At 39.1% G+C, this 144,179-nt stretch overlaps 1 protein-coding gene and 1 long non-coding RNA gene across 3 annotated transcripts; one reads left to right on the top strand and one right to left on the bottom strand.

Moving 5' to 3' along the window:
• Positions 1 to 22,863: 22,863 nt before the first annotated feature.
• LOC113893344 lies at positions 22,864 to 43,166 on the bottom strand. Its single transcript, XR_003511294.1, has 3 exons — positions 42,868 to 43,166; positions 42,235 to 42,330; positions 22,864 to 22,903 (listed from the first exon to the last, which is right to left on the bottom strand). It is a non-coding gene; the product is annotated as an uncharacterized LOC113893344 (long non-coding RNA).
• A 62-nt stretch (positions 43,167 to 43,228) lies between these two features.
• On the top strand, positions 43,229 to 143,476 carry ZDHHC17 (zinc finger DHHC-type containing 17). 2 transcript variants are annotated; one of them, XM_027543306.1, is made up of 17 exons: positions 43,229 to 43,485; positions 69,465 to 69,568; positions 72,679 to 72,801; positions 94,549 to 94,626; positions 95,248 to 95,392; positions 100,722 to 100,786; positions 101,425 to 101,587; positions 108,381 to 108,506; positions 123,815 to 123,957; positions 125,550 to 125,650; positions 130,429 to 130,553; positions 131,802 to 131,864; positions 134,390 to 134,483; positions 135,368 to 135,451; positions 136,633 to 136,790; positions 137,748 to 137,842; positions 140,634 to 143,476. In XM_027543306.1, exons 1-17 carry the CDS (start codon positions 43,393 to 43,395, stop codon positions 140,770 to 140,772), a joined length of 1,899 nt encoding a protein of 632 aa, XP_027399107.1. In that variant the 5' UTR covers positions 43,229 to 43,392; the 3' UTR covers positions 140,773 to 143,476. The 2 variants fall into 2 exon arrangements, with proteins under 2 accessions (XP_027399107.1, XP_027399108.1); XM_027543307.1 differs by lacking the exon at positions 135,368 to 135,451 and having other exon boundaries at positions 43,328 to 43,485; positions 140,634 to 141,076.
• The last annotated feature ends 703 nt before the right edge of the window (positions 143,477 to 144,179 follow it).

The raw sequence follows: 144,179 nt of genomic DNA, 5'->3' as shown, positions 1-144,179 counted from the left end.
TTAAAACTCTAATTCAAGCCATCATTATCTCTTGCCCAGGCACAGATTCACTACATAAAATGTCATGCCAGTCCTTCCTTTTACAAGAAATATGCATGTTTTTTCCCGTGTCAGGGCCCTTGTACTCGTCTCTCCTGTGTAGACCACTGTTCCTCCAGATCTTCCCACAGCTCCTTCTCATTGATGAGATCCTTATCATGAGAGCCTTTATTTCCTTAGAGATGACTTTTCTGAATCACCCTAACTACAGTTGTCCTCTCCCTGCCTGTTCACATTGCCATATTTTAATTATTTATTTTATTTGCCATATCTTTCTCCAGGGGAGCTTCCCGGGATTGAGCCCAGGTCTCCCACATTGTAGGCAGATGCTTTACCATCTGAGCCACCAGAGAAGTCTATTTTATAGTAGTTAGCAATTCCTGAAACTTTATTTTTCTACATTTTGTTTCCTATTTCTTGTCTGTCTCTATCCACTGAACATAAACTCCATCAGAGTAGAGATCCTACCTCCTAGATCCCAGGCCCTGTATGCCCACTACCTTGAATAGAACTTGGCATATAATAGAGTCTCAAGAAATAATTTTAAAAGATTCAATAAAACATTTCCAGCAAAAAAACAGATGAATAAATGGAAGTATGTATTAATATATTAATTATTTTAAAAGTAATAATCATTTAGTGATAATATAGTCAAAGATGCTAAGAATGTAATTGTTCTGCATTAATGGTGTAATATATTTTGTTTGTCTCATCACTTAAATTATGTTTATCTCCACCTTTCATTTAGTGAATCCCAATGTTAAGCAATGATATTTGTTTCGTGATAGAACTGAGTACTATCTGATTCATAATTGGTATTTTTACTGGACTACTTAAACAGGCAAGAAAAGGAGAATGGTTAGTGATGAGAGATTCAGAGAACATCTGAATGGCTAACTAAGTAGCTCAGAGCTAAAATCAAAATCACTAGGGAAGCTTGACTTAAAAATTAAAAACCTCCCTGACTTAATAGTACTCATGTGTTTCTTTATGTAGTAGCTAAATGTTAAAACAACTTTCTGGGGTTTTGCAAATATATTTAAAATGGTATTTCTTTATATAATAAATAGCAAAGTTCATTAAAAATAAAATATACTAATTTTTAAATACACTCTACTCATGAAACATAAGGAAAGTTGGTTTTCACTTGATGGAGAGGGGGTAGGTTTAAGGCAATACTCTGGGAAGTAACCCCGGCTATGGTCTAATGTTACTGAGTTACATGAGTCAAGAAACCATTGTATTGTAGTATGAGGAAGCAAATGTTAGTGAAAGCTTAGGAAACAATAATAAAGATGGGTCTGAAAGAGCTGATGGAGGATTCTGGAAACTTGTCTACTTCATAGAAGCTTCCATAGATTGTGAGCATATATTTTAAGCCACAGAATCAGGCCAGAAACTTCTTAACAAATATGAATTGAGCATCTACTCTCTACCTGGCACTGAGCTGGTGATGAAAACATAAAAATTAAGGGCGTGGTTCAGTTCAGTTGGGGGGAAAGCTATATTCCTTGCCTTTCAAGTTTGTGTGTGTGTGTGTTCAGTCACTAAGTTGTGTCAGACTCTGCGGCCCCATGGACTGCGGCCTGCCAGGCTCCTCTGTCCATGGGATTTCCCAGGAAAGACTACTGGAGCAGACTGCCAAAATTTCCTTCTCCAGGGGATCTTCCCGACCCAAGAATCCATCCCACATCTCCTGCATTGTCCAGTGGGTTCTTTACCACTGAGCCACCTGGGAAGTCCCCTTCAAATTCTTATTAAGTGACCTATAGAGATGAAGATATAAATGGGGTCCAAGTCATAAGGCTCTTGTCCCAACCTCAGAGGTTTGCACTCTATTCTGAAGACAACGAAAAGCTGTTGAAAGATTTAAGTGGCAGAGTGGTACAACTAGCTTTCCATTTTACAAAGAATAATAGATCTGTCAAAATTTTGGAGGATGTTTGTGGTTAGGAGGTTGGTAGTGGAGGTTAGGGAGAGGGCAATGGCAACCCACTCCAGTACACTTCCCTGGAAAATCCCATGGATGGAGGAGCCTGGTAGGCTGCAGTCTACAGGGTCGCTAAGAGTCGGACATGACTAAGCAACTTCACTTTCACTTTTCACTTTCATGCATTGGAGAAGGAAATGGCAACCCACTCCAGTATTCTTGCCTGGAGACTCCCAGGGGCGGGGGAGCCTGGTGGGCTGCTATCTATGGGGTCGCACAGAGTCAGACACGACTGAAGCGACTTAGCAGCAGCAGCAGCAGTGGAGGTTAGAGGCAAAGAAATGGAGAAACCCTTTAAAAGGCTGCAGCAGCAAACCAACCAAAGAGTTAAAGGTGGCTAGAACTAAGATAGCTGCACTAGAGATGGAGACACACAGACCAAAATACTACTAAGGATATGGAATTAATGGTGTTACCCGTCGCCAAAGGGTTGGTGACTTCTCAGTGGGTCCTTTGCCTGGAGTTGCAAACATCAAGTAAAAAAAGCAAAAACCAGTTTCAGAATGGCAGAGCAGAAACTTCATTCCTTCATCAGGGAATGAAGAAGGGAGAGTTCATACTAGAAAAACACTTCTTCCCCAAGATGAGAGGAATAAGGGACTTCTAAGAGATAGTGGGAGGCTGACAAGTTATCAGTGTTCTAGAAAAGGGGCGGAGAGTTCCAGGGGCAGAGGAAGTCCACTGGGGTGCGTGCAGCCTTCCATGCTTCTCTGCACGTGGCAGCAGCTGCGCCTAGCGGGGTATACGAACCCTCGCCTTCGGCAGAGATCTTAGCATAGTGATGAAGCAAAGGTAGATTTCAGCACCTTCGGGGCTGGTACACTGGGATGACCCAGAGGGATGGTACGGGGAGGGAGGTGGGAAGGGGGTTCAGGATGGGGAGCTCATTTGTACAAGGTGTTTCTGTGGTCAAGTCAGAAGCAGTTCAGGTCAGTTGACCACAGCATATCTCTTAAGGAACAGCTGTGAAACATCTTCGACAACTACCAGGAGCCTTGGAAACACATATAGAGATAAATCAAGCCAGATCCTTTAGCTCTCAAGGGCTGGTATGGGTGACAGAGTAACTCAGTGAATGGTTTCATAAAAGAAAGTGCAGAATTACAGAAAGGGAGGAGTCAGGGCTGAGACTGGTTTGACAAAGAGAAAATGAAAAGCTTGTCAAAAATATTTGTTTTATTTTTTGAAGTTTTATATCATGTATGTTTATATAATCTTTATTCCAAATAAGCATTTTAAAGAAATCTCAATTGTATCCCCCCCCCCCAAATTTACTACTGTAAATTGTTTTTGAGATTAGAAGTCAGCAAACAGTGAGAAGGGAACTTTTCTTAATTGCAAGCTTCCTTATCATTCTACTTAAGATTTTGGAGTAAATTAATTAACATTTTTACAAAAATACTGGTAAAGCTACCTGTATTTTACGTATATACATCAAGTAAACTCTGTGTGGTTGGCAAATACTTAATTCTCAAATTAAAAAAAAAATTATTTAATTGGAGGCTAATTACTTTACAATATTGTATTGGTTTTGCCACACATCAGCATGAATCCACCACGGGTGTACACGTGCTCCCCATCCTGAACCCCCTTCCCACCTCCCTCCCCGTACCATCCCTCTGGGTCATCCCAGTGCACCAGCCCCAAGCATCCTGTATCCTGCATCGAACCTGGAATGGTGATTCATTTCATAAATGATATTATACATGTTTCAATGCCATTCTCCCAAATCATTAACTCTCAAATTTTTAAAAAATGCTCTGAAAAAAAAAATGCTCTGAATGTGAGTCATAGGTAGTAGTGATGAGGGCATGCACACTGGTTTACACAGACAAACTCTAAATTATTCGTATTAGAAATGTTCTATTGATACTAGAAATCTTTTTAAATTATCATATTCTAAGACATGATATGTCTCAGATGACCATTATATCTACTACTGTGGGCAGGAATCCCTTAGGAGAAATGGAGTAGCCATCATGGTCAACAAAACAGTCCAAAATGCAGTACTTGGATGCAATCTCAAAAACGACAGAATGATCTCTGTTCATTTCCAGGGCAAACCATTCAATATCACCGTAATGCAAGCATATGCCCGAACCAGTAACGCTGAAGAAGCTGAAGTTGAACAGTTCTATGAAGACTGGAAGAAACACAAGCTGGAATCAAGATTGACAGGAGAAATATCAATAACCTCAGATAGGCAGATGACACCACCCTTATGGCAGAAAGTGAAGAGGAACTCAAAAGCCTCTTGATGAAAGTTAAAGTGGAGAGTGAAAAAGTTGGCTTAAAGCTCAACATTCAGAAAACGAAGGTCATGGCATCTGGTCCCAGCACTTCATGGGAAATAGATGGGGAAACGTGGAAACAGTGTCAGACTTTATGTTTCTGGGCTCCAAATCACTCCAGATGGTGACTGCAGCCATGAAATTAAAAGATGCTTACTCCTTGGAAGGAACGTTATGACCAACCTAGACAGCATATTGAAAAGCAGAGACAATACTTTGCCAACAAAGGTCCATCTAGTCAAGGCTATGGTTTTTCCTGTGGTCTTGTATGGATGTGAGAGTTGGACTGTGAAGAAGGCTGAGCGCCCAAGAATTGATGCTTTTGAACTGTGGTGTTGGAGAAGACTCTTGAGAGTCCCTTGGACTGCAAGGAGATCCAACCAGTCCATTCTGAAGGAGATCAGCCCTGGGATTTCTTTGGAAGGAATGATGCTAAAGCTGAAACTCCAGTACTTTGGCCACCTCATGCGAAGAGTTGACTTATTGGAAAAGACTCTGATGCTGGGAGGGATTGGGGGCAGGAGAAGAAGGGGACGACAGAGGATGAGATGGCTGGATGGCATCAGTGACTCAATGGACGTGAGTCTGAGTGAACTCCGGGAGTTGGTGATGGACAGGGAGGCCTGGCGTGCTGCGATTCATGGGGTCGCAGAGTCGGACATGACTGAGCGACTGATCTGACCTGATCTGATGAAGACCTACAAGACCTTTTAGAACTAACACACAAAAAAGATGTCTTTTCATTATAGGGGACTGGAATGCAAAAGAAGAAAGTCAAGAAACACCTGGAGTAACAGGCAAATTTGGCCTTGGAGTACGGAATGAAGCAGGGCAAAGACTAATAGAGTTTTGCCAAAAAAATGCACTGGATATAGCAAACACCCTCTGCCAACAACACAAGAGAAGACTCTACACATGGACATCATCAGATGGTCAACACTGAAATCAGATTGATTATATTCTTTGCAGCCAAAGATGGAGAAGCTCTATACAGTCAGCAAAAACAAGACCGGGAGCTGACTATGTCCTAATCACAAAATTCAGACTTAAATTGAAGAAAGTAGGGAAAACCACTAGATCATTCAGGTATGACCTAAATCAAATCCCTTATGATTATACAGTGGAAGTGAGAAATAGATTTAAGGTACTAGATCTGATAGATAGAGTGCCTGATGAACTATGGACGGAGGTTCGTGACATTGTACAGGAGACAGGGATCAAGAACGTCTCCAAGAAAAAGAAATGCAAAAAAGAAAAATGGCTGCCTGAGGAGGCCTTACAAATAGCTGTGGAAAGAAGAGAAGTGAAAAGCAAAGGAGAAAAGGAAAGATATAAGCATCTGAATGCAGAGTTCCAAAGAGTAGCAAGGAGAGATAAGAAAGCCTTCCTCAGCCATCAATGCAAAGAAATAGAGGAAAACAACAGAATGGGAAAGACTAGAGATCTCTTCAAGAAAATTAGAGATACCAAGGGAAAAACATTTCATGCAAAGATGGGCTCGATAAAGGACAGAAATGGTATGGAAATAACAGAAGCAGAAGATATTAAGAGGAGGTGGCAAGAATACACAGAAGAACTGTACAAAAAGATCTTCACAATCCAGATAATCACGATGGTGTGACCACTCACCTAGAGCCAGACATCCTGGAATGTGAAGTCAAGTGGGCCTTAGAAAGCATCACTACGAACAAAGCTAGTGGAGGTGATGGAATTCCAGTTGAGCTATATCAAATTCTAAAAGATGATGCTGTGAAAGTGCTGCACTCAATATGCCAGCAAATTGGGAAAACTCAGCAGTGGCCACAGGACTGGAAAAGGTCAGTTTTCATTCCAATCCCAAAGAAAGGCAATGCCAAAGAATGCTCAACTACAGCACAATTGCACTCATCTCACATGCTCGTAAAGTAATGCTCAAAATCCTCCAAGCCAGCCTTTAGTAATACGTGAACTGTGAACTTCCAGATGTTCAAGCTGGTTTTAGAAAAGGCAGAGGAACCAGAGATCAAATTGCCAACATCCGCTGGATCATGGATAAAGCAAGAGAGTTCCAGAAAGGCATCTATTTCTGCTTTATTGACTATGCCAAAGCCTTTGATTGTGTGGATCACAATAAACTGTGGAAAATTCTGAAAGAGATGGGAATACCAGACCACCTGATCTGGCTCTTGAGAAATCTGTATGCAGGTCAGGAAACAACAGTTAGAACTGGACATGGAACAACAGACTGGTTCCAAACAAGAAAAGGAGTACGTCAAGGCTGTATATTGTCACCCTGCTTGTTTAACTTATATGCAGAGTACATCATGAGAAACGCTGGGCTGGATGAAGCACAAGCTGGAATCAAGATTGCCGGGAGAAATATCAATAACCTCAGATATGCAGATGACACCACCCTTATGGCAGAAAGTGAAGAGGAACTAAAAAGCCTCTTGATGAAAGTGAAAGTGGAGAGTGAAAAAGTTGGCTTAAAGCTCAACATTTCCGAAAACTAAGATCATGGCATCCAATCCCACCACTTCATGGGAAATAGATGGGGAAACAGTGGAAACAGTGTCAGACTTTATTTTTTGGGGCTCCACAATCACTGCAGATGGTGACTGCAGCCATGAAATTAAAAGATGCTTACTCCTTGGAAGGAACGTTATGACCAACCTAGATAGCATACTGAAAAGCAGAGACATTACTTTGCCAACAAAGGTCCATCGAGTCAAGGCTATGGTTTTTCCAGTGGTCATGTATGGAGGTTAGTTGGACTGTGAAGAGAGCTGAGCACCGAAGAATTGATGCTTCTGAACTGTGGTGTTGGAGAAAACTCTTGAGAGTCCCTTGGACTGCAAGGAGATCCAACCAGTCCATCCTAAAGGAGATCAGTCCTGGGTGTTCATTGGAAGGACTGTTGCTGAAGCTGAAACTCCAATACTTTGGCCACCTCATGCGAAGAGCTGACTCATTGGAAAAGACCCTGATGCTGGGAGGGATTGGGGGCAGGAGGAGAAGGGGACGACAGAGGATAAGATGGCTGGATGGCATTACCGACTCGATGGACATGAGTTTGAGTAAACTCTGGGTGTTGGTGATGGACAGGGAGACCTGGCGTGCTGCGATTATGGGGTTGCATAGAGTCGGACATGACTGAGTGACTGAACTGAACTGAAGACATGATAACTCAAAATAAACTTGGGGTTGAATCTATTTACATTTTAAGAATATTTTTTAACGTGTGAATTTTGCCAACTGGTATTTTGTAATGCAAGTAATTTAGAAGTCTTTGCTCATTAAAAAGTTTTTTTAAATAAGTGTGCACTGATATAAATGTTCACTATGTTATTAGTGCATAGAAAATACACTGGGTCAGTGCGAGGTGAAGCTCATAAACCTGGAAATAGGGTTTCAGTTAATCATATACTTACAATATCTATAGGAAATGAATGCACTTATGGATATGCAAAATCATAGAAGACAGGTTTATTGACTGGGGAATCCTGTTTAGGGTCGAACTGATTGCATCAATATTTTCAAAAGATGGGAATTAATAAACAGACAAAAAGATGACAATAAAGGCAAGCCAGGTCCCAGGACTTAGGTTGCCTCATTCTGTGGCGAGTCAGAGCCTACACACAGCACTCAACTGTGAGCAGCTCCAAGTATTTCTCCCTGGAGAAACTTACAGAGGGCAATCCCTCCACTGTGACAAGGTTTCAAGACCAAACTCCATTTGCAAATAAGTACACTGTTGTCACTTCAATTTCACTGTTATTCAAGTTGCTTTGGGGGTTCTGAATCAGACTGAGGGAGGCTGAAAGGCTCTGAAGCCATCTTTAGTACCCCACTGTACAGTTGCATGTCTCAGGATATCTTGGAAGCCCTGAGGATTTAGAGGAAGATGCCTTTATTTCCAGGACATTTGTATCAGTTATTGGCATAGTGTGTGTGCGTGTGTCCAACTCTGTGCAACCCTATGGACTGTAGCCCGCCAGGCTCCTCTGTCCATGGGATTCTCCAGGCAAGAATACTGGAGAGGGTTGCCACGCTGTCCTCCAAGGGATCTTTCTGACCCAGGGGTCAATCCCAGGTCTCATATTTTGTGCATTGGCACTCAGGTTCTTTACCACTAGCGCCACCTGGGAAGCCCTAATGGCGTGGTACTTTTATAAAATTATTCAATCTTTCTTTACTTTGGTTTGCTTACCTGTAAATGAATATAATAATATCTTGATCTTAGTTTAGTTATTTGGATCAAGATTGAATATGTAAAAATGCCTAGGATACAGCAAGCAATAACTAAAAGCTAGTACAGCTAAATGCATTAAATACGTTAAATCATTTTGTCACCCTCCCTCCTAAATTTCTTTACTACTTTATTAGTTTTCTATGCTGTTGTAACAAATTACCACAAATTTACTGAGTTAAAACAACACAAATTTACTATATCACAGTTATGGAGGTCAGAAATCCAAGATAGACCTCACTGGGCTAAAATCAAGGTGTTGACAGAGCTGAATTCCTTCTAAAGCTCTAAGGGAAGATTGGTTTTTTTTTTGCCCCCCAGCTTCTAGATACTATTCTTGGTTTGTGGCCTCCACTAGCAATTATTTCACTTGTACCTTTGCTTCTATCATTATATCTTCTCTGCTGTGACACTTCTTTCTTCCTCTCTCTTTTAAAGACCCTTGTGATTACATTGTGCCTACTGGATAATCCCAGATAATCTTATAATCATCCCATCTTAAGATCCTTCATTTAATCACATGTGCAAACTCCCTTTTGGCATGTATAATAATATATTCACAGGCGTATTAGTAAGAGCCAACAGAAGATATATATCTACATATCTTGGCAACTCCTTATCATAAGGTATATAGCTCTATCTAACTTATATGCAGAGTACATCATGAGAAACACTGGGCTGGAAGAAGCACAAACTGGAATCAAGATTCCCGGGAGAAATATCAATAACCTCAGATATGCAGATGACACCACCCTTATGGCAGAAAGTGAAGAGGAACTCAAAAGCCTCTTGATGAAAGTTAAAGTGGAGAGTGAAAAAGTTGGCTTAAAGCTCAACATTCAGAAAACGAAGATCATGGCATCTGGTCCCAGCACTTCATGGGAAATAGATGGGGAAACAGTGTCAGACTTTATTTTTCTGGGCTCCAAAATCACTGCAGATGGTGACTGCAGCCATGAAATTAAAAGACGCTTCCTCCGTGGAAGGAAAGTTATGACCAACCTAGATAGCATATTCAAAAGCAGAGACATTACTTTGCCAACAAAGGTTCGTCTAGTCAAGGCTATAGTTTTTCCTGTGGTCTTGTATGGATGTGAGAGTTGGACTGTGAAAAAGGCTGAGTGCCGAAGAATTGATGCTTTTGAACTGTGGTGTTGGAGAAGACTCTTGAGAGTCCCTTGGACTGCAAGGAGATCCAACCAGTCCATTCTGAAGGAGATCAGCCCTGGGATTTCTTTGGAAGGAATGATGCTAAAGCTGAAACTCTAGTACTTTGGCCACCTCATGCGAAGAGTTGACTCATTGGAAAAAACTCTGATGCTGGGAGGGATTGGGGGCAAGAGGAGAAGGGGACGACAGAGGACGAGATGGCTGGATGGCATCACTGACTCAATGGACGTGAGTCTCGGTGAACTCCGGGAGTTGGTGTTGGACAGGGAGGCCTGGCGTGCTGTGATTCATGGGGTCGCAAAGAGTCGGACATGACTGAGCGACTGATCTGATCTGATCTGACCTATCTTTCTATCTATGCATCTAGATATGTAGGTAAATATCTTCTGTTGGCTCTTACTAATACGCCTGTGAATATATTATTATACATGCCAAAAGGGAGTTTGCACATGTGATTAAATGAAGGGTCTTAAGATGGGATGATTATAAGATTATCTGGGATTATCCAGTAGGCACAATGTAATCACAAGGGTCTTTAAAAGAGAGAGGAAGAAAGAAGCATCACAGCAGAGAGGATATAATGACAGAAGCAAAGGTACAAGTGATATAATTGCTAGCTGGAGGCCATGTGTCCAAAACATGGACATCACCAGATGGCCAACACTGAAATCAGATTGATCATATTCTTTGCAGCCAAAGATGGAGAAACTCTATACAGTCAGCAAAAACAAGACCAGGAGCTGACTGTGGCTCTGATCATTAACTCCTTATTGCCAAATTCAGACTTAAATTGAAGAAAGTAGGGAAAACCACTAGACCATTCAGGTATGACCTAAATCCAATCCCTTATGATTATACAGTGGAAGTAAGAAATAGATTTAAGGGATTAGATCTGATAGAGTGCCTGATGAACTATGGACAGAGGTTTGTGACATTGTACAGGAGACAGGGATCAAGATCATCTCCGAGAAAAAGAGAAGCAAAAAGGCAAAATGGCTGTCTGAGGAGGCCTTACAAATAGCTGTGAAAAGAAGAGAAGCAAAAAGAAAGGAGAAAGGAAAGATATACCCATTTGAATGGAGAGTTCCAAAGAATAGCAAGGAGAGATAAGAAAGCCTTCTTCAGTGATCAGTGCAAAGAAATAGAGGAAAACAACAGAATGGGAAAGACTAGACATCTCTTCAAGAAAATTAGAGATACTGAGGGAATATTTCATGCAAAGGTGGGATCAATAAAGGACAGAAATGGTATGGACCTGACAGAAGCAGAAGATATTCAGAAGAGATGGCAAGAATACACAGAAGAACTGTACAAAAAAGATCTTCACAACCCAGATAATCACGATGGTGTGATCACTGACCTAGAGCCAGACATCCTGGAATGTGAAGTCAAGTGGGCCTAAGGAAGCATCAGTACGAACAAAGCTAGTGGAGGTGATGGAATTCCAGTTGAGCTATTTCAAATCCTGAAAGATGATGCTGTGAAAGTGCTGCACTCAATATGCCAGCAAATTTGGAAAACTCAGCAATGGCCACAGGACTGGAAAAGGTCAGTTTTCATTCCAATCCCCAAAAAAGGCAATGCCAAAGAATGCTCAATTGCACTCATCTCACATGCTAGTAAATTAATGCTCAAAATTCTCCAAGCCAGTCTTCAACAATATGTGAACCATGAACTTTCAGATGTTCAAGCTGGTTTTAGAAAAGGCAGAGGAACCAGTGGTCAAATTGCCAACACCCGTTGGATCATCGAAAAAGGAAGAGAGTTCCAGAAAAACATCTACTTCTGCTTTATTGACTATGCCAAAGCATTTGACTGTGTGGATCACAACAAACTATGGAAAATTCTGAAAGAGATAGAAATACCAGACCACCTGACCTGCCTCTTGAGAAACCTGTATACAGGTCAAGAAGCAAAAGTTAGAACTGGACATGGAACAACAGACTGGTTCCAGATAAGAAAAGGAGTACGTCAAGGCTGTATATTGTCACCCTGCTTATTTAACGTATATGGAGAGTACATCGTAAGAAACACTGGGCTGGATGAAGCACAAGCTGGAATCAAGACTGCCGGGAGAAATATCAATAATCTCAGATATGCAGATGATACCACCCTTATGGCAGAAAGCAAAGAAGAACTAAAGAGCCTCTTGATGAAAGTGAAAGAGGAGAGTGCAAAAGTTGGCTTAAAGCTCAACATTCAGAAAACTAAGATCATGGCATCCAGTCCCATCACTTCATGGCAAATAGATGGGGAAACAGTGGAAACAGTGGCTGACTTTATTTTTTGGGCCTCCGAAATCACTGCAGATGGTGACTGCAGCCAGGAAATTACAAGACGCTTACTCCTTGGAAGGAAAGCTATGACCAACCTAGATAGCCTATTAAAAAGCAGAGACATTACTTTGCCAACAAAGGTCCATCTAGTCAAGGCTATGGTTTTTCCTGTGGTCATGTATGGATGTGAGAGTTGGACTGTGAAGAAAGCTGAGCACTGAAGAATTGATGCTTTTGAACTGTGGTATTGGAGAAGACTCTTGAGAGTCCCTTGGACTGCAAGGAGATCCAACTAGTCCATCCTAAAGGAGATCAGTCCTGAACATTCATTGGAAGGACTGATGTTAAAGCTGAAACTCCAATACGTTGACTACCTGATGCAAAGAACTGACTCATTTGAAAAGACAGTGATGCTGGGAAAGATTGAAGGTGGGAGGAGAAAGGGACGATAGAGGATGAGATGGTTGAATTGCATCACTGACTCAATGGACATGAGTTTGAGCAAACTCCGGGAGTTGGTAATGGATAGGGAGGCCTGGAGTGCTGCAGTCCATGGGGTTGCAAATAGTCGGACACGACTGAGAGACTGAACTGTACTGAAGAATGTAATCTTTATATTTGCATTGTGTGCATGCATGTCCAACTCTGTGATGCTATGGACTGTAGCCCGCCAGACTCCTCTCTCCATGAGATTCCCCAGGGAAGAATAGTGGAGTTGGTTGCCATGCCCTCCTGCAGGGATCTTCCTGATCCAGGGATCAAACCCATGTCTCTTAAGTCTCATCATTGGCAGGTGGGTTCTTTACCACTAGTGCCACCAGGGAAGGCCTGAGACTGAGTGACGGAGCTGAACTGAAGGAGTTGCCTTACTTATGTATGTTGGCATGTCCAAAATCTGCAGTATGGGCTGACAGGCTCAAGACCCAGGAGAGAGGATGGTGCTCATAAATCTAAAGGCAGTCTGTTGGAGAATTTTCTCTTGTTCAGGGAGGCTAGTCTTTTTGTTCTATTCAGGCCTTCAGCTGATTGGATGAGACCCACCCACATTTGGAAGGCAGTCTGTGTTCATACATGTAAACATTAATTGCATTCAAAAACACTCTCCAATTTGACACATAAAATCAACCATCACAACAGGTTTCAGGGATTAGGATTTGGACATTTTGGTGCATGGCAATTATTCTGCCTACCAGAAGCGTCTCTCTTGATATCCACATTGTGACCTCTGTGCTAACTACTTAATCTCTGAAAACAAGCTATCCCAGTTTCTGCTTATAAGGAACTCACATTTGCAGAAGAGGACACATAAATTGATAAGTACAATACAATAGAGTAGGTGTAATGATACAGCTCTGCACAGTATGTCATGGTAATACAGAAGAGAGGCATGCGGTTCAGCTTGGGGGTGGGAAGCGCAGGTGGAGAAGGTGGGGGTAACAAAGAAAGCTTTCTAAAAGGGACGATGTTTAAGCTGAATTGTTAAAAACATGTGGGAGTTTAAAAAGGGAAAAGGCATTGCAGGCAGAGGAGTCAACCTGAGCACAGAGAAATCACTATTCCACTGATTCTATAGTCAACTAGTAACTTTCTCATTTTAATTTATAATAACTTGAAATTTTTTTTTTCTGTAAGGGAAGAACATGTTGGCTGGAGAACTCAAGGCCCCAGTTCTCCTGGAAATAATATTTCTAAGTGTAAATGAATACAATGGCATTTAGTTGTATATACACATCTTTGTGGTATGGTGGGCACCATTGGATCTGGCCTTTGTTTCCTCCCAACAAATCGATTTTAGTTCAGAGATGTGGTGGCAGTATACTCAGGGAAGGTGAGGCCCTCCTTAGTCCCAGGGGACAATTCGTAAGTGTTCTAACTCAGTGGGAATATCCATTCCTTTTTGTTGTGAGGTGGCTCCGACGGTAAAGCGTCTGTCTACAATGCGGGAGACCGCAGTTCGATCCCTGGGTTGAGAAGATCTCCTGGAGAAGGAAATGGCAATCCACTCCAGTACTATTGCCTGGAAAATCCCATGGACAGCGGAGCCTGGTAGGCTACACTCCATGGGGTGGCAAAGAGTCAGACAGGACTGAGCGACTTCATTTTCACTTTCACTTCTGTTGTGATTCGTTTAAGGAAGTCATGTGACACAGTTGTGGCCACTGAGGGACAAAAGAGAAAAGAGAAGTTAGGTGGGGGCACTTCTGGAAAAGATTTTCCTTCCTCACAGAAGGAGATATATATGGGAGAAGCTCTTAGCTCTTCTATCTGGCTTGCTTTTTGACTTTGTTGTTTGAGACTGTGATGTTTGGAGCTGAGGCAGCTATTTTGTTACCATGGAGAACACATTATGACATACCAAACATCCCAACAGAAAGCTGAAGAGAGCCTGGAACCTAAGTGACATCACTGAGCAGCTGGACTAATGGTGCTGGATAGAGGCCAGATAAGACTGCATGCTGGGTGCCTTTTAGAGGTTATCTTGCAGGATAATCAAACTGCATTATCTACATTAATGCCTTCTACATTATTTATGAAGGAATATTTGTCTTTTTAGCTTTTCATAGTCTAATGGGCCAGACTCCAGGAGAATGTAAGGAAATGAAGGAGAAGTCCATCCTGAGAGAAGATTTATTTATTTCAAACATTTTCTAAGGCCTTTCTTTAAAAGACTAGGTTTGGTACTTATAAATCAAGAGAAATCACCTCACCTAACATTCTATCTGCCTTTCTCCTCCAATTTTTGGAACTCTCTTGTTCTGATCATTTCTTAGATATTAAGGAAACTTTTGCTTGTAGAATTTTTGTACGTGACCATTATATTAGAAAGATTTCAACTGTATATAAAATTGCTGTTTTTAAAGACATACAGAGATGTTTAAATTTAGAAACAATATGGCTCATTCTTCCTTTTGATCATAAATTTTGATTTATATTTCTTCACAACAAATTACATCTTCTGTGAGATTCTCTAAAAAGTATGCGGTTTATACACACATCTTTACACTCATGAATTTCACTGGTGTGAGTTAACAAATTGACAAATAGATAATGAATAAAAGAACTAGAGAATATATTTCGAACTAAAAGGAGTATTCCATTCAGCACCTCTTGTTATTTTTAAACCGTGTTTTACTACCGTTAAAGTACAGTAAGTGGGCTGGGCTGTTGTTGTGCATCCTTGCATTACATATTGGTTTACAGCACATGGAAGTAGCAATTATTCTCACTGCTGTGAAGTGCTTGTGCTCTGCTCACTCAACGTGTAAACATTTCAAATTACAGTACATTAAGATGTCAATGACAAAAGGGAACATTCTAAAAATAAACTGATTTTTAAGCATTTTATAAAATGACTAACTCTTTCTTTGCCAGGGAGCACATACTCTACAATTTCTTCAGATGCTTCTTAGAAACTCCCGTGAAACAAAGAGACACACCTCTAATTAGTCTTTAGTGGTGGGTTAGTTTCAAGAAATAACTCCCTGATTCTTTGGCATTCATTATTGTAGAATTAGACTTGCTTTTCAGACAAGGATAAAACTTGGATAACAAGGATAAATGAATGTATACGTTCTTGATTTTCCTGACAACCTTTTCATTTCCATTTCTGGTTAAAGCCAGACATTGATCTTATATCTTTAAGCAGAAACTTAGTGATTCTCAGTTCTCATTCACAGTATAAAGTAAATGTTCAAAAAACCCCACTTCTGTGTGTCCATAGTGCTACTTTCCCATGGCTTTGCCCCCATGATAGCAAATTTTCTCTGAAGTGCCTGTGTATGAGTAAAACATTTCACTACCATTTTTAGAATCTTCTGAAGCCTAATAGATTTGACAAAACACTCCCTTTTCTGGATGGCTTATGAAAATATCGTTTAAGGCAAACCTGATCCCTGGTGAGCTCAATGTTTTGGATTACCTTACTCAGAGAAGAGCTTTAGGAATTTGTTCTTTAAACAAATATTTATTGAGTGTCTGTGATGGGATGGATACTACAGCTACATCAATGACCAAGACTAAGCGGGTTTTCTGCTTTGCATTTCAGCCTGGAGGGGAGGGGATGGGGAAGAGGCATGTGTAAGGGAAAGCAAACGACTTGTGTTAACTAAGGCCTCTCTGTGCCAGCTCATGTACTGATTACTATCCATGTCTGCTCACGCACAGTTTCCTCACGGAAACTCTATGCAGAACGGATTTTTATAATCATCCACATTTCACCGATGACACCCTGGGACTTAGAGGAATTTCTAACTTGCTCAAGACTGGACAGCTTATTTATAAGCAGCAGAGCTAGGAATGCAACCCCAGCTTCCCCGAATTCAAACTCTTCCACTCAAACACTAGGCCAAAATGACTCTCTATAACCTCAAGGTGATATCTGCCAATAAAAGAAAACAGACTTGTTTTTTCTTACTTGAAAATAAGATGTTTCCTTCATATTTGAGTCGAAGTACTTTCTGTATGCATGTGGCAACCTGACTGGATATCTTTGGGCTTAAGTGTTATTCTGTCTCACTGTTAGCAAGTGGGTTGTCATCTTAAAATAAGCCAACCAGAGAGGCCTCTGGTACACAGATTAGATACATGCATATATATAAAATTATACACACACACAGATTTAGTGTGTGTGCCTAACTGGTGGCCTAGATGGTAAAGAATCTGCCTAAAATGTGGGAGACCCAGGTTCAATCCCTGGGTCGGGAAGATCCCCTGGAGAAGGAAATGGCAACCCACTCCAGTATTCTTACCTGGAGAATCCCGTGGACAGAGCAGCCTGGCGGGCTACTGTTCATAGGGTTGCCAAGAGTCAGACACAACTGAGTGCCTAACTGCTGCTGCTGCTGCTGCTGCTAAGTCGCTTCAGTCGTGTCCAACTCTGTGCAACCCCATAGACGGAAGCCCACCAGGCCCCACCGTCCCTGGGATTCTCCAGGCAAGAACACTGGAGTGGGTTGCCATTTCCTCCTCCAATGCATGAAAGTGAAAAGTGAAAGTGAAGTCGCCCAGTCGTGTCCGATTCTTAGCGACCCCATGGACTGCAGCCTATCAGGCTCCTCCATCCATGGGATTTTTCCAGGCAAGAGTACTGGAGTGGGTTGCCATTGCCTTCTCCTAAGTGAAAAAGTTGGCTTAAAGCTCAACATTCAGAAAACGAAGATCATAGCATCCGGTCCCACCACTTCATGGGAAATAGATGGGGAAACAGTGGAAACAGTGTCAGACTTTATTTTTCTGGGCTCCAAAATCACTGCAGATGGTGACTGCAGCCAGGAAATTACAAGACGCTTAGTCCTTGGAAGGAAAGTTATGACCAATCTAGATAGCATATTCAAAAGCAGAGACATTACTTTGCCAACAAAGGTTCGTCAAGTCAAGGCTATGGTTTTTCCTGTGGTCATGTATGGATGTGAGAGTTGGACTGTGAAGAAGGCTGAGCGCCAAAGAATTGATGCTTTTGAACTGTGGTGTTGGAGAAGACTCTTGAGAGTCCCTTGGACTGCAAGGAGATCCAACCAGTCCATTCTGAAGGAGATCAGCCCTGGGATTTCTTTGGAAGGAATGATGCTAAAGCTGAAACTCTAGTACTTTGGCCACCCCATGCGAAGAGTTGACTCATTGGAAAAGACTCTGATGCTGGGAGGGATTGGGGGCAGGAGGAGAAGGGGACGACAGAGGATGAGATGGCTGGATGGCATCACTGACTCGATGGATGTGAGTTTGAGTGAACTCCAGGAGTTGGTGATGGACAGGGAGGCCTGGCGTGCTGTGATTCATGGGGTCGCAAAGAGTCGGACATGACTGAGCGACGGATCTGATCTGATCTGAAGTGCCTAACACACACATACATAATTATATATATAATGGAAAATGTCAACAGTATGTGTAAACAAAAGGAGAAGTTTTGAAAAGATATGAAAACAAACAAAAAATCAAATGAAATGCTAGAAGTGAAAAATCTGATGTAAATTACAAAGAATTTATTTCACAGGCTAAAAGGCAACCTGGACACAGTGGAGAAAATAGTCACTGAACTTGAAGACATTTAGGTCACTAGACATCACTCAAATTAAAACACAAATAGAAAAGAGAGATTAAAATAAAAAAAGATTACAACAACTAAGTCCTTTGGAACAATACCAATTATCTAAAACATATAATTGGAGCCCAAGAAAGAGAGATGAGAGAGTAGAATAATTTCTAATAAATTTTCCAAAAAATTTTAAAGACATCAACTCACAGAACCAAGAAACTCAGTAAACTATAAGCAACATAAATACAAAGAAAACACATATATGAATATTATAGTCTAACTACAGTATCTTTAAAGTGCTTAAAGAGAAAAAGTCACCCAAATGATTTTTTAAAGAGAAATACAAAGTAAAGACATTTTTAGATAGAAGATGAGAGAATTTGCTGACAACTGATCTAAACTACAAGAAATAGTAAAATAAATCTTTGGTCTAATTGGAAATGATATCGGATAAAAGCCAGACCAGCAGGAAAGCTTATTATATTTTTAAAATTTTTTCTTACTTTATATATGTATATATAAAATGTATACTTCATAGATAGATAGACACAAATTATAGTAACTTGCAAAAACTGCCAAGAAAATCTTATGGAAAATAGGGTCCCATTTCCAAGGACAAGAAATAGCCACACAGTAAATTTATAGAATGGGCTTCCCTCGTGGTTCAGTGGTTAAAAAATCCGCCTACCAGTGCAGGAGATCTGTGTTCAATCCTGAGTCAAGAAGATCTTCTGGAGAAGGAAATGGCAGCCCACTCCAGTTTGCCTGGAACCTTGTCTGGAAAATTCCATGGATGGAAGAGCGTGGCAGGCTACAGTCCATGAAGTTACAAAAGAGTCAAATGCAACTTAGCGTCTAAACAACAATGACAATTACAGAATGCTTACAGAATGCTAGGAAGAGTGGTATGGAGTCATTACGAATGCAACTTGGGTGTTAGCGGGAGCGCCCTCACCCTAGAATCCTGAATTCCACAAAGGGTTGACTCAAACCCTCCATTTCCATGCCTTACATTCTTCTATTCTCTGCATGTTAGCGTCTGTCTCTTTAGCTCTGCTGTGACAATGACTCAAGCTGGGTCACTGCCCATGCTTCTGTTCCCCTCCCATTCCAAAATTACCTTGTACAAAAGGCCGTATCCAGTAACAGAAATTTTACTCGAGATAGGAGCCTGCATATCCCACTTCAAAAAACTGAAAACTTAGACCATTCCTGCTCTGAAATGCTCCTTGTGTATCGTGCTGCCAAGGTTTTCTCACTGGCTTGCTCACCCAGGTACCACTCAGCCTTCCACCATCACATAAGCTTCTCTCTTTGTCCTGACACCTCTCTCATCCTTTTCTATTTTCTTTTCTGTTCCCTCTCAAGAGCTGAATCAAAATTTTCTCATGTTCTCATGCAGAGAAGCTTAACCACTTTTCTCATTGCTTTGACTCCTGTCCAATCTCACATTCATCCCGGAACAGCTTTGTTGCATAACTGCAGGGGCCTCACTTACTTTGTCGTCCATGTAAATGGGTTTGTGCAGTGCACGGCGGAGCAGCAGTATGTGGCAGCCCGACCTTCACTTTATTAAGGTAGTTTCTTAACCAAAGGCTGTTCTGGTGTCAGCTGTTTCACTAATAATCTCCCACCTACATTACATAAAAGACCTACAAAATTTTTTTAGAAAATTGAACAAGTGGAAAGCTATGCTATACATTGGATGGAAAGTCTAATGTAAAAATGTCCAAGTGTCATGAGCTCTAATTAAGATATCAACAGGTTCTTCCTTTTTTGAAATATGACAATAATGTTTATACCTTGGAATAACTGAACAGGAGAGAATAGCAAAACAATTAATCTTTTGGAAACAATGAGAACAAACATTAGACCCTATAACGATTCACTAACATGTGTAACTGTCATCTGTATAGCCACCAAATTAGCCAGTTTCCCATCTAGATAACTGGTTACTTTTGTGGACATCATAGCTCACTTGGTAAAGAATCTGCCTGCAATGCAGGAGACCCCGGTTCAACGCCTGGGTCAGGAAGTTCCCCTGGAGAAGGGATAGGCTACCCAGTCCAGTATTCTTGGGCTTCCCTTGTGGCTCAGCCGGTAAAGAATCTCGCAATGCGGGGGACCTGGGTTCAATCCCTGGGTTGGGAAGATTCCTCAATCTAGAGAAGGGAAAGTCTACCCACTCCAGTATTCTGGTCTGGAGAATTCCATGGACTGTAGACTACATGGGGTCCCAAAGAGTTGGACACAACTGAGTGACTTTCACTCACTTAACTTTGTGGACATCCAAAGCGTCTCTTTTCCCGTCTTTCAATAATGTCTTCCCCTTCTTCAGCTACCGGTCATCACTGCCCAACTATGTATCCCATATGGTTTTGTGAAGCTGCCAATCATAGGACCCTACTCCCTGGCCTAACGGTGGACACGCAACACAGGCAGGACCAAGCAGAGTATAATATCTTCTTGACCATGATGGTTGGTCCGGGGATAGGTAAGTGAGTCAAGCCACTCGTAATTTTCCCTGGAAATATTCAAAATGAAGCTGAAAAAATATCTTCTCTTTTGGGAACGATAACTGGGATGATACAAGCCCCAAACTGCTGGCAGATGGGTTTTTCTGCCAGTGGAAAATAGCCCATCTGTTATAGCAGAGAATGAAGCCAAGTAGAAGTAAGTAAACATGAGACGGAGTGAACAAGAAAGAAAATCCTGATGGTACTGAGTCCCCGTTTGAATTTTCGAAGCTCCAGAACCTATCTGGTTCCTGAAGGTCTTCTGTCAAATCTCAACATTTTCCTAGTATATTTATAATAATATAGACATAGCTATAGAGATATAACTGTGGGGAATATTTGGCCTTTCTCTGCCCACCTCTCTCCTGGTTACCCCACCCAGTAGAGGAAAGGAAGAGATACCACCCCGATTAGTTAGGACCCCAGACACATTGAGGGTTATGACTTATTATTGGGTGATTTCACTCTTAGTGATGGTGATTATTGTGGGGATGGCATGGTGGTGACAAGAGGGCTCATCTTTGTAATAACAGCACTGCTCCTGGGTGTGCCAAAAGTGCCTGGATGTCCTGAAGTTATCCTAGTTATGATTTTCCTCTGCAGGTGAGGTGGGGCTCAGTGTCTAGGAAAGGAGATGGTAGAGAACTCATAGCTGGTATGGAATAATAGAATCTGAGCAGACAAACTGCACGAGTTATTTTACACAAACTCTAAGGGAGTTTTTACCAAGGGTGGAACTCTCCTTTCCTGGGAACACTGGGACTTCTTATTGGGGGAGAATCTGGGCATTCTATCTTAGCTTTAAGCTGAATTCAATTGCATACTTCTCTGGGTTATCATTGAACTCAGGTGACGTGTGTGTGCTCAGTTGTGCCCAAGTCTTTGTAACCCCAAGGACTGTAGCCCACCAGGCTCCTCTGTCCATGGAATTTTCCAGGCAAGACTATTGGAGTGGGTTGCCATTTCCTACTCTAGGGATCTTCCTGACCCAGAGATCTCTTGCATGCGTCTCCTGCATTGGCAAGCAGATTCTTTCCCACGGCACCATCTGGAAGGCCTGTCTCCTAGGTTATGCAAGGATAAGACCTCCCAAGTACGCCACTCTGTTGACAGCGTGCAAGGTTCCCATTCTAAGTCTTCCTGGCTTTCTGCCAGCCTCGCATGCATGTCACCTGATCTTCCTCCCCTCTCCCTAGGGAGCTTATGCCACTCTCTTGCGAGTCTTTCTTCTGTCTTGGATATTTATTCATTGATTTATCTACTTATTCAAACCTATATTTAATAAGTACCTACTATGTGTCAATTATTGTTCCAGTTCTTCCCAGGTGCTTTTAGGTTGGTAGGAAGACAGACATGGAAACACTTCAATACATAATTGTTAAACCCAGCCCCATTTAGCAAGGCCATGATCTGGCTGGCCTAGCAACCTTGTTTCAGTACCTTAGTGTTTCTTATCTTTTCTTTCCCGTGCTATTTACCAAGTTCCCTCCCAGGGGTGTCATCAGTTCAGTTTAGTCGCTCAGTTGTGTCCGACTCTTTGCGACCCCGTGAACTGCAGCACGCCAGGCCTCCCTGTCCATCACCAACTCCTGGAGTCCACCTAAACCCATGTCCATTGAGTCAGTGATGCCATCCAACCATCTCATCCTCTGTCGTCCCCTTCTCCTCCTGCCTTCAATCTTTCCCAGCATCAGGGTCTTTTCCAATGAGTCAGCTCTTTACATCAGGTGGCCAAAGTATTGGAGTCTCAGCTTCAACATCAGTCCTTCCAATGAACACCCAGGACTGATCTCCTTTAGGATGGACTAGCTGGATCTCCTTGCAGTCCAAGGGACTCTCAAGAGTCTTCTCCAACACCACAGTTCAAAACCATCAATTCTTCGGTGCTCAGCCTTCTTTATAGTCCAACTCTCACCTCCATACATGACTACTGGAAAAACCATAGCCTTGACTAGACAGACCTTTGTTGGCAAAGTAATGTCTCTGCTTTTTAATATGCTATCTAGGTTGGTCATAACTTTCCTTCCAAGGAGTAAGCGTCTTTTAATTTCATGGCTGCAATCACCATCTGCAGTGATTTTGGAGCCCCCCAAAATAAAGTCAGCCACTGTTTTCACTGTTTCCCCATCTATTTTCCATGAAGTGATGGGACCAGATGCCATGATCTTCATTTTCTGAATGTTGAGGTTGAAGCCAACTTTTTCACTCTCCACTTTCACTTTCATCAAGAGGCTCTTTAGTTCTTCTTCGCTTTCTGACACAAGGGTGGTGTCATCTGCATATCTGAGGTTATTGATATTTCTCCCTGCAATCTTGATTCCAGCTTGTGCTTCTTCCAGCCCAGCATTTCTCATGATGTACTCTGCATATAAGTTAAATAAGCAGGGTGACAATGTACATCCTTGACATACTCCTTTCCTGATTTGGGACCAGTCTGTTGTTCCATGTCCAGTTCTAACTGTTGCTTCCTGACCTGCATACAGGTTGCTCAAGAGGCAGGTCAGGTGGTCTGGTATTTCCATGTCTTTCAGAATTTTCCACAGTTTATTGTGATCCACACAGTCAAAGGCTTTGGCATAGTCAATAAAGGGGTGTCATGGGGATACTTAATTCAGTCTTCTAGTCAGAGGCAAATTCTAGTAACTCAAACACTTCTCGTATCTCTGCTTACAAAGCAAAGGAAGAACAACTGTCCCCAGCTATAACATAGTGCCTTCCTCTACAGACACACCAGAACACCAGAACCCCGGCCATAATTCCAGAGAACCTGGCTTTCTCTAGGGCAAGGATAGGAAGTTGGGAGAATTCGGCAATGCTGATCTTGTGTTCACTCTGGTTTTAGAAAAGGCAGAGAAACCAGAGATTAAATTGGCAACATCTGCTGGATCATCGAATAGCAAGAGAGTTCCAGAAAAACATCTATTTCTGCTTTATTGACTATGTCAAAGCCTTTGACTGTGTGGATCACAATAAACTGTGGAAAATTCTGAAAGACATGGGAATACCAGACCATCTGACCTCCCTCTTGAGAAATCTGTATGCAGGTCAAGAAGCAACAGTTAGACCTGGACATGGAACAACAGACTGGTTCCAAATAGGAAGAGGAGTACATCAAGGCTGTATATTGTCACCCTGCTATTTAACTTATATGCAGAGTACATCATGAGAAATGCTGGGCTGGAAGAAGCACAAGCTGGAATCAAGATTGCCAGGAGAAATATCAATAACCTCAGATATGCAGATGACACCACCCTTGTGTCAGAAAGCTAAGAAGAACTAAAGAGCCTCTTGATGAAAGTGAAAGGGGAGAGTGAAAAAGTTGGCTTAAAGCTCAACATTCAGAAAACTAAGATCATGGCATTCAGTACCATCACTTCATGGCAAATAGATGCGGAAACAGAGGAAACAGTGGCTGACTTTATCTTGGGGGGCTCCAAAAGCACGCAGATGGTGATTACAGCCATGAAATTAAAAGATGCTTACTCTTTGGAAGGAAAGTTATGACCAACCTAGATAGCACATTCAAAAGCAGAGACATTACTTTGCCTACAAAGGTCCATCTAGTCGGGGCTATGATTTTTCCAGCAGTCATGTACGGAGGTGAGAGTTGGACTATAAAGAAGGCTGAGCACCGAAGAATTGATGGTTTTGAACTGTGGTGTTGGAGAAGACTCTTGAGAGTCCCTTGGACTGCAAGGAGATCCAACCAGTCCATCCTAAAGGTTGGGTGTTCATTGGAAGGACTGACGTTGAAGCTGAAACTCCAATACTTTGGCCACCTGGTGCAAAGAGCTGACTCATTGGAAAAGACCCTGATGCTGGGAAAGATTGAAGGCAGGAGGAGAAGGGGACGACAGAGGATGAGATGGTTGGATGGCATCACTGACTCAATGGACCTGAGTTTGAGTAAACTCCAGGAGCTGGTGATGGACAGGGAGGCCTTAAATGTTGTGGTCCATGGGGTCGCAAAGAGTCGGACACGACTGAGTGACTGAACTGAATTGAACTGATCTTGCAAAATAATTTTTACTGCCCTATCAGAGATAGCAATGGCAGGGCAATAGGAAGACATGTGAACTTGAAGATAAACAACACCAGTGACTTCACTGCTGGTTGTTGAAAGTATAATTCCATGCGTAAAGTTGCTCTCATAAAATTGAATTCAGCAGTTCATTTATATTAGTACTATTAAATCTTTGGGTTTCCCTGGTGGCTTGGTGGTAGAGAATCCTCCTGCCAATGTAGGAGACATCAGATTAACCCCTGGGTCAGGAAGGTCCCCTGGAGAAGGAAATGGTAACCCATTCCAGTATTATTGCCTGGGAAATCCCATGGACAGAGTAGTTTGGCGGGCTACAGTCTACAGGGTGGCAAAAGAGTAAGACATGACTTAGCAACAAAACACATATAATCTATGTAGATTAAAAAATGCCTAATCTTTAAGTTTCATACACTTTTATTTATTTACTTTCCTCTCATACTTAAATTGATTATCATCCTAAAATATCACATGCTCTGACAGTGGCAAAGAGGCATGATTTAATTAGTGTTTAATTTTATAGCACAGTTTAATTGTATTTTCACAGTTTAATCCATTCTTTTATGGATTTTGCAGTAATGAAAAATTGTGACCGAATTTAAATATATATATTTTATTGTAAAAGTAATATATGCTTGTTGTACAAACAGAAAAAGTCGAGAAATAAAAAGAAATCATCCTATTCTTTGTTCTCCAGTCCCACTTCCCGGAAGTTACACTGTTTGATATGTGTTGTTCCAGGTGTTTAAGCATGTACAGTTGTTCCCCACAAATGAGCTTATGCCTGTACACACACACTCTTATACTTAGCTTTTTCCTAACAATCTGTCCATGTCACACACATATTTCATAGTATGGATGCACTGTAATGCATTTAACTAATAATGTTTATCTACTGAAATACAATTAAAATACAATTTCACTATTACAACCACTGCTACAAGTAACTCTGTAATATATATTCTTGCATACTTATGTATCTATAAGGCTGCTCCTGCTGCTAAGTCGCTTCAGTCGTGTCCAACTCTGTGTGACCCCATAGATGGCAGCCCACCAGGCTCCCCCGTCCCTGGGATTCTTCAGGCAAGAACACTGGAGTGGGTTGCCATCTCCTTCTCCAATGCATGAAAGTGAAAAGTGAAACTGAAGTCGCTCAGTCATGTCCGACCTGCAGCGACCCCATGGATTGCAGCCTACCAGGCTCCTCCATCCATGGGATTCTCTGGGTGAGAGTACTGGAGTGGGTTGCCATTGCCTTTTCTGATCAATAAGGCAAATTTCTAGAAATGGAATTGCTGGGTCAAAGAGTAGATGTACTTGATATTTAGATAGATAACCATGAAAATGCCATCCAAAAAGGCTATGCCAGCCTGAGCTCTGACAAAGAGCATGTGTCTGTAAGCATCTGTTTTAAATGTTTGTCAATCTGGTAGTGAAACATGGTAAAATGTTGTTATTTTACTATGCATTGCTGTAATCATGAATGAGATCTAGCACTTCTCATGTATTTATTAACAATTTTTCTTTTTCTCTGACTTCTATTCTTTTTGTGACTGAGTCTTTTGTATTGCAGATGATTTCCAAGAAAGAGTGCACGTTTTTGAGTTTCATATTTAAAAAGCCTGAAAATTTTAAAGCTTATTATTAAAATTAGAATTATACAGGTGCCAGGGTCATGTATAATAAAATGATGATTTTGGTTTGAGGAAAAGCTCCCCAGTCCATCTGGATCTTCACAGTTTTACTTGCATTCACCAGACCCAGGAATGAAAGCCTCAGACATTCACATCCTCTTTAAAAAGCTGCACAATGATATGGTTTACTGTAACCATTAGGCTCAAAAATATGAATCCTAGAGGATGGGCTGGCTCAGTGCCAAAAGCACAGAAAACAGTTTTTTGGACGTTATGTAAGATGGAGGTAAGAAACAGCGTGATTATGCCATGTGTGAAATTTAAAGGAGGGATTGGTCCAGATCTCAAGTGTAACTGGGAAAGACACAGGAGGCAGTAGACAAATGCAAAGGAGAAGGTCACCAGCACTGGTGTGAGTTCCAGTACCGTTTGTCACACAAAGATTAAGTGAAGGACCTATTTACTTTGGTTTCAATTCAAGGTAGGTATATCTCCAACATAGGGAATCCCCGAGTAGGACAAACCAGCTGCTTTCATTTTAGCTTGTTTGGTGGTGGTGAGTTTTGACTACAAGTGCAGGAGCCTGACTCAAACTGCTGCAGCTGCTGCTGCTGCTAAGTCGCTTCAGTCGTGTCCGACTCTGTGTGACCCCATAGACGGCAGCCCACCAGGCTCCTCTGTCCCTGGGATTCTCCAGGCAAGAACACTGGAGTGGGTTGCCATTTCCTTCTCCAATGCATGAAAGTGAAAAGTGAAAGTGAAGTCGCTCAGTAAGTGTCCGACTCTTCACGACCCCATGGACTGCATCCTACCAGGCTCCTCGGTACCTGGGATTTTCCAGAAGAGAATTCCTGGGTTTATGTAAAAGAAAGTTGAGGGATTAACCATTTTCAAGCATCACTGAGTTCAGGGCTTACTCTAGAAGGCTATTGGAGAAGGAAATGGCAACTCACTCCAGTATTCTTGCCTGGGAAATCCCATGGACAGAGGAACCTGGTGAGCGACAGTCCATGGGGTTGCAAAGAGTGAGACACGAATAAGCAGCTGTTGCTGCTGCTGCTGCTGCTAAGTTGCTTCAGTCGTGTCCGACTCTATGCGACCCCATAGACAGCAGCCCACCAGGCTCCCCTGTCCCTAGGGTTCTCCAGGCAAGAACACTGGAGTGGGTTGCCATTTCCTTCTCCAATGCAGGAAAGTGAAAAGTGAAATTGAAGTTGCTCAGTCGTGTCCGACTCCTAGCGACCCCGTGGACTGCAGCCTACCAGTCTCCTCTGTCCATGGGATTTTCCAGGCAAGAGTACTGGAGTGGGGTGCCATTGCCTTCTCCAGAATAAGCAGCTAAGCAACAACAACTAGAGGGCTATGCCTTAGCCTCCAACTCTCGGCTGCTGTTCTCTGCTTAGGTTCCTCCTCAGGTGGGCTCTCCCTGAGTATAAGGTAGAAGAGATGACGGCAGCAGTATTGGGCTTTACTAGAAAGCACCTAACAGAGGCCAGGTGACTTCCTAATACTGAGAATATAAAGATGTTTACGATATCATCCCTATTCTTTTATTTCATTCAATAAAAATTTATTATTAAGGTCATTTCCAGAGAATTCACCTTTATCCCCTTTACTTAAACTAATTCATTTTCTTGGAGGATTTTTGTTCTCTACTACATAGAACCATTACAGTACATTCCAGAATATATTTAACTTTTTATGTTTTCACAGAGGCATATTTCCCAGTTTATTTCATTTGCACTTGCCCAAGAATGCATGTTTTCAAGCTGGATTTAGAAAAGGCAGAGGAACCAGAGGTCAAACTGCCAACATCTGTTGGATCATCGAAAAAGAAGAGTTCCAGAAAAACATCTACTTCTGCTTTATGCCAAAGCCTTTGACTGTCTGGATCACAACAAACTGTGGAAAATTCTGAAAGATATGGGAATACCAGACCACCTGACCTGCCTCTTGAGAAATCTGTATGCAGGTCAAGAAGCAACAGTTAGACTTGGACATGGAACAACAGACTGGTTCCAAATAGGAAAAGGAGTACGTCAAGGCTGTATATTGTCACCCTGCTATTTAACTTATATGCAGAGTATACATCATGAGAAATGCTGGGCTGGAAGAAGCATAAGCTGGAATCAAGATTGCCAGGAGAAATATCAATAACCTCAGATATGCAGATGACACCACCCTTATGGCAGAAAGTGAAAAGGAACTAAAAAGCCTCTTGATGAAAGTGAAAGAGGAGAGTGAAAAAGTTGGCTTAAACCTCAACATTCAGAAAACTAAGATCATGGCATCTGGTCCCATCACTTCATTGAAAATAGATGGGGAAACAGTGGAAACAGTGTCAGACTTTATTTTTTGGGGCTCCAAATCACTGGGGTGATTGCAGCCAGGAAATTAAAAGCCACTTACTCCTTGGAAGGAAAGTTATGACCAATCTAGATAGCATATTCAAAAGCAGAGACATTACTTTGCCAACAAAGGTTCGTCTAGTCAAGGCTATGGTTTTTCCTGTGGTCATGTATGGATGTGAGAGTTGGACTGTGAAGAAGGCTGAGCGCTGAAGAATTGATGCTTTTGAACTGTGGTGCTGGAGAAGACTCTTGAGAGTCCCTTGGACTGCAAGGAGATCCAATCGGTCCATTCTAAAGGAGACCAGCCCTGGGATTTCTTTGGAAGGACTGATGCTAAAGCTGAAACTCCAATACTTTGGCCAACATATGTGAAGAGGTGACTCATTGGAAAAGACTCTGATGCTGGGAGGGATTGAGGGCAGGAGGAAAAGGGGATGACAGAGGATGAGATGGCTGGATGGCATCACCGACTCGATGGACATGAGTTTAAGTAAACTCCGGGAGTTGGTGATGGACAGGGAGGCCTGGCGTGCTGCGATTCATGGGGTCGCAAAGAGTCAGACACGACCAAGTGACTGAACTGAACTGAACTGAATCCTAATTGGCTGTTAATTCAATGTGCATTTTTTTCATATTTAAATACTTTTACTTTTTTAGAGCAATTTTAGGTTCACAGCAAAATGAAGGAGAAGGTACAGAGATTTCCCGTAAATCTCCTGTGCTCATACATTATAGCTTCCCTCAATACCACCATCCCTCTTTAGGGTGGTGTACTTCTTACAACTGATGAACCTACATTGACATACATCACCACCCAAAGTCCACAGTTTACATTGCAGTTCATTCTTGGTAGTGTAGTCTATGGGTTCGGACAAATGTTAATGACATGTATGCACTGTGATAGTATCAGAGAGTATTTTCAATGCCGTAAAAATTCTCAGTGCTTTGCCTGTATTTTTCTCACCTGTAGCCATCTCCCAACCCTGAACAACCACTGATCTTATTGTCTCCATAGTTTTGCCTTTTTTAGAATGTCATATAGTTAGAATCTTATAATATGTAGCCTTTTAAAATTAGCTTCTTTCACTTAGTAATATGCATGTAAGTTTCCTTAATGTCTTTTAATGGCTTGTTAGCTCATTTTAGCACTGAATAGTATTCCATTGTCTGTATGTATATAAGTTTTCCATTTCCTACTGCAGGACATTTTGGTTGCTTCTAAGTTTTGGCAATTATGAATAGTTTCTGTAAACATCCATTTGAAGGCTTTTATGCGTAGACATAAATTTTCAACTCCTTTGGATAACTACCAGCAAGCATGATTGCTGGATCTTATGGTAATGGCATGATTCATATTGGAAAAAACTGCCAAACTATTTTCCAAAGTGACTGTACCATTTTGTATTCCCACCAGCAAGGTATGAGAGTGCCTACTCCTCCACATCACCGCTGGCATTAGGTGATGTCAGTGTTCACTATTTTGACCATTCTAATAAGTATGTAGTGAAATCTCATTGTTGTTTTAATTTGCATTTCCCTAATGACATATGAGGCAATGGCACCCCACTCCAGTACTCTTGCTGGAAAATCCCATGGACAGAGGAGCCTGGTAGGCTGCAGTCCATGGGGTCACGAAGTGTTGGACACGACTGAGCAACTTCACTTTCACTTTTCACTTTCATGCATTGGAGAAGGAAATGGCAACCCGCTCCAGTGTTCTTGCCTGGAGAATCCCAGGAACAGGGGAGCCTGGTGGGCTGCCGTCTCTGGGGTCGCACAGAGTTGGACACGACTGAAGTGTCTTAGCAGCAGCAGCAGCAATGACATATGATGTGGAGCAGCTTTTCATAAGTATATTTGTCATCTGTATATCTTCTTGGGTAATGTGTCTATTCAGATCTGTGGCCTATTTTTAAATCATGTTATTTGTTTTCTTGTTGAATGTTAAGAGTTCTTTGTTTAATTTGGGTAATAGTCTTTTAACAGATGTGTCTGTTGCAATTATTTTTTCCTAGTCTGATGCTGGTATTCTCATGTTTATGACATTACTTTTCACAGAGCAGAAGTTTTTTAATTTTATTAAGTTTGGTTTATCCATTATTTCTTTAATGTATCATCGTTTGGTGATGTATTTAAAAAGTCATCACCATAAGAAAGGTCATCTAAGTTTTCTCTGTGCTATCTTCTAGAAGTTTTTATAGTTTCCATTTAGATCTGTCATCCATTTTCAGTTAAATTTTGTGAAGACGATAAGGTCTATGTCTAGATTCACTATTATTTTTGTGCACGTGGATGTCCAGTTGTTCCAGTACCATTTGTTGAAAACAGTATTTTTGCTCTGTCATAATGCCTTTGCTCATTTGTCAGATAAATTGACTATATACTTCTGGCTCTGTTTCTGGGCTTTCTGTTTTGTTCCATTGATCTACTGGTCTAGCCTTTCACCAATAACATTGTCTTGATGACTATAGCTTTATAGTTAGTCTTAAATTGGGTAGTGTCATTCTTGACCTTTGTACTTTTCTTTCAATGTTGTATTGACTATTTTATCTTTTGTCTCTCCATATATACTTCAGAATCATTTTGTCAACATCCACAAAATAACTGATGCTGAAGCTGAAGCTCCAATACTTTTTTCACCTGATGCAGTAAGTTGATTCATTGGAAAAGATCCTGATGCTGGGAAAGATTGAAGGCAGGAGGAAAGGGGGGTGACAGAGGCCAAGATGGTTGGATGGCATCACTGACTCAACGGACATGAGTTTGAGCAAAGTCTGGGAGATAGTGAAGTCCAAGGAAGCCTGGAGTGTTGCAGTCCATGGGGTGACAAAGAGTCGGATGCAACTTAGCGACTGAATATCAACGCAAATAACTTGCTGGGATTTCAATTGGGATTGCATTGGATTTATATATCAATTTGGGAAAAACAATATTGAGTCTTCCTACCTATGAGCATGAAATCTCTCTCCATTTAGTTAGTTCTTTAATTTTGTTCTTCAGAGGGTTGCCGTTTTCCTAACATAGGACTTGCACATATTTGTTGTGTTTATGCCTTGTTATTTCATGCTTGTAAACTGCACTGTGTTTTGAATTTCAAATTCTACTTGTTTCACTGCAGGTATCAGATCAGATCAGATCAGTCACTCAGTCGTGTCCGACTCTTTGCGACCCCATGAATTGCAGCACGCCAGCCCTCCCTGTCCATCACCAACTCCTGGAGTTCACTCAGACTCACGTCCATCAAGTCAGTGATGCCATCCAGCCATCTCATCCTCTGTCGTCCCCTTCTCCTCCTGCCCCCAATCCCTCCCAGCATCAGGGTCTTTTCCAATGAGTCAACTCTTCGCATGAGGTGGCCAAAGTGCTGGAGTTTCAGCTTTAGCATCACTCCCTCCAAAGAAATCCCAGGGCTGATCTCCTTCAGAACGGACTGGTTGGATCTCCTTGCAGTCTAAGGGACTCTCAAGAGTCTTCTCCAACACCACAATTCAAAAGCATCAATTCTTCGGCACTCAGCCTTCTTCACAGTCCAACTCTCACATCCATACATGACCACAGGAAAAACCATAGCCTTGACTAGACGAACTTTTGTTGGCAAAGTAATGTCTCTGCTTTTGAATATGCTATCTAGGTTGGTCATAACTTTCCTTCCAAGGAGTAAGCGTCTTTTAATTTCATGGCTGCAGTCACCATCTGCAGTGATTTTGGAGCCCAGAAAAATAAAGTCTGACACTGGAAGGCCACTGATTTATGTGTATTAATCTTGTGTCCTGCAATCTTATTATAATCTGTTATTAGCTCCAGGGGGTTTCTTTTTGTAAAATCTCTGACAATCATGCCATCTGCAAACAAAGACAGTTTAATTTCTTCCTTCCCAAGCTGTACACATTTTAGTCCATTTTCTTGTTCTATGGAATTAGCCAGTATCTCCAATATAGTGTTTCAAAGGAGCAATAAGAGGGAATATCTTCCCCTTATTTCTGATTTTAGTGTGAAAGCTTCTAGTTTCTCACCACTAAGTATGATGTTACCTATATCATACATTTTTTTAGTTTTTAAAATCAAGTTGAGGAAGTTCTCCCTATATTGCTAATTTACTGAGAGTTTTTATGATGAATGGGTATTGGATTTTGTCAAGTGCCTCTTCCTCATGTATTGATATGATCTTATTTCTCTTTTTTAGCCTTTTGATGTGATGGATTATGTTAATTTATTTCCATTGAATCACCTGAGTGGCTGGGATAATTCCAATTTGGTTGTAGGCCATACTTCTTTTTATATATTGTTGGATTCAATTTGCTAGTATTTTGTTTAGAATTTTGGCATTAGCATTCATGAGAGAAATTGCTCTGAATCCTTCTGTTCTTGTGTTAATAACATCTTTGTCTTATCCTGATATTAGAGGAATGCTAGTGAATTAGCACTAGAATGAATTAGGAAGTATTCTTTCTGCTTCTGTCCTCTAAAAAAGATTGTAGAGAATCAGTGTAATTTTCTCCTTAAATGTTAGGTCAAGGTACACTTTTAAAGTACAGTTTGAAACCCTAAAGACTCCACCAGAAAATTACTAGAGCTAATCAATGAATATAGTAAAGTTGCAGGATATAAAATCAACACACAGAAATCCTTTGCATTCCTATACACTAACAATGAGAAAATAGGAAGAAAAATTAAGGAAACAATTCCATTCACCATTGCAATGAAAAGAATAAAATACTTAGGAATATATCTACCTAAAGAAACGACCTATATATAGAAAAATATAAAACACTGGTGAAAGAAATCAAAGAGGACACAAATAGATGGAGAAATATACCACGTTCATGGATCAGAAGAATCAATATAGTGAAAATGAGTATACTACCCAAAGCAATCTATAGATTCAGTGCAATCCTTATCAAGCTGCCAATGGTATTTTTCAGAGAACTAGAACAAATAATTTCACAATTTGTATGGAAATAGAAAAAACCTCAAATAGCCAAAGCAATCTTGAGAAAGAAGAATGGAACTGGAGGAATCAACCTGCCTGACTTTAGGCTCTACTACAAAGACACAGTCATCAAGACAGTATGGTACTGGCACAAAGACAGAAATATAGATCAGTGGAACAAAATAGAAAGCCCAGAGATAAATACACACACCTATGAACACCTTATCTTTGACAAAGGAGGCAAGAATATACAATGGAGAAAGGACAATCTCTTTAACAAGTGGTGCTGGGAAAACTGGTCAACCATTTGTAAAAGAATGAAACTAGAACACTTTCTAACACCATACACAAAAATAAACTCAAAATGGATTAAAGATCAAAACGTAAGACTAGAAACTATAAAACTCCTAGAGGAAAACATAGGCAAAACACTCTCCAACATAAACCACGGCAGGATCCTTTATGACCCACCTCCCAAAATATTGGAAATAAAGGCAAAAATAAACAAATGGGACCTAATTAAAATTAAAATCTTCTGCACAACAAAGGAAACTATAAGCAAGGTGAAAAGACAGCCTTCAGAATGGGAGAAAAGAATAGCAAATGAAGCAATGGACAAAGAATTAATCTCAAAAATATACAAGCAACTCCTGCAGCTCAACTCCAGAAAAATAAATGACCCAGTCAAAAAGTGGGCCAAAGAACTAAACAGACATTTCTCCAAAGAAGACATACAGATGGCTAACAAACACATGAAAAGATGCTCAACATCACTCATTATCAGATAAATGCAAATCAAAACCACAATGAGGTACCATTTCACACCAGTCAGAATGGCTGCTATCCAAAAGTCTACAAGCAATAAATGCTGGAGAGGGTGTGGAGAAAAGGGAACTCTCTTACACTGTTGGTGGGAATGCAAACTAGTACAGCCACTATGGAGAACAGTGTGGAGATTCCTTAAAAAACTGGAAATAGAACTGCCTTATGACCCAACAATCCCACTGCTGGGCATACAAACTGAGGAAACCAGAAGGGAAAGAGACACGTGTACCCCAATGTTCATCGCAGCACTGTTTTATAATACCCAGGACCTGGAAGCAACCTAGATTTCCATCAGCAGACAAATGGATAAGAAAACTGTGGTACGTATACACAATGTGATATTACTCAGCCATTAAAAAGAATACATTTGAATCAGTTCTAATGAGGTGGATGAAACTGGCACCTATTATCCAGAGTGAAGTAAGCCAGAATGAAAAACACCAATACAGTATACTAACACATATATATGGAATTTAGAAAGATAGTAATGATAACCTTGTATGTGAGACAGCAAAAGAGACACATATGTATGAACAGTCTTTTGGACTCTGTGGGAGGGTAAGGGGGGGATGATGTGGGAGAATGGCATTGAAACATGTAAATTATCACATGTGAAATGAATTACCAGTCCAGGTTCGATGCATAAGACAGGGTGCTTGAGGCTGGTGCACTGGGATGATCCAGAAGGATGGGATGGGGAGGGAGGTGGGAGGGGGGTTCAGGATGGGGAACACATGTATACCAATGGCGGATTCATGTCAATGTATGGCAAAACCAATACAATATTGTAAAGTTAAAAAAAAAAAAGTACAGTTTGCATTTGGAAATTATGTGGTAGCTTATGGTGAAACAGCTTGAATCCTAAGCATTGTGTCTGGAATTATCACAGTGGGGAAAGGAAGTGCTGGATCACATAGAAACCCACCCTTGCTTTGTTTCAGAGCACTCCTTTGATGATTCTATTGATAAAACATTTACTGAAAACCTACTACATGACAGCAAGCATTGCTCTGGGTGCTTGATAATTAATTAGTTAATTACACACGCACATTTATACACATATATACATATATGTCGGAGAAGGCAATGGCAACCCACTCCAGTGTTCTTGCCTGGAGAATCCCAGGAACGGGGGAGCCTGGTGGGCTGCCGTCTATGGGGTCGCACAGAGTCGTACACCACTGAAGCGACTTAGCAGCAGCAGCAGCAGCAGCAACATACATATATGTGAATAAATAAGTATCCATTTGTTTAAAATTAAAATTCTTTGTTTTGACATAATTTCAGATCTTTGCTGTGGTAAGTGAATACAGAATTGCTGCTGCTGCTGCTGCCGCTGCTAAGTCGCTTCAGTGGTGTACGACTCTGTGCGACCCCATAGACGGCAGCCCACCAGGCTCCCCCGTTCCTGGGATTCTCCAGGCAAGAACACTGGAGTGGGTTGCCATTGCCTTCTCCAATGCATGAAAGTGAAAAGTGAAAGTGAAGTCGCTCAGTTTTGTCTGACCCTCAGCGACCCCATGGACTGCAGCCTTCCAGGCTTCTCCATCCATGGGATTTTCCAGGCAAGAGTCCTGGAGTGGGGTGCCATTGCGTTCTCCGACAGAATTGCTATATATCCTTTACCCAGATTCTTCAAACATTAACATTTTATTATTTTCTCTTTGAGACTTTGTCATAACGTTCCATTATACTTAAATACTTCAGCATAAATTTCCTAAAAACAAGAACATTCTTTCATATAATCATAAGGCAATGATTAAAATCAGGAAGGTGGATTGATACAAAAGTACTGTCTACTATACAGATCGTATTCAAATTTTGCCACTTGTTCCAATAGCAACATATGTTGTCTGCTATAGCAACATAAGATTCTGGGTCATATATTGCATTCAATTTTTATTTAACTCAGACTAATTTCGCACTCTTCCTTTGTCCTTCATGACAGTGACATTTTTAAGGAGTACAGGCCATATATTGTAGAATGTCCCTCACTTTGGGTTTGTCAGATGTTTCTGCTTCATGATTAGATTCAGGATATGACTTTTGGTAGGAATATCACAGAAGTGACATTGGCTTCTTCTCAGTGCATCATTTCAGGAGACACATAATACCAATTTATCCCATGTTCCTATTTTTAAAGTACTTAGCATCTAGGACTTGTGACAGCACACCGAGAAATAATTCTGGTATAGTCTGATCATCACAATAAGTCAGATGTACATGTATGTAGACATACTCATTCATTCTTCATATTTTCTTGGCTTACCATTTTGCTCCAGCCATTTATGCTGGAGCCAACTATGGTTGGCCATGGTCTGTGTCAACTGCCTGGGACATCTCTTGCTACTGCTGTAGAAATTCTGTGCCGCCGCCACCTGGGATGCCTCCAGAAGCCCACCCAGCTGTTTCAGCACAGGTACAGACTGGGAGGTGGAAGGAGTTGACACTGAACGGTAGAGCCAGAGAATCAACCATCAACTCTTCCATGTCAGACACTGCTGACAATTCTGAGGGACAATTTACACAGCTCTCCAAAGGCTCTCATCAGGACAAAGCTCCAGGTACCCAGAGTGACGACCAGCTCAAAACCTATGCTCGTAGACAACAGAAAGACATGGAGGCTGGGGGGTGGGGTGGGGGAAGGAGAGGGTTGGACGCACTGAGAGAGTGGCACTTACATATATACAGTACCATGTGCAAAATCACAGGTAGAAAGTCAAGCACTTGTTTATGAACTAAGGATGGCCCTTGAACAGTGTGAAGACAATGGCAGTTATAAGACCTGTAGATTGACTTATTTTTGTTAAGGACTCATGAAGACTTTCTTCCCAGGCGGCACAGTGGTAAAGAATCTGCCTGCCAGTGCAAGAGACTCAAGAGTCATGGGTTTGATCCCTGGGTTGGGAAGGTCCCCTGGAGAAGGAAATGGCAACCAGCTCCAGTATTCCTGCCTGGAAAATTCCATGGACAGAGGAGCCTAGCGGGCTACGTGAGCACACATGCATGGCAGGGCATGAAGACTTAAAGGATAGACCCATGTTACCAGCACTTAACTCCAGGCAGGCTATGAAAATCAGAAAGCCTCTAAGGCAGTACTTAAAGGGATACTTATTTTTTGTATCCACAAAGCAAACTGTGCTGATAATCAGATCCAGGACTGAGCTGGAAGGTCACAGAGCTACACAGAAGACTGAATATACTGTCTTGACAAGTCTTCTATGCTAAAGGCAGGGCCCTAGAAGGGGAAAAAGCAGAATCCTGACACTTCCAACAGTAGCATTTAGGTGAACAAGCCTGAGAAATTGTCAAAATGTCTTGTGAAGTCTGTGTTGGTACAAGTAGCTTCCTCTGCTTTGCTTAAGAATAGCCTCCCTTTTCTGGAGACCTTACAGTAAACCTGTATGAAGCAACAGACACAGAAACAAAGATCTGTAAGACCTGGTTAATATTTATTTACCTGAAGGAACGGAGGAGTGAATCCTCAAAGTGCCAGACCAGGGAAGGCAAAGAAGGACAGCAGAAAACTCACTGAGGTTGAAAACCATCTGGACGTGGAAGGACGTTTCATGACGTGGCAGGACACATGAGCTAAGTAATATATTGCTAGGATGGCTCCTTAGACCTTGGATAGGGTGAAGACGTATAGGAAATGAAGCACAGACTCTAGAAGTGCCTTGACTGCCTTGAGGAAGGTGTCCGAAGGCTCAGAGAGGTTAGAATGTAAGAAAAATTTATAATATTATACCTAAGAACACACCATCTGACCATGTTCTCTGTAAGAGCCTGGTGGGTGCACCCATCTCCAAGGCAGTAAGAAAGTCGGTGATGAGGGTACCATTGACATCTCCAAGAAGCCCAGTGGCAGTTATCCATTACAGGTGACAGAGAAGAGATGCTGCTATGGGACTGGGTTCCTTAACATTATTTGGATTGATAGGAATCCAAAACAGTGGAGGCCAGATGGTAGCACTTAACCTACAGAAGGAAAGTGGACATAATTGTGATAATGGGCTGCAAGGCCAGAATGACAACCAGAATATCTTCATCCACAGAGCTCAGTAATAATGACTAATAGACCCTGCTGCTGCTGCTGCTGCTAAGTCGCTGCAGTCGTGTCCGACTCTGTGCAACCCCACAGACGGCAGCCCACCAGGCTCCGCTGTCCCTGGGATTCTCCAGGCAAGAACACTGGAGTGGGTTGCCATTTCCTTCTCCAATGCATGAAAGTGAAAAGTGAAAGTGAAGTCGCTAAGTCGTGTCCGACTCTTAGCGACCCCATGGACTGCAGCCTACCAGGTTCCTCCATCCATGGGATTTTCCAGGCAAGAGTACTGGAGTGGGTTGCCATTGCCTTCTCTGTAATAGACCATAGTGAGTCTCAAAGCAAGTTAAATGAACATCCACTAGGGTGTTACTTGATCTGTATGTGTAGTCACAAAAAAAGTCAACAGCTGGTTAACATTTCCTACTGTTGGGGATCTTCCCAGCCCAGGAATGGAACCTGTGTCTCCTGCATTGGCAGGCAGATTCTCTACTGCTGAGCTGCCAAGGAAGCCCATATACTTACTGAGAATTATTTTAATTTTATTTTAACCCAGGATAAACTAGATGACTTCTCAAAGTTCTTTAAAGGTTAAAGTTATTAGTCAAGAACTAGAGTCATCATTTATCACAATCAGGATTTTTCTTTTTTTTCCAACCTGGGCTCCATAGACTATGCTGAGAAAGTCCTGAACTCTCTAATATTTATGCAAAATTGTGTGTATGTATGTTTTGAAATCTGTAGTTCCCACTGTCTTCTCATAATTGACTAATCTAATGGCAAGTATCCCAAAAGTTGAATTTGAGATCAATCTCAGGGGATGAAATTAGGAAAAAAGTCTTGCAATGAATGAGGTAACCAATCGTAGAAAGAACCCAAACTCACCACTAAGGGGTGGAGGTGTCAGGGAACTCTCAGGTTCAGAAATCTGAGAATAGTCTCCAGAACAGCAGTTCCCAATCTTTTTGGTGCCAGGGTCCAGTTTCGTGGAAGACAATTTTTGTACCAACCAGGGTCAGGGGGATGATTCAAACACATGACATTTATTGTGCCCTTTAACTTCTATTATTACATCAGCTCCACCTCAGATCATCAGGCGTTAGATTAGAGACTGGGGACCCCTGCTCTAGTACCTAATTATATTAGTGGATTAAAAGCTGAGTGAGGATGGAGGAAAACTTTCAGCTGTGGGGGATTTTTGAAATGTCCAGATGGTCAATTAAAACTGCACTACAGATTTTCTCCCTTAATACCTGTTTAAAAAAAAAAAAAGGTCTAGAAAACTCACCAATTTAGCAATCAAAAAATGAAAGTGACATATCCTAAAGTTAAAAAGAAAGAAATAAAAAAAAGACAGGGACACAAAGGAGCATAATACTCTAAAACAAAGCAGAGAAGAATGAGTGAGGTTACTTCTTAACTGTGCCCTTTCATCCACCTACCTAACTCAAGCTACACTGATAAAGATAGCAAATATCTGAGATTCACACTAATTGGCAGAGAAACCAACCTAGTTTGGTTTCGTGTTTCATTTTGTGACTGTTGTACATTACTAGAAATAGCTGCAAGAAAGTCTGGTGAGGTAGAGAAAATGAACCATGGAGCTGAGGTTTACAGTGAAAGTGAAAGTTCCGGGACTTTAAGATGGGGGGACAATGTGAAGTCTCAGGGCATTTCCTTATGGGAAAGAGATAAGAGATATGAGCTAGAATAAACTTTCAGCAAAGATAACATAACCCAGGTTTTCTCATGCAGGCTGTATCTGCCTCAACAGGGCTTTTGTCTCCACCACCATTTCCTCAAGGAAAGGAAAAGTAAACAGAAGAAGAAATACTCTGTCCTCAAACAGAAACTAAGAGTAGAAATGAAACTGGACTCAGATATGTAGGGAAGAATGTAAACACGACAGAAACAGGATTCAAACCCAGGTGGTCTGACTAGCCTGGGAAATCTGGATAGAAGAACGTTTCCTAAGCAGTATAAATCAGCTGAACCAACTTTAGTTCAATTTCCAACTCTCAGTTTGATTCTTAGGTATAAATAAGTCAATGAGAGAGGAGCCCCTGGTTGCTGATCTAATATCTTGCAAGCGTACATGCATGTGTGCTAAGTTTCTTCAGTTGTGTCTGACTCTTTAGTGACCGTATGGACTGGAGCCCGCCAGGCTCCTCTGTCCATGGGATTCTCCAGGCAAGAATACTGGAGTGGGTTGCCATGCCCTCCTCCAGGGCATCTTTGCTACCCAGGGATCAAACCTGCCTCTCCTGCAGCTCCTGCACTGCAGGCAGGTTCTTTACCGCTGAGCCACCCTGGCAGCCTGATCTGATACCGTAGGGGACGTAAACTAATCAGGATACATCTGCGCAGCGATGGGACAGGAGCCTGGGGAAGAGGTCAGGGGCAGCACTGCCATGGACCATTATGAAAGCAGCCCGGTCACAGTCTAGGCCTGTAAGTTACCACACATCCAGACTGTCCTAGTGAAAGTCCTCGTGTGTGTGTGTGTGTGTTAGTTGTTCAGTTGCGTCCGATGTTTTGGGACCCCATGGACTGTAGCTCACCAGGCTCCTCTGTCCATGGAATTCCCCAGGCAAGAATACTGGAGTGGGTTGTCATTTCCTTCTCCAAGGGATCTCCCAGATCCAGGGATCAAACTCACATCTCCTGTGTTGCAGGCAGATTCTTTACCATCTGAGCCACCAGGGAAGCCCTCATGTAAGTCTTCTCTTTTAATATCCTCCTGAACAGGAAACCTGGCAGAGGTCCAGCATAGTGAATGAGAGCACTGAGCTAACTGGGACCTGGGACTCTCCATCAGACTGCTTGCATTTGTACCTGGACAAAAGTCTCGAGCAGCAGAATACAGAGAAACCATAAGGGACTAAAATTAACTACGCGTGCAGCTAGGGCAATTGTCAAAAATAAGACACAAACAGGCCATAAACCAACTGCCATTTTGGTGGTGTGGGGAGCAGAGTATTTCATATCACCCTTACACACAGTACCACCAAGGGGGTGAGCAGACCACCTAAATCCCCTGTCCCCCGGCCCATCCCACCAATCAGCCCAACACTTATTCCATTTAAGAAACCAGCCTGACCTCCTGGGAGAGCAAGCAAGGGCACTTGTTACTTGAATTCACTTCCTCCTGATGTGGGTCCCAATAAAGCTTTGCCTGAAGCCTGGCCTCTTATCAATTTCTATTGATTAAAGGGTCCAAGGACTCTGGTCAGTAACCGCACCTCATCCCCAAGTTAAACACATGTCAAATTCCACATACTCCCTTTAGTTCTCTAATTCGATCTTATCTACACTAATGGGACAAGAGGAAAACTGAATTGTTGTGGCAAGAATTATTTCTGTCCATGTTAAACTGTGTCTGAAAGCAGTTTGGAGCACCAAAAGCAGAACCCTAATTCTGTTTAACTCTGCATAATAAGTGTAGGAATCAGAACCAAAATTCTTGGTTTGGGCCAGGACCAAAACAATGAAAATCAGCTCAGACCAAAATGAGAAAAAGCAACTGTGCAGGGAGAACAGACACTGATAAAACCAGCCACAAAGTTAACAGAGATCCTATTTTTACCCCCAACCATGCAGCGTCTGTAAAATGCCATATTCACCCGGCTCCGAGAGATACTTTTCTCTTGCCAATGATGCCCAGACACACTTTGCTTTTTTCTTTTATTACTAGACTACCCAATTACTGAGCCGCCCTCTCCCACTGACAGCATCCAATCCCGGGTTACCCCTCTTTCCCAAATCCCGCCTCAGAAACAGCGTCCAATCCAGAACCGATCCCGCTCACCCAGACCCTACAGACCTCCTCTGGCGGGAACCTAAACCTCACAGAAGATGCTTTCTCCTACCTTTCTGAGCGGTATCCAAGCTTCCTCTGGAGTGCCCTCCCTCCTGATTACAAATAAATCTGATACTGTCGGATTGCAGGCTTCTTCCTGATTTGGCTTTAACACAAAACAGGTTAGTATCAGGATCCCTACGAAATAATGCTTCTTGCTATATCGTTCTCTGAGCAGTTTAGATTTTCGATTTTTAATAGCTAATAAATACTTTTCTATAACAGTGCCATCAGCACATTTCTAAAACCCAATCCCCGCTACCCACCATGGAGCCCTAATATCCGTTTAAAAATGCCTTTAGTCATTTTCTCTGGTTCGCATTTCAGCGAATTCAGTTTAAATAACTTCAGTTCTGAATTCCTGGATTACATTAAAATGTAGCAGATGGGGACGTGCGGGTTTTGAGGGCGTTCATTTTAAATGTGGTTATTCGTGATTCAAGACCGGTGAGGGCAGTTTGGGATCATTTTAAAAAGGCTTCTTCAGCAAGAAATCCCAAGCTTTATCCGTGTTTTCCGGGGTGTCCCCCCCGGAAGCACCCCTGCGGGACGATCTTTTTGAGGGCGGAGGAAGGGGTGCGTCTTTCTTTTTCCAGGAGCGATGCACATCTGGATTCAAGCCTGAGCGTCCCAAAGCTAGTACCTGGAGCGGGGTGATGGCTGCACCCCAGGTCGCTGAGGACGGGTCCCGGGGGTCTCGGATCGGGACAGCGGGATTTGCTGGCGTGGGCTATCCCGACTGCCAGGGCCCCCGAGTCCCGGCTGCGCGGCTCCGGAGCCCTGCCCTCGTGGCTGCGCCGCCTCAAGATTTCCCACGTGAAGGACCGGGTTACCGGCTTGCGGGGCGGCCGAATCCCCCCGGGAGCCAGAGGCTCACAGCTGCAGGAGGCCAGGGCCCGCCCCCGCGCGGCGGCGCCCACGCCCAGAGCCTCAGGCCCGCCGGCCCCGGCGCAGTGCAGCAGAGCGCGCTCTCGCGCGGGCCGGCCCGACACGCGCGCACGCGCGCAGGGACCCGCGCGCTCCTAGGGGGCGGGGGCAGAGGGGGCGGCACGGGGGGAAGGGGAGGAGGAGGCGGCGACCGCGTCGCCTCCGGCGGGGCTCGCGCTCGCCCTCGCGCTCGCCCTCCGCCTCGCCCGAGCCCCGCGAGGGTGAAACGCTTTCTCCCGGCATGCAGCGGGAGGAGGGATTTAACACCAAGATGGCGGACGGCCCGGATGAGTACGAGAGCGAAGCGGGCTGCGTGCCCCTTCTCCATCCAGAGGTGAGGAACGGCTCCGAGCGCAGTCCTCGGCCCACGGTCCCCCCGGCCCTTCGCCCCCGGACGCGCGGCTGGGCGGTGGCCTGCGTGTGTGGGGTAGTGGAGCGTGCCGAAGTTGGGGAGGGCGGGCAGGCAGATCCAGGCCCGAGCGGGCTGTGAGCGGATAACGGAGGAGGAGATAGCGGGGCGGGCCCGGCCGGGGCGTGCTCTGGGACGCAGTCCCTGGCTGTGCCTGGAGGGCAGAGGTGGAGGTGTTGACGGGTCTCCTCTGTCGCTGCGCTGCTTGCCGGTCCGGTGGAGACGGGGGCCTGGTACTGGTTTGGAACCGCAGCTTGAGCTCCCTAGTTCTGCTCAAGCTTCCCCGCGGGGGTGGGGAGAGAAGGAAGCGCGTTTGGTTTTGATTTCTTCAGTTTCCCTTCACCAGAGTGAACGACCGTGTCTATTCTTCCCATTTGGCTCTCTGGAGGTGTGTAGAGTACAAACACAGTTTCTTGGCCAAAGTGATGTCCTTCCTGTTATGCCATAGGCAGCACCTAGGGGCACCTTGTTTTGGATGTCCGTATTTTAGCGTTTATCCTTAAACGATTAAAAAGAGAGGTCGAAACTTTTGGGAATGGACCCACGCTCACAGTAGCTTGTCAAAGTATCTTGTTTTTTCGGGGAGCAGGAGCCAGAAGAGGATAGTGCAACACGTTTTCCCATCACATGAGTATCTTCCCTGTAAGTAAACAGTGCTCCGCTCCAGGATAAGTAGCATTCTGTACGTGTTTATGTCTTAGTTTATAACTGAGGTAGTGCTCATTCAGGCCTGGAAGCGATTCTTGATGCATTCCGGTTTTAAATGATCCACAGTGATGTGCGGAGGGCAGCGGCAAAGCTTCCTGAAAAACTCGTATAGTTTTTATGAGCTTAAGGGATGAAGACAATCTCTGTGTTGTGGTAGGCTGAACAAACATGGAAGCCTCTAACTGGTTATCATGCATTAGAATGATTCTGTTTATTTCTGCAGTTGAGATTATACCCTGTTTATTGTTTGTTGTTTAGCGGTTAAGTCCGGTACAAACTTTTTTGCAACCCCTTGTACTGTAGACCTCCAGGCTCCTCTGATCATGGGATTCTTCAGGCAAGAATACTGGAGTGGGTTGCCATTCCGTTCTCCAGGGGATCTTCCCCTATCCAGAGATCCGACCCACCTCTCCTGCATTGGCAGGTGGATTCTTTATCACTGAGCCAGGAGGGAAGCCCATAGCATGCTTATATTACTTAGTAAAATATAAATACAAGCACTTACCCATGTTATATACTAATACTCATCACCTTCTCATTTGTCACTTTGACTTATCAAAAACAGTGGGACAGTTCCTTAGGCATATACCTGGGCCACTCAGTGAAAAGGCTATTCTGTTCTAACAAACAGAGATGTACAATAAAACTAAACGTTCTTTTTTTACCAAATGGTAAAAAAAAATTCTCAGAATTGGCATTGGAGACATCTCTCTTTTAGTTCACGCTTCCGGCCCTAAAATTATATCAAGAAATAGACAAAGTTTTCAGAAGATGCGCTGAAAATGTTGCTAAGGAATATTTCTCATCACCTATTCCTGTGAAAGTATTTTTAAATACATAAATACTGATTCTGTGTATTTTAACATAACTCTTCTCTCTTCATAAACTTTTGCTTTGTGAAGTAGTTCATTGTTTGGTACTTTAGGAATAATTTCAACAGGCGACAAATCCAGAGATTGCTTGGTGTAATGGAATGGCCTGTAGGCTTGAAATTCAGAGACCAGGCTTCAGGTTACCATTTAATTGACTCTTAACTAGAACATCAACTTCCTCATCAGTGAAAGTTGAAATACATGACAGTTACCATTCCTTTTTACTTGGCAAACACGGGGTTCGCTTAGTTTAGGTATTTTGAGTCTCAAGCTCATAACTCTTAATACCAGAGCTATGGTCCTTCTGCATTTTTCCTGTGGTTAGTTTTGCATTCACACCTGGTATGCGAAGAGCCGACACATTGGAAAAGACGCTGATGCTGGGAAAGATTGAAGGCAAAAGAAGAAGGGGGCAACAGAGGATGAGGTGGTTGAATGGCATCACCCACTCAACGGACATGAGTCTGAGCAAACTCCGGGAGATAGTGAAGGACAGGGAAGCTTGGCATGCTGCAGTTCATGGGGTTATAAAGAGTTGGATGTGACTTAAGGACTAAGCAATAGACCTGGGATATTTCTGCGTGTGTTCTTGGGCAAGCTACTTCTCTAAGTTTTAGGTTCATGATTTTTAATAATGGGATGAAGTAATAATTTTAATAAGCTATAATAAGGATTAAGTGAGAGTGTGTCCTTTTTTGTTGGTAAAGTAAGCAGTGTCTTCATTCTTCCTTGGAAAGAAACTGAGCAAACCTTTATTTGCTTTGGTGAGAAATAGGATAATAGTACCTTTAGCTTGCCTAACACAGACTTTTGGCTAGACAAACTTGGGTTCCAATTCTGGATTTGTAGTAATGAGCCAAGTGACCTGAGACAGGTTCTTAACCTCTTAAAGCCTCAGTTTGTTCATCAGAAAATGGAAATGCTGCCTAGTTCATTTGGCCTTAAGGGATCAGGCTTTGTTGAGCTTTGTTGAGCTTTAAGAACTGGCACATTGTAGGTGCTCAGCTAATGTTTCTCCTTTTTCCAACCAGAAGGAGAGTGGTGTTATATATTTATTTGATTTTGATAAATCGTTTAGAAACTTGTTTGGGTTTTAATTTAATGGAATAGGATCTTGCAGGAACAAGTTTATTTTACTTTTTATGTTCAAATTTAGCACTGTGTCACAAAAATTGTTTCTCACTATTTGTTGAATAGATCATTTGTGAGGTAAAGACAGTATTCCTTAAATCTGTTAATATGCAGACTGCTCACTGTTAAAACCTTTCTTAGGGGATTATGTAAGTAGATGAACAATGAACCCTCCTTTTTAGAAGTATTTGCTGTGAGAGAACCTTACTTTTCAGTTAATTAAATAATCCATTCATTTAGTAAGTCATTTAATTATTTGTTTATCTTGAGGCTTCGGGATATTCGTGATAAAGTCAATGTGAAACAGTATAGGATACTGGTTAAAAGCCAAGACTAGTGACAAATGGAAAATCTAGATTCTGCCTCTTACTGTTGTCATGGTCAAATTACATTTTATGCTTTTATGAAATTAGGTTCATAGTACCTACCGCTTAGAGTCCTTGTGAGTGAGAAGTAGAATGACGTTTATAAAGCAGTCATCGCAGATCTAGGCACGTAGACTGCCAACCAAATCTAAAGGGCCTTGGGCCTGGACGTAAAGTGAGTACTGATGCTGTTGACTTTTGTTTTCTGATGAGATAGACTTTTATTTTAATGGAAAAAATTAGAGGCTATTTGGAAAAAGATAAACTGATTATCAGGGGATTAGGGTGCTAATCCCAGCTCTTCTATTTTAGGCTAGTAGACATTTAAATTATATTTTGTTTCTTTGCTTTTAAGATAAAGAGGCTAGACTAGATCCTGTCTTCAGATTTCGTCAAACTTTAATGTTCTGATGTATGTTGTGATTTTTCAAGGTTGATAGGCTTGATCATCTCTCTGCGAGATGCATAGCACTGTGCTAGCTTTTATGGGTGAAAATGTAATGAATAGCTTCTGCTGTCCAGAAGTTAATAACCTAGTTGGGAAGATAGCCGAAACCAACTAACTGCTGAAAGGGGAAGTGTAGCCAGTTAGTAAGTTTGGATTCCCGTTATCTAAACTGGTTAACTTAAGCGGAGAGATGGATACCATACGTTGGTCTGTAGATCCAGCTGACTTGCTGTCTGTCACCAGCCTTCCATTTCACTTGCTAATACGTCCTCAGTAAGCCATCCCTGCTCTCTCATATGATGAGGCCATGATACTCCCTTCAGGCAGAGCATTATCATAAGGGCTCTCTGTTTCAGCAAGAGCTGACTTAGAGCTTTGAACTCGATTGCCTAGATTACGTAGAACTTTCATCTCTTGATTGCTTCCTTTTGTTTTCTTTCTCAATTTCAAAACTTCTGTTACTGCCTTTTCTCTAGTGTCTCGTTGTTTTTAATGCTGAATTTTCTTGCTTCACATTACATTTGTGTATATTCATGTCTCATTTTTTCTTTGTTTAGAGTATTAAACTGAAGTACTGAAAATTGGTTTTCTTTTTCTAATGGGTTACTGGCACATTCTTTCCCTTCAAAACAGGTCTTTCTGTCAGTCTTTAGGATCTGATCCCTTTTTTTATTCAGCAAAAATTCAGCTATAGGCCATATACTTGTAATTTAGATTTAAAAATACTATACCTTAAGCATAGTAACCACTGAGTCAATATACATAAAATGAAAATGCAACTGATCGGTGACCTCATAAACTGTGGCAAAGCCAAAATTGAAAATTACTGATCTGTAGAACAAAAAAATTGCAGTTGATTGTGAGAAGTGCCATCTTACTGTTTTGATCACTGTTTTTATTTAATTTGTGAGACTTATCCCAAAAATTTTTATTAAGAGTGGACTGACTGTTCAGTAGGTAAGTATAGGAGTGTATAGGTTGCAAGTGCTTCAGTTCAAATCCTAGTTTTCCACTTGCTACCCATGTGACTCTGGGCAAGTTCCAGAGTACTGTGTTCCAGTTTCCCAGACTAAAATGGGGACATAATAGCTGCTGTGAAGATTAAATGAGAAAACGTATATAAAGTTCTATGTCTGGCACTTGGTAACACAATGCATGTTAGCTGTTAATGTTGTGATAAGTTAGTAAAGATAAAGAAAATTGGTTGTCTGGGGTTTGAAGAGAGGATGGGCAGGCAGCTTTTTATTATAAACGTTTCTTTGCACTATTTAATTTTCTTAAGGGCTTCCCATTCTCTCATAGTTCAGTTGGTAAAGAATCTGCCTGCAATACAGGGGTCCCGGGTTTGCCTTGAGTTGGGAAGATCCCCTGGAGAAGGAAATAGCAACCCATTCCAATATTCTTGCCTGGAGAATCCCATGGACAGAGGAGCCTGACAGGCTGCAGTCCATGGGCTCAAAAAGAGTTGGACATGACTTAGCAACTAAACCAACACCAAGGGCTTCCCAGGTGGCTCAATGGTAAAGAATCCACCTTCCAAGCAGGAGACATGGGCTTCAATCCCTGGGTTGGGAAGATCCCCTGTAAAAGGAAATGGCAGCCCACTCCAGTATTCTTGGTGGGAAATCCCATGGACAGAGGAGTGTGGTGGGCTATAGTCCATGGGGTCACAAAAGAGCTGGACATGACTTAGTGACAAAACAACAACAATTTTCTTAAAGATGTGTGCTTTGATCTAAGAGGGTTTATTGAAAAGCTAAGTATGGTCTTCATGCTTTGATAGACCACAGAGTAAGTCATTATAAAATAACAAAAGATCAATTGGCGGCCTTCAGGCCCCTCTGGATAGATGAAGGTGCACCTGTGAGTGTGTATTTTGTTAAAATTTTAAATGCATTGTGGACCTCCTTTCCTCTAGAGAGTATCTTGAAGGGTGTCTTAGGGTTGGTTAGTCAGTTAAGGTGTCTTGATGTAGACTTTAACAGATGTAGTCTTTAACAGAACTCCCAACAGGCACGTAATCCTTAAAGATGTTATTTCAATATCAAGGTTATGTGAAATTCTCTTTCAAAGCATCATCTATTTCTAATATTATTTTATAATTAGATTCTGTTACAGATAGATAATTTAAGAATAAAATATCCAATAGTTTAAACTGTGGAATTTAAAAAATTGATTGAAGACAGTATTGTATTTACAAAATTTGCACGTAAAATTCTCACCCAGTGCAATAATTATACATTTGTAGGATGATATCTTCTGTTAAATTCTCCTTAAAATAGAGCTGCTGCTGCTAAGTCGCTTCAGTCGTGTCCGAGTCTGTGCGACCCCACAGACGGCAGCCCACCAGGCTCCCCCGTCCCTGGGATTCTCCAGGCAAGAACACTGGAGTGGGTTGCCATTTCCTTCTCCAATGCATGAAAGTGAAAAGTGAAAGTGAAGTCGCTCAGTTGTGTCCGACTCTTAGCGACCCCATGGACTGCAGCCCTCCAGGCTCCTCCGTCCATAGGATTTTCCAGACAAGAGTACTGGAGTGGGGTGATATTGCCTTCTCCTAAAATAGAGCTATAGGCAGCTAATTTGAAAGTAGAGTGAAACTTGAACTTTCTGTGAGATATTATGAAAAACTTAATTTCCTGAATTATAGAGGGTTAACAAAATATTTTTTGTTTTTGTCTCAGTTGTTGATTTGCCAAATGAATTACTTTGACTTTTTAGGGTTAATACATATTAAATATGATAGAATCTTTCTTTGATAAATCAGAATATTATAGTGTCTTAGGCCCGTTTTTCTGATTATCGACAATTATTATCGAGGAGATGGAAACAGTAGGGCTGAGTATACCTGAAGGGTTTTTTTGTATATATATCAGATAACTTATGTTTTTTTCTCAGTTGTTTTATACTAGGAACAGTCAACTGAGAAATATTAACTAATGTTTGAGAAGTTACTGTACCCTCGTTCAGGTTTTTAGAACAACTTTCTAATTATGAATATCTATTAATTTATGAAAGATTTAATGAAGGATGAACAAAATCAGTGACCAGAACTATTCTCATTCTTGTTAAAATAAATGAATGGATGAATGAATGATTGAATGAACAAACCGTTCTGTGACTGAAGAAGTTGCTTGTCGTGTTAGTTAGAATCCTTGGACTGCAAATGTCACCAGCCTTTTAAAAATCTCCTTGGGCAAAAAAGGGAATTTCCTCGTTCACATAGCCCACACTTGGGATGCCAGCAGTGCAGCTGAGCTCAAGGATAACTGGAACCTGAGCCGAGAATGACACCAAGACAGTCTTCTCTCTCATCTCATCCCTGCCTTTCAGCTTCATTTTCTCCTTATGCAGAGTAGGTTCTGTATTCTCTGCAGTGGGGACATGGATGCCAGCATTATATCTAAAATCTCAGCTAACCATTAGAGAGGGACTGCATGTCTTCCTCATTCCACACTGGAAAGTGGAATCAGGTCATCCTGATTTAGTTTATGTGCCCACTCCTATGACCATGGGAGAGAGCGTAAACTTGGCCAAGGTTTCTTGCTTGGAATCAGGGGAGGAACAGTTTCCATAAAGAAGGAATGCTCCAGGGAAACTTTCTGTGCTCTGTACTCTTAATGTGAAGAACTGTTTATTTGCTTTGTTCCAGTCTTCTAGTTTTTTACGTACTTTGGGACTCTGTAATTACACTGCACTCATTGTTAACAGTAAATGTTCTAGTTGAGCTACTGAATAGCATTCTGCATGAATAATCCAGACTACGGTTGGGAAACATTCTCTGTAAAGGCCAGATAGAAAGTATTTTCAAGTTTGTGGACTATGTAGTCTCTGGAGCAGCGACTCAGCTCAGTGGTGATTGTATGGAAGCAGTTGTAGGCAATATGGGATTGAATGACTGTGCTGTGTTTCAATAAAACTTTATATATAAACTTAGGTGCTGGGCCAGATTTGAATTATAGGCTCTATTTGCCAGCCCTAGATCTAGATAATGTGTAAGAACTCCAAGAAATTTATGTTAAAATATATATTTCAGTGCATTAAATCCCATTCACTGCTGGTATGCAGTAACTTCATCTCCCATCAGCCTGGGAGATGGGTTGGGTAACATAAGAATGTGTGTGTCTGTGTGTGTGTGTCTCTCTGTGTGTGTGTATTAGAACCTTAGGGAGGACTTTGTTAGAATACACATGCTTCCATATACACTTTTCAAAGTTTCTAATTTAGTATTTGGGTTTGTGGTACGTATGTTTTGAAAAACTTTCAGAGGTGATACTATAAACAGTCCTATACTTTATCCTCCCCTCTCTGACACACACTTGATATGTGGGGAAAGTTTTATTACTTGTTTTTCTTTTTTTGTGCAAGAAGGAAGAAGGATGCTAACTTGAGATTTAAGGTATAAGGCATTGTATTGTGTGCTTTTCATGTTATTTCCTCAGTCTTCTGATAATCACAAGTGTAATTGCTAACAGTTATCAAATTATAACTATGAGCTAGCCACTGCCCTAAGCAGTTTTGCATATATGTTCATTCATTTAATTCCCACACCTTTTTAAATACATCTTTTACAAAGGAGAGGATTGATGCATAGAGAGGGTACTTGCTGGTAAGTAGCAGAACTGAATTTGAATTCAGGGCTTCCCTGGTGGCTCAGAGGTTAAAGTGTCTGCCTGCAATGTGGGAGGCCTGAGTTCTATCCCTGGGTCGGGAAGATCCCCTGGAGAAGGAAATGGCAACTCACTCCAGTATTCTTGCCTGGAGAATCCCATGGACGGAGGAGCCTGGTGGGCTACAGTCCATGGGGTCACAAAGAGTTGGACAGGACTGAGCAACTTCACTTTCACTTTTCACTTTCACTTTCAAGCTGCTTAAATCCAGTTGCCCCTTTAGTTTTGTGCAGCAGCCTGTGATAGTGATGATACAGAATTGATTGAATAGCTGGCTGTGATGGCAAATGTCCTCGATATTATAAAAAATATTTTTAATAGATTGATTTTTAGAATAGTTTGAGGTTCACAGCAACATTGAGCAGAAAGTACAGAGAATTCCCATATACCAGGTGTCAACAACTTGCACTGGAGGTGGCATGCTTGTTAGCCATTGAACATGCATTGACCCATCGTTATCATCCAGTCTGTACTTTACTTCCGGTTCTCTTCTGGGTTTTAATATGGGTTTTGACAAATGAATAATGACATGTATCTACTATTACAGTATCACACAGAATAGTTCCATTGCCCTGAAAATGCTCTGTATTCTGTCTCCTCATCCCTCTCTATCTGCTAACTCTGGCAACCTCTGATCTTTTTGCTGTCTCCATAGTTATCCCTTTATCATAATGTCATGTACAGTTGACCCTTGAACACATGGGCTTGAACTGTGTGAGTCTACTTCCGCATGGATTTTTTTTTCAGTATTAAATATTACAGTACCATGTGCATCTTGTGTGTGAATCACAAGCTGGAATCAAGATCTCTGGGAGAAATATCAACCTCAGATATGCAGATAATGCTACCCTAATGGCAAAAAGCAAAGAGGGATTAAAGAGCTTCTTGATGAAGGTGGAAGAGAAGAGTGAAAAAGCTGGCTTAAAACTCAACATTCAGAGACTTAAGATCATGGCATCGGGTGCCTTCACTTCATGGCAAATACATGGGGAAACAGTGGTAGATATTATTTTCTTGGTCTCCAAAATCACTGCAGATGGTGACCACATCTATGATGTTAAAAGACGCTTGCTCCTTGGAAGAAAAACTATGACAAAACTAGACAGTGTATTAAAAAGCAGAGACATTACTTTGCTGACAAAGGTCCGTCTAGTAAAAACTGTGGTTTTTCCAGTAGTCATATAAGGATGTGAGAGTTGGGCCATAAAGAAGGTTGAGCACCGAAGAATTGATGCTTTTGAACTGTGGTGCTGGAGAAGACTCTTGAGAGTCCCTTGGACAGCAAGGAGATCAAACCAGTCAATCCTAAAGGAAATTAATCCTGAATATTAATTGGAAGGACTGATGCTGAAGCTGAAGCTCCAGTACTTTGGCCCTCTCATCGAATAGCCAAGCCATTGGAAAAGACCCTGATGCTAGAAAAGATTGAGGGCAGGAGAAGAGGGTTAACAGAATTGAGATGGTTGGATGGCATCGTCAACTCAATGGACATGAGTTTGAGCAAAGTCCAGGAGATGGTGATGGACACGTACGTCCATACTGCTTGGTATGTTGCAGTCCATTGGGTGGCAGAGTCAGACATGATTTAATGACTGAACAACGAACAACAATGTGCATCTTACAGTCAGCAGCATCTTTGATTCTGAGGAATCCTACCTCCAAAGTTTAGAATAGCTGTTGGCACAGAGTTAGCTGTTACTGTTCTACAGTCTTCCCTTTCTTTCTGCTGTTCAAGATTATGAGAGAGAGAATTGTTCAGCGTTGTTGAATCTGTTTCTACCTTGGAGGTTTTATCTCCCTTCACTGTGATTATAAATATGCATTAATCTTCATTCATAATTCTGTAATTTTTATAATCATGAATAAAATGTAGACATTATTTTCTAAGGAAGTTTTGCTTTCGATTTAACACTTGATATGATACTTGTTATTTCCTTACTTGTCTCCTTTTTTCCTGAGGATAATTGAATATTGTTGTCTAGTTGCTAAGTCCAACTCTGCAACCCCATGGACTGTAGCCCACCCGGCTCCTTTGACTATAGGATTTCCCAGGCAAGAGTACTGAAGTGGGTTGCCGTTTCCTCCTCCGGGGGATCTTCCTGACTCTGTACCCGTGACTCTTACATCTCCTGCATCAGCAGATGGATTCTTTACCACTGTGCTACCTGGGAAACCCTACTGGTATCATACAGTGTTATAAAATTTACACTTTTTCTGAATACACTTTTGCCATAGTTTCATCTTAGCACATAATGATCTTTCCCATTATAAAATGTCTAGATCTGCCTTATCCAGTCTGGTAGCCACCAGTGGCTTGTGGCTATTTAAACTGATTAAAATAAAAATTTGAGTTTTTCAGTTATATTAGTCACATTTTCAGTGTTTTATTAGCCACGTGTGGCTAGTGACTACTATTATAGATAGCACAGAAATATAGAATATATCAGTAATTGCAGAAAGTTATATGGGACAACACTGGTCTGTATGGTTTTTGTTTTAATTTGTATCTTTTAAAGCTATTTTTTAACCACATAGCTATTTTTATTGAGACATATTATATTTATAAATTATACATTTTAAATGTTTTAAGTTAATGATTTTCTTTGAATTAAAAAATTTTTATATGGACATAATTACAGATTCACATGTCATTGGAAGAAAAAATGCAGAGAGATTCTGTGTACCCTTTTATATAGCTTTTTCAAATGGTAACACCTTGCAAAATTATAATACCACATCCGAGAAATTGATATTGAATCAGTGAAGTTACAGGATATTTTTATCACCAGAAAGATCTTTCATATTGCCTTTGTATACCCATACCAATCTATTCTCCCATGTCTATAATTTTGTAATTTTAAGAATTTTTTAAATGAAATCACGTGTGTATTCCTGTGAGACTGGCTTTTTTCATTAGATTAACAGTTTGGGGATTCATGCACGTTTTAGCATGTATCAGTAGTTCATTCCTTCCTGTTACTGGGTGGTATGTGGATATACATCCGCATTGTTTCCAGTTTGGGGTTATTATAAGTAAAGCTGCTTTAAGTATTTGTGTAAAGATCCTGTGTAAACGTTAAGTTTTTCATTTCTCTAGGATAAATACCTAAGAGTACTGTTACTGGGCCATATGATAGTTGTATGTTAAATTTTTTAAAAAACGGTCAGACTGTTTTCTGGAGTGGCTGTGCGTTTTACATTCCAACCAACTCAGTGGTATGTGAGTAATCTGATCTCTCTGCCTCTTTTCCAGCATTTGGTGTGGTCACTTTTTAATTTTAGCCCATTTTAATAGGTATGTGATGGTAAGGCATTATGTTATTAATTTACATTTCCCTAGCAGCTAATGGTGCTGACTTTGTTTTCATGTGCTTATTTGCCATCTATATCTTCCTGGGTTAAATATTTCTTTGTATCTGTGTTAGTTTGCTAGAGCCACCATGATAAAACATCACATATGAAATGTCTTAAATAATGGAAATTTATTTTCTCATTTATTTAGTTCTGGAAACAAGGAATCCAAGAACAAGGTTGGCAGGTGTGGTTTCTTCTGAGGTGTCACTCTGCTTAGCAGATGGCAGCCCTCTTGCTGTGTCCTCAGCGTGTCTGTTTCTGAGTGTGTACCTATCTCTGGTGTTGGCATGTCCACATTTTCTCCCTGGAGTAGAAAATACCCATTCCAGTATCCTCCCTGGAGAGTCTCATGGGCAGAGGAGCCTGGCATGCCCATGGGATCATGGACAGAGGAGCCTACAGTCCATGGTGTCACCAAGAGTCGGGTATGACTGAGCGACTGACAGGACGCCAGTCACGCTGGACTAGGGCCCACCTTGATGACGTCATTTTAACTTGACCAGTTAGGGCTTCAGCGGATGGATTTGTGGGGGGACACTGCTGCTGCTAAGTCACTTCAGTCGTGTCCGACTCTGTGCGACCCCATAGACGGCAGCCCACCAGGCTCCCCCGTCCCTGGGATTCTCCAGGCAAGAACACTGGAGTGGGTTGCCATTTCCTTCTCCATTGCATGAAAGTGAAAGTGAAGTCGCTCAGTCGTGTCTGACTCTTATGACCCCATGGACTGCAGCCTTCCAGGCTCCTCCATCCATGGGGTTTTCCAGGCAAGAGTACTGGAGTGGGGTGCCATTTCTCCTATATATATTTAAATTTTGATTAATTTCAGTTTATAAATTTTTCCTTTTATGGATTGTGCTTTTGATGTTAAGTTTAAGTTCTCTTTGCCTAGCAGTAGATCCAAGAGGTTTTTTTGTTGTTGTTGTTCAAACAGTTTATGGTTTTACTTGTAACATTTATGTTTAAGTTCAGGATCAATTTTGAGGTTTTTTTTTTTGTATGAAATGTGAAAATTAAGTTGAACATTCCACCCCCCCCCCCCCCCATAAATGTCCAGCTGCTCTAGCACCATTTATTGAAAAGCTTATCATCCCTCCATTGAATCAGGAGAGCATATTTGTATGTTTTCATTTCTGGGTTCTGGATTCTGTTTCATTGATCTATGTATCTGTCTCTCACCTAGTACTACACGGTCTTGATTGCTGGAGCTATGTACAAAGTCTTGAACAGACTGCTTCTTTGTACAATTCCTTTTTTTATTTTTGAAATTATTTTAGCTGTTTTAGTTGCCTTTCCATATAAATTTTGTATATGCACTCAGTTGTGTCCGACTCACTGTGACCCCATAGACTGTAGCCCGCCAGGCTCCTCTGTCCATGGGATTTTCCTGGCAAGAATACCAGAGTGGGTTGCCATTTCCTCCTCCAGGGGATCTTCCCAACTCAGAGACTCCTGTGTCTCCACTTTACCACTGAGCCACCTGGGAAGCCCTGCATATGAGTTTTATTAATAGAATAGTGTTATATATACATACAGAACATCTTGCTGGGATTTTGATAGGACTTGCTTTAAGTTTATCTCTCCGTGTGGGGGAAATTGACATCTTAACCGTTTGTAGTCTTCCAGTCCGTAAATATGGTATGTCTGCCTATTTATTTAGATCTTCTTTGATTTCTTTCATCAGTGTTCTGTGTTTTTTAGTATAGAAGTACTGCATATGTTTGTTTATGGTAATTTCTATCCTCTCGTGCCCACTTACGGCATCTCTCCAGCAGTTCTCTCTTCATACTTCTACCTCATCAGTTTTTGACTCTACCAGATCATTTCTACTAGCAGTCATTTCTCCCATCCTAAAAAATCTGAAAACCCAAACTGTGTTTTCCTTTGATTCCTCTTCTTTTCTGCCTACTGCCCTACTTCTTTGCTCTTCCTTGTATCAAAACTCCAAAGATTTGCCTGTGCTTGCTGTTCCTCGTTTCTTTCCTTCCATCTTTTCCTTAATCAGTTGTGGTCTGGTGTGTGCCCCTACCCTGTTAAAGTAACAGGAAATCTATATTGCTACATCCAGTGGTTGACTTGGTGACTTTTCAGCAGGATCGATATTCTAGATAAATTTTTTTCAGTTTGCTTCAGGGAAATGCAGATGAAAACAAGATAAAATTTAGTACCCATCAGATTCCTCCAAAATTAACCTGGTCAGTCTAAGTATAGTATAGTCATATGGTAAGTCTATTCTTAATTTTTTGAGGAATCTCCATACTATTTTCCATAAGTGACTGTTTCCGTTTACAGTCCCACCAACAGTGTACGAGGGTCTCCTTTTTTCACATCGTCTTTGACATTTATTATATCTTGTCTTTTTAATAGTAGTCATTCTAAGAGGAAATGTAAAGGGAAGAGTATAAAATATATGAATACTGTGATTACAGACTACCTAAAGATATATAAATATTTGGGCAAATAAAGATTATATAGCACTGTCAAAGGAAATTTACAAAATTAGGTTACATTAAAAGCTAACACATTTTAAAAACACATGAAAGTGAAAGAAAGTGAAAGTTGCTCGGTTGTGTCTGACTCTTTGCAACCCCATGGACTATATAGTCTATGAATTCTCAAGGCCAGAACACTGGAGTGGGTAGCCTTTTCCCCTTCTCCAGGGGATCTTCCCATCCCGGGGATTGAACCCAGGTCTCCCACATTGCAGGCGATTCTTTACCAGCTGAGCCAACAAGGAAAGCCCAAGAATACTGGAGTGGGTAGCATATCCCTTCTCCAGCAGATCTTCTTGACCCAGGAATTGAACCAGGGTCTCCTGCATTGTAGGCGGATTCTTTACCAGCTGAGCTATGAGGAAAGCCCTAAAACAAAACACATACTCGTCAAGGTCATCAAGAATAAGTAAAGTTTGAGAAATTGTCATACCCAAGAACAGCCTAGGGAACTGTGACAACTTTAATGTGACACCCTAGATGGAATCCTGGAACAGAAAAAGGACATTACCTAAAAATTAAGACAATCTGAATACAGTATGAAAAGTGAAAGTGAAGTCGCTCAGTCTTGTCCTACTCTTTGCGACCCCATGGACAGGTTCCTCTGTCCATGAGATTTTCCAGGCAAGAGTGCTGGAGTGGATTGCCATTTCCTTCTCCAGGGGATCTTCCCAACCCAGGGGTCTCCCACATTGCAGGCAGACGCTTTACTGTCTGAGCCACCAGGGAAGCCCTGATATAAATAAAGTATCAGTTCAGTTCACTCAGTCGTGTCTGACTCTTTGCAACACCATGAATTGCAGCATGCCAGGCCTCCCTGTCCATCACCAACTCCCGGAGTTCACCCAGACTCAAGTCCATCGAGTCAGTGATGCCATCCAGCCATCTCATCCTCTGTCGTCCCTTTCTCCTCCTGCCCCCAATCCCTCCCAGCATCAGAGTCTTTTCCAATGAGTCAACTCTTCACATGAGGTGGCCAAAGTACTGGAGTTTCAGCTTTAGCATCATTCCTTCCAAAGAAATCCCAGGGCTGATCTCCTTCAGAATGGACTGGTTGGATCTCCTTGCAGTCCAAGGGACTCTCAAGAGTCTTCTCCAACACCACAGTTCAAAAGCATCAATTCTTGGGCGCTCAGCCTTCTTCACAGTCCAACTCTCACATCCATACATGACCACAGGAAAAGCCATAGCCTTGACTAGACAAATCTTTGTTGGCAAAGTAATGTCTCTGCTTTTGAATATGCTATCTAGGTTGGTCATAACTTTTCTTCCAAGGAGTAAGCGTCTTTTAATTTCATGGCTGCAGTCACCCTCTGCAGTGATTTTGGAGCCCAAAAAAATAAAGTCTGACACTGTTTCCACTGTTTCCCCATCTATTTCCCATGAAGTGATGGGACCGGATGCCATGATGTTCGTTTTCTGAATGTTGAGCTTTAAGCCAACTTTTTCACTCTCCACTTTCACTTTCATCAAGAGGCTTTTTAGTTCCTCTTCACTTTCCTCAGTTAATGGTAATGTTGATTGAATTAAAACAATTGTACCATAGTAATGTTAGATGTTAATAATAGTGGAAACTGGGTGTGTGGAATAAATATGGGGACTCTTCATTGGTTTTGTAAATCTTAAACTATCCTAAATAAAAATCCTAAAAATAAAATTATTTATTTTTTTTAAGAGAGGGAGAAAAATACACATATAGGCATTTGTTTATCAAATGTCTGTGGAAGGGAAAAAATATGCCAGATTTATGTATATTGTTATATACACGTGTATACATATTGATTAATGCTAGAAGGAAATGAAGTGAAAATCAGCTTTTTATAGAAGCTGATAAATATTCTCCTCATGTAAAATCTGTTGGAAGCAAACAAAGTGAGTTTGAGACAGTGGTGGTTCTGCAGCATAAAGAGAACTTATGCCTCAAGTTGGTCTGTTTTCAAAATGAAAGTCGTTTTATCTTAACCGGGCATCTGGGGCCACAGCGGAGCACAGTATGTAAGAGGCCTCTAACTGAAAAATTGATGTGAGATCTTTCCATTGTACTACCAAATCATTTTTGTCCAGTCTTCCCTTAAAGAGGGTACGTCAAATGGATTAGTGAGAAATTCCATCTTGAGTGGCACTGTTAACTAGATATATTTTAAAAAGAAAGTTATTTTATAATTTTGTGGTGGCTATTACTTTTCTTTATCCTTCATTGCTCACTTGTTTGTATGTTTTATGCTTGTGCTGTCCTTTCATTATTTATTCTTTAGAAAAAAATCCTCATGATATTCCTAGAATTTCGTTCATCACTACCTAGGTTCTAAGAAGGTCTCACATTTGGCTCATCAGTTTTGGTTAGGACTTAAAAATAAGTCAGTTGTGCATAGAGATGTTCTTTCCTTGCTTCTTCTTGTCAGTAACCCTTGGTATTGTTCTATACATTTTATAGAATTAAATTTGAGCAGCTCAAAATTATATAATTAAGTATAATTAGCTTCTTGGTTCAGAGTTCACCCTGTCACAGTGACACCTGACAGCAGGCGTTTGCGCCGTGTAGCTCGTCAGCGTGCGGTGGCGCCCTGACACGAGCGCGGGGTGGCGCCCTGCTGGTTTTCTAACGCACCCGTGTGTATGAGTTAATGCCCCAAAGGCAGACAGGGAACACACACGTATGCGCTCTAGGAGTTCACTGAATTGATTCTGTGCTCCAGTTCTCTCTCTCTCTCCCTCTTAGTTTGGAAATACATTGATAGTAATTGAGAATTATAGTGTCTTCTCATACCTGTATTTGCCATTGTGTTTTGCCCTCTTTGAATTATCTTCATATTCTTTGCCCATTTTTCAAAGTGTTGTTACTCATGCTTTTCTCAGAGCTTTTTTTTAAACATTAGAACTCTTATTACTGATATTCTTATATTTAAAATTTTAATCTGATGGAAGTTATCTAATGTAAGAACTGAGATGGGAATCTTAGAGGAGGAGTCCTTAGGCAGATTGAGGCCTGGTCCTGAGATCTGATTGCCTCTTATCTAGGAATCCTGGAAAGTTGATCTGCAGCTTACCTGGTCTTGCATTGATCACTCAGGAAAGTCCTCGAGCTCTTTTGAACAAGTTATTGCTTGGACCTGGTAAGCAGCAAGCACGTGGTTTTATGTCCAGGATGGGAGCATCCAGAAGGGCACAGAGACGCCCTGAGTACAGGAGGGCACGTGCCCTCCTGTTCACTTGGAGAATGCTGTAGCCATCTCCCCGTGTGTTCTCAGGGAATACGTTGCTGACCTGGGAAGCTTCCCCCTGGGAGCATGCTGCTCTGAATTCTGCTTGGTGTGGCACTGCCTTTTCAGACAAGTTTCAGCATCATCTGCCATTAAAGAAACTATATCCTTGGCTGTATTTGTTGGCGTTTTTCTGTCACACACATGACCATTTTGTGTTGGAGCTTGTTGAATTTCTTTTTAAAAAATCCTAAATGGCTGGTTTGTCTGCTTATACCATTTACTCAGTCAGGTATTCTAAGGGATCCCAGGTGGCGCAGTAGTAAAGAATCTGCCTGTCGTTGCAGGAGACACAAGAGACATGGATTTGGTCCCTAGGTTGGGAAGATCCCCTCGAGAAGGAAATAGCAACCCCCTCCAGTATTCTTGCCCAGAAAATTCCATGAACAGAGGAGCCTAATGGGATCACAAAGAGCTGGACATGACTGAGCATGCGTGCACAACCATTTGCTGAATAACATGCCTTTCCCTCTTGATCCCAGTTCTCCTTCTCCTAACTGCCCTGTTACTGCAGCACTCCTAGGTTTTCATTGGCTTGCTTTCTATCTCTTGTAATTAATGATAGGACAAGTCCCTGCCCTTACTGTTCTTTCTGAGCATTCCTGAACTTACTCTGTGCATGTTTGTTCTTTCAGATACACTCTGCCATAGAACCAATTCTGGGAGCACCTTTTCTTATAGAGCACTTATAAAAACATCTGTATTTGGTGGGTGATAAAGTACTGTGCCATAGAGGATTCTTTGGTCAGTGCTGCCTCCCTCTTTGTTTTAAATGAATTTAATAGGAGAAGGCAATGGTAAGCCACTCCAGTACTCTTGCCTAGAAAATCCCATGGATGGAGGGCTGCATTCCATGGGGTCGTTACGAGTCGGTCACAACTGAGCGACTTCTCTTTCACTTTTCACTTTCACGCAATGGAGAAGGAAATGGCAACCCACTCCAGTGTTCTTGCCTGGAGAATCCCAGGGACGGCAGAGCCTGGTGGGCTGCTGTCTGTGGGGTCCCATAGAGTCAGACATGACTGAAGCGACTTAGCAGCAGCAGCATTTTTAAAAAATTAACTAGATTGCACACACTTAATTAGCTTGTTAGCTATCCACCCAGGCATGTGGATAAACACATGTTATGGAGTCTGTTGTACAATGTCACGAACCTCCATCCATAGTTCTTCAGGTGTTCTATCAGATCTGATCCCTTGAATCTGTTTGTCACTTCCACTGTATAATCATAAGGGATTTGATTTAGGTCGTATCTGAATGGTCTGGTGGTTTTCCCTACTTTCTTCAATTTAAGTCTGAATTTGGCAATAAGAAGTTCATGATATGAGCCACAGTCAGCTCCTGGTCTTGTTTTTGCTGACTGAATAGAGCTTCTCCATCTTTGGCTGCAAAGAATATAATCAATCTGATTTCGGTGTTGACCATCTGGTGATGTTCATGTGTAGAGTTTTCTCTTGTGTTGTTGGCAGAGGGTGTTTGCTATGACCAGTGCGTTCTCTTGGCAAAGCTCTATTAGCCTTTGCCCTACTTCATTCTATACTCCAAGGCCAAATTTGCCTGTTACTCCAGGTGTTTCTTGACTTCCTGCTTTTGCCTTCCAGTCCCCTATAATGAAAAGGACATCTTTTTTGGGTGTTACTTCTAGAAGATCTTGTAGGTCTTCATAGAACCATTCAGTTTCAGCTTCTTCAGCATTACTAGTTGGGGCATAGACTTGGATTGCTGTGATATTGAATGGTTTGCCTTGGAAATGAACAGAGATCATTCTGTCATTTTTGAGATTGCATCCAAGTACTGCATTTTGGACTCTTTTGTTGACTGTGAAGAACTGAACATGGAACAACAGACTGGTTCCAGATTGGGAAAGGAGTACATCAAGGCTGTATATTGTCACCATGCTTATTTAACTTATATGCAGAGTACATCATGCAGAATGCCAGGCTGGATGAAGCACAAGCTGGAATCAAGATTGCCAGGAGAAATATCAATAACCTCAGATATGCAGATGACACCACCCTTGTGTCAGAAAGTGAAGAAGAACTAGAGAGCCTCTTTATGAAAGTGAAAGAGGAGAGTGAAAAAGTTGGCATAAAACTCAACATTCAGAAAACTAAGATCATGGCATCTGGTCCCATCACTTCATGGCAAATCGTGGGGAAACAGTGGAAACAGTGTCAGACATTATTTTTTTGGGCTCCAAAATCACTGCAGATGGTGACTGCAGGCATAGAATTAAAAGATGCTTGCTCCTTGGAAGAAAAGCTGTGACCAACCTAGACAGCATATTAAAAAGCAGAGACATTACTTTGTCAACAAAGGTACATCTAGTCAAAGCTATGGTTTTTCCAGTAGTCATGTATGGAGGTGAGAGTTGGACTATAAAGAAAGCTGAGCACCAAAGAATTGATGCTTTTGAACTGTGATGTTGGAAAATACTCTTGAGAGTCCCTTGGACAGCAAGGAGATCAAACCAGTCAATCCTAAAGGAAAATCAGTCCTGAATATTCATTGGAAGGACTGATGTTGAAGCTGGAACTCCAATACTTTGGCCACCTGATGTGTAGAACTGACTCCTTGGAAAAGACCCTAATCCTGGGAAAGACAGAAGGCAGAAGGAGAAGGGGTGACAGAAGAAGAGATGGTTGGATGGCATCACCGACTCAATGGACATGAGTTTGAGTAAGCTCTGGGAGTTGGTGATGGACAGGGAAGTCTGGCGTGCTGCAGTCCATGGAGTTGCAAAGAGTCGAACATGACTGAGCGACTGAACTAAACTGAACAGATGGAGCCTACTGGGGCTTCCCACGTGGCTCGATGATAAAGAATTCACTTGCCGCTGCAGGATACTCCGGTTCAGTCCCTGGGTCGGGAAGATCCCTTGGAGAAGGAAATGGCAACCCATTCCAGTATTCTTGCCTGGATAATCCCATGGACAGAGAAGCCTGGTGGATTATAATCCATGGGGTTGCAGAGAGTCAGAATCAGCTGAGCATGCACACATGGAGTCCCGTCATCTTGATGTGCAAGCCAGTGTTTGCCTGTGCCTGCATATGAGTTTGGGTTTTATCTTACGGATTTCTCTTAGCAGCAGTGTATGGCAGCTGAGCTCGTCACAGTTCTCATTCCTGTCAGCTATTTCAGCAGCAAGTTTTGGAGATGCTTTCTGTCTTGCCAGTTCTGTTCAGCAATCCTAGGACTATAAAAACCTTTGTCTGTTAATTTAAGACTCTTTTTAGTGTCTGTAATTGCCTTATTCCAATATATAAAATAATTTCATTGTGTGTTACCTTAGAAGGGATCTTGGAGGACTTCTGATCTAGTAGTTTTTCAAGTTTTTTTTAAAGCAGCTGAATCTTTTTTTTTTTTAATTAAAGACATACTATGTAAATTCCCATATATCTAAAAAGAGGCTAAATAATAAAGTGCTTTGTTTAAGAAGGGAGTGAGTTGAGTGGAGCTGAAACCATCATGCTCTTTGGTGCCCTGTTGTGGTCCTTGAGGCACCTCAGAGAAACTCTCAGCTCATCTTACTCATCTTCCTCTTTCTGCTAATAAGGGACCTGAATCCTGCTGTAGTTATTTGCCTTGCTGGGTTGTAGCCTAGATAAGAGAGTGGCAGACTTTCGATTCAGTACTCTCCCAGTCAAGGACTTTTTATGTTATACTGTGCTGCTTCTAACGGAATAACTGTATTCTTAAAAGTTGTGATGACCTACATATGTATTTTGAAATCAGTATTACTTTCCTTGGCAGAGAAACCAATTAAATTGTCTCTCGGTTTTCATTCAAATCAAGGAAAAATTATAAGATTTTAGTGTTATTAACAATTTGTATGTTGAAAATTTATCAGATGTATAATAGCAAATTTATAATTAAAAATTAATATTATCTATACACTTATAGGTGATATTTGTTTACATTAGCATATTATTTTTATTTTATATTTTTAAAGTTTAAAAATCACAGCTGTTGCTCCTAGACCTAGTGATAGTGGTGTTTATCTTGATAGAGAACGTTGTCATGTCAGATTGGCAGGGTACTAGTTCCAGAAATGAATCAGCTTCCAGTGTGATTTAAAATGAGACAAATAATTTAAATTCTATATTATTACTTTTTTTTTTTTTTTTAAGTAAAACAGGTTGGAGAGTTGCTTAAACACCATTTCTTCTACCTTTTTAGTGGGAATAACTCGACCTCTTAAGAATTACTCTAGCCGCTGCCGCTGCTGCTAAGTTGCTTCAGTCGTGTCTGACTCTGTGCGACCCCTTAGACGGCAGCCCACCAGGCTCCCCTGTTGCTGGGATTCTCCAGGCAAGAACACTGGAGTGGGTTGCCATTTTGAAAAGTGAAAGTGAAGTTGCTCAGTCATGTCCGACTCCTGGTGACCCCATTGACTGCAGCCTACCAGGCTCCTCTGTCCATGGGATTTTCCAGGCAACAGTACTGGAGTGGGGTGCCATTGCCTTCTCCAAGAATTACTCTAGGGATATATGTAAAACCATCTTTCAAAAAATCTTATTTCCTTTACTGAATAGTAGGAAATTAAAAATCAGATAATTATCATAAAACAAATACTGGTTACAGGTTTAACTTTTAAATGTTACTGGAAAAAAGTCTGATTTCTAGTATATTGGAATATCCCATTTGGCACTGTCAGTAGGATAAAATGGATAGAAGACAAACTGAGAATACAGTTTGCTGCTGCTGCTGCTGCTGCTGCTAAGTCACTTCAGTCGTGTCCGACTCTGTGCGATCCCATAGATGGCGGCCCACCAGGCTTCCCTGTCCCTGGGATTCTCCAGGCAAGAACACTGGAGTGGGTTGCCATTTCCTTCTCCAATGTGTGAAAGTGAAAAGTGAAAGTGAAGTCTCTCAGTTGTGTCCAACTCTTAGCGACCCCATGGACTGCAGCCCACCAGACTCCTCTATCCATGGGATTTTCCAGGCAAGAGTACTGGAGTGGGGTGCCATTGCCTTCTCCAGAGAATACAGTTTAATCATATATAATAGCAGGTCTCTGGGATTTTTATAAAAATGAAATTAAAATCACATGAAAGTATTATAGTAGTAAGCCTTAAAAAGACATTTATTTAATGAATATTTGTTATTTGCCTGTAAAAGAACATGTTTGTCCTTAGTAAGAAAAAGAACAGCAGTTTGCCCTAGCAGATTTTCATGTTGACATAGGTTTTAAAGTTATATTATTACTTTTTGGTCCTTATGTTGTGTTTATTTAGGTTTTAGCTTAGCTCTTGCTTCTAATCTTTGCCTCTGCGTCTTATCTACTTTGTCCTTCCACTTTGGTTTGTAAAGGCCTTGAGAGCAAGAGACCATATTGGGTATTTGCATCTTGGTTTGCAATACTGATCCAAGCCACAGTGGTTTGTTGTTGCTCAGTTGCTAAGTTGTGTCCCACTCTTTGTGACCTTAAGTGACTGTAAGCGACACAACTTAGTGACTGAACAGTGAACTGTATAGCATGCCAGGCTCCTCTGTCCTCCACTACCTCCTGGAGTTTGCTCAGGTTCATGTCCATTCAGTTGGTGATGCTATCTAACCCATCTTATCCACTGCCACCCCCTTTTCCTTTTGCCTTCAATCTTTCCAGCTTCAGGGGCTTTTCCAGTGAGTTGGCTCTCCATATCAAGTGGCCAAAGTATTGGAGCTTCAGCTTCACCAGCAGTCCTTCCAATGAGTATTCAGGGTTGATTTCCTTTAGGGTTGACTGGTTCTATCTCCTTGCAGTCTAAGTGACTCTCAAAAGTCTTTCCCAGCACCACAGTTTGAAAGCATCAGTTCGGCACTCAGCCTTCTTAGTGGTCCAAGACTCATATCCCTACATGACTCCTGGAAGAACCATAGCTTTGCCTATAGCAACCTCTGTCGGCAAAGTGGTGTCTCTGCTTTTTAATATGCTGTCTAGGTTTGTCATAGCTTTCCTTCCAGGCAGCAGGCGTCTTTTAATTTCATGGCTGCAATCTCCGTGTGCAGTGATTTTGGAGCCCAAGAAAATAAAATGCTACCAGTTTTCCCCTATCTGTTTGCCATGAAATGATGGGAATGGATGGCTTGATCTTAGATTTTTGCATGTTGAGTTTCAAGCCAGCTTTTTCACACTCTTCTTTCACCCTCATCAGGAGGCTCTTTAGTTCCTCTTTGCTTTCTGACATTAGAGTGGTATCATCTGCATATTTGAGATTGTTGATATTTCTCCTGGCAAGTCTTGATTCCAGCTTGTGATTCATCTAGCTTGTAATGCATCTTGATGTTCTTGGTTCACATACTGCTGAAGTTTAGCTTGAAGGATTTTGAGCATAACCTTGCTAGCCTGTGCAATGACTGCAATTGTATGGTAGTTTGAATGTTCTTTGGCATTTCCCTTCCTTGGAATTGGAATGAAAACTGATCTTTTCCAGTCCTGTGGCCACAGCTGGTTTTTCCAAATTTGGTGACCAATTTGAGCACAGCACTTTAACAGCAGAAGCCCGTGGACAGTGTGAGAGAGCCACAGTGGAGCCTGGTACAGAGGAACAGCAGTGAGCAATACTACTAGTAATGTCTATATTTAAAATTTTGATGTTTGGGTAGTCTTTTTTGGGGAGGGGTTTGATTTTTAAAAGATAATTCATTTTGATTTTTAAGATTTTGATTATGGAATTATTTGAAACCCACTTAAACTTTGCACTGGCCTTACCCTGTCCTGGCTTGTGGGTCCCAGTACATTGTAGAGGGTTTTGTTTATTGCAGGCTTTCGGTACATGTTTTGTTGAATATATTGTTCTATTCTGCTTGTAAACTATGGCCAGGTTTTACTTTTCTTCAGATGTCTTACAGTCCTGTAGAAAAGTCAGATTCAAAAGTTTAAAAAGTTATTTTCCCTATGGTAGGGGAGAATAATATAAAAATATTTAGAAAAAAGGAAGATCAGTGTTACTGATCTGAGAAGTGTCTTTCTCTTGTGCCACTGAATATAGAGTATTGAGAAGTTGAGAACTGGAATTCAGTGGAGAAATTTAATAGAAAAGTTTTAAAAAAATTAAATTGGGTAAGTCATGTATTGGTTAGCTCCACCAATTATTCAGACTGTTGCTTACACCCAGCATCGTGTACCTGCTTCTGTTCACATTTAACCAATTGTACTTTAATGGAGTCCAAGAACAATCTCTCAAAAAAAAATCACTTAATAAACTATATGCAGTATGTATGTTGTGGATCTTGGCTTAAGACTGGTGTCTATCTTCTTTCTTCTGCAAATGTGTATTTGTGATTGTTATGGTTGTGTTTTAATATTGGCGATAGCATTTTCGTAAGCAACTAAGCTTTCTTTGTTGAAAGGTTATATTAAGCAGAATTTATTTTTGTGAAACTTTTAAATTTTTTGTTGTTGAAAATATTCAGCAGTATTGTTGGTAGTCTTCTAAATGTATGGTCCAGACAAATCAATTTTGGAATTTTTCATAAGTTGAATGGCTAAAGTGAGCTGAAGATAATAGCCTTTTTTCCTCCAGTGAACTACCATTAAATTTGTATCACTAAATTTCAGTGGCCAAGAAAAAATGAATTATTCTAAGGATTTAATTCTTTCCAAATATCTTGTTATACTTTATCTTTTCATTTGCATGTGTGTGTACCTATAAGAGAAAAATATCAGAATCATAGAGATTTGAATGGATGATAGTAGAGCCAAACGTGCTCAGTTTTTGTTTTCATGTAGAAGTAATTGGATCTTAGTGCTATATACTGAAGAAATTGACTATGCATGGCGAATTTGGCATTTTAAATGGAAAGTTGCACATAGTATATAAGCTTTAAATGGATATATTGATAATATTCTATAAGGCTGTTTAAATTTTTATTTAAAAATTAGTTTCTTTAAGGGTGTTGACATTTGTAGGATTACTTAAGCGAATTTATAGGTGGTGCAGTGGTAAAGAATCTGCCTGTCAAAGCAGGAGGTGCAGGAGACAAAGGGTTCAATCCCTGGAACAGAAGGATCCCTGGAGTAGGAAATGGCAACCCACTCCAGTATTCTTGCCTGGAAAATCCCATGGAAAGAGGAACCTAATGGTCTACAGTCTATGGGGTCACAAAGAGTCAGACACGACTGAGTAACTAAGCACTCACAGAGTACTCCCATTTTTCTTTATTCACCTAATAGATGCTTAACAAGCTCTCAGTGTGAAGGAATATAAGAAAAGGTGATATCTGAGATTAATAAAATAATGTCCTGGGTTTCTTTTTTAGGACCTTAGTTTTTATTTGGCAGGTGATGAAAGTTTTGATGTAGAACTAGAGGTTGTGCTGGAATAATAGAAAAATTGGTCAGAGAGAATGAGAGTTGATTTGATGAAGTAGAGTTCTGTGGAGCTAAAGATAAATTTCAGTGACTAATTTGTCACTAATTTAAAGTCTTACAGCTGTTTATTTTGAGAGTTTGTGTAAGGGGTATATCTGTTTGAACATGCTTTTTCTCCAGAGGATGGACTTTAGCATAAGGTTAATATTTTAAATAATGAACATTCTTCAAATAGCACAGAAGCAATAGTAAAATACTGAAATTTTTCTGTACTTTTCTCATTTCTTCTGTGTAATTTTTTTTTTCTTTAACAGGAAATCAAACCTCAGAGCCATTATAACCATGGATATGGTGAACCCCTGGGACGGAAAACTCATATTGATGACTATAGCACATGGGACATAGTTAAGGCTACACAGTAAGTTTTTTGTTGGAGTTGTCTTTTTCTTTGACATCTGTTTTTACGTCATCAACTGGGTGAGGTCCAGTTGATAAGCCTTTCAAGTAGACTCTTCCAGGGAACCACCCTAAGTAATGACTCCTCTTTGGGAATGAGGCTTTGAAAGAACTCCTTTCCTGTTCTGCTCACTATGATACCAGTACCAGGAATATAACATTCTTTTCAAGGCTGCTGGGAGCAGAGGATGGGACTGTGTTATTTTTTAAAAGATTTTTGTTTATTTATTATTTCTAGCCTTGGCAGGTCTTTGTTGCTGGGTGAGGGCTTTCTCTAGTTGCGACAGTGGGGGGGTCCTCTCTGGCTGTGACAGTGGGGGGTCCTCTCTGGCTGTGGCAGGTGGGGGTTCCTCTCTGGTTGCGACAGTAGGGGGTCCTCTCTAGCTGTGGCAGGAGGGGGGTTCTCTCTGGTTGCGATAGTGGGGGGTCCTCTCTAGCTGTAACAGGTGGGGGGTCCTCTCTGGCTGTGACAGTAGGGGGTCCTCTCTAGCTGTGGCAGGTGGGGGGTCCTCTCTGGCTGTGGCAGTGGGGGGTTCTCCCTAGCTGTGACAGGTGGGGGGTCCTCTCTGGCTGTGAAGTGGGGGGGTCCTCTCTGGCTGTGAAGTGGGGGGTCCTCTCTGGTTGCGATAGTGGGGGGTCCTCCCTAGCTGTGACAGGTGGGGGGTCCTCTCTGGCTGTGAAGTGGGGGGTCCTCTCTGGTTGCAATAGTGGGGGGTCCTCTCTGGCTGTGGCAGTGGGGGGGTCCTCTCTGGCTGGGGTGCTCCGGCTTCTCATCACAGTGGCTCCTCCTGTTGTGGCGTGTGGGCTCTAGAGCCTGCATGAAGCCTTCAGTAGTCGTGGGCCATGGGCGTCGTTGCCCTGTAGCACGTGGAATCTTCCCAGACCAGGGACTGAACCCATGTCCCCTGCATTGGCAGGCTGTTTCTTACCATTGGACCACTGGGGAAATGTGGGAGTGTGGTATTTTAAAATACCACAAAATCCTCTGTTCTTCCTGAAAGTCTTCCTGTTTTTCTTGACCAAAGATACCTTTGGTAGCTGAAAGTCTTGTTAACTTTTTTCCCCTAGATTCTGAAAAATCTGATGATGTTTAGTTGCTGAGTCGTTTTGGTAGCCCACCAGGCTCCTCTGTCCACAGGATTTTTCAGGCAAAAATACTGAAGTGGGTTGCCATCTCCTTCTCCAGGGGATCTTCCCGACCCAGGGATTGAGCCTGCATCCTCTGCATTGCAGGGGCATTCTTTACCAGTGAGAGGAACTTTTCAGAAAAGCCCAAAAACGTGGATACTGCCGGTTGTGTCATCCTTTCACGGAGGCACCCTTTCTGAAGTTCTTAGTCCACTGGTACCCTGCTTTACGCTGCGCACACAGTCAGAACCAAAGCACACCCTGCCAGCTCTCTTCACCAAGCCAATTGTACTGCTCTACGTGAATTCTTCCTTTTCAAACCTTGCTTCTATTAATATATCCTTTCTCTCCTTTGTCATTAATCTCACTCTCTAATGCATGATTTCCATCAGCAAATATACTCCAGCATCTTTCATCTTAAGAAAAAAAAACACCTTTCTTTATTCCTCAAATACCCTCTAACTATGTGTGCGGTCTATGATTTCTACCTTTTAAAACATTTATTTAAAGTTTGAAATGTTTCAATTCCCCAGGTAAATATAGAGAAGAATATAACTGTCAGATGAAGCAGATGCTAACATTTTGCTGTAATTGGTGCAGGTTGCTCAGCATCCTTTTTCCCTTATCTCCCCAAGGAAACTTCTCTTGAAATTACTATGAATCATCCTCATGAACATTCCTCTGTGCGTGTGTGTGTGTGATTCCTCTGCGCGTGTGTGTCTTCAGTTGCTCAGTCATAGTTTACTTAACTGGGCACATGTAATAAACAGTTTTCCGAAAAAGAACAGAGAACTGAAGGTGCTGCTGTCATCTCTTGTGAATTGTGGAACTCCTGGTCTTTGCTTAGGTTGACTGACTTTGTGCGTGCATGCGTGTGTGTGTGTGTGTGCGTGTGTGTGTGAACATACACAGTACGGAGCCAGTGTAGGTATGCATTAAAGCAGTGAAGACTGCTAAACGTTCGTGAAGTGTACTTGCTTCCTCTGTGAACTGTGATGCGCATGTAGCCTCACCGTTTGCTGCGAATGGTCCATTACTGTGTCGCCTCCCCCAGCCTCACCCTGGGGTGTGCCTTGCCCATTTTGGAGGCCATTCTGATTAATATGGTCGAAGCTCATTTAAAGTTGTTTTTGTGTCGCATATTTCCAAGGATCCAGTATTTTGTTTTGGATAAAGTTAATGGTTTTTGAGCCTCCATGATGGATTCTTGGTGATTTGTTGTATTATTCTTTGCATTTTTGCTTATGCATAAAAATGTCCATGTTCTAGCATTTTGAGAAATATATATGCAGCCACACAGTGACCTACACAGAAAGAGAGGAAAAGGTTAAGCTCTGTGCACACATCTTTCTTCTTTATTAAATTAACTTCTTTTCTTGAGCTCTTCAGTAAACTTTCTCTTATGTCTCATTGACTTAAACTCACAAGACCCTTCCTCACCCACCCTACTTCCCACCTCCACACTTCCTTTTTTACTTGCCTTTAGGAATACCAAAGCTAAATTTCTAAATAAAGTATCTTAAAGTTGTAAGACATCCTTTTCTTTTTTTGATGTTGTTCTAAATCAATGATAAACTCTTTGTTATTGCTTGTTTATGACAATATTTTAACATAATTGTATGTGTTTTTAACAAGCTGCCTTGTGTTTTGTGGACTAGTGGTGATACTAGTGAAAACAAACAACTGATAGATATTTTTATTTATAGTGCCCTGCTCTCTCCTACTGGATGAGTTACTGCGTTAGAGAAGAGAAATTTAAAGTTATAAAATGGGTTAGTAAAAGCTGTTGGAATATTGATATTTCTAAAGTAACACTTTATATTGAGAAAGCCTTTTTAGTTTCCAGGTATCAAAATGGAGCATCAGTTTCTTCTAGAAATGTTATTTTCAGCTTTAAATCTCTTGTCAAATAGTAGTAACAATCATGTTTTCCTTCTTTTTAAGATATGGAATATATGAACGCTGCCGAGAATTGGTGGAAGCAGGTTATGATGTAAGGCAACCAGACAAAGAAAATGTTACACTCCTTCATTGGGCTGCCATCAATAACAGAATAGATTTAGTCAAGTAAGTATTCTTTATTTTTAAGTAATTAGTTGTTACTACAAAATTATTGAGAATAATTATAAAATATATAATTTCTAAAATTCATAGCTTTTAAAATGTAATTTCTGTATACTTTTTTTTTTTTTCCAAGAAAAAATTGTTTTTAATGTATGTTGAATGTTTATGTGATGGATATTTTGCTTAGTGCTTTTCCATGTATATTTTAAATCTTAATTCTTGAAATAACCTATGTGAAAAATAACAATTTTTACTACTGTCCTAATGATTTGGAAACTGATGCATAAAGAGGTTAAATATACTACCAAGTGACATTTGGCTGTTAAAGGTTGGCGTCTGAACTTTTAACTCAGGCAGTCTAACCTGTAGCTCACATTCTAAATATGAATTCTATGGAAAGAGGGAAAGGGAAAACAGGAGTTACAAAGATAGTAAGTAATAACCAAACTTCATATCAGCATAAATGAAGAATACCTTATATACTCAGTATACATTATTTTATTACTTTATTTTTCTGCTTATTCAGTAATAAAAGTTAGATAAGCAGGAGTCAGAATGATAACAAAGTCTTAGTAAATCTGGCTTAATAGTCTCTGGCAATTTGGGCCTAAGATCTTTAGATAGAGACATGAATCTGAAATGAACTACTTGCAGATGTGCCTTTGAAGTACAACATGCAGACTCTAGAGATAAATATGATGTTAATATCAAGTAAAAGAATTTTCCCTTAGAGTACTAAAAAAAGATTAAGCAAGTAATAATTAAAGCATTGAACTCTGTGAATCACTTTCTTCTGGAGAGCATGTTTCCATCTTATTTGTTCTTTTCCCCCTTCTTAAACCTCTAACTTTTCCTCTGCCTGCATGGGGTCTCTTGATGTCTAAATTCTGTTATTGATTGTCAGAAAATGTTTTTATTTCATCTTCATTTGTGAAGGATATTTTCAGATGGCATAGAAATTTAGATTGGCCATTTTTGTTTTATTTTTGTTGTTGACTTATTGAGAGTATCATTCCACTGTTTTCTGGCTTCTGTTACTACTGATAAATCAGTCTAAGTATTATACTTTTAAAGGCTTTGCTTTTTTTTTTCTTTCTTTTTTTCTGACTGCTTGTAAGTTTTTTTCTTTCTGGTTTTCTGCAATTTCATGATGACATTTCTAAGTGTGCATTTCTTTTATTTACTCTGAGATGGCAAGAAAGTCTTGATTCTGTGGATTGATGTCTTCATCAGTTCTGGAAAATCTCAGCCATTATTTCTTCAAATAGGGCTTCCCAGGTGGCACTAGTGGTAAAGAACCCACTTGCAAGTGCAAGAGGCACAAGAGACACGGGTTCAATCCCTGGGTCGGGAAGATCCTCTGGAGGAGGAAATGGCAACCCACTCCGGTATTCTTGCCTGGAGAATTCCATGGACAGAGAAGCCTGGTGGGCTGCAGTCCATATGGTTGCGAGGAGTTGGGACATGACTGATGTGACTTAGCATGTACGCATTTCTTCAGATACTGCTTCTGCCCCGTTCTCTTTTTGGCTCTTTCTGGAACGCCAATTAAATGTATGTCTGGCCTTTTCATCATATACAGTGTCTCTTACCCTGTCTTCTATGTGCACCATCCTTTTTTCTCTGCTTCGTTCTGAAAACTTCTGACTTACCTTCCACTTCTTTTGTACCCTATGTGTTTTCTGCTGTTAGATCTATTCAGTGAGTTCCTAATTTTGATTTTTAGTTCTAGAATTTCAATTTTCTTTTAGCTTTATTATTTGATTCTTTTGTTGCTGAAATTTTCCATCTTGTCTTACACACTTAAATATATAGTTATTATATAATCTGTCTGAGAAGACAGCATTGGGAGCATGTGGGTCTGTATCTGTTGTATTATTCTTTTGTGTTCCTGTTTTATCTTTGAATGTATACTAGATATTATGTTTGAAAACTTAGTTGTTGAATAGTTTGAGGCCTAAGGTGAGAAGATACCATTTGTTTTTATTAAGCCCAACTTTAAGGCTTTAGCTTTTCTGGAGCACTCAGGTGGCTGACGACTATGCTAGAGCAAGGTTTAATTCTGGTTCTTAACTGCTCCTACAGTTAAGCTTTTGGGGTCCCAGCCCTTCTTTTGCTTTGTCTGCTGAGGTTGCCTCTGGGCCAACTCTCCTGCTTCAGCAAATTGTCTCTAGGGCAGTTTTAACCTTCTCCTGAATCTTAATCTCCTGATGAAGGTGAATGCTCTTAATCTTCTTAAGTTTTATTTTTAGGAAATATTTCTTGTATTTTGTTGAGCTTTTTAAAGTTTTCTTTAATTGAGTTGGTTCAAATTACCTAGCCTTCTGTAGGCTCTGTATTTCTTTTTAATTACTGTTATTTTGATCACAATCAGTTCAGTTCAGTCACTCAGTCGTGTCCGACTCTTTGCAACCCCATGAACTGCAGCACGCCAGGCCTCCCTGTCCATCTCCAAGTCCCGGAGTCCACCCAAACCCATGTCCATTGAGTCAGTGATGCCATCCAACCATCTCATCCTCTGTCGCCCCCTTCTCCTCCTGCCCTCAATCTTTCCCAGCATCAGGGTCTTTTCACATGAGTCAGCTCTTTGCATGAGGTGGCCAAAGTATTAGAGTTTTAGCTTCAACATCAGTCCTTCCAATAAACACCCAAGAATGATCTCCTTTAGGATGGACTGGTTGGATCTCCTTGCAGTCCAAGGGACTCTCAAGAGTCTTCTCCAACACCACAATTCAGAAGCATCAATTCTTCAGCTCTCAGCTTTCTTTATAGTCTAACTCTCACATCCATACATGGCTACTGGAAAAACCATAGCCTTGACTAGACGGACCTTTGTTGGCAAAGTAATGTCTCTGCTTTTTAATACGTTGTCTAGGTTGGTCGTAACTTTCTTTCCAAGGAGTAAGCGTGTTTTAATTTCATGGCTGCATCACCATCTACAGGGATTTTGGAGCCCAGAAAAATAAAGTCAGCCACTGTTTCCACTGTTTCCCCATCTTATTTGCCAAGAAGTGATGGGACCGGATGCCATGATCTTAGTTAAGCAATTAAAAAAATTAAATAGTACTTAAAGTCTTACAATGAAAACAGCTGCCCCTCCCTACCTTTTAGTTCTATACCCCCGAGGTAACTATTTTCAATACTTTAGATGTTTCTTTCATTATTGTATTTTATATTTTTATGTTGTTACTTTTATGTAGAAAGTTATCTTCTTTACACAAATGATAGCAAATGCTTTTCAGCTTTCTTCATTTAATTTTTGTTTCTTGAAGATTTTTCATATCAGTACAACTAGAGCTACATCATTCTTTTTAAAAAGCTGCATAATATTCAATTGTATGGACTTTATTTAATGGTTTACCTATTGGTGAACATTTAGATTGATTTTAGTGTTTTTACTATTTCATACAGTGTTGTGATTAATACCCTCTTCACATAGCATTTTCTTATGTTTGTGTATATCTGTAGAATTCTTATGAGAAGGAAACTTGGGAGGATGAATTTTATTAAATATTGCCAAATTTTGTGCTGTTTCTTGGCTTATCAGTTATTTTATTTTGACTTTCTGTTTGGGGATAGCCAGATGTCCTAGAACACCTCACTGCTAATACTTCTTCCTCTATCTGCTGTTACAGTTTTAGTTAAATTACTGTGTAAAGTTTAAACTGTTGTGCATATGTACATTCCCACTGATAAGCCCAGAAGTGTTCAGTGATCCATTTTTGTTCTTGTAGAATTTTTATTTTTGTCTGAAGTAATACTTGCTTTTTTCCCCTCATTTGTTTAACTTTCTGTATATCATAACTGATTGTTCCATACTGTTAAATAGAACTGTAAAAACCATCTGTGTGTACAAACAGTATCAGATAATTTATTGGTTCCTTTTTTGGTGGAGTGGAGAGGATGAAGTCATTTCTGAATTTCTCCATCTTTCTGTTCTAGCAAAGACTGTTTGCTCTTGAGAGCTGCATACAGCCATTGTCTCAAGACGCACCTTTGCATGCATTCTGCTCTTGAGAGCTGCATACAGCCATTGTCCCGAGATGCACCTTTGCATGCATTCTGCTCTTGAGAGCTGCATACAGCCATTGTCCCGAGATTCACCTTTGCATGCATTCTGCTCTGGAGAGCTGCATACAGCCATTGTCTTGAGACATCTTTGCATGCATTCTGCGAAATCCCTTTGCTCCATTGTTGGTCTCAGTTTCCTGCATCTCACATGCTTCTATCTGTTGGTTTACTCTCTGCTCTTAGTAGATAACTAAACTTTCTGATAACTTTCTGAGAGAAGGAGAGTGCTTGGGAGGAAAATGTTTTGAAGTTACTATCTCTTATGCCCTTAAACCTTATTGGTTGGTTGGCTGAGCATAGACTTCTAGATTGAACTTTTTTTCTCAGAATTTTAAAGCATTTCTTGATTATGTTTTTGCTTCAAGTGTTGCAGTTGAGATATGTTTGATCTTCTGTTGATCAAAAAGTCACATTTGTCTTGTGTAAAAATAGGTAAGAAACTCTAAAATGAGAAATGCAGACATAAAGTCTTGATGTTGTCTGGGTTATGGATTGTTCACCACTTATGGACAAGTGAGGTTACAGAATAAAGTCAGTAATTGTAGAGTGGGTTAATAATTATAGTGTCTGTGTATATTATATCTTCAGAGGGGTAAACTTAATTTCTTACAATACATAGTCTAGCAAGTTACTTTCCTAAAATAAACATAATTGTGAGTAAATACCATTTTCAATAGCAAGTAGTATTTATAGCCTCAAGATTTTTACTTTTGAGTGTAGAGATACACCCTACTTTAAAGCTAAAGCATATTACTATTTCATGGATACTAGCAGAAGATACTGGAGAAGGCAGTGGCAACCCACTCCAGTACTCTTGCCTGGAAAATCCCTTGGATGGAGGAGCCTGGAAGGCTGCAGTCCACGGGGTCGCTGAGGGTCGGACACGACTGAGCAACTTCACTTTCACTTTTCACTTTCATGCATTGGAGAAGGAAATGGCAACCCACTCCAGTGTTCTTGCCTTGAGAATCCCAGGGATGGGGGAGCCTGGTGGGCTGCTGTCTATGGGGTCTCACAGAGTCAGACACGACTGAAGTGACTTAGGAGCAGCAGCAGCAGAAGATACATGATTCTGGTAGAGACAAAGGCCTTTGTTATTCAGAGTGCAGCAAATAGCATGACCATCTTATTTACATAGCTCCCTCTTGCTCCCTAGGTTCTATAGGAGCAGCTTGATATGGTCCAGGTGGATGTAGCACACACAGTGGATATTCATTGCCTTTTTTTTTAAAGCAGTATTTAAGATTTATTTTGCTTTATAACAACAAAGTATATTTATTTCTTCTTTACTCAGAAAATAGAAATATGAAACATTGACACTAATTCAAAATTGCATCTCTTTCAGATATTCCAGTTTAATCATTGATCATACATTGACTTTGTAGATCATATATAGATGTAATGTTTTCAGTTTGGAAAGTCTAGGCATGACTACAGGGTCTGTAACAAAACAAATGAAATGCAACTAAATATGACAAAAAAGACAAACATAAGCCAGCTATTAGAAAGCTTGAGTCAGGATATTAGAAAAATATTCTAATAACTTTATTTTTAAGATATAATTGTATTTATTAAAAGTATTTGTTTTTAATTGAAGGATAATTACAGTATTGTGTTGGTTTCTGCCATGTATCAACATGAATCAGCCATAGGTATACATATGTCCCCTCCCTCTTGAACCTCCATCCCACCTCACACCCCGTCCCACCTGTCTAGATTGTCAGAGTACCACGTTGAGTTCCCCAAGTCATACGGCAAATTCCCACTGGCTCTCTATTTCACGTATGGTAGTGTTCATGTTTCTATGCTGCTCTCTTTGTCCCAATCTCTTCCTCCCCTCCTTGTCCCACCCTCTTCCTCCCCTCCTGGGTCCACAAGTCTGTTCTCTCTGTGTGTCCATTGCTGCCCTGCAGATAGGTTCATCAGTACAATATTTCTAGATCCGCTATGTATGCATTAATGTATGATGTTTGTTTTTCTCCTCTGACTGACTTCACTATGTATAATAGACTCTCAGTTCATCCACCTCATTAGCACTGACTCAAATGTGTTCCTTTTATGGCTGAGTAATATTCCATTGTATATGTGTACCACAGCTTCTTTATCCATTCATCTGTCAGTGGACATCTAGGTTGCTTCCATGTCCTAGTTATTGTAAATAGTGCTGCAATGAGCATTGGGGTACATGTGTCTTTTTCAGTTACGGTTTTCTCAGGGTATATGCCCAGTGATGGGATTGTTGGGTCATGTGGTAGTTTTGGAGAAGGAAATGGCAACCCACTGCAGTACTCTTGCCTGGAGAATCCCATGGAAGGAGGAACGTGGTAGGCTACAGTCCATGGGGTCACAAAGAGTCGGACACGACTGAGCGACTTCACTTTCACTTTTCACTTTTCATGGTAGTTTTATTCCTGGTTTTTTTTAAAGAAACATCGTACTGTCCTCCATAGTGGCTATATCAATGTACATTTTCATAGTCAGTGCAAGAAGGTTCCCTTTTCTCCACACTCCCTCCAGCATTTATTGTTTGCAGATTTTTTGATGATGGCCATTCTGATTGATAGGTGATACCTCATTATAGTTTTGATTTTCATTTCTCTAATAATGAGCAGTGTTGTACATCTTTTCATGTGTTTATTAGCCATTTGTATTTCTTCTTTGGAGAAATGTCTGTTTAGGTCTTTTCCCCACTTTTTGATTGGAATGTTTGCTTTTCTGGTATTGAATTGCATGAGCTGCTTGTATATTGTGGAAATTAATCCTTTGTCAGTTGTTTCAGTTGCTATTATTTTCTCCCATTCTGAGGGTTTTTTTTTTTTTTCCCACCTTGTTTACACTTTACTTTGCTGTGCAAAAGCTTTTAAGTTTAATTAAACTATACTTGTTTATTTCTGTTTTTATATCCATTACTCTAGGTGGGTCATAGAGGAACTTGTTTTGATTTACGTCATCACGTGTTCTGCCTCTGTTTTCCTCTAAGAGTTCTATAGTTTCTGGCCTTACATTTAGATCTTTAATCCATTTTGAGTTTATCTTTGTGTGTGCTGTTAGGAACTGCTCTGATTTCATTCTTTTACAGGTAGCTGTCCAGTTTTCCGATCGCCACTCACTGAAGATAGTTTTCTCCATTGTATATTCTTGCCTCCTTTGTCAAAGATAAGGTGCCTGTAGTTGCATAGATTATCTCTGGGCTTTCTGTTTTGTTCCATTGGTCTATATTTCTATTTTTGTGCCAGTACCATACTATTTTGTTGACCGTAGCTTTGTAGTGTAGTCTGCAGTCAGAACAGTTGATTCCTCCAGCTCTGTTCTTCTTTTACAAGATGCTCTGGCTATTTGGGGTCTTTGGTGTTTCCATACGAACTGTGAAATTTTTGGTTCTAGTTCTGTGAAAAATGTCTTAAGTAATTTGATAGGGATCTCATTGAATTTGTAGATTGCTTTTGGTAGTATAATCATTTTCACAATATTGATTCTTTCAACCCAGGAACATGGAATATCTCTCCATCTGTTTATGTTGTCTTTGATTTCTTTAATCAGGTAGGTTTATGCATAGGGTTTTTTGTTGTTGTTGTTGTTGCAGTGGTAGATGGGATTGATTCCTTGATTTCTCTTTCTGATTTTTAGTTGTTAATGTATAGGAATGCTAGTGATTTCTGTGTATTGATTTTGTATCATGTGACTTTACTAGAGCAGATTAGCTCTATTAGTTTTCTGATAGTATCTTTAGGGTTTTCTGTGTATAGTATCATGTCATCTGCAAACAGTGAGAGTTCTACTTCTTTTCCAATGGATTCCTTTTATTTCTTTTCTTTTCTGATGGCCATGGCTAGGACTTCCAAAACTATGTTGAATAATAGTGGCAAGAGTGGGCACCCTTTTTGTTCCTTATCTTAGATGAAATGCTTTCAGTTTTTTACCATTGAAAATGTTTGTTGTGGGTTTATCATTTATGTATGGCCTTTATTATGTTGAGGCAGGTTCCCTCTATGGCCGTTTTTTTAAGAGAAAGTTTTTATCATAAATGGGCACTGAATTTTGTCAAAAGCTTTTTCTGCATCTATTGGGATTATCATATGGTTTTTGTCCTTCAGTTTATTGATATGGTGTATCACATTGATTGGTTTGTGTATATTGAATCCTTGCATCCCTTGGATAAACCAAGCTTGGTCATGGTGTATGATCTTTTTAATGTGTTGATGGATTCTGTTGGCTAGAATTTCACCGAAGATTTTTACATTTGTGTTCATCAGTGATATTGGCCTGTAATTTTCTTTGTTTGTCATATCTTTATCTGTTTTGGTATCAGGGTGATGGTGGCCTTGTAGAATAAATTTGGAAGTGTTCCTGCCTCTGCAGTTTTTTGGAAGAGCTTGAGAAGTATAGGCATTAGGTTTTCTCTAAATGTTTGATAGAATTTGGCTTTGAAACCATCTGGCCCTAGGTTTTTCCAGAGATTTTTTACCATAGTTTTGATTATGATTTCCTTGTAATTAGCTTGTTCATAGTTTCAGTTCCTTCCTGGTTCAGTCTTGGAAGATTGACCTTTTCTAAGAATCTGTGCATTTCTTCTAGGTTGTCCATTTTATTGGCATATAGTTGCTCTTACGATCTTTTGTATTTCTGCATTGTCTGTTGTAACCTCTCCTTTTTCATTGCTAACTTTGTTGATTTGATTCTTCTCCCTTTTTTTCTTGATGAGTATGGCTAATGGTTTGTCAATTTTGTTTATCTTCTCAAAGAACCAGCTTTCAGTGTTTTTGGTTTTTACTATTGTTTCCTTCACTTCTTATTCATTTATTTCTGCTCTGATTTTTGTGGTTTCTTTCCTTCTGCTAACTTTACGGATTTTTGTTCTTCCTTTTCTAGTTGTTTTAGCTGTAAAATGAGGTTGTCTATTTGGTATTTTTGTTTCCTGAGGTGGGATTGTATTGCTGTGAACTTACCTCTTAGACCTGCTTTTGCTGCGTCCCATAGGTTTTGAGTTGTGTTTTCGTTGTCATTTGTTTCTAGGAATTTTTTGATTGCCCTTTTTATTTCTTCAGTAATCTGTTGGGTATTTAGAAACATATTGTTTAACCTCCATGCGTTTGTGTTTTTTAAAGTTTTTTTCCCTGTCATTGATATTTAGTCACATAGCGTTGTGGTCAGAGAAGATGCTTGGTACAATTCAGTTGTCTTAAATTTACTTAGGTTTGACTTGTGACCCAAGATGTGGTTTATCCTAGAGAATGTTCCACGTTCCCTTGAGAAGAAAGTGGTATTCTTCTGCATTTGGATGGAATGTCCTGAAGATATCAGTAAGGTCTCTCTGGTCTAGTGTGTCATTTAAGAGTTGTGTTTCCTTATTAATTTGCTGTTTTGATGATCTGTCCATTGGTATAAGTGGGTGTTACAGTCTCCAACTATCACTGTATTACTGTCAGTTTCCCCTTTTGTGTCTGTTAGTGTTTGCCTTGCATATTGAGGTGCTCCAGTGCTGTGTGCGTAAATATTTACAATTGTTATGTCTTCTTCTTGGATCCATCCCTTGATCATAATGTAGTGTCCTTCATTGTCTCTTGCTATATTCTTTATTTGTCTATTTTGTCAGATATGAGGATTGCTGCTCTGGCTTTCTTTTGATTTCCATTTGCATGGAATATCTTTTTCTATCCTCTTACTTTCAGCCTGTATTATCTCTAGCTCTGAAGTGGGTCTCTTCAAAGCAGCATATATATGGATCTTGTTTTTGTATCCATTCAGCCAGTCTGTGTCTTTTGGTTCAAGCATTTAATCCATTTACATTCAAAGTAATTATTGATATATATGTCCCTTTTGACCTTTTCTTGTTTTTGATTTGTTTTTGTAGGTCTTTTCCTTCTCTTGTGTTTCCTGCCTACAGAAGTTCCTTTAACATTTGCTGTAAAGCTGGTTTGGTGGTGCTAGATCCTCAGCTCTTGCTTTTGTGTAAAGCCTTTGACTTCTCCATCAGTTTTGAATGAGATCCTTGCCTACAGTAATCAGTTGTAGATTTTTCCATTTCAGTACTTGAAATATATCCTGCCATTCCCTTGACCTGCGGGGTTTCTGCAAAGATCAGCTGTTAATCCTATAAATATGATTAACAGCTTTCCTTTGTGTATTACTTTGTGTATTTCCTTTGTGTGTTACTTTTCCCTTGCGGCTTTTAGATTTCTTTCTTTGTACTTAATCTTTGTTAGATTGATTAGTATGTGTCTTGGCATGTTTCTCTTTGGGTTTATCCTGTTTTGGGAGGACTCTGCTTCTTGGATTTGATCGGCTGTTTTCTTTTCCATGTTAGGGAGGATTTTAACTGTAATCTCTTCAATTTTCTCAGATCCTTTCTTTTTCCCTTTTTCTTCTGGGACACCTATAATTTGAATGTTGGTGTGTTTAATATTATCACACAGGTTTCTGAGACTATCCTCAATTCTTTTCATTCTTTTTTCTTTATTCTGCTTTTCAGTAGTTATTTCCAATATTCTGCCTTCCAGCTCATTTATCTGTTCTTCTGCCTGGTGCTCTGCTGTTGATTCCTTTTAGAATGTTTTTAATTGCATTAATTCTTTTGTTTCTTTCTGTTTATTCTTTATTTCCTCTAGGTCTTTGTTAAATGTGTTAATTGATTCTTGGATTTTCTCCATTCTGTTTTCGAAGTTTTGGACCATCTTGACTATCATTACTCTGAATTCTTTTTCAGGTAGTTTGCCTATTTCCTCTTCGTTGTTTGGTATTGTAAGTTTTTAACTTGTTGCTTCACTTGTGCAATATTTCTCTGTCTTTTAATTTTTTTCTAACTTACTGTGTTTGAGGTCTCCTTTTCTCAGGCTTTAGGGTCGTATTCCTTGTTCTTTTTGGTTTCTGCCCACGGCGGGTTAGGTTGGTCCAGTTGTTTGTGTAGGCTACAGGTTGGGAAGACTTGTCTCTGCGTTCTGGTTGGAGGAGGTGAGCTTTTTTCCCTCTGATGAGCAGGGCTGTGTGAGGAGGTATGTTTTAGGGTGTCTGTGGGAGGCCTGTCTGCTGATGATTGAGTTTGTGTTTTTGTCTTGTTTGTTGTTTGGGTGAGGTGTCTTGTGCAGGGTGCTGCCGGACCTTGGATACGGGTAGAGACTTTTGTGGGAGTTCTCACAAATTAACACTCTTGGGGCTAGGAGTTCTCTGGCAGTCTAGGGTCTTGGACTCAGAGGTCCCATTCCAGAGGCTCAGGCCTGATCTCTGGTTGGGGAACCCAGATTCCACAAGTTGTTTGTTATGGCATGAAAGGGGATTAAAACAAAAGACAAAACAAGAAACAAAGGAAAACCCCCAGACAAATGGGAAATACAAAATCAGACAAATAAAAGCAAAGACAAAGGAACATACACATACACACACATAAAATTAAAACAGCCCAAGGAAAAGGAAGTAGAAGAGAGTAACCCGGTGACAAAAGGAAATAAAAAATGGCATCGACCAGTTACAAACAAAACTAAAACACAAGCCAAAAAACAAGACCAAAGCAGAGTGCCAACTGGGGAATAAAGCAGTGAAAACAAAGCAGACTAACAAACATGGTGAAATAGAGGAAGGAGGACAAGAAAAAACCCACAGAACCAGGAAAGGCCAATGAGTAGGTTCAGCTCAGTTCAGTTGCTCAGTTGTGTCTGACTCTTTGCAACCCCATGAACTGCAGTACACCAGGCTTCCTGGTCCATCACCAACTCCCAGAGTTTACCCAAGCTCATGTCCATTGAGTCAGTGATGTCATCCAGCCATCTCATCCTCTGTCATCCCTTTCTCCTCCTGCCCCCAATCCATCCCAGCATCAGAGTCTTTTCAGATGAGTTCATTCTTCCCATCAGGTGGGCAAAGTATTGGAATTTCAGCTTCAGCATTAGTCCTTCCAGTGAATATTCAGGACTGATTTCCTTTAGGATGGATTGGTTGGATCTCCTTGCAGTCCAGGGGACCCTCAAGAGTCTTCTCCAGCATCACAGTTCAAAACCATCAATTCTTCAGCACTCAGCCATCTTTATAGTCCAACTCTCACATCCATACATGACCACTGGAAAAACCATAGCTTTGACTAGATGGACCTTTGTTGGCAAAATAATGTCTCTTCTTTTTAATATGCTGTCTAGGTTGGTCATAACTTTTCTTCCAGGGAGCAGACATCTTTTAATTTCATGGCTGCAATCACCATTTGCAGTGATTTTGGAGCCCAAAAAAATAAAGTCTGACACTGTTTCCACTGTTTGCCCATCTTATTTCCCATGAAGTGATGGGACCATATACCACGATCTTAGTTTTCTCAGTGTTGAGCGTTAAGCCAACTTTTTCACTCTCCTCTTTCACTTTCATCAAGAACCTCTTTAGTTCTTCACTTTCTGCCATATGCGTGGTGTCATCTGCATATCTGAGGTTCTTGATATTTCTCCTGGCAATCTTGATTCCAGCTTGTGCTTCATCCAGCCCAATGTTTCTCATGATGTACTCTGCTGCTGCTGCTGCTAAGTTGCTTCAGTTGTGTCCGACTCTGTGCAACCCCATGGACTGCAGCCTACCAGGCTTCTCTGTCCATGGGATTCTCCAGGCAAGAACAGTGGAGTGGGTTGCCATTTCCTTCTCCATTGCATGAAAGTGGAAAGTGAAAGTGAAGTTGCTCAGTCGTGTCTGACTCTTTGCAACCCCATGGACTGCAGCCTTCCAGGCTCCTCCATCCATGGGATTTTCCAGGCAAGAGTACTGGAGTGGGGTGCCATTGCCTTCTCCCGATGTACTCTGCATATAAATTAAATAAGCAGGGTGCCTATATACAGCCTTGATGTACTCCTTTCCCAATTTGGGACCAGTCTGTTGTTCCGTGTCCATTTCTAACTCTTGCTTCCTGACCTGCATAGAGATTTCTCAGGAGGCAGGTCAAGTGGTCTGATATTCCCATCTCTTGAAGAATTTTCCACACTTTTGTGCTGATCCACATAGTCAGAGGTTTTGGCATAATGATGTTTTTCTGGAACTCTCTGTCCAGCGGATATTGGCAATTTGCTCCCTGGTTCCTCTGCCTTTTCTAAATCCAGCTTGATCTGAAAGTTCACAGTTTACATACTGTTGAAGCCTGACTGGAGAATTTTGAGCATTACTTTGCTAGTGTGTGAGATGAGTGCAATTGTGCGGTAGTTTGAGCATTCTTTGGCATTGCCTTTCTTTGGGATTGGAATGAAAACTGACCTTTTCCAGTCCTGTGGCCACTGCTGAGTTTTCCAAATTTGCTGGCATCTTTGTGCAGCACTTTCACAGCATCATCTTTTAGAATTTGAAATAGCTCAACTGGAATTCCATCATCTCCACTAGCTTTGTTCACAGTGATGTTTCCTAAGGCCCATTTGACTTTGCATTCCAGGATGTCTGGCTCTAGGTGAGTGATCACACCATTGTGGTTATCTGGGTTGTGAAGATCTTTTTTGTATAGTTCTTCAGTGTATTCTTGCCACCTCTACTTCTGCTTCTGTTAGGTCCATACCATATCTGTTCTTTATTGAGCCCATCTTTGTATGAAATGTTCCCTTGGTATCTCTAATTTTCCAGAAGAGATCTCTAGTCTTTCCCGTTCTATTCTTTTCCTCTATTTCTTTGCATTGATCACTGAGGAAGGCTATCTCTCCTTGCTGTTCTTTGGAACTCTGCATTCAAATGGGTATATCTTTCCTTTTCTCCTTTGCCTTTTGCTTCTCTTCCTTTCACAGCTTTTGTAAAACCTCCTTGGGCAACCATTTTGCCTTTTTGCATTTCTTTTTCTTGGGGATGGTCTTGATCACTGCCTCCTGTATAGTGTCACAAACCTCTGTCCATAGTTCATCTGATAGGCAGTCTGTCTATCAGATCTAATCCCTTGAATCTATTTGTCCCTTCCAGTGTATCATCGTAAGGGATTTGATTTAGGTCATACCTGAATGGTCTAGTGGTTTTCCCTACTGTCTTCAATTACGTCTGAATTTGGCAATAAGTTCATGATCCGAGGCATAGTATAGGTAGAAGCATATAAAGGAAATAAAAGTAGGATTAAAATAAAAAAGTTCTCAAAAGCTTAAAGAGATTTAATAATAAATCAACAGTCATAGCAACAGAGAAGAAAAATCCAGAACCAACTTCAGAATGCATCAAAATATAAGAATGATAGTGTTTTCTCTCACATCTCAGCTGTCAGCGTTCTTGCCTTGCTGTAAGTCCCACAGTCCACCTCCACCTCCTTAGGTTGGTTTTCAAAACTAGGCTGGTCGCTGTGCCTGCTATGGGGACAGCTCAGACTCTCATTTGGCCCTACTCCTGCGTGTTTGGCCTCCAGTGTCCGCAGCTGCCAGAGCTAGGTTGTTTTATTTTGTGGGAACTCTCATTATCGTTTTATATGTTCCATAGATGCAGAGTCTGCCTTGTTGATTGTGTGGATTTAATCTGTAGCTTGTACAGCTGGTGGAAATGTTTCTGTTACTCTTCCTTAGCTACACTGCCTCTGGAGTTCAGTTGTGCCTTTAGCTCACTTCTGCGTGTGGTCATCCACAGGCGTTTGCTCCTGAGACTGCCCTTTGGGACTTGGGTCTGCCTCAGAGAGGACCGGTGTGGAGGTGGTGCAGCTGCTTGGATTGCAGCGCCAGGCATGCAGGGGAGCTGGCGGCCATGGGCACAGGAGATATGGCACTGTTAGGGATTTTTCTAGCCTCTGGCAGCTCTGCCCCTGTGAGGATTGAGTGTGGAGCTGGTGCAGCTGCTTGGATTGTGGGAACCCTGGCAGTGCCAAGTAGGCAGGGACACTGGTGTCCTCAGGCACAGGAGCGGTGGCACTTTCTGGTGGTGGTGGTGGTGGTAGTGACTCAGTCATGTCTGACTCTTCGTGACCCCCGTGGACTGCAGCCCGCCAGGCTCCTCTGTCCATGGAATTCTCCAGGCAAGAATACTGGAGTGGGTTGCCATGCCCTTCTCTAGGGGATCATCCCAGCCCAGAGACTGAACCCAGGTCTCCTGCACTGCGGGAAGATTCTTTACCATCTGAGTCACCAGGAAGGCCCTAATAATCTTTTTTTGTAGCTTCTGGCAGCTGTTGTTCAAAGAGTTTCACTGGCTCGTCCTTCTCTGTTGCTTGGCACAGCTGGCGCTCAAAAGACCCCCCTAGCTGGGATCCTTCTCTGTTGCTTGGCACAGCTGGTGCTCAAAAGACCCCACCCCCTGGCTGGGATCCTTTTGTTTGCTCCACAGATCAGGCACTCAGAGGTCTACCCGCTCTGGGGGTCTTTCACTATTGGCCAGCTGCCAGCACAGGCGTGTAGGAAAAGAGAGGCTACAATTTTGGCCCCACACCCTGCGCATGACTTAGCAGTATTGCCTTGCCTCCACGGCTGTGATCTCCATCATGCCCCTTCCAGCTGTCTCAGTGCAGTCCACAGCAGACCTCACCCTAGGATTGCTCTCCAGTCTGAACACTTCAGTCTCAGCTGCCACCCATTCCAGGAGACTTGCATCCGTGTCTGGGGTATGCAGGGCTGTGGCAAGGATTGTCTGTGTGGTCCTTACTCCATTCAGTGTCACAGACCAGCTGCTGCACTCTCCCATCAGCCTCAAATGCCTCCCTTCTGTCTGAAACAGTTGGTCTGATGTGGGGAGTCTGCCCCCTGCTTCAGTTCCCCACCCCTTGGATGGAGGTCCAGTCCTGCGCACTCTCCCTTTTTTCCCTTCCTTCCTCCATCTTACTGAATGTGTGTGAAAGGAGTCTATTCCCTCCAGTGGGCAGGGACTCCTGTCTCCTCTCAGCTGGTATTCTGTGAGACCCTGGCATCTGAAGATGTTTTCCTGGTGCACCTGTGGAGAGAGATGCACTCCCGCGTCCGCCTGCTCCTCCACCATCTTCTCTCTCATCCCCCCTTTTTCCCCCTAGTGTTTTTATTTTTAATTTAGAGACTAACACAGAAAGCATGGCTTTGTCAGCAACAGTGTGACTACCAAGAATTTAGATGCTCCCTTTTGGAAACAACTTCAAATACAAATATCATTTTGTTCAAATGTTTGCAGCACGTAAGGGACTTGTATCTGGAACACACACAGAATTTTCACAACTCGTGAATAAGAGACAACCCCATTTAAAAATGGGCCAATGGTTTTGAAGGTATTTCTCAAAAGAAAATTTATAAAAGGTCAGTAAACTCAGGAAAAGTTACGTAGCATCATTAGTTACCAAAGAAATGTAAAACTAAAACCATGGTGAGTACCACTTCACACCCACTAAGAGGAGTATAATGAAGAAGATGGACAATAAGCCTCAGCAGGAATGTAAAAAAAACTGGAATCTCAAACATGGCTGATGAGAATGTAAAGGGGGCAGTCAGTTAGGAAAAAAAGAACTTTAGAGCAATTATTTTACTTTATATGTATGCAGGAAAACTGAAAAGCTATGTCCACATAAAGTTTTTAAGCAAATGTTCATAACAGTGTTCTCCATAATAGGCAAAAAGTAGAAGCACCGCAAATGTTAATCAGTGAATGGCGGATAAACAGAATGTGTGGTCTGTCCACATGATGGAATATTATTCATCTGTGAGTAAAGCACTGACACATGCTACAATGTGGATAAACCTTGAGAACATGCTCAGTGAAATAAGCCAAACACAAAAGCTCATTAGTGTACGATTCTGTTAATAAAAATCCAGAATAAGCAAATAAAAGAACTGAAAGTGGACTGGTGACTGCCAGGGGCTGGGGATGGGGAGGAGGGTACAGAGAGATGCTCACGGGTTTCTTTCAAGATGATGGGAATTTTCTGGAACTGAATAGAGCTGATGGTTAAGTACTAAACATCAGTGAACGGATTGTAGAAATAAAAGATGAACTGCTCCTCCCATTAGTCACTGGCTTCTTCATTCATCAGGATTGCAAAGAACGTCAGGATCCACACCGAGCAAGTCAGGAGTCAGTGGGCTGTGCTATGGGGTCACGCCTCAGGCCCGCTGTGGGAGCAGGTCCTAGCAGTTAGGGCAGCTGGGGACACAGCAGGTGAATCGACTTAGGTGCCATCTCCATGTGATTCAGTGTGAGAACAATAGGTTCCTCCTCAAACTCTCAGGGCAGCAAACTGGCACCAAATTGTACAATCTCTCTTATTTTAACTCTGGGAGATAGTAAAGGACAGGAAAGCCTGGTGCCCTGAAACCTGTGGCATGGCCAAGACTCAGATACAACTTAGTGACTGAACAAAGAACAACAGTCTCTTAACTTGAGAATCAATCTAAAGCAGTTACAAAAGTGACCTTCTAGAAGTGAGCCAAACTTTGCATGAACTGGCTGAAACAAGCCAGGTGACTCTGGTTTGGATGAAAGGTGATATGCGGTAACAGATTCTGTAGAACCTTCCTCTTCTCTGTCTGTAAAGCTCACCTGAGATGGCTGTGACAGTGATGTGGAAGAACAGGGAGAGACCGCTCCTCACCAGGCTCCTGAGCATATCAGTAATCAGCTGTACGGGAAATACAAGGAAATAAAAGTTGGTATTCTTCTAAATTGTTCGAATAAGTACTTGGGTATGAAGCTGTACAGCGTGTACTGGGAGAGTAGCCTGTTGTCTGGGTACTTCTGCAGGATGTCGGCCTCCGCGCTTGGCGGGGGACTGCCGGTGGCCCACGTGAACGGTCCAGCTGTCTACCCAGTGTCGCCCCCCCCCCCCCCCCCCCCCCCCCCGCCCGCCGCAGCATCTACGCACGAGTGTCCGCACCAGGCTGCAGTCCGTGGCTCCTTGGCTGCACCCACTTGATCAGTGCCCCCAAGCCTGGCTAGGCGTGCCCCAGTGTGGCCGCGGGCCCCACCTGGTTACGGTCTAGGAGTGCCGGGCGGTGCCTGTGGGGGTGACCGCTTGGCAGCCAGGGCATGCGCACCAGCGTTGGGCTGCTGGCTGGTAATGTGCTGGCCCGTGGATCCCACCGCTGCTCTGCTTGCCGCGCGGTCTCCAGTCTGCTCCGCTCCCTCCTCTTGTCATTGCTTTCATAGTATGGAGGAAGCAAGGTTGCTCTTTGTTCCAGAGGGAGACATTACCTCATCCTCAAGGTTGCTTGATGCACGCACAGCTCTGAGAAATGTCTTATGTGAAGAGTGGTTAGGACCTTGCAGTCTTCTCATATACCCAGCAAGACATAGGGGAGCACCAGAGACCTATGGAGAAGTGTCTTATGTTCCGTCAGGATGTGTTAAAGAAACGTACCGCAAGCAAAGTAATTGGGGCACTTTCATGATGATAAGATTAAAGTAAGTATAATTTGGAATGGAGGAGACCTTCACCTAACCTGGATTTCTCATATTTCTAATGTTTTCACGTGGAAGTCTTTGAACTGTTCCTTAAACTTTATCCTGATAGAATGAACTAGAAAGGTATAGTGCAGGTTTTTGGCTTTAGCAGTCTCCTGTTACCTCAAGATTCTTCATTAACAAGAGATGGTAATGCTTGCAGTCTCTGATTTCAGTTTGATTTCAAGTCAAGGTGTTACTAGTGAGTATGGGGCTTTGTTAAAAAAACATGCAGCTTATATTATAAATTCTGTGTGTGTGGCTTACTCTTCTCTGGCAACATGTAAGTTGTTATTCTTTATCCTCCACTTTGTGAAAGTTTACATCATTGTACATTGATATGGTCCTTTTATAGCTGTTGTACTTTGGGGAGATTTTTTAGTTTATCTTCTAATCCTTCTTTTGAATTTCTAATTTTATCTATTGTGTTTTCAATTTGGAGCATTCTTTGTTGATCTCTACCTCTCACCCCACTTTAAAAAAATGTTTTGTTCTTAAGTCATGAGTATTATATATATTTTTTGGAGGATATTAATTATTTGTTGCTCAGTTGCTCAGTCATGTCCAGCTCTTTGCGACCCCGTGGACTGCAGCACAGCATGCTTCCCTATTCTTCACCATCTCCTGGAGCTTGCTCAGATTCATGTCCATCGAGTCAGTGATGCCATCCAATCATTTTGTCCTCTGTGATCCCCTTCTCCTCCTGCCTTCAGTCTTTCCCAGCATCAGTCTCTTTTTTAAGGTTTTCTTCTCTGTATATTATTTATTTGGAGCTTCTGTTATTTTGGTCTCCTTCCATATTTGAAGTTTTCTTCAATTATCTGATCATGTTTGACCATTCATACTTAGGAGAGACATAACAAAAGTGATTAGAAGTTGTGGAACTTATAGAGTTCCACAGGAACCTCCCAAATGTCCCTTCAGCACGGAAACTTTCATTGCTACATTTTCAGTGTCTCCTGTGTTTCTGTGATGTAATTCCTTGAGTCCCTAAACTTCTCTGGTGAAGATGCACTGAATACACCTTTTGGCAAATACTGAATGGTTGAATGTTAAAATCAGCAGGAGCATGAGAAGTTTAAGGACACTAGAATCAGTCTAATTTTAATAAGAGTTTCAGTTATCACTGTAATATTATTGAAAATTTGAAGTCACATTTTAAGAATACATCGCACAAAGAAAACTAGTATAGTCTTGTTGGCTGCTTGATTGCTTCCATGTCACTAAAATGCCTATGTGTGTGTCTGTGTTAGTTGCTCAGTCGTGTCCCACTCTTTGCAGCTCCGTGGACTGTAGCCTGCCAGGCTCCTCTGTCCATGGAATTCTCTAGACAAGAATACTGGAGTGGGTTGCCATTTCCTCCTCCAGGGGATTTTCCTGACCTAGGGATCAGATCTGGGTCTTTTGCATTGCAGACAGATTCTTTACTGTCTGAGCCACCAGGAAAGCCCAGAATGTCTGCTGCTGCTGCTAAGTTGCTTCAGTCGTGTCTGACTCTGTGCGACCCCATGGACTGCAGCCCACCAGGCTCCTCTGTCCATGGGATTCTCCAGGCTAGAGCACTGAAGTGAAGTGCCATTGCCTTCTCTGCAAAATGCTTGTGGTGATGCTAAATAAATACTTTCAGTGAGAATATAAGTTGGAAAACAATAATTTTTCAGCAACTTATATTGACTTTGAACCACTGTTTCTGTTTACAGTCCAGCTTCTTACCTCTTCCTTTTGTTGTAACTCTTACCTTTAATCCGTTAACCTTTCTAGGGTTTAAAACATATTCTGGCTTGCTTCTCATTGGTGTTTCTGAAGACATTTGGGTTTTAGCTCTTTGCTTTTCCTCTTTCAGATATCTGTTGCTGTCTCTTATTCACTGATACTCTCTTCTCATACGTAGGGATCATTAGTACCTGCAAGTACATAATAACCTTCTTATAGTATTGCAAGGAGGCTTAGGTTTAACAGTAAGAATTATAAGATTTCAGAATTTTGGAGCTTTGAACAAAGATCTTCAAGCTACAAAGAATAACATATTATAAAAATATGATGTTTTTCTTCCAGAAGTTTACACAATGAAAAAGATGATAGAAGTTATTAGCATGCAGAAAAAAAGTTCCCCTATCGTTGTGAAAAAAAAGTTGTACTCTAGAACTTTGGAAATGACTCTTTGCCATAGTCCTAGCATGAATTTGAAGTGTGAGTAAAAATACCTCTCAGGGATACAGCTATATTAGCTATAGAGAAGGCAATAAAATTACTTTTAAAAAACCACTCTAGTTGGAATTTTTAAGAAAATATTTCCTGTCAAAGCAGTTCTTTGGCAGTGCTGTACTTCTTTTTGGGCTCAAAAAAAAAAACAAACCATTTTTAATTATTACATTGAAGTCTGCTGAATATCTCAAGAAAGTTTAGTAGTATTCGAATATTTGTGTTCAGACTGTCTGATATTTTGGACTGAAAATATGTTAGTCTGGAAATACTTTTAAGTTACTTCAAGCTATTCTATAGGATAGAGTGGAATTGGGCACATCATTGCATAATGCCTTAAAAGCACCAACTTAAGTATACAAAGAAGAATATTTCTGAATCAAGCTCATAAGTATGAATGTATTAAATGTGTAGAACTATGAGCATTAAGAGTGAATGCATTAGTGGCCTAGAGCAGTAATTGCTTAGAACAGCTTAAAGAACCTCAGTAATATACATACGTCAAATACTTGCCATCAAATGCCTTGAAATCATTTGTATTCAAGATTCATTGCATTAATCAGTTTGAAAGCAAGCATTATATAAACAGCTAGGTCCTGTTCTTTTCAGAGAATATCAAGATGTTATGACATTTAATTTAGTAAGCAATGAGGTTGCTCTTTTTAAAGCAACATAACTTTAAAAGCATCACACACAAAAAAAAGCATCATGAAAAACCTGTGTTACACTTTACAGTTTAGAAAGCTCCTTCACGTACACTGTTTGATTTAACCCACAGCAGTCTTGTCAGGAAGGTAAAACGGAGCTTTTGCTCGTGGTAGGTTAAGTGTCCGGCCTGCTCTACAGCTGTTCTGATTCCCAGAATTCTACCTGATCCTACCAGGATCCAAATCTTGTGGCTGTCGGACTGCTTTCTTTTTTATATGATGGTAGTTTGGCTTTGCTATTCTTTTTTATAATTAAAAACACTGTTTTCCTTTTACTTCTGGAACAAACAAGACAGATATGTTTCATATAAAATTCTTCTAATATATTTTAAAAACTCACAGAAGACTGTTTATTGTCAGAGGCATAAACTAGCATGAGATCTAAAATAAAGAATTATTTATTTATTTTTTGCATAATTTCTTAAAATTGAACATGGAAATTGTCCTAATTATTTAAAATTTTGTCTTATAGATACTATATTTCGAAAGGTGCTATTGTGGATCAACTTGGAGGAGACCTAAATTCAACTCCATTGCACTGGGCCACAAGGTTTAAATTTACTTCTGGATTTTTTTCCTCTTTTAGCAGTCTATAACTAAGCAACTTTTTAAAAGAATGATATGCTGAAATGAATGGGAGAACTTGTTATGCTGATAGTTAGTGTCAATGATGTACTCATTTACTGCTGTCCAGGGCTACTTGTATTGAAAGCAGTTTATTGTCCGAAGTGTCCTTTAGGAATTAACCATGCTGATATTAATCCAGTTAATTTTAAGATGGGGTTAAACTTTGGCATACTTTTGCAGTTTATATATGTTTACAGTCAAAGAAGTGTCTAGTTCATGGGACAATTAAGGTCATATTGGAATAGGATTAATAGAATATAGTAACTATTTAAAGAAGTTTAAATAGTTTTAAGCTAAAAAGTAAACTAAAAAAGTTTAAATATTTAAAGAAGTTATCAGTATAAATTTTCAGAGACTTTTATACCAGTTAAGACTTAAGAACATAAAATCCTAAATGTGTCTTGACATATTTGTTTTAAAATAACATAAAATAAGGTTTTTCTAATCTTTTCTACCATTACCCTATTTTTTTTTAAAGATCTTTCCAGAGTTTCTTGTTTGAAATAGCTTTATATATTTAAGTGTTTATTCTTTTACGTTTTAGACAAGGCCATCTATCTATGGTTGTGCAACTGATGAAATATGGTGCAGACCCTTCGTTAATTGATGGAGAAGGATGTAGCTGTATTCATTTGGCTGCTCAGTTTGGACATACCTCAATTGTTGCTTATCTCATAGCAAAAGGACAGGTAAAAAAAATCACAGTGGGGTAGATTTTAATCAAACTTTCTTCATGGTTTGAATACCTAAGATCATTGGTGTTAAGAAGTGTAACAGTCTAGTGATGTTAAAATAGTACTTTCTGATGAATGAAGAGAGTAAATAAATGAGCTGTTTATTGTAGTTAACATAAAAATACAAAAAACAGTTATGATCCAGGTAATGATTTGTTAAGTTGGGTTTTTTATTTCCAGTAGTGATAGACATGAATTCCAGAAAGTAAGGGAGACAATTTAGGTTGTCTATTTTCCCCGCTTAATTACACCCTTTGAATATATTATCTGAATTCATTTAAACTGTTCTGAACATATTACTGGTTGTTTTCTATATTAAGTCCCTCTCAAGGGGGATACGTTCCTCACTCATTTTCTGTTTCTGATCTATAAAATACTGCTTCTTACACGTCCGAAGAATTCTCATGATTTAAGTGGTTCTTTCTAGTTACTCCTGAATATGTAGTGACTGTAATCATTTTAAATATTATCAATTTATGTGTACCATGATTTTCTAATAGCAAATGTATTTTGTTAAAAGTTATATCACTTAATTTTTCTTTCATGAGATATTTTTTTAGTTGTACTTAAACATTAGTTTTATAGCTAAGGATCTTATCATAAAAGTAAGATAAGTGATTTTAATTCAGTGTTGTTAAAATATATTTGTTATTTTAATGCAAAACAGTAGATTCAGGATTTGAACGTATTTATTTTATGACTCCTCTGAGGTATTTGCTGTTGACGTGCCAGTCAGTGATGGTTGTGTGTTGTACACTGTTGTTAAGAAAAGGAGGCTGAGGCTGGGTAATTGTTGAAAGGGGGAGTTTTATCATCTGTTGCTGTGTTAAAGACTACCCCCTAAATCTGATGGTTTTAGAACAGCACCCACCATTATATTTCACAGTTCTCTGGGTTAACTGGGCTTGGCTGGGTGGTTCTTCTTGTGATGATGGCAGGGGGGACTTACATAGGGGCTCTGCTGAGCTGGAGAATGGCTCACTTGCATACCTTGTATCTTGATAGGAATGGCCAGAAGGCTGGGCTCACTTGGGATTCCAGACAGCGAGGCCTCTTTCTTTCTCTCCATGCAGTCCCAGAATTTCTCCTGCACAATACCCCTCCATGCGCTCTCTCTAGCAGGGAAACTTGGTGGTGCAGAGCTCCCCAGAGAGCAAAAGCAGAAGCTGTCTGACTTTTTAAAGGTTTTGAACCAGCATGACAACATTTCTGCTCCATCCTGTCAATTAAACCAAGTTACAGGGCCAACCTATGTTCATTGTGGGAACACAGGTTTGCACACCCGAAGAGGAGGTTTATTGGAAGCTGCCTTTGGAGACCAGCTACCAGGAGGGATCACCTTTGTCCTTACAGTTCCTTCTAGACTGGGGATAAAAGCAGTAGATGGCGCTGTTGCACACGCCATTGTCTTTAGTGGCCTTCTCTATTACAGACAAAGTTTACAAGACATGTTCACCTTTTTCCTTCCAGTTTTTAAGTGGGTAGGAATAGTGGAGTAAAGTTTTGACTCTTTTTGTTAATCTATTGATTTTTGAGTTGTAATCATTTTAACTCTGGCATTGTATGAAGGCTATAAAATTCTTAAAGGGTAGAGTTTTTTGTCACAGTGCCTTTTGTGCAGTAAATGCATGATGATGTTAATGAATGTCTGACAGATAATTCGTTTTCTTTTTCATGAGTAATTTTTTTTCCTGCTTACAAAAGTAACATACTTACTGTAAAGTATTCAAACATAATAAAAAAGTATGGCTTAAAGAATGAAATCTCACCTTCCTTTACTTCCTCACCCCCATTGAGATCTCTTCCTCTAATGGTTTACTATATATTTTTCCAGAATTTGTCAATGTATATGCTAAAATATTATAGGAAGAAAACCCCTCTAATGCACATTCAATTGTACTTTAAATGGGTTCCAAAGTCCTTCTCTGGCCTGTTGAGCTACGTGTGGTCAGCCCTGGAAGCCTGTGATCCCATCTTTTGTCGTCTCTCCTCACGCACTACTTTTACCATACCTGTCTTGCAGTTCGCTGAACAGCTTTGATGAGTTTTGTTATAAGGCCTTTGTGCCTGCTCTTCTTCTGCTTGGTATTTCTTTTCTCAGTCACACAGTTCGCTCTCCTTTTCCCTCTCACTTTAATCAGGTGTTTGCTCAATTTTGGTTAGTTCTGATTAGTTCCCAATTATAAGCAGTAATAAAATTATTGTATTTCTAATTCCTTCTTATTCTTCTCTGTCTAATTTTGTCATTAGTCAGTGATATTGTTTTTCTTAATGTTAACTTTGTTCTGATAAATATAACTTATATTTCTGTTACTTGATTTTTCAGCTCTAAATAATATTCTTTGACTCATAGCTATTGTAGGGTAGACACTCATTATACTTTCTTTTCAGCCTTTTCCCACCCCCACCCCCCCATTTTTTATTAATTGTGCCAAATTTACATTCTTAGAACATATAACATTTCCATTCAGTTTGTCATTCTATTCATCACAATTGTTTCATGTTAGTTATACTGTTAAATATATTCAGTGCTCACTACCAATTCTTTTGAATGATTTTCAGGGGAAAATGCTAAGTAATGGAGCCCTGTTGATCATGGAATTCCCATAACCTTTTGATCTGGGCTTGTTAATTCTTCCTAATAGAGAATACTCATACGTCCAGGCTGAACTTGGAAAAGAAGTACCAAGTTTTAAATCCTGACCCAAAGAGAGAAAAGGTTGATTTTCATTTTTCTTTTAGTACTCTAGAGGTGTGGCATAGTTTTACATTTTTTATTTATTAACATTTTTAATACTGTCACTTTTTAAAAATGATAATGCAGAGACTTAGGACTAAGAAGATACTTAAACATAAGGATTTACATGTTTGTTTTAATTGGACATCAAATTTAGTTGAGCTTTCTTAAAACCAGGGCAGTAAAGGAAGTAAATCAGTGACAGTACTTGACTCTCATGTAAGAAGCAAGGGAGTTTGTCATTTCTTCAGATAAGTTTTTTTTTTTAAGATTTTTATTGGAAAAAAAAAGCCATGTATAATGTAAATATTGAGTGAGGTTACATGAAATATTCCCAGCAACACCTAGAATAAATTTAGAAATGGATTTGTAGTGATAAGGCACAACATTTAACTATAGTTTTCATGAGACAGACTAAAACTAGTGATGTCCAAGGAGGATACGTTATCACTTGTCAAGATAGTGGTTCTCGGCTTTTTTTCTCTTTACCTCAATATATTTGGACATTTGAGACATACTCCCATCAGTAAGAGTGGCTTACAGAGAACGGTACATAGAGTTATGAAGTGTTTCACAGTGCACTCACTGTAGCTGTGCTCTCTCCGCTGGGTGGTAGATTAGATAACATATGTTGGATAACAGCTGCGGGTTTGATGGAGTCCAGGAATGGGAGATGGGGATGGGACGAAGAGGAAACAGTTTTTATTGAATGTCTGTTATGTTCCAGGCTATAGGATTAGATTGGCTTACACGCATCATTCCATTAAATCATCACAGGGATCTTATGAAGCCATTATTTGTATTCACATTTGTGGATGGGGAAGCTGAGGTTCAGAGAATTAAAGTAATTTTGCCAATTTTACAGTTATTAAGTGGTGGAGCTAGGAATTCAAAATCATGTCTGTCTTGTTCTAACGCCCATGCCTTTCCCAAGCTTAGAAGAGTAGATAGGTAAACTTGTCTTTTCATTTAACAGATGGTTTTTGATTATTCTCCGTGCCCAGAAAAGTAGATACAAAGATGACTTTAAAACAATTTTGATCTTTAAAGAAGTCCTGTTCTAGTTAATGAGACAGATGCCTCAGGTACATAGCAGAATCAAGTCAAATTGATTGCTGGAGTGGGTCAAGAGAATTTTAGGGAAATGAAACGAATAGAATCCCTGATACATTAGCATGTCTTGAAAGAAGATTTAGATAACTTGAGAAGAGTTTGGGTTGAATAGGTTGTAGTTTTAATTCTAATTTGCTAAAAAGAAAAAAAGAACTAAGCAAAAGGGAGAAAAAAGAGTGCCAAGGAAAGCAAAAAGCTGGGTAGGAGAGGAAAAGTAATCATGGTTTCTACATAACTTTGTTGGGAATAGTATTCATATGTATTTATAATAATGTAAGTATCAAATATTTATAGAACCTGAATTACTATCTCTTCAGAGGAAGGAATAGGAAAGGTACATGTCTGTGATGGGGCAGTGAGAAGAAAGAGAGAATATGCCATTTTACATATTGAGGTTATGTAAAATATGGATATTAAGGATAATGCCTAAGACTGAAAAATCAAAAGGTGCCAATTCAGGTTTTTTATTTTAAGTATGTGGGAGTAAAAAGCACAACAAATAATGAGTTTTAAAAAAATGAAAATGGTAGGGAGTAAGACAGTGGATTGCTTTATTACCTTGCTTTTTTACCACAGACTTTGTAGAGTTAGTTAATTCTAAAAATATTTATGCATAGTGACATAGTGATAAAAAGCATTTTAAAACAAAGAACAAATTCAATAAATTTTAGTAGATTCAGAACATTTGACTCTTTTAAAATTTATTGAATTTATTCTTTGTTTTAAAATGGCTAGAAATAAACATGGCACCCCACTCCAGTACTCTTGCCTGGAAAACCCCATGGACGGAGGAGCCTGGTAGGCTGCAGTCCATGGGGTCCTTAAGAGTCAGACACGACTGAGCGACTTCACTTTCACTTTTCACTTTCATGCTTTGGAGAAGGAAATAGCAACCCACTCCAATGTTCTTGCCTGGAGAATCCCAGGGACGGTGGAGCCTGATGGGCTGCCGTCTATGGGGTCGCACAGAGTCGGACACGACTGAAGCGACTTAGCAGCAGCAGCAGAAATAAACAGGGTTTTATTATTCTCTCGTATCATGAATTAATATAAATAAGTTTTTCAGAGACATAAGTCATTTATTTAATCTATCCATTGTGGGTGAAAGATCAAGAGTAGGTCAGATCTTTAAAAGGCTGAGTGAAGCATCTTAAAAGAGAAAACTATAAATAGAAGTTAATTAAATATTAAGTATATGTTTATATTTATAAATAAGTAACTTATACAGATATTTATATCCATATTAATTTGAATGTTTAATAATAATAAATATTGAATAGTTTTATTTTAAAGTTAAAGAAAAAGTTTCATAAATCAACCTTGATTGACTGGTGTTATCATGTTGGCTTCTTTTGTGATGTGTAAATTATGTTTTTCTAAGTACATTTGGTAGGGACTTAGAAATTTTTACTGTCTGACTTTTTACTCTATCAGGATGTAGATATGATGGATCAGAATGGGATGACACCTTTAATGTGGGCAGCTTATAGAACACATAGGTATGTAACCATTATAAAATACTTATTCAGATCATCAGCATGATAAAATGTAAAACAAGTGATGAGAAAAAGCAATTAATGTTATACTTATTAATATTTAAAATTCTTACAATGAATACATAGTATATAACACAGATTATCTTTTTGGGTATTTTGAGTCTTTATGTTTACCTTTATGTTGGTAATTGTAGTATCCTTAAGGTAGTCTTAAGCAGTTTCCAAGAATGGAAGATGCTACCTTCTTATTAAAAGTATAACTCATTTTTTATATGACTTGCATATTGGCAAGTTTAACATTAATAAGTTGCCTTAAATCATTTTTGGAACAATCTAGATTTAAATTTAAAATTTTAATTGTTTAAGTATTTAAATATTAATGACATTAACTCCATGATGTAGAATATAAATATCAGGACCAAGTGTGCTCTCTCTTGGGACTAGTTTACGTTCTGTGATGTAGAACATACTTAATTCTTCATGTTAAAAATGTCTCATTACTCATTATAAAGTTGTTGAAAATAGGTTAGAATAGAAGCGTGCCAAGATGGAATATAACCACAGTCAGTTTAGTGTCTGTAATGATTTCTATAATTGAAATTAGGGTTGTTGTTGTTGTTGTGTTTTTTTTTCCTTTTCAGTGTGGATCCAACTAGATTGCTTTTAACATTCAATGTTTCAGTTAACCTTGGTGACAAGTATCACAAAAACACTGCTCTGCACTGGGCAGTGCTAGCAGGGAATACCACAGTCATTAGTCTTCTTCTGGAAGCTGGAGCTAATGTTGATGCCCAGAATATCAAGGTAAAAACAGCCTTTATTGATTGTGCTTTGTGAAATGTGATTACCAACATTGGAATTCTTCAATAGAACTTAGGTGTTTTAATAGACTGTCAGAGGTGGAAGAAACTTACTTACCCTTAACCCTTTGCTTCCATGCAAGAATTTGTTTTGAAAAACTAATTTATTTATTTTCGTCTTTTAGTATTGAAGTATTTTTCATACTTTGGTGACCTTTTCATTAGTGAATTCTTACTGACTTTTATCTCTTTATAGCTGAATAGATAGTTTTCTGGTTTCTTTAAGAAGATTATTGCACTAAGATCCCACATGTGGCACCACGCAACCTAAATAAATAAATAAATAATATCATTGCAGAGAATCACAGGTTTTTATCCCAAGTATGCATAATAACTTTCAGTAATTTCTTGACTTGGTTATTAATTGTCTTATTTTTATAAAGGTCAAGACCTTTAAATTTGATAATCACCTTTATGATATTTATAGGAGAATTTCTCTCCCCTAAATGCTGGAGTAATCCAAGAAAAATGAACCCAAAAAGTATACAAAATGTTGACATTTACACTCTGAGCATTTTAGAAATTTATAGACATTTTTATGAATACCTACAAGACAATCTATTGATAATCTTAAATTTTGGTTAACCATTTTCAGTGTTAAAGCTTGTCTTTTAGCAACAGACTTTTTATGTGAAATGACTTCAAAATTTTAAACATCTTTTAATAATGTGCCTTCTTAAATAACTTTGTACTCATTAACAAATGTTGTTTAATTTTGACTATAAGCCATAGTATTTTCTTAGTCATGCCTCTTAAATTTCTGAGGAATATATGCTATTTAAATATGAAAGGAATTTGAACTGCATAATAATCTAAAATGGCAATCAAAAAGTTGGTTATCTCCTGCTGGATCAGGGCATCTTTTTATGTAGCAGTGAACAGTTCTTTCTCTGTTTGATTACTCTGAAAAGATTAAACTACTAAAATAAAATAGCTTAGACTAATTTATTTATGATTACAACCAATTTTTAGAAATGAGTCTCTGAAAGTACTTATTTAAAAGTTAATATCAAATATCTTATTGGAAGCGCTAAGAAATTGAGAAAAGCATGTATTTTCTTTTACCTTTTTTCAATTTCAAGTCTTTTTGTCTCTACCCAAAGTGATCAGAATGGTCTAGTTACCTGCTGGTAAATTTATGGAAGGAGGACAGTCAACTTACCCTCATGTCTGACGTGTGATGAGCACTCTTCTAAGTTTTGTTGACCAAATGAAGATTCTTGTCTTGAGCTTCCCCCCTAGGCTGGTTTTCATGACTGTGCTGGCATACCTCTCTGCCACTTGTGAAATCATAGAGAGAAATTTTTGCTTTTCGAAACATTTTAAAGTAGGAAGTTCTGAAAAGTTCGTAACATCGTAATCAGTAAATTAGGCTGATCTCAAGGCCTGTAGAAAAAGAAAGGAGGAGTTTGACTAAACCTAACCAGTATCCCTATGAGAAAAAATTAACGAGATGACCTTATATTTTATGATCTGAATTGCTTTAGAGTGTTATTTTTCTTCTCTTAGCTACTGGATAGCCATTCCTAAAGATTTCCAGTATTTAGTGTTATATTTTAACCAGTTTCACTATGGCAAATAGTGTATGTCCATAGACTTTGCCAAGAATCATATAGATATGTTGAAATTACAGTAGTACCAAAGAATTATGACAAAGTGACGGCACAGCTTTATAATTTGAAACTAGTAGTATGTATTTTCAGAGTGTTTAAAATTATCTTTTCTTAGCCATATAAAAGTTTAGATAACTTCTCTTCGGTCATGAACTTTTAGTATTTGAGATGTGGTTTGTAAGTTTAATGTCTTTTCATCTTGTACTCAAAATTAACCATTGTATAAACTTTTGATAAGCTTTTGGCTTCCCAGGCAGCTCAGTGATTAAGAATCTGACCGCCAGTGCAGGAGACTGGTGGGCTACCATCCATGGGGTCACAAAGAGTCAGACATGACTGAGTGACTAACACTTTCACTTTCATACAATTCCCAGGTGTAGAACATAATGATTTGACATTTGTACACCTTGCAAAATGACCAACATGTCCAGTAAACATCTATCACCATCACAGCTGCAAATTTCTTTTTTCCTGTGATGTAAACCCCTCAAGATTTGGGCTTCCCAGATGGACATAGTGGTAAAGAACCTGCCTGTCAGTGCAGTGTGCCTAAGAGACACAGGTTTGATCCCTGGATCAAGAAGATCCCTTGGCAGTGAGGGAGGGCTTGGCAACCCACTCCAATATTCTTGCCTAGAGAATCCCATGGACAGAGGAGCCTGGTTTGCTACAGTCCAAAGGGTTGCAAAGAGTCTGGACACAACTAAAGTGACTTAGCACGCAGATGATGCAAACCCTCAAGATATTTACTCTTAGCGACTTCTGAATATGCACTAGGGCATTGTTAACTGTGGGCTTCGCTAGTGGCTCAGTTGTAAACAACCTGCCTACCAATGCAGGAGATGCGACTTCCATCCCTGGGTTGGGAAGATCCCTCTGGAGGAGGAAATGGCAACCCCCCCCAGAATTCTTGCCTGGAAAATCCCACGGACAGAGGAGCCTGGCAAGATGCAGTCCATGCAGCTGCAAAACAGTTGGACTTGATTTAGCAGCTAAATAACAACAACAATTATTAACTATGGTGTCATGCATTATAGCCTCGTGACTTCTTTTTTTTTTTTTAGAACTGGCAGTTTATACCTTTGACTCCCTTCGCTAATCTCCCCAACTTCCCACACTGTCTATCTCTGGCATTCAGCAGTCTGTTCTCTGTATCTATGAGCTTGCGTTTTGTTGATGTTTTGTTTTTAGATTCCACATGTAAGTGGTATCATAAGGTATTTGTCTTTTTCTGACTTATTTGAAGTGACACTGTTTTTAAAGGAAATAAAATCTAAGGAGTTGCTTCAGTTGCTCAGGGAGCATTTATACTTTCAGAGTAAAAGCAATCTTTTTAACCACACTGGTGAAAAAGTAGATTTTTGTTTAAAACTGTAATTTTAATGTGATTAAAAGGGTGAAATAAGTATCAAATACTTTTTCTACTAGAATCTGGCATTCCTATTATGTTGAAGTCTAGTCACCTGCTAGTGGAGCGCGTTCATTCATCCAACAAATGTTTGTTCAATGCTGGGCAGTCAGTGCTTAAGATAGACAAAGTCCCTATTCTCTCAGAAAATTACACTGTATTAAGGAAATGGACGATAAGTAAATTAACAGACACACACACAGAGGCAAATGTGGTCATGATGAGGGCTAAGGGGGCTGTGTCAGGTGAGAGTGATTTGTGAATGCCTCTGAGACACGTGATCAGTTAGATATATGAGAAAGTACGTTTCATGTAGAGGAACCTACAAGTGTGAGGCCCAAGGCCAGGAATAAGCTGGTCATGTTAGAGGTGTAGAAATGACAGCTTTGACCAAGCAAGAGTGGCTGAGAGAGATAGGTACCAGGCCATGATAAAGTACTTTAACTGTATTCGCAGTCATGAGAAGTAGTTGGAAAGATTTTTGTAGAATTGTTATGTAATCTTTGTGTTTAAAATATTTCTTAAAGATTATTTTGTTATTTGGAGAATATATTGAAGAATTAAGAAAATGAAAGGGGATGTATTAAGATCAGTTTGGTTCTTGTAATAAATCAGGCAAGTGATAATGTTACTTTTGCCTGAGATTGAAGTGATGGAGAAAAATGAATGGTTTTGGAAATGATAATTTAGAGCAGAAAAGAAAAGGTAGATTAAAAATGAAGGTGAAAGAAAAAACATCAATGATTCAGTTTTGGCTTGAATAACTGAGTGTCCTGTGATACATGTTGAAATTGTGAAAATGGAAGGAAATAAGCTTTTTTTTGGGGCAATAGAACTTGGTTCTGCTTTAGTCATATATAATTTGAGATGGTACCTTTTAGCTATGTGGAATGTCACATAGCTATGTGAAAAATTTGTTAAATAAAAAACCAACCTAGATTATTTGTCCTGGAATTTGACAGATTAAGTTGATTTATAGCTGTTTATTTTTCCTTTTTTCATTTTAAGCCTTGAGAAAGTCTGGTTGATAAACATGAATTGTACCAAGATGGAGCCTGTAAATCTGGATATGGCTTTACTAGCTAATAAAGTTACATTCTTCAAAGAATATGAAAAATTATACTTTATGTTATAGTATTTAACTATTGATTGACTCTATTTCTTCTAAAATAGCTATTTCCTAAATAAAATAAAGCATAAGTTTCTTAGGAATCTGTCTTTATATCCTTGTAAATTAGTTATTTCACTGTTTCAGTTCTTTTAATATATAAACAAATGATTCTTTTATCAAAATAATAACTTATTTTGGAGATATTATTAAATGATAGGTAACTTTAAAATGACTAATTTTATCCTTAGAAGGATTAGGAATGACCATATACCCTCAATTAGAGGTTCTTAATCTGGGGCCCACCAGTGGATTTTGGTTAAGGGGTAGGTCCATGAGCTCTAAAATTGTTAATGAATAAAATATCAGCATTTTTCTGGCGAGGAAGTTGCCAGACTTTCATCAGACATGCCTTAAAAGAGTTTAAAAACCATGTCCCTAATTAATGGTTACAAAGAATAAATCTTCTGAGGTAGTAACAATAGTGGGAGAAAGTGATTTGGGATACTTAAAGAAACATGACCTATGCAGTAATCCCTTTTCATGGTAGCATCTCATTTGTGGATTTAAAAATATATTTCACCTCCTTACACATGTTTTTGGTTGATAAATTCAGATGAATTGAGTTTGGGGAGGGCAATTAATCTTGAGTGCTGCCTATATATTTATATTTTTTTCTTTCTAAAATTATCAAAGGACATAATTTTTAGCTTGTGCAAAATGTAAAATTCCTGAGCTTTGTTAATTAATCTATTGAAAGACTTTTGTATGGTTTCTTGAAAAGAGCTAAGAAACTATTTTCAGAAAATAGTTTTCATTACCTCTTAGGTACCCGACCTTGATGGTCTCCAAAGAAGAACTTTCCTTAGTTTTAATAATGAAATTCAACCTCACTTAGGCAAAAAGTGATCTTCCACCTTCCATAGTGTTTATCTCACCAAAACCCCTGAAGAATATCTTTTATTACTAGTTAGTTACATACTCTAATACTCCATGATTCTTGTTACTGCTCTTGTTATTATCACTTGCTATTTTGGCTAACACATGGAGTGTTCAAATATAGACTTGACTTGGAACCTTGGTTTTAGTAGAATTTTTTAAATTAATTGCTTGTTTATTTTGCCAGCTGAATAAAAGAACTGTACAAAAGTAGTCAGATGACTAGAGGAGTAGTTGAAAGATTTCTTAAAGCTCCCTCCATCTTTTTATCTAGGCAATCCTTAGGTGTCACATGGCCCTCTAGTGGAAGGGGTGCTCAGCTGGACCGAGGCAACTGCAGGATATTCTCTGGGAGTTGTTACCCAAGGGATTGCTTTTATTCAGGTAATCTTTCAGTTTGGATTAATTAGCTGGTTCTGACAACCTAGGTGATAGAATTTTGGAATAGGTAAGGAGACATTTTAAAGTAAATATCCCTGTTTGTGGAAGATTCACCTAAGTTAGCCCATTTCTTATTAAATACTATTGATCTTTTTATTAAAGGATTGGTTAGCCTTTTTGTTTTTATTGTTGTGTTGTTATTGCTGTTGCTCTTGGTGGTAGTGGTGTGTTTATTTTGTTGTTTGATTCTTTATTTTTCAGTGTTTTTTTTTTAAGTTGAATAAACTATATTCCATATTTGATTAATAATTATCCCTCTTAAGTAAGGCACCCAGGCCTCCTTATTTCTTTATTTTCATCCAGTTTTTAAAAATAAAATTTCAGTATTATTTCCCCCATTTTTAAAGCAATTTTGAATATTCGTCCTTAATTCTTGAAATTTTGGCAAACAAAATTATTTTTTCTTTTTAAGGAAGTAGATAAAAGTGGAGACTATGAAATAGAATAAAAATGTAGGTATATAACTACCAAAAGGAGAAATATGATTTTTAATTAATAAAGGCCTAAAGAAGCATAAATTTAGAATTGGGGACACTCATTTCTTGTTTCTTACTTCCTTTAAAACATTTTAGTTTTGGTCATTTATACTTCCTGGCGTTCTTTTTCTTGCAATTAAAGGAAGCTGCAAGTCTCTAACATGAGATTAACTTTTTTGTTACTGCCCTAGTTCTCTTTGGAAGTTTCTGGATGGGTGAATGAATTTAACATGATCAAGAATACCAATATAATAGTAGTAGAAGTGGAAGTTTTCTCTTTTTCTTCTCTCTTCTCTTCTTTAGACTTCTTTCATCACTAAAATTAAACAGAGAGATTTCTGGCAGTTTGTTATTACAGCAGGATGGTTTGTAGCAATAACTATTACTAATGAAACCCTTAAAGAATTTAGAATAACTGCATAAACTTAGTGATAGCCTCTGATCCAGCAGGTGCTAAAATACCTACTTTTTGATTACTCTCTAAAATAAGTTAAAATGCAAGCCAGAAATAGTCTATAGAATAGGATGTGTAAATATATTTTCTGACTGTACCTTAAGTGGAAAAACATAAATATATCATTTAGAGTCTTTAGTAATTGACTTTGCCAGATGTAAAAAGAATGTTAATGAATTAATAGTGCTGTCCGTTTATCTTTGTGGAAGTGCTTTAATTTTAGCTAGTAGCTAAAATATTCTACTTTTTCTTTGTTTTCTTTTTTTTTAATGTGAATTTCTTCTGCTTATATCATCAGGGCGAATCAGCACTTGATTTGGCAAAGCAGAGAAAAAATGTGTGGATGATCAACCATTTGCAAGAGGCACGGCAAGCAAAGGGATATGACAATCCATCTTTCCTTAGAAAGCTGAAAGCTGATAAGGTAAATCCATGATTGAAGATTTTCAACAGATAGTCTTTTTAAGTAAAATTCATAAGCATATTTTCTTAGCATGTGTATAGGCTTTAGTTTTGGCATTGGCCAGTGTAGTTTTAAAATATTATTTCACCCAGCTGAATAAAGGTAGACACCGAAGTTTAAGAAGGATGGGTGCACGTGAAATTGTTTAGATGCCTGTTCAGTACTAACAAACTTTAATTCAGCGGGCTTTTGTTAAGTTTTTATAGAGAGATAATAAAACTTTTCCTTTTAAGTGTATTTGTTAGTATAATAATAAATTGTGAAAAATTTTAGTCCTTATATATTTTGAAACTACTTACGTCTCTATAGTTAATTTAAGCTTTCCATTCTTTTGTAGTATGTTGTAACTTTCATTGAGAGAGAGAAACTTACTATTCAGTTCTCTATAGAAAGCTCATTTTAAATCTTCCATAAAATCTTCAGTTTTAAGCTGTTTGATTTTTGCCTTAGTTGCCTAATTGTATGATTTCAAAACTAAGAACATTTTCCCCAAAAGAAGGATCTGTATTCCTTAAAAATTTATTTCCTTATAAGAAAAAATTAGCTGACTGATAGTTTTTTTGGTATATCTAAATAAATGATGAGATATTTGATAACTTGTCAGTAATCACAATTTGAATGGCATGGCACCCCACTCCAGTACTCTTGCCTGGAGAATCCCATGGACAGAGGAGCCTGGTAGGCTGCAGTCCATGGGGTCGTGAAGAGTCGGACATGACTGAGCTACTTCACTTTCACTTTTCACTTTCATGCATTCGAGAAGGAATTGGCAACCCACTCCAGTGTTCTTGCCTGGAGAATCCCAGGGACGGCGGAGCCTGGTGGGCTGCCGTCTGTGGGGTCACACAGAGTCGGACACGACTGAAGCGACTTAACAGCAGCAGCAGCAAGCCTTGGGTATCATATATGTCTTATTCAGGCGGTTCTAATGGTAATACTTTTTATATAAAGTTAACACTGATCTATTTGTTACCAAAACAAAATAAGTTTGGGGTAAAGGGAAACAGATTTGAAAGCATGCCTCATTGATACATAGGATTTAGACTTCCTTGATGTCCTAATGAGCTGAAAAGTCCATTGGTCCATTACTTAGACATCAGAAGAATTAGATTTGTAGTTTATAAACTTGGCCATTTTCAGCCCCATATTTGAGGCCAATGAGCAGTTTTTGCATGTCATACCATCTTTTCATTTTACTATTTAGGTATGATATTAAAATAGTTAATTATTTATTGAGTGGGCTCAAAAGTTTCTTCTGGTTTTTCCATACAGTGTTATAGAAAAACCACAACAAACTTTTTGGCCACCCCAATACTTTGATGTTGCTCTGTCCTCTAGGATTTAGAGCAGTTTTGCTCAACAGGGTAAAAAGTGGCTAATTTCTCATAATAACTAGGCCACTAATAAAAATGTCTTTTGTTACTCTGGAACATCTCATTATGTTTATGCTTTCATTTGCTTAGTTAAGTTTTAGATGTTTATAAAATTATTTATTATAGCAGTAATGAACTATATATCACTGTTACGTGTTTGAATACAGTTTCTTTTAAGAAGAGAGCTGCATTAAAAAGTTCTGCACAATTTTATTAACATTTGCATATATTATTGTGATCAGTTCAGAAGTTGTATATTCCTGGTTTTTTTGTTTTAGCTTTTTGCATTAGTAGCTTTAAAAATGTTATGTAATCTAAAGCAATCACTAGATAAAAATTCATGATTTCATGAACTGGGGCTTTGTGAAATTAAATATTTGCATTTGTATAGACTATTCTCTTTCCATCTCACATTAGAAAAATTTAAATTATGAACATGACTTGATTTGCTAGTCTGTGAAGTATGTTCTGTATTTAAAACTAAACAAGAAAACGCCCAAGACTCAATAGCTTTTTACTAAAAATAAGTCAGCCCAAAAGGAAAAAAATTATTTTTGGACACTGATAGTAGACAGATATGAAAGGAATCTTGATGAGTTATAAGGAAATCTCTCAATTAGTGTTTCTCAACATTTAAAAACCCAGGATCCCTTCTGTTAGCAGTGAAAATCTCACAAGTATTACTCTCTAATGTTTTTTATTAATTATGTGAAAATAAATCTGGGAAGATGGAGTAGATGTAGTTTTCCCTATTCCTTCCTTCCAAGTACAACTAAAAAACCTGGATATTATGTACAAAACAAATATAGGAAGACTGCGGATGGAGAGAAGAAGCCAGAGAGTTAGGGAGCTAAGGATCCAAAGGGTAACGTGGTGGTGAGTTCCCTCCTTTTTCTTTTTTTGCTTCATATTTTCCAGAAGAGAAACTGACAAAGCCAACAACCCAGGATCATGAATGGGTACAGACAAAAACAGCTCCCCCAAAGGCTTGCCCTTAAGCCAGAGACCACAAAAGAGACAGCGTATTTGGCAAGGTAGAAATTTTTAGAAAATAAATTTCTGCTACAGCCAGAAACAACAGAAAAAGCTGTGGACCCACCCTGACTCATACCAGCAAAGACCCAGCTTTCCAACCTTACCACGCTATAATGATGGGCCCCAGCTTCTCTCCTGGGGTGGTGTCAGGGAAGGTCGAGTAGAGAGCCGGGATTTTTGTCCCCACTGGCTGTCAGTGAGGTCCCATCCCCTGCTGTGTTAGTGGCGATCACATAGGAAACAGGAATGAGGCACTCCCAGCCAGGGAGGGCACCCATGGAGGGGGACCGGGGACTTGGGAGCCCCACCTCTGCCCATAAATACTAAGGAAACCCCTCCTCAGTGTCAGTGAAGGCCCACTCGGCATCCTGGACTTCACCTCACCTGCCAGTAATGAGAAGGTGTCCCCCTGCCTGCATCAGAGGAATCCACACGAAAGGCTTAAATACGACCCAGTGTCTCATAATACCCCAAACGTCTAGGTTTCAAACAGAAGTTGTTCATCAACACAAGAATCAAGATCTGACTGAATGAAAAGAGAATCATTAGATGCCAATGTAATATCGAAGATGTTAGAATTATGTGACAAAAGATTTTAAAACAATCATCATAAAAAGCCTTCGGTGAATATTTATGAACATACTTGAAACAAGTGAAAAATAGAGGCTTAGTGAAGAAATAGAGATATAGAAATAGACTGTAAATAAGAACCAAATGGAAATTGTAAAACTGAAAATTAAAATAATCAAAAATATTTTAAAAAGTCAGTGGATGAGTTCAACAGCAGAAGAGAAGAGAGAAGAATCAATGACCTTGAAGACAACAAAAGGAGATAAACTGATGAAAACAAACTAAAGAGAACCTTAGGGGCCTGTGTTTATAACAGTATATCTGACACTGATATGATTGGAGTTCCAGAAGAAAAGAGGGTGGGGCTGAAAACGTGCTCAAAGATACAATGGCCAAAAAGTCCCCAAATTTGGCAAAAGACAGACTTGTAGGTTAACAAGTAGAACAAACCCTGAACAGAGTAAACTCAATAAAATCCAAACCAAATGTATCATAGTGAAACTTCTGGAAAGTAAAGACCAAGAAATAAAAATCTTAAACACCCCTTAGCAGTAGGGATAAAACCAGTAACAGTGGATTTCTATTCAGACGCTGTACAGGCAGGAGCAGCTGCTGCACTTTCCAAATGCTGGATGGAAAGAATTATCAATTCAGAATCCTATGTCCAGTGAAAATATGTTTCAGGAGTGAAGGAGAAGAACACATTTTTAGATAAAAGAAAAGTCAGAATTTGTAGACCTCAGTCCTGCCCTGAAAGTGGCTAAGAGACATTCTTTAGAGAGACGGGACGTGATAAAAGAAAGGCTCTTGGAACATAATATCAAGTAAGCAAAATTACAGGTAAATACAGTAGACTTTCCTTATTCTGCATCTTCCAAACTATGTTTGACAGTTGAAACAAACATCGCATTATTTTGCCGTGGATCTAAATGCATGTAGAGAACTGATTTGAGACAACCTATATTGTAAACGGGTGAGGACAGAGGAATAATAACGGAGGTAAGGTTGCCACACTTCACTTAGATTGGTGAAATGATGACACCAGTATACTGTGATAAGTTATATTTATATTGTACTTAGAATAGCCACTAAAAAAGCTATTCAAAGAGATACAAATTCTGAAAAGCTTTTATAGATAGTTATGAAAAGTTTTTCAGTAACTCACAAGAAGGTAGGAGAAAGAAAATGGAAACAAAAACAGAACAAATAGAAAACAAAACCGGAGAAGGCAATGGCACCCCACTCCAGTACTCTTGCCTGGAAAATCCCATGGGCGGAGGAGCCTGGTGGGCTGCAGTCCATAGGGTCACTAAGAGTCGGACACAACTGAGCGACTTCACTTTCACTTTTCACTTTCATGCATTGGAGAAGGAAATGGCAACCCACTCCAGTGTTCTTGCCTGGAGAATCCCAGGGACGGGGGAGCTTGTTGGGCTGCCGTCTATGGGGTCGCACAGAGTCGGACACGACTGAAGCGACTTAACAGCAGCAGCATCCTAACATATCAGTAGTTAGAGTAACTGTTTGTTTGCTAAGTTGCTTCAGTCACATCAGGCTGTCTGTGACCCTCTGGACTGTAGCTCTCCTCCGCCCATGGGGTTCTCCGGGCAAGAATCCTGGAGTGGGTTGTCATGTCCTCCTCCAGGAGATATTCCTGACCCAGGGATCGAACCCTTATCTCTTAAGTCTCCTGTATTGGTTCTTTACTCCTAGTGCCACCCGGAAAGCCCAGAATAGCTATACATGGTCTAAATATACCAATTAAAAGATATCAGCAGTGTGGATTATCCATGACTCAACTATATGCTGTCTGTGGAAACTCACTTCACCTACAAGAATATTGGAAAGTTGCTTATATAGGCAAGTAGCAGAATAGAAATGACGTATGATTCCAAAAGCAGGCAAAGACAGTACACAAAGGAAAATTCCAGGCATATCTCATTTTATTGCGTTTCACAGATATTTCTTCTTTTTTTTTTAACAAGTGAAGTTTTGTGGCAAGCTGCATCAAGTAAGTCTTGTTGGTGCCAGTTTCAACAGCATTTGCTTATTTCATGTCACATTTTGGTAATTCTTGCAGTATTTCAAACCCTCCACCAGCAAAAAGATTATGACTTGATGAAGGCTCAGGTGATGGTTAGCACTTTTTAGCAATTTTTTAGCAATATTTTAAAATTAAAAGATATGCTTTTTTTTAGACATAAGGGTATTAATAGACTACAGTATAGTGTAAACATAACTTTTTAAAATTGAAATATAGTTGATGTCCAATATTATGTCAGTTTCAGATGTACTGCATAGTGATTTGACATTTGTATACATTATGAAATGATCACATTAAGTCACATATATATAGGATATATCCTATATATAGGATATATATATAGGATCACATTTGTTCCTATATAAATGTGTTATAATATTATTGACTGTATACTTTATGCTGTGTATTACATCTCATGGCTTATTTATTTTATAACTGGAGATTTGTACCTCTTAATCTCTTTGAGCTGCAGCCCCTTCCCCTCTGGTATCTCTGAGTCTGTTTTTGTTTTGTTTGTATTTTTAGATTCCCCATGTAAGTGAGACCACGTGGTGGTAATATTTGTCTTTCTCTGATTTATTCCACCTAGCATAATACCTCTCAGTCCATCCATGTTATCACAAATAGCAAGACTTCATTCTCTTTAATGGCTGAGTAATATTCCATTATATATGTAGATCACGTCTTCTGTATCCATTCATACATCAATGGGCACTTAAGTTGCTTTTATATCATGGCTACAGTAAATAATACTGCAGTGAACACTGAGGTGTAAATATGTTTTCTGTTTAGTCCTTGGGTTTTCTTTGGGTAGATACCCAGAAGTAATATTTCTGGGATGTGCGGCAGTTCTGGTTTTAACTTTTTGCAGACCCTCCATAGTGCCTGTACCGATTTACAGTTACACCAGTAGTTGGCAAGGATTTCCTTTTCTCCCACTCCTCACCTGCATTTGTGCTTTTCTCGTCTTTTTGATGGTACCCACTCTTACAGGTCTGAGGTGGCATCCTGTTTGGGTTTGGTTTGCGTCTCTCCGGTGAGTGGCCGGCGTGCCCGTTTCTGTGAGCGCTGCACTGTTGTGGTGGTTGTACCTTCGCAGTATAGTATGAAAGCAAGGAAGGTGATGTTCTGGCTTTGTTCTTCTTTCTCAAGATTGCTTTGGCTATTCAGGTCATTTGTGTTTCCATACAAATTGTAGAATTGCTTGTTTTAGTTCTGTGAAAAGTGCCTTGGTATTTTGATAAGGAACACATTGAAACTGTAAATTGCCTTGGGTAATATGGTCATTTACAATTTTAGTTCTTCCAGTCTGTGAGAATGGTATGTTTCTCCATTTGTTGTGCCATCTTCAGTTTCTTTTATCAATGTCTTAACAGTTTTCAGAGTACAGATCTTTTACCTCTTTGGTTAGATTTATTACTAGGTATTGTATTCTTTTTGATGTACTTGTAGATGGGATTGTTTTCTTAATTTCTCTTTCTCATGGTTTGTTATTAGTATGTAAACCAACAGAGTTTAGTTTTAATTTTATATCTTGTAACTAAATTCACTTATTAGATCTAATAGATTTTTGGTGATGTCTTATATATAGTGTCATGTTATCTGCAAACATTGACAGTTTTACTTCTTCCTTTCCAATCTGGATTCTTTTTTTCTTGTCTCACTGCTGTGGCTAGGACTTCTAATACTGTGTTCAATAAAAGTAGAAGAGTGTGCATCTTTGTGTTCCTGATCTTCGAGGAAATGCTTTCAACTTTTTACTATTGAGTATGATGTTACCTGTGGGTTTGTCATATATAGCCTTTTTTATATTGAGATATGTTTCCTCTATACCCACTTCTGTTGAGATTTTTATCGTAAATGTTGAATTTTGTTAAAAACTTTTTATGTATCTACTGAGATAATCATATGATTTTTATTCTTCAGTTTGTTATTGTAGTGTATCATGCTGATTGGTTGGCTGTTTGGGTGGCCCCAGGTGGTGGTAGGGGCAGTGCTTGGGGTGTGCTGCCCGGATGGAGGGTGGGGCCAGGTTCTGGGGACCAATAGGCTAGAGGGAAGATTCTAAAACGCTGCTTTCCAACCCTAGTGTTAGTGAAAGTGAAAGTTGCTCAGTTGTGTCTGACTCTTTGTGACCTCTTGGACTATACAGTCCATGGAATTCTCCAGGCGAGAATACTATAGTAGGTAGCCTTTCCCTTCTCCAGGGCATCTTCCCAGCCCAGGGATTGAACCCAGGTCTCCCGCATTGCAGGTGGATTCTTTACCAGCTGAGCCACCAGGGAAACCTAGTGTTATTAGGGTAAAAGAAGTTCCCCAAAATAGCTGCCGCCAATTTTTGTATATGTAGGGGTCTTTTATTTGCTTTCTGCCACTCCAGAGGACTCTTCAAGCTCAGCTAGTACATCTGTTCCAGGCTTCTAACGATTGCCTCTTTGTGCTAGTACTTCGGAGCATCTGAATTTTGCCAGTGTCCTTTAAAACAGAATCTCTGTTTCCTGTGGACCTCCAGCTCTCCTGAAATGGATCCTGCTGGTTTTCAAAGCCAGATGTGTGGAAGCTTTTCTTCCTAGTGTAGGAGGGGACCCCTTGGCTGGGGAGCCCCACATAGGGCTTAAACCACTTCTTCCTTGGGGAAGACCTCTAGGATTGTGATTCTCCTTCCATTTGTAAGTCCACTGATCCTGGAGATGTGAGCTCGGATTATACTGTGTTCACCCCTTCCTGCCATCTCATTGTGGTTCCACCTTTATTTCTTTAGTTATGGTAAATCTTTTCTGCTAGTCTTCAGGTTATTTTCCTAGAGAGTTGATCTGTAAATGGTGATAAAGTACTTGTATGCTGAAAAATTTTAAATGCCAATGAAAGAAATCAAGGATGATCTAAGTAAGTGGGGAGACTTATTGTATTCATGAATTGGAAGATTCAATGTAGTAAATATATCAGTTGTTCTCGAATCCTGGCTTTTTTTTTTTTTTTTTTTGGTGTAACCAAAACTTACTTGGAAAGGCAGTAGACTTAGAATACCTAAAACAATTCTGAAAAAGAAGAATCACTGCCTGCAGTTTTAACACCTGCTATATAGCTTCAGTTGTCAAGACTCGGTAGTCTTGTTGCTGGAGGAATAAAATAATCAGTGAAACAGAATAGAGAGCCTAGAATTAGAACCATGAACAGTGCCCGCAGATGTTTGACAGATGTGTAAAAACGATTCAGTGGAGGAAATATAGCCTTTATAACAATTCATATTGGAACATCTGGACATGCATAGGCAAAAAAATAAACCTCTACTCAGACCTCATACGGTATTAATAAATTAACTCAAAACTGTTGAAGACTTAAATGTAAAATGTAAAACCTAAAAATCTAGGGCTACACAGAGATTTGACATAAAACATGATCTGTAAAGGTAAAAATTGATCATTCAGATTTGAATCAAAATTAAAACTTATGTTCTGTGAAAGACCTTGTTATTAAAATGAAAATGAAGACTACAGACTGGGATAAAGAATTTACAAGCCACATATCCAGCAAAGGGACTAGTTTCCAAGATATATTAAGAGCTTTCAAAACTCAAAAGTGTAAAATCAAATAATCCAATTAGAAAACAGTTTAAAGAAGAGACATTTTTACCAAAAAAGGTATAAAGTGACAGGCACATGAAAAAATATTCCAACATCATTTTAGTCATTTGGGAAATTCAAATGGAAACTGCAGTGACTTACTGTTATGTACCTATCTGAATAACTGCAGTAAAAAGTTACAGCACCACCAGATGCTGCTGAGGATGCTGAGAGACTCAGACATTGCTGGCAGACATGTAAAGCAGTACAGCACCCTGGAGAGCAGGTCAGAACACGCAGTACCATACAACCCAGAAATCACTCTTAAGCGCTTATCCCAGAAAAATGAAAACTGACGTTCACGCAAAGATTTGTATGTGAATGTTCATAGCATTCATACTCATATATTCATAATATTCATTCATATGTTCATAATAGACCCCAAATGGAAACAACCCCAAAGTCCTTCGGTGGGTGAATGATTAAACGAACTAACACATTCATTCTGTGAAATATTCCTCAGCAATAAAAAGGAATGAACTAAATGGTATGTGCAGTAACCCAATGAGTACCCAGAAAATTATGATGAATGAAAAGCCAATCCTGTAATATTACGTACTGTATAATTCCATTTATATAAAATTCTTGAAATGACAAAATTATGGAAATGTAAAACAGATTAGTGATTGGCAGGGGTTTATATGGGGATGAAGGGTAAGGGATGAGGGAAGTTGCTTTAAAGGATGGAAATATTCCTTGTAGTGAGGAAAATATTCTACATCTTAATTCTGTCAGTGTCAGTATCCTGGTTGTGATATTATAATACTGTTTTGCAAGATGGGAACTCCGGATAGTGAATACTTGGGATCTGCCTGCATTTTTTATTAAAACTGCCTGACCCACATCTCACATCATACTTAGTGATGAAAAGCTGAAAGTATTTCTTTTAAGATTGGAATGCCCACTCTCGCCAATTTTAATTCAACATTTTATTCCTGGACACAGCAGTTTAGAGAAGAAAAAGAAATTAAAAGAATCCAAATTGGAAAAGAAGTAAAGCTGCTACTGTTTGTAGGTGACATTATGCTATATGTGGAAAATCCTAAAGAGTCGGGCACGACTGAAGCGACTTAGCAGCAGCAGCAGCTAGTGGAAAACTGCTAGCGCTCATCAGTGAATTTGATAAGGTTACTGGATGCAAATCTAATATATAGAAATCTGTTGCATTTCTATACACTATCAATGAAATATCAAAATGGGAAATTAAGGAAACAATCTCATTTACCATTGCATCAAAAAGAATAAAGTACCTAGGAATAAACCTATCTAAGGAGATAAAACACCTGTACTCTTAAAAAAACTATAAGCTACTAATAAGAGAAATTGAAGATGACCCAAACAGATGGAAAGGTATATGATGTTCTTGAATTGAAAGAATCGGTATTGTTAAAATGACCATACTACCCAAGGCAACCTGCAGATTCAGCACAATCAACTATCAAATTACCAATGGCATTTTTCTTTGACCCAGAATAAAAAATTTTACAGTTTCTTTGGAAACACAAAAGACCTGGAATAGCCAAAACAATCTTGAGAAAGGAAAGGGGGAACTGGGAGAATCATGCTCCCTGACTTCAGACTATACTACAAAGCTATGGTAATCAAAACAGTATAGTACTGTACATGTACAGTCCAGATGTATATGGACCAGTGGAATAGGACAGAAAGCCCAGCAAGAAACCCATGCAGTTAGGGTCAGTTATCTACAACAGAGGAGGCAGAAATATACAACGAAAGAAAGACAGGCCCTTTGAGAAGTGGGTGCTGGGAAAACTAGACAGCTTCATGTGAAAGAATGAAATTAGAACTTTCTCTAACACCATGTATAAAAATAAGCTCAAAATAGATTAAAGACCTAAACGTAGAACTGGATACTGTGACGCTCCTAGAAGAAAACATAAGCAGAACACTCTTTGACATAAATCATGGTAATATTTTTCAGATCCATCTCTAAAGAGTAATGGAAATAAAAACAAAAAGAAACAAATGGGGCCTAATTAAACTTAAAAGTTTTTGCAAAGGAAAGCATAAACAAAACACAACCTGTGGGATGGGAGAAAATATTTGTAAATGATGCAAGGGATTAATTTCTAAAATAAAAAGCTCATAATAAATAGCTTAATATATTAAAAAAAAAAACCCAATCAAAAAAATGGGTGAAAGACCTAAATAGACATTCCTCCAAAGAAGACATCCAGGTGGCCATGAAAAGGTGCTATTTATCACTTATTATTAGAGAAATGCAGATCAAAACTACAGTGAGGTGCCACTTCACACCAGTCAGTATATATTTGCATGTTCCCAGATTGGCAGCAGAGCACCCTGTCGCCTAATCCCACTCCCACCTGTGTTCCTCTTTCTCCTGTGTGCTCAGTCATGTCCGGTTCTTTGTGACCCCATGGAACCTGTAGCCCACCAGGTTCTTCTGTCCATGGAATTTTCCAGGCAAGAATATGAAACAGGTTGCCATTTTCTCCTCCAAGGGATCTTCCCAACCCAGGGATTGGACCCATCTCTCTTACATCTCCTGCATTGGCAGGTGGATTCTTTGCCACCACTAGTCCCACCCGGGAAGCCCACTAATCAGAATGGGCATCATTAAAATGTCTACAAATAATATATGCTGGAGAGGGTGTGGAGAAAAGGGAACTCTCCTATGCTTTTGGTGGGAATGTAAATTGGTACAGTCACTATGGGGAACAGTGTGGAGGTTCCTAAAAAAACTGAAAATAGTTGCCATATGATCCAGCAATCCCACTCCTGGGCATATATCCAGATAAAACTCTATTTCAAAAAGATACATACACCCCAGTTTTCATAGCAGCACTATTTATAATAGCCAAGGCATGGAAGCAGCCTAAATAAGATAAGAACGGTATATATACACAGTAGAATATTACTCAGCCATAAAAAATGAACTAATGCCATTTGCTGCAACATGGATGAACCTAGAAACCACATTAAGTCAGAGAAAGACAAATATACAAGATCACTTATGTGTGGGATCTTAAAAAGTAATATAAATGCACATCTTTACCAAATAGAAATACACTCACAGACATAGAAAAGAAACTTACATACTGTGACCAGAAAGGATAATAGCGGGTGGGGGGAGGTAAATTAGTTATTATATAACTATATTATATATAGTTATATAAATACACACTACTCTGTATAAAGTAGATAAACAACAAATGCCTACTATATAGCACAGGGAAATATGTTCAGTGTCTTGTAATAATCTACAATGGTAAAGAATCTGAAAAAAATATATATAAATATTCCTTTATATGTGTGACTGAAATTACTTTGCTGTGCCCCCGAAGCTAATGCAACACTGTAAATTAACTGTACATCAGTTTTTAAACCATATTAAAAATTGCAATTATTTAAAAACAAAAAGTGTAATTAAAGAACTGGATTGAATCTGGGTGGTAGAGTCACTTCAAAATCCCTTCAGATTTACTATATAATTGAAAAATTCTGTAATCAAATATAAAATAAAATTTTCTGTAGCTATAAAAGCAGCATATCACTGTTACATCTTTACAGTATTGTAATATGTGTATTAAATGGCAGCTTGAAAAACATCCAGGAATCAAACATGTAGGTTTTTCACCAGGTGAAATGAGCTGATGTTCATGCAAAAAATTATATGTAAATGTTATGATGGCTTCATTTACAGTCAGAAACTGGGGACCAGCATAGTCTCTCAGGTGGGGAGTGGATAGCCAGGCTGTGTTAAATTCTGTAATGGAATACTGCTCAGCATTCAAAAGGAACTTACTACTGATACACGAAACAAATGGATGAATGTCAGATGCATTACCTAAGTGAAAGAAACCAGACTCAAAAGACTGCATTCAGTATGATCCCTTTTATGTGACATGCGTGCAAAGGAAAAAGTCAAAGGACAGATATCAGACTATGGGCGACCAGGGCTGCGCCTCGTGGCACAAGCTGTTGTGGGGCTTGCTGGGGCTGTGCTGTGTCTCGATATTCATGCTTGTTACGCAACTGTATGTTCATCAAAACTCACAGAAGTAGACACAGAAAAGGCTGAATTTCACTGTATATAAATTGTCTTAATTTTTAATAAGGACAAACATGTGCCCATTGCTGGGGTGAAACAAATGTCTTGACTAAAAACAAACCAGATTAAAGATAGTTTTAGAAAATACTTTTTCAAATGCCACGCGTTCACCTTCTGTCGCACCTTTATGCACCCTTACTCATATACTCTTCCCAATTATATGTTCTCTAATGTCTTGATACAAAATTCACACATAATAGAGATAAAAAAGAAATTGAAAGGATGACATTTCACAACAGCATAAAACTAAACTCTGAAGTTGATATGTTTACTTATTAGTCTAAGTTAAAGTTACACAATTAGTTCACTATATGAATTACAGTGACTGAATTGGGGAAAATAGTCATTTATATGAAAAAAGTGTTTATTTCATTAGAGGCCAATGGTATGAAAGGGATGCTAAAAAAATCTTGGCCTTCAAAAAGGTAAATATTCGATGAGGAGAATAATATTTACACTCTGAGCTTTGTTAGATCACAACTGTAATATCTAATTTTGTCTTCTAACGTAACTCACTCATCTCACACGCTAGTAAAGTAATGCTCAAAATTCTCCAAGCCAGGCATCAGCAGTATGTGAACCATGAACTTCCAGATGTTCAAACTGGTTTTATAAAAGGCAGAGGAACCAGAGATCAAATTGCCAATATCCGCTGGATCATGGAAAAAGCAAGAGAGTTACAGAAAAACATCTATTTCTGCTTTATTGACTATGCCAAAGCCTTTGACTGTGTGGATCACAATAAACTGTGGACAATTCTGAAAGAGATGGGAATACCAGAGCACCTGACCTGGTTCTTGAGAAACCTGTATGCAGGTCAGGAAGCAAGAGTTAGAACTGGACATGGAACAACAGACTGGTTCCAAATAGGAAAAGGAGTACATCAAGGCTGTATATTGTCACCCTGCTTATTTAACTTATATGCAGAGTACATCATGAGAAATGCTGGGCTGGAGGAAGCACAAGCTGGAATCAAGATTGCCAGGAGAAATATCAAGAACCTCAGATATGCAGATGACACCACCCTTATGGCAGAGAGTGAAGAGGAACTAAAAAGCCTCTTGATGAAAGTGAAAGAGGAGAGTGAAAAAGTTGGCTTAATGCTCAACATTCAGAAAACGAAGATCATGGCTTCTGGTCCCATCACTTCATGGCAAATAGATGGGGAAACAGTGTCAGACTTTATTTTTCTGGGCTCCAAAATCACTGCAGATGGTGATTGCAGCCTTGAAATTAAAAGATGCTTACTCCTTGGAAGGAACGTTATGACCAACCTAGACAGCATATTCAAAAGCAGAGATATTACTTTGCCAATAAAGGTCCGTCTAGTCAAGGCTATGGTTTTTCCAGTGGTCACATATGGATGTGAAAGTTGGACTGTGAAGAAAGCTGAGCGCCAAAGAATCGATGCTTTTGAACTGTGGTGTTGGAGAAGACTCTTGAGAGTGCCTTGGACTGCAAGGAGATCCAACCAGTCCCTCCTAAAGGAGATCAGTCCTGGGTGTTCATTGGAAGGACTGATGCTGAAGCTGAAACTCCAGTACTTTGGCCACCTCATGGGAAGAGTTGACTCATTTGAAAAGACTCTGATGCTGGGAGTGACTGGGGGCAAGAGGAGAAGTGGACGACAGAAGATGAGATGGCTGCATGACATCACCGACTCGATGGACATGAGTCTGAGTGAATTCCAGGAGTTAGTGATGGACAGGGAGGCCTGGTGTGCTGTGATTCACGGGGTCGCAAAGAGTCGGACACGACCTAGTGACTGAACTGAACTGAACGTAACTCGAAAGACTTAATAGCTGCCTACAAGTCTGTGAAGGGCTGTTACGTAGGAGAGGCAATAGACTGTGTGTTGCTCCAAAGATATGGTTGTAGTAGCTGTTAGAAGGAAGCAGACAGGTTTTATACTTACAAGTATTTCTAACAGACCAGTACAAATATAAAATGGTACTACAGCTGAAGTTTTAAGCCCTGTACTTTGATATGTGTTCAGAGGCACATCATCTCCATTCTATGATCTCTGGGACTCTGTAAATAAAATTGATTTTATCCTTTTACTTTGGTATTTTAATATACTATTTACATGTATCATTCAAAGTATCTTCTCCAGGTTAAACATACAGTTTTCCTTATCTGATACAGCTGTTGGACCTTCAGTCATTCTGGTTGCCCTTGTCTCCTTAGATGTCAATGCACTTGTTAAAATCGGGTAGTATTATCATAAACTGTTTTTTAGCCCATCCATGTGTTAGCAGGTGGTACCTGCTGTCTTCTGTATCTGACTGTATAAACCCACTCTTATAACTTCTGTTCTCATTTTCCACAACTTCAACCAAGTACTTTTAAATTGTTTATTTAATACCTCTTTCTAGAAGACAGACTAGCACCTTGAATACTTTCCGCACATAGTAGGTGTATTTGATAATTTCACCCCTGCTTTGTGTTTTCACAAAGGTGACAGTGATTCACATTGAGGTTACTTGAAACATGAAAAACTTTGTGTTTTTTTTTGTTTGTTTTCTGTCCAGGAATTTCGGCAGAAAGTAATGCTGGGAACGCCTTTCCTAGTTATTTGGCTGGTTGGGTTTATAGCAGACCTAAATATTGATTCTTGGCTCATTAAAGGGCTAATGTATGGTGGTGTTTGGGCTACAGTACAGTTTCTTTCAAAGTAAGTGTGTTGTTTTTAACTGTATTTTTAACCAGAAAGGTAAAAATCATAATTTACACCTGGCTATTAATGTTATATTAATAATATAAAATGTATATTTAGAACACTGCCTTCATGTAACATGTTTGATCTTAATGTTAAAGAATTTTCGGCAAATTTATATCTGACATCTTTAACGTTTTTAACATTGTGGTGAAAAATGACTGTAAAGGTACTTTTAGTGACTAAGTCTAACATTTTTAAGGCTAAAATACAGTTTTAAAACATTTCAGTAGACATGAATGTGAGTTCGCTGAACTCTGCATGTAATATATTGCTTATTTCTGGATAAGTATAATGCCTGAGCTTACCTTTCCATAGAAATGAAATTTTCTTTGGTCATAGGCAGTATGCAAGAAAGAGGTGTAGTTGTAGCACAGGGGACATCTAAGCGTATGAAGAGTCTAAGCCTATGAAGTGGGCTCAGTTATTTTTTAAGATTTTCTCCTTTGTTCTCTAAACATTGTGTTTGTTCTGTTTGCTTCTTTTCCTTAGATCCTATCGCCCTAAAATTGCCCATCCAGCAAACTAGGAAGTTATTTATGATCCAGAATTTCCCACCTAATTTCCATTCCTTTAGTACTTTGTCTTTACCAGAATTTCACAAGAGAGTTCTGAAAATAATTCACAGAGATGAGAGTGAATGGTAGTGCACCAGTGTGGTAACTCTCAGGAAGAAACTTAATCTTATTTTAGTGTTTACTTTCACCAAGAGGTGTAAGTAAGAATTCACCAATTCTGCCTTCTTAGCAAGTACATGGATGGCTGATCCTGCTTAGTGTTTAATAAAATTTATCAGTGTTTATTTTTTCCTGAATTCTAAATGCTGTAAATAATGACCTTTAATTCCTCCAAACTAGCTTGTTCATTCTCTTTGAAAAGATGTGCTTAAAGCTTAGTGGGAATGTGAGGTGAGGAGAAATAATGATGCAGTGAAAAACTCAGGGATTGCTTTGGGCTTCCCTGGTGGCTCAGATGGTAAAGCATCTGCCTACAATGTGAGAACCCAGGTTCCATCCCCGGGTTGGGAACATCCCCTGGAGAAGGAAATGGCAACCCACTGCACTACTCACCCCACTCCAGTACTCTTGCCTGGAAAGTCCCATGGACGGAGGAGCATTGTAGGCTCCTCCATGGGGTTGCAAAGAGTCGGACACAACTGAGCGACTTCACTTCACTTTGCACTCATTTGTTAAAATTATAACATGCCTTTGGTGAGTAGTAAGCTGGATGATAGAGTTACTATATATGCTAAAGTGGGTTTTTTATTTAAAAGAATAGGAATACAATGAAATTCTAAAGTTGGAAAGTATATAGAATATAATTCTAATTCTTGATGAATTAAAAGTAGCTTCAGACTTGAGTCATTTAGCTGTGCCTTCATGTGTTACTGATCACCATGGAAAACAGCCTTCGTATTTAAGCATCCTGAATTTCTGGGTTTTGTTAAAAGTTTACTATGCGGAATAGATGTAATTTTCATTTAAATAAATAAATAGTCATTTCTACAATGAAATATAGAGTTCACATTTTATAAAACTTGTGTTTTACAGATCCTTTTTTGATCATTCAATGCATAGTGCATTGCCCCTTGGAATATATTTGGCAACCAAATTTTGGATGTATGTGACGTGGTTCTTCTGGTTTTGGAATGATATCCTTTGGTCATAAAGGTCTTATCTAAAACAATTTTTTGTTTGTTATTTAAACAAATGTTTAATAATTTAACATAGCTGAGCTACTCACTATATACTAGAATAAAACAGTTTTATTAGAAAAATAAGTATGAACTAATGTATTTTTAAATGTTTCATATTTAATAAATTGCTTTTCAAAGCTGCTTTTAATAACATCAGTAGTAGTAATAATATCGATAGTAGTGACCATTAATTGAGTTTTTTAAGGGCATTTTCCTAAATACTGTGTGTTCCATTTACTACACATCCTATTACGTTTATATTGTTGTCTCAGTTTTATAGATGAGAAAACTTAGGTTTAAACAAGTTAATCTGTTGTTTTTTCCCAAGATCACACAGCTAGTCTCTAGTAAAGTAGAGTAGAAACACATATTTGTCTGATTCTCTAACACATTCTGCACCTTTGTCCTGAGTTGTGATTTTCATGTTTTAGTGTCATTTTCTCTGCATATTTTCTTACTGTCACACTTATTACTGTTCTGCCGTGATAGATAGCAGTTAATTTTCTCTTTTGCTTATGAAAAGCCTTTAGTGGTGTATCTTCAGATGTTTGCTAAATTCAGCAAATTATTTCGATGTACTATTTTTGTTTGCTTGTTTTTTTTGATGCACTTTTAAAAAATAGTATAATTTGACATTGTACATTTGTACGTGCACGTGTGTACATCTAAGAAATAAGGACAATGTCAGCTTTTGATGTTTTAATAGAAAAAATCAGTAAGATGGTCTGTTTCATTATAATTAGGGTACATGTTTGATGTCTTAAATCATTCTTCAGAACATTACTATCAATATAAAAAGTATATGATATTTTAAATGGTATGCAGTATTCAGTGACTTTTAACTGTTCTGAACAATATTAATCATTACTGATACCTGATTTCACTTCACAGTCTTGCATATTATAATATTGCATTCTTTTTGTTAAGTTGTCCTGTGTATTAGACAAAAACAAAATATGCTTATTTCTTTGTGAAACTGAGCCGCAGAATTATAACTGTGCTTCTAATTCTTAATTTTCACAGCATTATAGGATTACTTTTTAAAATACTTTCTTAGCATAGTGTCTATTGAAATGTTTTCACTTGCAGTTTTTACTAGCTCATTCTGGGCCTGTATTACACTTTGATATAAAAATTGTTCTTCAGAGATTCATTAAGCATTAGAATTATCTTATTGGATTATTTAATGAGTAAAACATAACTGCTCATTTTCAGTAACTCATCTATTTTAAATTTATAAAAAGCACTGACCTCTGAAATGACTACTATTCCAGACATATTTTCTAACTTGGCTTCCTAAATCGGACAGTAAGTTTAATATTCCAAAAAAATAATCCAATTCACATCTCAAAATATTTTAGACTGTTGCTGTGCTGTTAATCTGTTTGCATATAAGTAGAGAAAAGCAGGATAATTAGTAAATTACAAATAGTGAAAACTTTATGCCAGAGAGTTTTATATAGTCCATATATCAACTTTTGCTTAGAAACTTCAGATGGCACTTAAGCACTATACTTGGAGACCATTTTAAACAGCAAAATCACCAACAAAAAGCACACAAATGCAAAACAGGAAGGCAAAGTATTGGCCTTGTTTAGCTCAACTGGAAATGTGTGCATAAGGCAACTCATGTTTATTGTTACTTTGCACATATTCACAAATGACTGCAGAAGCATTCTAAATATTGGTTTTGGGTTTACAAATAAATTTTAGTTAGTAGACATGAGGGTCAACTGTATATAAGTTATTTTAGTTTCTCATATGTTACTCATCTTCAGTGTTTTTGTGGTAGTAATGAGTCATATTCATATAAACCATTTGTTATAATAAATAAATTCTATTTGATTTATAGTTCTTCAGATATATTATTTTACTTGGTTCTCAGAACAGTTCTTTGAGATTAAAAAAAAAAAACTTACAAATCATAATGCTGTTTTCTAACTGATTGAAAAATTGAGGTTCGTAGAAGTTGTATGCTTTGCTCAAAGTTACATAGCCAGGTAATTATTGAGAGTCTGGTATAGAACCCAGTTCTTTGACCTGATACAGTATATCTTCAAATGCCCTATATTATACACTGACCATAATTTTTACAAGGAAATAATAAGAGATCAGATCAAAGGTTTATTTACAAAGAAGTTTATCATTGTACCATTTATAGGGAAAAAATGGAAATAACCTGAATAGGAGGATAGATTTATCAGTTACCCGACATGTGGTAGACAATAAAATATCCGTTAAAATGCTTTTCTAAGACTTAGTGATGTGGGCTCATACTTGTAACAAATAAAAAATACAAAATTGTATTTACAGAGAGATTCTAATTTTAGAATGTGTGAATGATAAGAGCTGGAAGTGAGCACATGTAATTTTAGCTGTGGTTATTTCTGGTAGTGAGGTTTGTGATTTTCTTGCACTTTTATTTGAAAATTTTGTTCATACTTCTTCTGTAATTATCATACAACTCTAAAATTCATTGTCATAAATAATATAGTCTACTGTTTATTGTGTTGACAAACTTTTGAAATAGGTTATTAGGAATTCTGTATCTAAAAATAAATTATTTTTCAATCAGGTCTTAAGCTTCTTAAATCAGAGGTGGATGTGATCATTGTTCCCATAATGTTTAATGACTCAGAATATTCTGTAGAGTACTTTGGAGAGGCAGGATAGCATATGTAGTAAGAGCCTAGGTTTAAATACCAGCTCCATCTCTAATCCATTCTTTAATCTTAGACTGCTTGATTAACCTTTGCCTCGGTTTTGCCATGGGGATGGCAGCAAGCTTTATCATTGGGTTTTTGTGCAGCCTAAATGGCATGTGGGCTTCCCAGGTGAGTCAGTTAGTGAGGAATCTGCCTGCCAGTGCAGGAGACATGGGTTTAATCCCTGTGTTGGGAAGGTCCCCTGAAGGAAATGGGAGCCCACTGCAGTATTCTTGCCTGGGAAATCCCATGGACAGAGGAGCCTGGCAGGCTTCAGATCATGGGGTCGCAAAGAGTCAAACATGGCTGAGCGACTGAACAACAAGAATCTGATAGATATATTTATTACATATGTTAGCAGTTTTTGAAACTGTTACAATAAAGATTCTGCACTGAAAAATGCCACCATTCAGCATTCTTGGCACATAACATTTATCCAGCTATATTCTTAGGCTTTATTTATTTTTTATTTATTTATTTTTTGGCTGTTGAAAGAGCTGAAAATTTGGCTTTCTGTGTATTCTGTGCTGGCTGTTCCCATGGATTTTGGAGAATGAGGATGGTGGAAGGTGGAGGTAAACAGGGGACTGGAGCAAGAAAATCACTTTTATATGTGGCAGCTGGTATTAACTACTCTTTCTTCTTCCTTTTTGTTCCTCCTGTATTTTAAGTGGTTGGGTGGTGTTTTGGTATTTACCAAACAAAGACAGGTTTGTTTCATTCACGAAACTGTTCTTTCTTAACCTGTGCTTCCATGAGAAATGTAGAGAGTGTGTATACATAATAATGTCTAAAAATCTTACAGCATATTTATATGATACTTGTACTACATAAAAAAAATTTTTTTAAACACGAGAAAAGCATACACTTTTTTTCTTTGGTTGCATCCTGCAGTCTGTGGGATCTTAGTTCCCCCACCAGGGATTGAACCCAGGCCTTTGGCAAAGAGAGTGTGGAGTCCTAACCCCTGGACTACCAGGGAATTCCTAGCATACATGTTTTACTAAATCTTTTTTTTTTTTAACATGTACTTAGGGGCCTTCATAAATAATGAAGACCTAACAAATGAGCAGAGTAGGAATCTCCATGCCTTTTAGACCAATAGTACATTTGTGAAGAATAACAAGTCAAAGATCTGGGCTGCGGCAGTCAGTTGGTGGGAGTGTGGCCCGCAGACGTGTGGGAGGATGGGTGGGCGGGAACGGTTAGTGCAGTCATCATGTGAACAGACGCCTGTCATCAGCGTCCATCCCAGACTTCTGTGAGAGGCCTTTCCTTTCTTTCCTGGTAGAGGGACGGCACCATTCTCACGGGCACTTTCGTGGACAGCTTTTATACCTGTGTTAAATCTTGGAAATGGTGTGTTTTGTGCCTCAAAAATGTGTTGCTCTAGCAACATTGCTTTATTTTTCCCAGTGTTATTGAAAATAGTCTTTGATTCTTCACTTAACATTTATAAATGCCTGGTACATTTATTATGTTTTTATTAGGAAGGAAAATGTAACCAAAGATAGTATTTCTGTTTTAAGCAAGTTTATAAATACTTTTTCTAAAATTAAAGTCAACTTGAATGTGGGAAAAAATGGCAATGAAGAGAATGTAAAAACAATCTTCTAAATATATGGGTATGATATCTAAATGTTTGGTAGATTTTAATGAATATAGATAAAGTGATATGCTAATTACTTTGGACATGAGACGTCCCTCGTTTTTGTCAAAAGAAGTAATGATCATTTAAAAATAATGTATTCACTGACTTTAAAAAAGTGTCAGATAAACTTACCCTACGTGATTTAAAATTTGTAAGCAGTTGACGTTTTTTGCGTTTACTTATGAGCACAATGGAAAATGTATTTGTTGTGATGTAATAGGCTAGCATGTATAGATGGAATTCATTTTGATGTAATAAACCATCTTGTACTTTTTTCTAGGTTTCTTTGTATGTGTGATAAAACCTTACAGATTATAAGTTTACCTATAGTAATAACTAGTTTTCATTGCTTCTTTAGATTCCTTAACTTTAGGCACATCTCAATTTTCTATTTATCCATCTTCCATTCCTTGCCAACAGTATTGCACTTTTCTACAATTTTGGGAAATCTTGGAAATCAGATCCAGGGATTATTAAAGCCACAGAAGAACAAAAGAAAAAGGTAGCAAGATACAACCTAACTAGTTACATGTGTTTTATTGCCAGATTATCAGTATTTTTAGCAGATACGAGAGTACAAAGAAACTGGGAATTTCAAACCAATCTGAGATTATGTATAGAGTTGGTGCTCTTGAGATGCCTGGCCTTACACTTCCATGACATTTTAAAATGGCACTTTAAAATTTCACGTTTCTCTCCTTTCTAAGGATTATGATTGTTTTGAGGGACTAATACAGTATTTTAAACATCTCTGTAAAGCTTCAGCAAATAAATTTGCATTCATTAAATAAATGCTTGTTAAAAGACCGTGTAAACTAGAAGGCCAGAAAACTGGTTGATAGTATAGGTAAATTGTTCTAATAGCTAACATATTTGTATATATGATCCAGGGCACCCCTCATCTATGGCCCAGGTACTTAGGAAGCCGAATTTATAATCCAAAGAGGTCGTGTTAAGTAGAGAATTAGACCAGAGGCAGTTAAATTATTTTAAGAGTTGTTTAACCCAGTCCCTGAAAACAGAACAAATCCTGATGAGTTATTCTATCCACAGTTGATGAAAACACTAGCAGTTTCTTACAGTCTACCCCTCTCTATGCTGCATAAAGAACGCTGCTCTTACGTTCCGGTATTCTTCAGACATTTACTGCTAATTGATTTGCCAGGTTTTCTTAAGTCATAGTCTAGCTCTGAAGAGTCGAGTCTTTTTTGGATTCAGGTTTACATTTATCTCTTAATCATCAAAACCCATGCAGACTAGTTCTTACATAATTTAGTTTTATTCCCGTTAAGTTTAGGGTTGCTTCATTCATATATCCAATAAAATTTCTGTATTCAAATTATAGTAAAATAACAGAAGTAAGTGAAGAAATTTATTATTTTCAGCTGAAAACCTTGGTTAAAACTAAATGTGTGTTTGTTGATACTCATATAAATATTCTTATTGAGTATAGTTGGTTTTCAGTGTTGTTTTCGTTTTGGGTGTACAGCACAATGATTGAGTTGTGTATAACCGAATCACTGAGTTTTATATATGTAATCTGAGAAATAAAATATTCTTTTTCAGATTCTTTTCCCTTATAGTTTATTACAAAATATGGAGTATACTTCCCTGTGCTGTGCAGTAGGTCCTTGTTGGTTATCTATATTTAGTAGTGTGTATTAATACTCATATTGATGGAACAGTAGTTGATGAATATTCTGTTTTGAATGAAGTTTTTGTGTTTTTTTTTTTTTTTTTTAATTCACAGACAATAGTTGAACTTGCAGAGACAGGAAGTCTGGACCTCAGTATATTCTGCAGTACCTGTTTGGTAGTATTTTTTTCTTTTTCTTCCCTCTCTCCTTTTCCCTCAGCAGTGGCATAGCATAGAGAGTTTGGGAAACCAGGACAGTGTCTTTCACTGAGCACATTTCATGATCCCCCAGCCAGAAGGCTTTTAGATCATGGGACAGGAGGAAAGATGGTGAAAAGATACCTTCTTCCCAGTGTTCTTGTTCCCCCTGATGTTATACCTTAATTGCATTTCCAACTCAGTGTTGCCCTTCATTTGTATTCATTCTTTTTTTCTCAGGATGTAATTCAACAAAAAACTAATTAATAAAGTATTTAAATCAAAAGTTGACTGATTCCCTAATATGCTGTTATCCTAGTTTCTTATGTTTAAAGGCCATGATGGGAAATTAGGTAATCTGTAAGACAACATCAGAGCAGTTATCCATCTGTGTTAGAGTCTTTAAGCAAATCAGAGCACTCTTTTATCATTGACAGTAAAAGTTATCATATTCAGCCAGGTCATAGGTGATAGTACGGTTTTGTGTTTTGGTGATTTTCTGCTAGATTTTTGTGATTAGTTCCTGTGGAAAATGTATGGACTGCCACAGCGTTTCTGTGGCATATAGTGTTCCTGAGTAAACCATGTTTCTCTGTACGGAGATGGGAATGTCCCCAAAGCATTGCTTGAAACTATATGTTCTTTTATACCTGTAAGTTATACACTACAACTGAACTAACATCTTAATAATAATGAAATAATCGACTTAGTTGAGGATTCTGGAATGAGTTTTTGAAACTAAGCTCTAGTTCTAAAGATTCTTTTAAGTTTGACTTAACATTCTTTGACAAACAGTTATGATTTTGGATTTTCACTATACTGCTTTATTTTGGGTAACAACTTTAGAGTACTGATTCTTTTGTATTTTAAAACATGCTTTAAAAAGATTTTTGTTTCTGTGCTTTACAACGGGTGATTTGTAGAATTGTATTCTTAATGTTTAGAACATTTTTATATTCTACTATTCTATGAACATATTATTCTGTTCCACAAAGTCAAGTATACATTGCTGATGTTTTTGCCATATGTCAAACAGATTGTTTTACATAGAGTTGCTCAGTACAGTTTCATTGTTAAGTAAATACCTGATGGCAAGAACAAGACTACTTTTGTCATTATAGCATAAATGTTTTCATTATGTTTTATGTTAAGATAAGCTGTAGTTCTGGATAGATAATTTGGTATTGTAAAATCAAGAGCATGTTGTGTTATAAAATGATTCAAATTGACAGAGGTATTTGTAATTATATGGATATCCTTCACTTGGACAAATAGGTGAGAAGACATACGTAAATCAGAATTTCCTCAAAATGAATTGCTTGTGTCAGTTTTTGTGCAGAATCCCTTCATAACTGTTGCTCAAAGAGGAGACTTAGCTGAGAGCTGCAAGTTAGGGTAGAAGTTGTTTGATCTATCCTACTTCTTTCTGCTGATAGATTTAGTCTCACATCTGTGGTGAAGAATAACTTAGCCTTTTCTTGGGTCCACAGATTATCTTAGTACATGTAGGAGCCACATACTGCACCTATGCCTTTTTCTTAGTGCCCTCAGAATCATGTAGAACCTTATGGAGAGTGCTGGGGAAATGACAGTGCTTTTGTTGAACCACCAGTGAGGGGTATTATGAAATTTGCTTCTAGCAGTGTTTTTCCTCTAGCTCTTGTCATGTATCCAGCGTTGGGACTAACAGCTCTTTGAAGATCACTAATGAGTTCTTATATTCACTTGACCGCTTTAGAGTAGTGGAGAGAAAAGCATTTCACAACATTTAAAACAGAAGGCATCATGAAAATGAATTCTGTATTGCCTGTCAGGAGCTGTATAATGTATTTTTTGTTTTTTAGAACAAACAGGGACTGCCTAAACTTCACAAGCATGTTGTATTTTCTTAGATAATGGTCTTGCAGTTCAGCAGGGAAAAATGCTGTACCTTAATCTGAGATCCGAGGAGGCTCTGAAAGATGCGAGCACTTACTGGGTTGTTTGTTTTGTTTTTTTTGTTTTTTTGCTAGATATGTTAACTCTGAGAAGACATTAATGATTTGAATTTTAAGAGCTGCTTTTATTCACTTCTAACGACCTTCCTGTTACTAAGGAACAGTCATTTTATTAAGCAGCAACCAGTATCATTCACTGTGATAGATTTTCATTAAGAAGCCAAAATAGTGATATTTGAGGAATTTCAGGGTTTTGAATTAAATATAGTAACATTCACTGCAATAACAGATTGGTATTTGATTCTTATTTTTGTAAATTGATGGTTCTGCCCCACCTTAGGAGTTTGTGTGTGTTTGTTTGACTGTCCACACAGCAGGTTTATATTTTAGTGTAGCCTTTGGCATCTTTGTTGTTGCAGTTGAAATTTTATTAAACAAGAATGATTTTTGATTGGATCTATTCTTTTGGAAACCTTGACTTTTTCATAATTGTATTCTGAGAAAATGTTCAGCTTTTCTGTCTTAGGTCCAGCGCCTTTTGTAATCTTTTCACATGCCTGTTGACAGATACGGAAACCAGTAAGGTCCAAACACTGTGGTGTGTGCAACCGCTGTATAGCGAAGTTCGACCATCATTGCCCATGGGTGGGGAACTGTGTCGGTAAGTTTTACTAGTGATTTCTAAATATACTGTTGATTTATATTGCTCTAGGTAACTAATGGAGTACAATATTAAAGTAGATGTAGAAGCTTCGTCCTTGCACCATGCAACACCCCTCGTTCCCCTAATTATTTCCTTGTTGGCGGTACATCAGCTCAGCTGTGAGAGAGGGGAAAGACATCATAAAATCAGTGTCTAGGAAAGACTGATATAATTTCTTTATCAGTTCTCTGTGGTGCCTCCTCTTTCTTGTTTTCTCCATTGGACAGCAGTGAAATCGGTCAAGAGGCAGCTTGTGTTGTCTTTTAGTTAAACTAGAGAAAGTTAGACAATTAAAAATTGCTACAAGATTGCTATGTACAGAGGCAAAGAAAAATGACAGATAAGAACTCTGCATACCTCAGTGTTGAGAACGGCACAGTCTAAGGAAGTGGACTAAGTGGCCTGAGAGATGACCATGGAGATTTTATGAGGGACAGTTGGGAGATGTTACAAAGATTGTATGACTCCTGGAGAGAAACCTTTAAAAAGCTGGATTATAAAGTTTATAAAAGTAAAGATAAAATAGGGTTGTTTAAACCTCAAAACACACAGTGGAATCAAAGCTCAATATTGTGATTGTTGGTTCATTAAGACTTTTGACTTCAGAATGCATTTCACTGCAGTCACTACATCTTTGTGTGTAATTGTGAGCATTCTTTTATTTAAAGCCTTTCATTAAAACAACTGTTTTCTCGACGATCATTTTATAAAATAACGTATGTGATTATTGTCCAATGTGTATCTCACTTTTCATGGCATTTCCCCACCTCAACCTCATCTCTAAGTATGTGTCTGGTTGTTTCTTCTTAGCTGGAAGAAATTGCTTCTGTTTTGTTCTCTAGGTGCAGGCAACCATAGATACTTTATGGGCTACCTGTTCTTCTTGCTTTTTATGATCTGCTGGATGATTTATGGTTGTATTTCTTGTGAGTACAGTTAGTACCTTTTATCTTCTTAAAGCTAATGTTGCAAACTTATGCTTTACCATATTAATAAAAAATACGATAATGACAAATGTCTTTTAACTGAGGCAATTCACTACAATGAAAAAATAGTAGAGAACTATCAAACATATTCAGTAGAGTATAAGCAACAGAAGTATCAGTTAATTATCTTTTAATAGACTTTGAAAAGCTTCTGGGTAAAATACACCAAGATTTTTCACATTGCATGCTTGCTTTACTTTGTAGTTTGTAAATTTTTTGATTATGCTAATTGCTCTTTCTTATCAAACAGCTGGGAAAATATAGTTGAAGTTCAGTTTTCACAGAACTTGAAATATTTTGAAGAGTAAGGTATAATTATTGTCTATTGGAGAATATTTAAAAGGTTAAAAATAAGTTATCATTCACTGATTATATGGTTTAGTATTTTAGAAGAAATAATAGGCTTTTATTGCACTGAGAACAGAAAGAATTTGAATGAAAATATTAGTTACTGTCCTTCAGGGCTTGTTGGTACTTAGCGTGAAGACGTATTAGATACTGACTTGAAAATAAGTCTTGGATGATTTCCTAGTCTTCCTACTCCCACAGATATTAAGAATATTTATTATTAATACCATAATGAAAAAGGAGGCTAGTTCCTCAAATAGAGATGAACAGAGAGAAAGTTTTGATCAGATATCTTTACCTAATTTCTGGCAGTCCAACACCCCTAAGAAAGAGCATAGTCCAGCAATAACATCAGTTCTTTTTGGCAGTGGCTCTCTGAGTAAATTTTGTTTTGGAAAAAGCTCTCCTTCCCAAGGTGATCTTGTATTATATGCCTTCCCTCCAAAGAAGTCTCACATGTATATATCACCTTATCTTTGTATAAAGGATGTGTTTTTATATATTCTATGTATGCAGTACCAGTCAGATAAAAACTTGTTACAGGACAGGCTTGTTTGTTTTTAAGGTTGGCTGCTGCTTTCTGTTCTTTATGTTTTTTCATTAGGGGATAAGGGAATTATGAGTACAAAAATACTTGCATTGAGAGTCATCAGTTAAATTAAATTTAATTTAATTCTTAGGTCATGTTTTCTAAGTGGTACCTACCACAAAATCACCCACAAGGGGCTTGGATGATTGTCAAGTAAATCTGAGTACCTGTGCTCTGATTTTAGACTGGGGACTGCACTGTGAGACCAGCTACACCAAGGACGGATTTTGGACATACATTACTCAAATTGCCACCTGCTCACCTTGGATGTTCTGGATGTTTCTGAACAGTGTTTTCCATTTCATGTGGGTGGCTGTATTACTCATGTGTCAAATGTATCAGGTATGTGCAAATGAGTTATTCTTTAGGGTGCTGAGAACTCTTAAAAATTCACTCCTTGCTTAAAAGACGATAGTGTATCCTCTTTATAACCACTCCTACTTTTCAATAATTAAAATTCTTTCAAGAGTTAAAATTTTCAGTTTGCTGTTCCTTTCTTCTCCCCTCTGTCTTTCCACCTCTCCTCCATCTCCATTAGGAACTTCTGACTCTCAGTACTACTCTTAACAAAGCTTATTGTTTCTGTCTTTGCTGATTTACATACTGTGAGCTTAGATTAATGGTGCCATTAATTTTGTATGTGTTTTAATAGTAATATTTTATTACCTGCAGATATCAGTATTTATTCAAGAGGTTTTTTTAACTTAATTTTTAAAGTTAATTTAATTAAGACTTTTTTTCTTAATTTAATAATAAAACTGATACACATGGATTTTCTCTGTGTGTGCTCAGTCATATCTGACTCTTTGCAACCCCATGGACTGTAGCCCACCAGGTTACTTTACCCAATGGAATTTTCCAGGCAAGAGTATTGGAATGGGTAGCCATTTCCTTCTTCAGGGGATCTTCCTGACCAGGGTTCAAACCTGCATCTCTTGCATCTCCTGCATTGGCAGGTGGATTCTTTACCACTGAGCCACCTGGGAAGCCCTTTCCTTTTAATTAGGATTTTTAAAAAATCTCCTGCTTAAAGGAGCTCATGGAGTAGAAGTATGTACATAATGTCTATCTCTCCACATACACAATGCCAGGTAACCTGTTTAAAAATTATTTCTCTATTTAACTAGCTGCTTTTCATAGAGACAGATGATCTCTTGTACATTAGCTTGATGTCTCCTGACGGAAAACCAAAAGCAGACTTCATCATTTTTTTTTCCATCCTAATCCTGGGAATTAATTTTCATTTATTTTATATTAAATATTCAGAGACTTAATGGTTTGCTCTCTTTTGCCTCTTAGATATCATGTTTAGGTATTACTACAAATGAAAGAATGAATGCCAGGAGGTACAAGCACTTTAAAGTCACAACAACATCTATTGAAAGTCCATTCAAGTACGTACATTTCTGTGGATTTAATATTTTCTCTTGAAGTTCCTTCAAGAAATTCCTTACTAACTAAACTAAGCAAATATCTAATGAGTACATCAAAGAGAAGTATTTTCTTTTAAAGTGGCAATAAGATAGGAAATAGGGAATATTTCTTTTACTTAGCCATGTATAAAATAGCTTGTAAAACATAAATACCAAGATTTCACCTTTCCCTTTAATTATACAATTCAAACTTCATTGACCTACTAACATTTAGTATTTGTTCTTTAACATTTCCATCAATTTATACATTTTCATTCAAAAATGAATGTATCAAGAAAATTGAAATAAGATTTTTAGAAATACAATTGCTTGAAATTCGTTCTTTAAGGAAATTTCTTAGACTCTCGGGCAGCTCCTTTTTGCTTCAGATTACATATTATTTTTTAATGTTTATTTGTTTATTTGCCTGCACTGGATCCTCAGGATCTTTAGTTGCACCATGTGAACTCTGAGTTGCAGCATGTGGGATCTGGTTCCCTGACCAGGGATCAAACCCAGGCCCCCTGCATTGGGAGCGTGTATTCTTAGCCACTGGACCACCAGGGAAGTCCCAGATTACTTATTTTATTTGCTGTTTGAATGACATAAAAATTTCCACACACCTAATATTCTTTTTTCTTTTTAACTTTAAGTGTAATTGACATACAACATTATATTGGTTTGAAGTGTACAACATAATGGCTTGATGTTTGTGAACATTGCAAAGTGATCACCATTAAAATCTAGTTAACATCTGTCCCCATAAATAGTTGGAAAACTTTTTCTTGTCATGAGAACTTGTAAGATCTGTTCTCAGCGGTTTTCAAACGTGCAGTAGGACACAGACTGTCGTCAGCATGCTCTACGTTGCACTCCCAGGGCTCTTTATACAGAACTGGGAGTCTGTATGTTCTGAACCTCCTTACACATTTGCCTGCCCCCACTCCCAGTCTCTGGCCTCCACAGTCTGTTCTCTGTATCTCTGAGCTCAGGTTTGTTTATATTCAAAGTGAGTGAGATAATGTCATATTTGCTGACTTCACGTATAGTGCCCTCAGGGTCCATCCATGTCATTGCCAATGGCTGGATTTCCTTTTTCTTTACAGTGGCTGGATTTTGTTTGATTGTGTGTGTGTATCACATTTTTTAAAAAAAACCATTCATCCATCGATGGATACTTAGACTGTTACCATATCTTGACTGTTGTAAATAATGCTGCAGGGAAAACGTTGGGTGCATATATATCTTTTCAAGCTAGTGTTTTCATTTTCTTTGGATAAGTACCCAGAAGTGGAATTGCTGAATCGTATGGTGGTCCTGTTTTTAATTCTTGAGGAACCTCCATACTGTTTTCTGTAGTAGCTGCACCGATTTATGTCCCCACCAGCAGTGCACAGGGTTCTCTGTATCCTCCCCGACTCTTGCTTTCCTATCTTTTTGATAATAGCCATTCTAACAAGTATGTGGCAGTATCTGTCTCATGGTGGTTTTGATTTGCATTTCTCTAACAATTAGTGTAACGTTGAATGTCTTCTCATGTCTCTTGGCCATCAGTCTATTCAGATTGTCTGTTTTTAGTTGGATTATTTGCTTTTTTCTTTTGAGTTGTGTGAGTTCTTTATATAATCTGGATATCAGCCTTTTATCAGATATATGATTTGCAGGTGTTTCCTCCCGTTCAGTAGGTTGCCTTTTCATTTTGTTGATGGTTTTCTTCGCTGGGCGGAACCTTCTTAGTTCAATGTCGTCTCATCTATTTTTGCTTTTGTTACCTTTGCTGTTGGTGTCAGATTCAAAAATTCATCACCAAGACTAACGTCAAGGAGCTTCCATCTCTGTTTTCTGTTTTCAGTTCATAAATTCAGGTCTTAACCCATTTGAGTTAATTTCTGTATATAGTGTAAGATAGTGGTTCAGTTTAGTTCTTTTGCATGTGACTGTTCAGTTTCCCCAACACCATTTATTGAAGAGATTGTACTATTCTTTTATTTATATATGTATATATTTTGAAATTTGCATTCGGTTTGGAGTTAAACAGTAGTTTCCTAATAATATGAAATATTTAAAACTTTTTGAGTTTTACTCAAACAAATTGTCTGCTACCTTCAAGCTTTTGTGGTGCTGTTAATTGTTGCATGCTTTTGGAAAGCACGCAGATCTTTAAAAGAAAAAATAATAGAGCCAGTTGAACAGTTTTGAGAATTCTCCCATTGGCATAATAATTACATAATGTGTAAAACTAACTGCTTTTCCAAAGGTATTCTTGAAGTTTCTAAAATTCTTGAATTCTAAAATTCCAGGAACTTCCCTTGACATTTCTTTTTTTAAATTGTTACTCTTAGGTACACTCTCACATTTATGCTATTTTATATTTATTTTGTCTTTTACTTTCTCAGTTTTGGATATAGTTTGTCTCCTTGCCAAAGAGCTACCAGTCAAGGAAAGGTTTTATGAAAATTTTTATTTTACATAGGAATGAGAGATGGATGTTTGAATAACTTTAAAATATAATAGTGTAACCCATGGTATAAGCACAAGAGAAAAATCAGTGTTGTCAGAGCTCTGAAGAAACATGAATGTATACATATCTTAGAGTTATAAGCAGATTCTTTCTGACAAAAAATCTGAGTATTTAAGTTTGGAAAAAATATATTTAACATTAAAATTATGTTAAACTCATATTAAGTTACTATACTAATAGACTATTTTTTTCTTTTTCTGTTTTCTGTTTGTTTCTGTGTTTTGTTTTGTTTTGTTGCCGGGGGGTGTTTAGCCATGGATGTGTAAGGAATATTATAGACTTCTTTGAATTTCGATGCTGTGGCCTCTTTCGTCCTGTTATCGTGGACTGGACCAGGCAGTATACAATAGAATATGACCAAATATCAGGATCTGGGTACCAGCTCGTGTAGCAACATCTTTATCCTTTGAAGCATATTGCTGAGTGGTGCCTGAAAATTGTGTCTGTCCGTGTCTCTCTCACACTCGAATCCACATCCTTTGAACAAATAGCATGCTATATGTAGGGCTAACAGTGAACTTTACAGTCTTTTTTTCAACACTTTTATTAACGAAGGTAAACATGGACAGAACACACTGCCACTTCTGGGAAGAATAAAGATCTTAAAAAGAATTTCAATGGTTCTTAATGTGGGAATTCACAACATATACAGCTTTTTGGTTTTGTTCTCATAACATTTTTCATGAGGAAAGAACGAACTTATTCTGTTGACAGACGTGGTTTACTGATCAGAAATGTTCGAGTCTAGCTAAAACTAAATTTATGGTATACAGCTAAATTTTATAATGCAATCTACTATTAGTATTGCATTTAATTCCAAGAGAGTTGTCTTAAATTGATTCAGACTAGTATTATGTACGTGTTAGAATGTACATGTAAATACTGTGATGAAAATCATGTGGTTTTATTAGGGATCTACTGTAATGTGTCTTCAGAGGCACAGGAAAATAATGTTCACCAAAAAAATGTGCTAACAATATTTTATTGCTATCAGCTGTTGAAGTGCTGATATATTTCTAGTTCAGTGAAATAATTTGTAGTAACCTTGCTCTAAGGTTTTATGGTCTGATAATAAAGCACTTGCATGAGTATAGTAAGTCATGTTATTTTGTTCAACTTAAAAGCCCTACTAAGTGCATGATGCACCTCATAGAATGTATACTAGCACACACTATCCAGTAAAGCATAAATTAGAATTTAATTTGATGTGCAAATAGTCCAATTTTTAAGAGTTGAGCTATTTTCAAGTTAATGCAAAATTCTCAGTAATAGAGATAAACGGATATACTGCAAAAATAAATTATAGACAAAATAATGGGAGTCTAGCTAAAGTTGGAGCATGATTTCTGTACATAATAGACGTGAATAAAAGAAAAGCTAATGGTATATTCTGGTTTTTAAAAAATGACCTATCAAAGAATTTATCTCTAAGGTTGTTTCAGTTTTCCCAGCGTTGAATGTTTTGAAATTTGTTAATGCTGTCTGAAACAATTTCAGAAAGATTTTCTAATTGTTAAACATGATGCACTGATCAATTTTTGTTGCAGCATTTCCATACTCTCATGGTGAACTGTTAGTCACTGCTTCCACAAATATTGTTTACAGAGTGAGACTTGGTGTAGTCCTCTTTAAGTGCTGTAGCAAACTGTGGTTCAAGCAACCTGTGGGAAACGTGTGAGAGGGGATAGGCCAGGGGAGAGTGGGAAGAGGGTGGCCAGACTGATGGCAGATCCTAGACCAGTGTAAAGCTTGTGTATCTGTATATAAATAATTTATCGAATAGTTTGCTCTTTGTGTCTCTATGTGTTCGTGTATTTAAAGCTGCTCATTTCATTTTATCCAACCAAAAAGAAAAGGGAGATAACTAATGAGCTTCTAGTGATGTTCAATACTGCTGTTAATAGGCATTATACCCTGCAAGTTCACTGCATGTCTGATGCTTGGTAAAATTAGTATTCTCTGTAAAATGCAGATTACAGGTATTAAAGCAATCTAGTGGTAAACCCGCCCCTTGCCTTAGTAAGAGGAGCAGCGAAATGTATATAGTTGACGTTCAGTATTTCCAAGTACCATTTTTATATAGTAGTTTCTTTGACCATAAGTCATACATCAAAAAGATCACTTAGTGTATGTGAGTGTTTTAATATTAGAAAATTGGCATACGTGCTTTATTTTTGAGAAGGGAAGAGATGGGTGTGGGGTGGCAATGGCACCGTGCCGTTTTGTCATAGAGTGCACACAATTGGATAACTTTACAAATGCCTCTGCTAGTTTTGACTACTGATTGGGGGAAATTTTAGATACTTTTTAAATTCAAAGTTATTTATAAAAGGCTAGAATTTGTTTTAATTTTTTGTATTTTGAGCCACTTCACATGAAGACTCAGTTGCAATTTTTATCGAAACATTTTTTATTAACAGTCAAATACAATGGTGGTTTTCTCAGAGTTTGAATGAGAGTGTTGTTACCATGTTCTTTCTTTATGGTACAATATTCTTTTAAGTGTGAAAGAAATGTCTTTCAGTTAAATAGAAAAAAAAACCTGTAGATGTATACATGGAAAATATTAGCAATGTTAATGCTTTAGCACTAAACCATCTCAGCACCAGTGAAATCTATAACTCAGAAATGGTCAGATGGTCAGGAGCCAACTATGCAGCAGCGTACCTTCTGAGGGTTTTATAGGTCCTAACGTTTGGAACCAGTTTAACCCCATTCTAAAGTTGTGTATAAGGGTGACCCTTTGAGGAATAGTTCATATCAGCTTAATTGGATACTTTTAGCAAATAAGAACTTACTTCTCAGCTCTAAACATGAATTACTTCTTTGGAATTTTTTTCCTTATTTCTCTTGTTCCCAGGAATTCATTTGAAATATTAATAGGCATAAAACAGCATCATTATTATACTTAAGCTATGAATATTTTTATTTTATATTCTTTATTTATAACTGTGCCAAGTATTATTTTGCTACTTAACGTGTTATTCTGTGGAAAGAAAAACCTGTAAAGTGTTTAATAAATTAGCTCTCCTTACATAAATTAAAATCTGTCAAAATTTTGTAAAATATTAATCAGAATAAATATTGACTCTTAAGTGTGTGTGTGTTTGTTATTTTGCTCAGTTCACTTCAAAAGATTGATGAACTGCTGATCCTGGTACCTGTGATACGAAAACGTTATTCTGTATGTTTATATCTGGGTCAACTAGGAATCAAGTGGCAAAACTAGAAATTGGCAAAAGTAGAAGGTGGTAGTATTGTTAAGACAAACACAACTTTCATTCTGTGCATGTGTGTATATGTGCGTGTTTGTAATTAATTCTTTTAAAATAAGAGAGTATATTTTTCTTTAAGAATTTTAGATTCCATAGAGTTAACTAGGATTCTCAGGAACTGTATGAATCCCCAAGATTTAAATGTAAGTGTGTCTAAAGACTCTAGTAAAATATGGGAAACCTATGAAACATTGCTCTCAGTTACTTGAGAAACTCTGCATGACAAGGAAAGCTTTATTTGGGAATTTACAAAGCAAAAAATATGGAACAATCCTTTCCTGCTGATCACATGATTGTTTACGGTTTAATTGAGAACCCCATGGTATTAAACAAATAGATTGGCCTAATACTCATTTCATAATTATTTTACTGTATCGAAAGTAATGCCTCCAGAGCTATTAGAACTCACGTAATAATATTTTAAACAAGTACAAATACAAAAGGAAGTTGTACAGTAAGCCCTCCCCTGTCACTCTGGTTAGGTCCTTTTCTCTTTATTATCTTCTTGAGTGGATCCCCTGGT

This window comes from Bos indicus x Bos taurus, chromosome 5 (assembly GCF_003369695.1).
Source record: "Bos indicus x Bos taurus breed Angus x Brahman F1 hybrid chromosome 5, Bos_hybrid_MaternalHap_v2.0, whole genome shotgun sequence".
Lineage (NCBI taxonomy): Eukaryota > Metazoa > Chordata > Mammalia > Artiodactyla > Bovidae > Bos > Bos indicus x Bos taurus.
This window is presented reverse-complemented; position numbering and strand designations above follow the sequence as displayed.

Excerpts from the sequence above, each read along its gene's own strand:
- ZDHHC17 (XM_027543306.1), top strand. The coding sequence starts at position 43,393 with ATGCAGCGGGAGGAGGGATTTAACACCAAGATGGCGGACGGCCCGGAT. Across the intron at positions 100,787-101,424 it reads GCAGCTTATAGAACACATAG|TGTGGATCCAACTAGATTGC; the intron begins GTATGTAACCAT and ends TTTCCTTTTCAG. Across the intron at positions 134,484-135,367 it reads ATGGGTGGGGAACTGTGTCG|GTGCAGGCAACCATAGATAC; the intron begins GTAAGTTTTACT and ends TTTGTTCTCTAG.